The sequence below is a fragment of the Trichomycterus rosablanca genome, chromosome 24, assembly GCF_030014385.1.
Source record: "Trichomycterus rosablanca isolate fTriRos1 chromosome 24, fTriRos1.hap1, whole genome shotgun sequence".
Taxonomy (NCBI): domain Eukaryota; kingdom Metazoa; phylum Chordata; class Actinopteri; order Siluriformes; family Trichomycteridae; genus Trichomycterus; species Trichomycterus rosablanca.
This window is the reverse complement of record NC_086011.1, coordinates 16734720-16838582: the sequence shown is the minus strand read 5'-3', so window position 1 is coordinate 16838582 and position 103863 is coordinate 16734720. Positions and strand designations below refer to the sequence as shown.

General features: G+C 39.0%; 3 protein-coding genes across 4 annotated transcripts; 2 read left to right on the top strand and 1 right to left on the bottom strand.

Moving 5' to 3' along the window:
- Positions 1-710: 710 nt before the first annotated feature.
- cep15 (centrosomal protein 15) lies at positions 711-2723 on the bottom strand. 2 transcript variants are annotated; one of them, XM_062986945.1, is made up of 4 exons: positions 2490-2723; positions 1347-1488; positions 1138-1206; positions 711-1026 (listed from the first exon to the last, which is right to left on the bottom strand). In XM_062986945.1, the coding sequence occupies exons 1-4, from the start codon at positions 2540-2542 to the stop codon at positions 847-849; spliced, it is 444 nt and encodes a 147-aa protein (XP_062843015.1). In that variant the 5' UTR covers positions 2543-2723; the 3' UTR covers positions 711-846. The 2 variants fall into 2 exon arrangements, with proteins under 2 accessions (XP_062843015.1, XP_062843016.1); XM_062986946.1 differs by having other exon boundaries at positions 1347-1470.
- A 25841-nt stretch (positions 2724-28564) lies between these two features.
- On the top strand, positions 28565-62912 carry fgd5a (FYVE, RhoGEF and PH domain containing 5a). Its single transcript, XM_062986895.1, has 21 exons — positions 28565-28734; positions 31103-33899; positions 40871-40988; positions 42744-42802; positions 43151-43181; positions 46422-46573; positions 47316-47472; positions 51932-52022; positions 52907-52957; positions 53541-53599; positions 54037-54108; positions 54594-54662; positions 58915-58998; positions 59092-59171; positions 59264-59357; positions 59558-59695; positions 59838-59940; positions 60328-60464; positions 60843-60971; positions 61536-61690; positions 62350-62912. The coding sequence occupies exons 1-21, from the start codon at positions 28725-28727 to the stop codon at positions 62384-62386; spliced, it is 4623 nt and encodes a 1540-aa protein (XP_062842965.1). The 5' UTR covers positions 28565-28724; the 3' UTR covers positions 62387-62912.
- Positions 62913-73313: 10401 nt separating this feature from the next.
- prkcdb (protein kinase C, delta b) lies at positions 73314-100011 on the top strand. The gene is made up of 17 exons (XM_062987139.1): positions 73314-73399; positions 85544-85665; positions 86499-86765; positions 89658-89835; positions 90620-90651; positions 90813-90898; positions 93388-93517; positions 93953-94053; positions 94141-94228; positions 95108-95229; positions 95372-95545; positions 96192-96283; positions 96626-96688; positions 97245-97383; positions 97475-97663; positions 98541-98669; positions 98820-100011. Exons 2-17 carry the CDS (start codon positions 85557-85559, stop codon positions 98976-98978), a joined length of 2058 nt encoding a protein of 685 aa, XP_062843209.1. The 5' UTR covers positions 73314-73399; positions 85544-85556; the 3' UTR covers positions 98979-100011.
- The last annotated feature ends 3852 nt before the right edge of the window (positions 100012-103863 follow it).

Here is a 103863-nt window from a genome sequence, read left to right as displayed (position 1 = left end):
CACAGAAAGGACCCGGACCGCCCCACCTGGAGATCGAACCCAGGACCTTCTTGCTGTGAGGCGACAGCCCTACCCACTTAGCCACTGTGCCGCCCCAAACATTTTAAAGTAAATTTTAAAGTATACTTTGGGTTGGGTCATCCAGCTATGCAAAAAGATAATAAGATAATAAAAACCTTAAAAGAAGACTAATGACATTTAAAAAGCAGAATAAATCTGTATTTTTGTACCAGTGGGCTGTAATTAATAATATTTATAATTAAAAATAATATTTAATAAATAAATAATATTTAGCTTAAATGAGGAGGGACCATATAATGAGGAGGGCAGTTGTAGCCTAGCAGTTAAGGTACTGGACTAATAATCAGAAGGTCACTGGTTCAAGCCTCACCACTGCCAGGTTGCTGCTGTTGGGCCCTTGAGCAAGGCCCTTAACCCTCAATTGCTTGGACTGTATACAGTCACACTACTGAAAGTCGCTTTGGATAAAGGCGTCTGCTAAATGCCGAAAATGTAAATGTATAAGAGGCAGGTTGTGCTGCCACCTTGTGGAAATACTACTGTAGTGCAATTCAATAGTGCAAGTGCAAGTGCAAGTTCAATATTACTTTTCAAAATTTTGACCTTTACTTTGTGCACAAAGACAGTCAGGCTAGAATAGGAAAGGCTTTCCTTAAAGAGTTGAAGAAATCTCTAATTTATTTTCCATAATTGATTTCATATAGTTTATAAATGTATTTCATTAATGTTGTTGCACAAAAACAGGTTGAAGTTGATTGTTCTTCACACAGCTCGTCTGAAATGCTTGTTTGACCATCCAAAAGGCCCAAAAAGCTTTAAATGACATCAGACAGGAGATCTGGCTTTAGGCTGGGACGACCTGCTCCCGGTTCGTCCAGGCGAGGTTTGCTTCGTACTATTCTGTCCTTCATGTGGACTCGCGTCACTCACCGGCGCCGGACCCTTACCTAACAAGTAGCTCTCCCATTCTGGCAGCTTCTGCTCCACTGATGCCCAATATTGAGTCTAATGGAGACAATATTCATAAAGATGTCTTTATAAGTTGGACAAATCATCAATGTATTGAAGCTCAAGACGTTTTAAATGAATTATTCTGAGGATAATGAGACCTGATACCTGCAGGCTGAGAACATCAGGATGCAGGAGTGGTCGGGTCCGAAGGCGATCTTTCAATTTCTGACAATCCTTAAATAAAAGAGAGAACAAACCCAGTGCATGTAACAACAGTTAAAATAATTAAGAACCAGCATCAACTCACACTGAAAAGTAAAGACTATGTAACTTTAGCTTACTGACATTAAATATGTTGCAAAATTCACAAGTACCTCCAGTATTTTGGCATTTCTTTCACGTGCAGTTTGAGACATGTTGGCTTGCTGCTTTTTTTTGGCTTTCTGCTGTTTATAGCAATTCTCCATCTGTTGCAGTAAAACAGCTCTCTTTCCCAAACTGCAGGACAGGAACATGCTGATACAGTCAGGACATGACTCACGTCAACTCTGCTTTAGCCAACAACTATCAACAACTAGCAAGAAAGTGAACTGGAGCAAAACAACAAACAACCGTCCCTCTAATTTCCTCTAATACATTTTAAAAAGAATGTAAGTCATGCTGACACAGTTCACACGCATTTATATGTATTAAGTAATCAAATCTTATATTGTGCAATAAAAGTCTGATTTTCTTTTTCTTTTTTTTGCTCTAAACACCCAACAAGACCTGTCGTTTTGGAGATTTTCTTACCCAGTCATCTAGCCATCACAATGTGGCCCTTTTTAAAGTTTCCTGCTGTCAACACATTAACTTTAAGAATGAATGTTTCCTTCCTGCCAATATCTGAAAGGATGAGAGTTTGAATCCCAGCTCTGCCATGCAGCCACTTAACCCTGTCTGCTCCAAGGGTGCCGTACAATGGCCGACCCTGCGCTCTGACCCCAGCTTCCAACCAAGCTGGGATATGCGAAGAGAGAATTTCGTCTGTATGTGTATATATGACAAATAAAGGCATTCTATTTTATTCTATCCCATCCCATTGGCAGGTGCCATTGCTAGTTAACCAATGTTGCTCATTTTGTCATGTGCCATATGCAATTGCTCTTTTTTTATTGCTGAGCTGGACCATATACATTTAAAGTAAGGTTGAACAGTAAGGTTAGTTTATGCACTGTTTTTGAATTGCGTTTTAGTGTAAACACTAAACAAGAAAGGTGGCTGTATATATCTGTATATGTATTTAGGTACAGTTGTAAGTATTTAATCTGTTTTTAAACCATCAGTCAACCTCCACTTTTGGTTAGGGTAGGGAGTCGACTCCAAAAAGAGTCGACTCTCCGATGCCAGGCGTTGGGAATCGACTCCTAGTATCGAATCCGGGGGGAAAGACAAATCGAATTTGGAGTCGGGTGAAAGATTTGTAGAATTAAACAGCTCTGCTACGGTGTCCCTGTATTCATGTTAAAATAACTTACATTTCTTCATGTTTCTTGTTGAGTTGAACTTCATCATGAGCACTGGATGCCATTTCCCTTTAAAAATAAATCTAAACGCGTATTTGTTTACCTTCGTTGGCCTGCATCTTAGTCTAGATACTAAATCACTGAGAGAGAATATGAGTAATATGAATTAAAACAATTTAAACGACCTAAGTGTCAAAAGAATGGCCACATTTGTACACTTCATCGTGGCAGAACTGCCAAATCCAACGTGTGTATTTGAATGTGCTCGAAATCACCCTGTATTCCCTACATAATGCACTATTTGGAAAGTTGTGTTCATTCTAAATCATATCTAAAACACACTGTTAGATACACAGTGCCCTCTTTGCATCACAGAATGTACAGGAGGAAGTTACTGCGCACAGTAGAGAGCTCAATAGGACGCTGAGCACCTATAATGTGCAATGAAGTATCTAGGGAATAGGGATCAATGTGCAATTTAGGACACGGCCCTTAAAGACATGTTGGTGACCATGGAAACACAATTCCAGAGTTTTTATTGGCTAAAACTTGATCATGTGGCCAAAACACTGAGCAATGCCCGTTGTGATTCGTTAACGGGCGCCATCTGCTGGTTAAAAATCATATAAACCTTTATGTGAGATTGTGTTCTATTTATTTATTTATTTATTTATTTATTAGGATATTAACGTCATGTTTTACACACTTTGGTTACATTCATGATAGAAACGGTATTTACTCATTACACAAGGTTCATCAGTTTTACTCTCAAACACAGTAATAGACAATTTTGTATCTCCAGTTCACCTCACTTGCACTTCTTTGGACTGTGGGAGAAAACCGGAGCTGCCGGAGGAAACATCATAGGAACTAGGAATCATACTAGTAACACTGAACTGTGTTCATGGTGGCTTAGTGGGTAGCACTGTTGCCTCACAGCAAGAAGGTCCTGTTCCGGGTCCTTTCTGTGCGGAGTTTGCATGTTCTCCCCGTGTCCGCATGGGATTCCTCCGGGCGCTCCGGTTTCCTCCCACAGTCCAAAAACATGCCACCAGGCTAATTGGAAACACTGAATTGTCCTATAGATACCTAGCCGCTAGATGCACAAACCAGTGCATGGTAGTGCCGGTCCCAAGCCTGGATGAATAGGGAGGGTCGTGTCAGGAAGGGCATCTGGCGTAAAAACTGTGCCAAATCCCGCCGGCGACCCCTAACGGGAAGAAGCCGGAAATGCCGACCCCGTAATCGAAAAATGGGACAAAGGCTGAGGAACAAGAAGAAGAAGTTAGGGATAACAAAGATTTTTCATAGTCTACAGTTTATACTATAGTTGAATGATTTAGGGACCTGAATAATGTGTTGGTAAAAGACAAGGCCAAAAACATAGAGGTACCTCTCAATGCATGTGACCTTCGATTCCTCGGATGACCCTACAATCAAACCTGCATGCTTCTGTGATGGATATCACCACATGTGTTCGAGGATGTTGTCAACATACAGAGTTTGTCACTGAATACACAAGTAAAAACTAGACTGCACCAGGCACAGCAGAAAGCCATTTGTTAAGATTTCTCTAAGCTCAAGCTCACCCGATCTAAGTCAACCTTAGTCAATGTGTTCTTCAGGCTGACAATCACCCTAAACAGCGTAAATTGAAAAGGAAACAACTGTCATGGTGGGTGGGTGTATTAGTACTAATGGCATGGTTAACCTACACAACCATACATAAATGATCATGTTTAATTCAATATGATAACACCAAAGCCACATTCTACATGTTACAACAGCATGGCTGTCAGTAAAAAGTGTAAATAATTATCAGTAACATGATGATAAACGTGCTCCTGTCCCAACTGTTTTGCAACGTGTTGTGAAAAATCGAGCATGCTTTATAGTGAATATTTACATTTATTACAGCATTTCTTCACTGTTTATGCCATTTATCACCAGCAGATGGCAGAATACAATTTTCTTTCTTTCTTGGTGGGTCGAAATGGAGTCTTTTCATGTGTCTTTTCTAATTGTTTATAAATATAATATTTATAGAGCATAATAGGACAAGCAACAACAGGTGGTGTGATCCATCTTAAACCAAACTGACCAAACTGATATATTTTTTTCCATTAATTGGAACACCCAGAGTTCTTCATTTCACTTGAATCATGGCATTGTATCAACATTCACCATATATTCTTCTACTACTACTTCTACTACTACTACTACTACTACTACTACTACTACTACTACTACTACTAATAATAATAATAATAATAATAATAATAATAAAAAGAAGAGGAAGAAGAAGAAATGATTTCATTATAAAAACCACCTAAACTCCTAATGATAACCTTTCCAGAAGAGTGTAGGCTGCAATACCTTACAAACTTGTAAGTCTCTCAGTTTAAACCACCTGAAGGCAATTTCGAAAATCTCACAATGTATTAGGTTTATTAACTGCTCTGTTTAAAAACGGCAGGCATTCGTGTATTAAAGTAAACACATCCATCACATAGGAAATAATCTAATAAGTGACTAATGCCCAACAGGAGAGGAGTGTCATTTTAATACATGCATCAGTAGGTTTATCCTGATACAGTTGGCAGGCCGGGGGGTGTTATATTTTATCCTCAGTGTGATGTGAAAACTCATTACACCTTTAAATAATACACACCCATGGAGATAGTAAATATAGCATTATAATGTAGTGTATAAATCATAGAAGCTTTAATCAAAAGTGGAATAATCACTCTTCCCTGTCTTATCATAGCTAGTTTATAAACAGTTCTGTCCTTAAAATGCTGTATTATTACTGTGTTCACTAGATCACAAGTATATGGACACCCTTTCTAAATATTGATTTCATAAATGCTATCAACACTCATGAGTAGAGGAGTGGAGGATACACACAGAGCAAAGCGTGACTTTAAATTCAGCTTTCGGGAGAAATTCACCGCTGGCTGGTGTAAAAGAAGCAGCCTACGACTGCACATGTCAGACGGGGTGTGGGTGCTAGTTTATGATCCTCCTCAGCCAGTGAACAATAAAATGTACATTTTTATTATACTGACTAAAAACAAAATCTTTAGTACTTTCCAAACAAGTAAACACAAAGAAGGAAATGTAGTCTGAAAGTAATTTGTTGGGATGTTGGGATCAACCCACAGGAAACATAACTGTTACTTTCCCTTACATTCATATGAAGTTCACAGTATTATGTTGAGTCAAAACTACTTGTAACATATTTGGAATGTTGTAGGGTTGTGTATTTGCCAGGTTTTTCTGTTCTGAGCTCTGGTAAAGGCACCTTTATACTACAGTAAGTTCTGTAGATAAAGGTCACACTGCAGTGTGTGTGAATACAGATGCAAGTCTGAATGTGCATGTATGTGCCTGAAAGCTGTACTGAAAAAGCTCGTCTTTCAGCAGATCCCGGGGGCCGTTCTGCACAATGCACACTTTGAAGAAAGATAAAACACTTGAAAAGCACAAATATGACATTGGTGATGACATTTGGATTGACCCACCTGGGCTGAGGATTGATAACCCGTCCGACACTGGAGAGCCGAACAGAATAGCCGTCTGCTTAATAGATTCATGTACCAATACTGACTCAGAACATCTACTAGGATAGAGATTTCTGTTTCTATCTGTTAAAAAGTGTTCAGTGCCTTTATTTATCCTCAGTACCCACCTAACTCTGATCAGGGTAGCAGTGTGTCCTGAGCGTACCGTGGAATATACCCTTTAGCATAAAAGTAAATAGTTGTTAATACATTCAAAATTGTACTTTGACTCAGATCCTCAGGTCATCCTAATTATTGATGCAGTGGGTCCTGAGCCTATTCTGAAAACACACAAGGTGAAATTACACCCTGGTTAGGAACGGTCACATCTACAGGTCTCACACATTTATCCATCCCCTTACACTTATTTAGGTATTAGTTTTGGATGGTCAGGTCACTTACTTAAAGGTGTGCAGGCAGCAAAGCAGACATTACATTTTCGGCATGTAGGAGACGCTTTTATCCAAAGCGACTTACAGTACTGTGACAGCGTACAGCCTAAGCAATTGAGGGTTAAGAGCCTTGCTCAGGCGCCCAACAGTGACAACCTGACAGTGGTGGGGCTTGAACCAGCGACCTTTCGATTACCAGTCCATCGTGGTGGGCACTGAGCCTATACTGAAAACACTAGATTCATGACATTCATCTAGAAACAGTTTGGAATAGTCAGTCCACCTACTGAATGTGCAGGCAGCAAAAGAAAGCATACTTCTGTTATTTTCTATATGTATTCATTAATTTACTCATCTTCATCCTGATCATAGCTGTGGTGGGTCCTGAGCCTATCCAGGAAACACTGGGTCCATGTAATTTACCTAGAAGCAGTGTGATGAATGTTATATTCACTAAATCTGATTATCTAATAATGATTTACAGTAAAACAAACATTTTCATTTCATAAATACAGAATTTGTTTAGGCTTTATTTTCTGGAATGTACAGAGTGAGTTCTGTGTACTTCCTGGATGGAGGGGTGGGACACAATTGCTGGTTTGCACTTTGTACTTCCTGTCTCTGATGGGCCTGGCTCCTCGGCACTTCCTGCCTGGTAGGGTGGAGGGCGTGCGGTGACCTTGCCTCTCATGTTTTTCCTGCTGCTTTGTCCCAGCGAAGCATTTCTTAGATGGAGAACACATTGCACAGCCAGGTGGAGGAGAGGAAACACACACGATGACACGAAAGGAGCTGCCCAGATACAGACAGCTGCAAAAAATGACTCACTTATATATTATAAAACAGGTAGTGTGGGTGATGCGTAGGACCAGGATTCTAGAAGGTCTAGAGGGTTTTAACATCATCTTTTGTCACTCTAAGTAAGAAGTGGAAGCAGGCTGGGAATAATTTGGGTCAGATTTAATCAATGAAACACCAAAACTGGTCCTCTGTACATTAGCTTAGAGGCTATTATGCAAACAAGTGTTGTGTTTTCTACCCAACCTTTGCAAAAGATCAACGTTTTTTGTAGTTTGTAAGTGATGATGAGTGCAGTCAAACTAGCCTTATTTATATGGGTACAGAGAAGTCACCAACCTGTACCTTTCCAAACAATGTCCATTTAGTTCAAATTGCAACATGTGGACTCTGATTGACTCTGAGTAAAAAAATTAATGAGTGAGTAAAAAAATTAATATTCATTCAAATTCAAATACACAACACAGTACAGTGTGCAAAACGTATTGAGGCTGTCCACATACTTTTGTTTGTTTGTGTATGTATGTGTGTGTGTGAGTGTGTATAAATATATATATATAAATATAGATTTATTGGCTAATATACACTGATTGAGCGTTTTGTAAGGAACCCCTGGAAACATACTGGATTGCCCAGTTATTGGCCATTTTATGATACGCTTACTATATAGATACAATTACTGACTGTACTTTATCTGTTGCTCTGTACACATGGTCACTATCTCATCCATCAACTTACAGGGTTCCTAATAACGCTGCTGCACCTGATACACTCATACTAGAGCAACACACACTACCATTGCAGTGCTGCAGCACTGAAAACGGTCTACCTAAACTTCATCTTTCACTGAGGGTCCTATAAGGGTCTCTTTTGATTAATGGCTGGGGTGAAGAGGGTTGACAGTCCGTACTTGTATACGCACATCAATATGTGCATTAATATGGTAGGTATAGGTGTTCCTAATAAAATGCTAGGTACACACTCCTGAAATGCAGTGAATATCACTCCGGTTCTCTTTTTTCTCTCTCAGCATGTGGACTGTGGAATTTGGGGAAGTGGGATATATCCTTCCTCCCCGCTGAAGCTGTGTAAGGGTGGGACAGTTATTGTGATTGCTGCAGTGTAGCCTGTTTATTACACTACAAACGAACACTGTACTATACAGCATAGAGCTAAACCAGAGAGAATGGTTAGCATATTCTTCATTTTTTAATTATTTGTACTTTAGTATTGACAACTTATTACTTATTACATTAATGTATAAAAAAGATGAAGAATAAAGAAAGCTCCAGTAATTATTGTTAATTATTTGATGTAGATACTGAACCATTCAATTTTCTTCATTATAATACTGATTTTAAAATGTTTTACTTTCTAAAACATGCAGAAGGTGGATTGGCTATTCTGTATTGCCCCTAGGTCTGAGCACATAAATACTCTGCTATTCTATCCTAGATTTATTCCTTCCTGTGCTCAGTATCCAGGTTGCTTCTGACCCATCACAATGATTATTTTATTTAGGCCTCGTTCTGCATGCACATGCTCATATAATGTGGCTTTATAGACACTGAGGGCATTTGCTTGACTGGCCTGCCTGAAGTCCAGATCTGTCTTCTATTGAAAATGTATAGCACATCATGCAGAAATAACCAGACATCTGCAACCACAGACAGCTTCACAAGCAAGAATGGGTTTCCAAATGATTTGAGTGTGTTGCAGTGTCAATTTGTCAATAATTACTAAAAACAATGAAGTTGGTCAGTAAAACATTGTAAATATTTTCTTTGTGAACGAATCATAAGTTCTAGTTGTGAAACAGGGTTTGTAATATGTGTGTAGATATTTTATTGGTTGCCCTGTGATGGACTTGCGACCAGTCTGTCCTTTTGCCCCGTGAATTGTACCCACCGTGACCCTGAATCAGATAAAGCAGTGGTAAAACAGACAACGAATGAATTAAGGAATATTTTATTGGATGAGCAAGCAAAATACCTACTTATGTCATTTCTGGCTGAAACTAATATAACTAATATATAAGTGCAATAAAAGAACATGTTACTAAGTGTGATGCGCTTTGTTAATCCTCTTCACCAGTGCGATACACCACTCCTAATGAAGTGAACCGACTCGCTGAAGTGCATGTGGGCTTTTATGCTCAGCTTTAATGATGAGACTGGGGTTAATCATTCTGCACTTACTCCCAGTCTAATTGCCCCGACTCAGAAGTGTGTTTTTACGTTTCTTGTAACTAGATCATGGCTGATGAAAGGGCGCGTTTGGTTTCCCATTAAGTGCTAGAACACTTTATAATGCTCATTAGTTAGTTATAAGGTGATAAAAGCATTAGTAATCCAGAGACGTATTGTATGGTTTTACTAGTGTCATCATTTATTAGCGCCTTGTGTGTAATCACGCGTTCGTCCCAGTCAATTCAGTCAATAAGGGCTGTAGTTGGTTAATGATTACAACCCTGATGTTATAGATGTAGTGTCTTTAAAACAGCTCTCTAATTAAAAACTCTAAAAGTAGCTAATAATAAATGAGGGCAAGCTGGAAGATTTGAATATTGGGTAAATGTAAACCCCATTTTCAGAAAATTTGGGACATTTAGTAAAATGCAGTAAATCTGTGATTTCTTAATTCTCTTGAACCTTTATTTTACTGTACAATAAATGACTTTTAATGATTTGGCTGCTATTTTAATGCTTTTAATTCTTTGCTTTTTTATTATTTATTTATCGAGCTGCCTTTGTAATAGATATTACAATTCAAGGCAAGCCTTTTTTCAAATACCTTTCAAACCTTGGTTCAAGCTTCTATCCATGCACGTCTACTTATTGCTTATAATTATAATACTTATCTCATTTGAATTGTTATAACAAGGTCACACTCTAGTTTACTCTCAGCTTGCCATGCTTATGTATAAACACAGCAGAGTGCCATCTTTCATATAATTTCTATCAGTTTAAGCGTCCAGAATTCCCTTTGCTCTGCCATTAACACCGTAAAATGAAATACAGAGACTCACCTGTATCACCTGGGAGGCTGCAAACAAATCAAGTCGATGTGGAGGCTTCCCATGCGCCCATCATGTATTCATTGGCACCAAGGTATGATGAGGCCTTGATTAAAAGCAATTCTTCCAGCAACAGACATTTCATTTTACCCAATCTTTTTTTTTTTTTTTTAGGTTAAAAGGGTGGCTTTATACCAATCAATCAGGTGATGGATGGCTGCTATTGTTCTGGCGTAAATAAACCTCAGTGTTAACACATAAGCTCTGCAGCAGTAGGTTGGATTTCTGCCTTAATAATGCTGGCGCACGTCCCTGTCGCACCGCGTTGGCCTAAATGATTGCTTATTCTGACACACGCCTGCTTGTAGCACTAACAGCCCTAAACGCAGGAAATTAAACGCTCCGCTGAGGTAATAAGGCGTAGAAATCCAGATGCTGGTGGGAAACGAGTAAACTCTTTCTATATCACTTTAGCTAGGAGAAGAAGCAGCATCGTTGCCAGATATTGCATTATTTAAAAGCACAGCATCTGTATTGCTAATGACAAAGCTGTATATTTTATAAGGAAATGAGAAACAGGGATTTGTTCTTCTGTAGTACTGCAAGAAAATGAATCTGAAACTGCTTGATGTTTGTTAAGGGCTGTCTTTTTTGGAAGGGGGGTGATTTTGCCTCTGAGTTTTTCAAATTCAGGAATTCCCTATTTAAAAAAACAAGCATTCCTTTATATCATTTCACTTCTATTATGAGGTTCTGAAATACCTACCTATTAATATTGCTTATTTAAATTTAGTTACACACATTCGCACACTACTGCATTCCTACTGTAGTACAAATAACCAACAGTCTAACTCTAACCTTTATAAGGTAGTATGGTTTACTACCAAGTGCAGTCAAAACAGCATTCTATTTCCTTGATTTATTTTTTATTGCCAGTACAGAGGAGTTCCACTCCTGTCAATCAAAAAAACAAAACAAAGTCTAAGGTTACTTATAACAACTACTTCCAGCACGCTAGTGTGTTATGTCACAAAGCATAAGTCATCTCACATGATGAATGTTCAGCTGACAAATCTGCAGCAATTATGTCAACATGGATCATTTCTCACTCATGTTTACACATTGGGAAATCCATGTCACAAAAGGCCACACCTATTCTGAGAGCAAAAGGCGTTCTATTAGATATTAATATGTCATTCCTAATAAAGTGTCTGATGAGTTTGATAGGTGTTAAAACCTTGGCCATACTGTGTGGTAATTATGCAAAATAAAAAAAAGATTCATGCATGTACTTGTGGTAAAAGTCTTTGGATTAATGGACTGTCATTAGCCTTGTGCATCAAAATAAATCATAAATATAACCCGTAGCAAGTGTTGTTTTGCAAATCTTAAGTATGTCTTCACAAGCATCCAGCTAATGAGCCATTTAGGCACATGTTCGGGGCCGGGCGAGGTTAATTTCCCTTAGCAGCCTTATGGCATAGGACTTTGGTCTAAGCAAAACAAATGCATCATCCAAGTCCTCCTCAGAAATAGTCATTAATGACGAGCCTTCACACTCCATTTACAAGTAGATAGCAGAGATACAATGATATTATAGCAAATGACACTTCAAGCAGCAATTATTTCCTGCCTGTCTGTTCTACCTCAGCTTCCTGCTCAGATACCCATCACATCCACTAAGCTTGTACGTGCCGAGCCCAGATTTAGGTCTGAGCAGGAAGGACAGCTACAATGGTTTATTGCTGAGCTGTGAATTTCTCAGTGGGTGACATCAATATCACAGCGTCGGCATATGAAGTCATAAAAACAGCAATAACGGAGGCAGCAGTTTAAGTTTGTAGGCTCTGTGGAGAAAAAAAAAGCTGTGAAATATGGTAGCGCTTTGTAATATTTACAGACGTTACACCATTCTGGTTGTAGTCGTTCATCACTGTCTCACAACGATTAATGTCAATCTGAACCCGACTGCTAGACAAAGCCTGGCCTCAGAAATGCCTACATGCAGGGCTTAGTTTGAAGAAAGTGCACAAATCTTCGTTTTTCTGAGACCCCCCTTTCACATCCTTTTGTATTCATGTTGAAATGCAACATGACTTAAGGTGTATATTTTTCATTTATTCATTTTAAAAGCACAGATGAATTATATGTACACATATACAGAATTAAGCAGTTGCTTGTATCCACACCAGCTTACAGCTGGTGATAGAAAGTTCACTGCATCATTGTGGGCCAAATCTAAATCACAAAGCAGCAAAAAGCTGATTATTTATTGTAGTACGTGTATTCTATGAGGAAGGCAATATAAATAAAAGCTGATTATTTACACACATGCTATTAATCACAGCCCAGGGGAAATATTCAATGTTTCACACTTGCCTCAATGGGTTACAAAAACAATTTGAACTCTATTACTTTTAAACCTGACTTAAGATGTCTTATTTGATTTATGTGGCAGTTTTAATGCCGCTAACACTCGGGTTAACCTCAAACCTCCAAAAATTGATTTGCTTGTTTATGTGTGTGTGGGTGTATGTTCAAGTAAACATTTTAGTACCTACATATTAAATAACATCTTTGTACTTCACGGCAGCTAACGGACTGATGTACAGTTAGAGGGAAAAAAGTGTAAAATACCTGTTTTGTCTACCATGTTTGTCAAACTTTTATGGAAAGTGTTGTGGAATCAGTAAAACTATGTACATGTCCCAACTTTTTTGGAACGTGATGCAGATATTAAATTCTCATGAACTGTATATGTACCAGGGTGGCACGCTGGCTCGGTGGGTAGCACTGTCACCTCACAGCAAGAAGGTCCTGGGTTCGATCCCCAGGCGGGGCGGTCCGGGTCCTTTCTGTGCGGAGTTTGCATGTTCTCCCCGTGTCTGCGTGGGTTTCCTCCGGGATCTCTGGTTTCCTCCCGCAGTCCAAAAACATGCAGTCAGGTTAATTGGAAACCCTGAATTGCCCTATAGGTGAATGGGTGTGTATGTGTGTGTATGTGTGTCTGCCCCGCAATGGACTGGCGCCCTGTGCAGGGTGTTATTGTGTGCCTTGAGCCTATTGAAAAGCTGGGATTGGATAAGCAGTTAAGAAAGTGAGTGAGTGAGTGTTTTTATTAACTTTTTTTTCTGCCCCTTTTTTGATCATTTATAAAGCAGCTGGAGTGAATGCTTTGCACTGTAGAACAAGGTGCAGACTGTAGCTATACAGCTACACCAAAAGATAATAATAAAATGAAATGAAAGGATCATATCTGAACAAAATCCTCACATTATTGTGTGTGTACTGAAACCATTAAACCCGCCTGTAAGGCTGCACGTTACATTGAGCAAGAAACGTCGGTTTTCACAGTGGGGTAACACCAGCACACCAGTGTGATTTTATGACTCCCATTATGTGTTTGCGCGCACTCAGGGGGGCGCATAGGATATAAAAACATGCAAACCATCCTCAGGGTACCGACCACTGATTTCCTGTTATTCAGCCTGTATCTCTGAACATGAGCACCATACAGTAAAGTGTTTTGCTTCGGCTGCTTTATTTTTCCACATTCTTTCCTTTTTTGGTACGTGACTGAACATGGTAATATTAATGCACCAATGCATTTTTCATTACACCTCTGTCTAAGGGTCAGATTTGGAGGTTAAAACATGCACGGCAGGGATCGATGAGCAGAATCTGCATCATGTCATAGCAGTACTACAGTGAAGTAGGTTATTTTTCATTTATCAATAAATGACTTGCACAAGCCAGCGGGAAATGAGAACGGCTTTAATAGCACTGCAGAGCAGCTGTGAGATGTCTGACAGAGATACTACACCTTTAATGAAGTGCTGAGCTGGGAGACCACCAGAGCTGCAGTAGCCACATGTTGGAACACGATCTTCCTTTTGGCATTCATTTGATCATAAATGGATCCAAAGAGACAAAGGCTTATGCTGTAATAATGCACAACAATAGTGAGCCAGGCTCAAGACGTAGGCGTTTATATTAAAGTACTTACTAGCTTTTGTCCTTTATGAAAGTGCTTATCTTATATTTGTTCAAATATTAACAGTATTTGGTTGGAAATGAAAAGTAAACAGTGGACATACAGGAGGTGGTCAAAGTAGCAGAAAAGATAACAATATATTCAGTTCGAAGAGGTAATTAAAAATATCTATAATGAATGTTTTGTAGAAAAATATGCAAACATTTTTTCATTTTTTTCAAGTATGTACCAGGTGGAGATTGGAACTGAGTAATGAAGTTTGATATTGCTTAAATCAGGTGGCTGGGATGGCCAATGAATGAGCTAATTAATTTTAAATATTAAATCCCTTTTTCAATCACATTTCAGTATGTATAGAAGTAAAATCTCTAGGAAAGTTAGAAAACTTTGCAAAGCAATTATTGGACTGAAGAACTGCCATCACATTCGAGCACATTTTCTCTATATTATTTTATTACCATTGAATATTTGATGCCATTGCATTTTAATGTTGCTTTCTGCAGTCTGTAATCACTTGGAGAGCCGTTCTCTCCGATGCAATTTGAAATACATAATTTATTCATTTCTTTTAATGGCATGGTCGTGTTTGGTAGAGGATATGGGTGAAAGGGTAAACATTTTAGACATTGTCATAGTTATACTGTGGCTGCGTATGATCCGAGTGCTGATTTTACAATCATGTGAAATGGTGCTGAAACGCAAAGTGGGAACATTATGAGAATAATGCACATTTTCAGTCTTACACATGGAAATTTAGAAATACAATTTGGTGATGTAGTAGGTAATGCCGATTAACCATATGGCATGGGCTTTTAGATTCATCATTACTGATTATGATTGACTACTGCTGCTGACTTCATTTTGTTAATTTGAACAAGCAGTCTTATCCCTAATGAGGATTTAAGATGCCACACCATAGAGATAAATGACATTTTTCTTTCTACAACTCCAGATTAATATTACAATTTGCTGTATGTTAATTTTTGACTCAGCCCATTTGTCAGTATGTGTTTTACAATAAGAAATGGCAAAACAAATGCAAAATGTATTGTCGTCCTATGGACACCTAACCATAAGTTATTTGGCCATCACATTTGGCAGCTGTAACAGCCCTCCCTCCTCTGAAAGGGGTTTCCACACAAAAGTAGTGTGTTGGTAAAAATGTAGTTAAAAGAGCATTTGTGAGGTCAAGTTCTGATGCTGGACAAAAAGGCCTGGCTTGCAATTGACATTCCAGTTTATCCTGAAGGTGTTCTATTGGTGTAAGGTCAGGGCTCAATGCAGGCCACTGGAGTTGATATGTTGGAACAGGAAAGGACCTTCCCAAAGTGGTATCACATAGCTTTGAGCATACATATTATATTGTATACACTGTAAACTTAAGATAAGTGTCTACATCCTGTCAGCTTGTTAGTGTATATGTCTCTTACAATGAATGTTTTTGAGTTCAGCTGTACATTTTTATTTCTAACTGGATATTATTACTATAATTGTTATGTTTTTTTACATATTTTGACTTATGACCATATCATAAAAATAATACATGTAAAATGTTATTTTTAACCTTAAAATCAATTACCGGTCACACTTTTAGCATGATAATTTGGAGGTTACAGTTCCATAATGTCATTAAGTGTTGAGAGACAAACTTGAGCTTCACATTTGTCCATCATTTTTAGCTCCATCACAGCAGTGCTGCTTCTCCTCCTTCACTAATTCATTTACGTTTCATATAAGCTAATTCATTTAGATCCATCAGAGCTGTTTAAATTGATTTGGCAAATATTAAAAGATTGTGGTTGATGTGGTGAAAACTGTTTGGCAAATTCAATCAGGCACACAGGACTGGGGGGTGATGATGTAATTGAATAGTAGTTGAGCTGGAAAAGTGAAATGGGTTGTAATTAGGCTTGATTTGCTGTTCTGCCGTGGGCTTCAGTCAGAATGTTTGTGACGTGAGAGTTGTCCTGCTGGGCTTAAATGAAACAAATAGGAGGATAGTATAAAATGATAAAACAAAAAGCAATCTATATAAAATATCATAAATGCAAAAACATATTTTTGGTGTTTATGATTTTAAATATACGTTTATTCCAATTTTAATGCCTGCAACACAATCAACAAAAGTCAGAACAGTAATATATTTACAACTGTGTCATCTTTTCTATTTACAGCACTTAATTAATAATTGTAATAATTAGTAATAGTAATTATTTGGGCAAAAAGAGAGCAATTGATCCAGTTTTAAAAATTGGATTGCGGTGGCACGATGGCTAAGTGGGTAGCACTGTCGCCTCACAACAAGAAGGTCCTGGGTTCGATCCCCAGATGGGGCTGTCCAGGTCCTTTCTTTGTGGAGTTTGAATGTTCTCCCGTGTCCACGGGTTTCCTCCGGGTGCTCTGGCTTCCTCCCACAGTCCAAATACGTGCAAGTGAGGTGAATTGGAGACACTGAATTGTCCAAGACTGTGTTCGATATAACCTTGTGAACTGATGAGCCTTGTGTAATGAGTAACTACCATTCCTGTCATGAATGTAACCAAAGTGTAAAACACGACATTAAAATAATAAACAAACAAACAAAAATTGAATTGTATTTTCTTATTAATTATTGTTTTCTTATTTTGAGCCACACGTTCAACGAGATGCAGGTCTGGACTGCACACAGACCAGTATAGCACCCACAAATATTGAATTGTATTATGTATTTAATACAACTGATTTTAAGTGCATGTGACCAGTGTCCAGAGCAAAATGTGATGTCCACATAATATTTACCATATAGTGTATGCATAGTGTAACAGAAGAGGGAAAACTGCAGAAGTTTTGCAACAAACAACATTCCTTAATAGGTGGCCAAGGAGATGACGAGCCACATTTTAAACCTCGGCTTTATTGTATGCTGCTCCTAGTCTTGGGAACAATACAGCGCTAAGATAAATGATGTAATAAAGACAAGCTTCCTTTTAATGTCTTTTTATGTCCAGCTTTGTTCTTTAATAAGAGAGATGAGTGGGAGTGACTCAACAGGAGCTGTAGGGCTTTTGGTATGACTGGGTAGTTTAGCAAGAGTGAGAAGCCAGACTTGTATATGTGTTCACTATGCGGCCTGAACACTGGACTTAGAATGGGTCATACTGAAACTACATTTCCAAAAGTTTGTACAGTTCATCAAGTATGTGTTACAGTTGCAACAACAGCTCACTTGTAAGCTACAAAGTGAAGTACCAAGTGATGAAGAGCAGATGTGCATATGTTCCTATGGGCTTCCCTCTCAACTGAGGAAGGTGGCAAAGTGTACAGAGCAACAGATCTACTGTATGGTAGGTGTAGCTTATAAAATAATAAATGAATTTTCACATAAGACAGGTGTACCTTGGTGAATGTACCTAACCTTTACTGTGGCAGCAGAATTGTTGTGTTAACTGAAATGAAAAGAAATGGAAATAGAGGCCAGAAGATTTTTGCTGATGTGATCAGATCATGGACATAAAGGATGATGTGTCATTGTCCATTCATCCCTGACTCTCTCTTTCTCTCTCTCTTTTTCTTTTGTGTGTGTGTGTGGTGGAGGGCAGGGGGGCACGTATGGTTTTCAGGTGACTTCAGCAGTGCTTTACACTACAGACATGCACACAGGAGTAGATCATTGATGGCATGCTTCCTCAGAGAGAGACTCCAGCAGCATTTCAGAACCATGCATTAACCCTGAAGTCCCAGCTTGTAGCTCTGCAACAACACCCTCTATGGAAAAAAATATGCACCCTTAACTAAGCACTATATAGTTCCAAATAGGGCAGGTCATATACTGTATGTTAGCCAGTCGGTATATATTGTTATTCTTTTATATGCAATTCTGATTGCTGCACTCCAAATAAAAATTTGAAAAATGTCACACAAAGCTTCATTTTCACATCCAAATAAGTCACAGCCATGACACCTCAAACCAGCTTACTCACTGGTCCCAGTTGAGTCAGTTCTATCCCTGTCTCTTATAACTAATAAATACTAACCTGATGATTTTAAGGGTAATTTATCATTAAGGGTCATTTTGTGACATCCAGATGTGTGAGGATTAGGTTCATATAAGGCAACCAATACTCAAAATTAGGTAAATGTCAGCACCAGGTAGGAGTCGAAGCTAAAGCAGAGATGTTTAATACTTGAAGGACTTTAAATAAAGCTGTACTATCACAGTACACTTTTTAAAATGCCCTGTTAGAGCAACATAACAATTATAATCTATTTAAAAAATAAGAAATATTAATAATATATTTCAAAGCAAGGTTTAGTGACACTGCATGACTGTCAGTGTCATTGAATAAAGGTCATATAAATCTAAATAAAATGTCAAAACCGGCAGCTATCTGTGACTGTTACGTCCCACCGTTAAACAGGATTTACAAATCTGATTTCAGCAGTGAGAGAACAACACAGCTGATGCCTTAGACACTGAGCACCACCGAGACTCAGACAAGCTGTTCCGGTGTTAAACCGAGTCGTGGGAAAGGCAGACGATGTACTGCAGCATCTCAAGATCATGTGTACATATGATATTAAGCAGCATGCCTGTTTTTTATGTTTCGTCTCTGATAATAAATCATCTAGTTTTAGGCTTTAAAGACCTACAGGTACTTGACACTGTATGTGACCTATTCACGCTCACCTAAACCTTTCAAGAAAGCAGATAGCTACAGAAGCCATTAAGAGCTTGAAAAAAGATATATTTATAAACTTGGTATCTACATCCTCCCAGTTTCATTAGGCTGAAAGATGTGAAAACAGTCACAGGAAAAAGTCCGAGCACTTTTTTCACACAACCTATTGTTTCCCTCAGTAGCTACACGGCTTACAGCAACGATGCAGATTAGTGATTTACACCAAGTTAACTAATGTGATGGAAATTCCCTTTCTGTACTGAAATCAGATCCGTTTATACAGTGGGCTGGAAAAAGTATTTGCCCTCTTGTTTGTTGCCTTCGTTATTGCATATTTCATCTTCAAAACATGTAATATAACACATATTTTTATATGTTTAAACATTTTATTTTATTTGTTTAAGGAATAAAGGTATCCAGCATCCATATATCCATAAACATGAATTCTGACTATTAGTAGCCATTCAGATGTAACCTTGTTTTTGTATTCTGGATAATAGTCCTAAAGCATAAACCAATTAATCCTCAGCATCAGCTCACAGATAAATGACCTTGCATTTCCCTGAGGAATCTTCTGATACAGAGCAGAATTTTTATTTTCATTAATAACAGCATCCAATTTAGGTCCTGATGTAACTAAGCATCCTCACATCATCGCTTACTATGAAATGCTATGTTTGCTTCTTGCCAGACAAAATGAGACCCTTGTTGTGCAAAACTTTTACATTTTGAGGACCTTCCAGGTGCTGATGCCTCTCTAGATTATCAGTGGTTTCTTTCTTGCTACACTCCCCTGACTCCAAACCTGATCTAGGTATTTACAGTTCTTTAATTGTATTTCTGGGATCTTTTGTTGTTTCTGGATAAGTTACTGCTGCACACTTGGAGAAATTTTAGCAGGCCAGCTACTCCTGTTTAGAATCACTTTTAATGTAATAACTATGCAATAACACAGACAATTAGAGAAAGGTAATACTTTTTTACACCACTGCTAAACAGTGTTCAGGTATAAGAGCACGTGTTATTGAAAGTCTAATGGTAGTGTGAGTCTTAAAAACTTGTGCTTGTATTAGGATTATAAACAAAGCAGCAGTGGGATTTAAAATGAATTGGTGTAGAAAAGGGCAGCGAGTTAGCGAGCTGTACACCATTTCTCATAAGGGATGGCGCACCACAGAACACATAAATCTAGCAGAATTGTTTAAAGGCCACAGCGACTTTTTTTGTTCTGCTCCACATGAGCTTTAGTCTTACTCTAGCTATTATATTGCTATTGTTAGGGCAGGGTAATAAAGACTGGGTCATTTTGAATGAGAATATATTGTAATAATAACTATAAAGCTTATTAGCATTAGCTGTAGAACTGAATCCTGCAGCTACAGTTCCCTCTTGTATTAATTATCACTACTGAAATATTACATTTGCTTGCTTGTTAATATTGAAGTATAACATTGCTTCAGTACATTTAATTATTTTTTGTTGCCAACATTATTCATACAATGAAGCACCAGAAAAGCAAGCAGCACTGAGGCTTGTGTAGATCTAACACAGTCTACTGTATATAAATTCAAACAGAAAAAGCAAAACGTAACACAAAAACAATTTTATTTATTTATTCAAAATTTTATATTTAATTTCACACTTCTGAAAAAATACATTTCATATTTTTACTGTAGCAATAAACAGTCAAGCTTAATTCCAGCCCTGAAGAACAAAAACTGTTACTATTAAAGTCAAGCAACCACCTTAATGTTTCTACAGAAACACTATGCTATGAGCAAAGGAAATAGATTCAAAATAGCTGAATAGAAATGTTTAAATGTATCATCATAAAAAGAGTTACAAAATTCAAGGCTTTAGGACCACACTGCACCATTGCAAGAGCCATTATCTCCAAACAGAAACTTTAAATAGCATCAATTCATGATGCTACATCATGAAAGAGACAACGCAAAATTATGTTTATTGAAGGCTAGCAATGAGTTTAATCACAGCTAATTAGGAAGGGGCACATTATATTTTCCTACCAATATAAAGTCAAACATACATACTGAATATGAATATTTCAGACTATGTTTATGTGCAGGTAAAACGGAAATCCAAAGAGGAGTGGTAATACTGCACATTACCCATGGAAATATAAAAAACTGCATGTCTCAGCTGAATATTGCAGTTTGCTATAGACAAATATTACACATAAAAAGTGTGGACAGTCAGTCATTATGTACAGGCAACACAGTGCCTTGGGAAAAAAAGGATTCATACCCCAATTTTCTATTGTCAATGATTGTTGGGTTTGGGTTTTGTGTACATTTTAATTATTCCAGAAATTAAGAAAACCAAAAATGTTGGATCTATGAAAAAGTCCTATATTAGACCTCAGATCAATTTACAATTTTGTTAAATAATTTTTATCTAATTTCTCAACCTTTTTTGTCTAACAATTTAAAAATGGTCAACATTGAACCTTTAGTCACAGCCGTTGTCTTTTGAAACTCAGAGTCTGTGTTACTGAGGCCGTTCTTATAAATTATTATTAACATTAGCTGTAGTTTTATACTGAGCACTGGGGATGTGTTAAGTGCCTTTAAGATGGTCTTGTATCCCTCTCTCTCAGTGCTTTTAAAGATGACACACTATACCACACTGATTAAACTCATACAGAGATTTTTGTGAACAGAAAGAGAACACCATGGAAATTCCACTGACCAGATATTATTCGGGTTTTGGACCATACTCAATGGCAATGGTAGGGTAGTGTGTGTAGTAATGTTGTGAGTGTAAGGTAAAGAAAGAACAAACATTTAAATTTCTAATTAATTGTACACTTTGGGCTAAGGAAGCACTGAAGCAGAATCTACTCCAGCTGTAGACACTATCTTGTTGCAGTCCAGCACTAATGTATTGATTAGCTTCTGAAGCTCTGCTGGGAATAGAGTCTTTATTTGCTTTTTTGATGAAGTGCTGACTCTCTCTTTCACTCTGGGGAGCTGCACAAGGTGTGAATAGTGTTCCTGTGTTTGCGCCCTATTTGTGTGAGAGTGCTGACACTGGATTTCTTCCTATAAATACACTCATTCACTTTCTCAATTTTTCTCTCACTCGGTTTCTCCAGTGTATAGCACTTGAAATGAGGTGAGAATGTCAGATCAGGTCTGTAGATGCTGTAATATAGAAGGGGGAAAGTAAGAAATGGCAAGATAATTGCATACTGCCTTACTGGTAGTACAATTATAAGGCCAAAAATGTAATTAATTCATTTATTCATTTATCTTCAGTAGCTTTTTCATCCTAGTAAGGGTTGCAGCACTACCTAAACACTGGAGGACAAATAACTGGTATTAAAAGAGCATTTGTTATTGTGGCACGGATGGCAGGAGCTTCAGCCACAAATACTGCTATCTGTACATCAAAAGTACAGTACGTACCTGAATTCTTGATCTCTAATTAATTCTCTTTAATTATGCCATGGGGAATTTTGACTGGCATGCTTTGGGTCCACTTTACTGTTTACCTGATCAACATGATGGAACATGTCTAGAATGATGGAAGTTGCATCTTCTAGGAATACAATGTTTTAATATAAGAGGGCACAAGCTATAACTAAATGGTTTGATGAGTATGAAACCAAAAGTCATTGAGTCTTAACCCCAAATCTCCGAGGAAGGTTTTAGTCTAAAGAATTCTCAACCACCAACATCAAACAGCAGCTGAGGAAAATTGTTCCTATAGAACCAATGTCAAGGCACTTTAGAAGTCCTCTGGTGGCATTATTAGGTTTTCCCTTTCATTTGTCATCCTGAAATTGATGGTTGCAATAGTTTACGGCTTTTTTATGTCTTTTTAAATGTCTTTTAATAAGATAAATATCAGAGTAAATCATCAAATCTAAATGTGTCACCTGGTGAGGAACACATTAACACTGAATTGACCCTACCATCTGGTGACAATGGTGAGCAACAAATGAAAAATAATGTAATCTTACATCCCCTGCCTGTTGACTAAAAACAATTCTGCTGCTTTTAAAACCAGTCTTATCAAATATTAGGCAATGTGTCACTTCTGGGGTCTGGGAACAAGTTAGTTTCCTGTTTGGGTCAGTATAATGTGTGTCTGGTCTCTGACATGTTTTTCCTGATTCCTCACACATATGTTTGAGCCCAGGTGGAGAGAGCAAGTTACAGTCAAGGATATTTGTGTTTTTAGCCCAAAACATGTTTGTGTGATGTTTCTATTACATCTAGAGGCGTATTTCCCACAGCTCTATTCTTTCAGCTGGGCGCTTCAGGTCTTTTATTAGTTCTATAAACATGCACCTTGTTTTCTACGCCTGCTTCAGAAGAAAAAACATATTTGTGCAGTTTAAAGTATTCAGGGTCAAATTCAGTGCCTGAGTTTTCCATTTTCCACTAACAGCCACAAATGGCAGGGCTTAATGCCAGGCGTGGGTTATCTTTAGCCTGACTTGACAATTACACCAACAAAGAGGTGGTGCTGCAGCTGAAAATGGTCTAATGACACAATGCAAGCCCAACTGGTCTGTGTGGTAAACACTTTCTGAAGAGGTATTCGGTAAATTGATCTGTTTCTCTTCTATAATATATTTTTATTATATTTTATATTTGATATCCCTACTGGTAGCATATACAGTTGAAATCAGACGTATCCTGTACACACAATCATAATGAACATGTATTTAATGGCATTTTTAGAATTCAAGTAATTTCTGCAACTGTTCTTTTTCTATGGGTGAATAATTAGAATACAGGGAACACATCTGCTTCTGTTATGTGCATGGCCTTCTTTTCCCTTTTATTGATTATGATTGACTAGAGCTAATGATTTGATTGACTAGATCTAAGCCCATATAAATAGAACTAGTTTAACTGGTCTCTTTGCTGGAGTCATATAAGGGGCTTAAGGCCAGTAGTAAAAAAAAAAACCCATGTTTTTCATAGATAAAAAGCTGCTTGAACATGGTCGACACTCTTCACAGTCAAGCAAGCTTTTTTGTCACGTTTTGGCCATATATGATACACGATTTATACACATACTGTATAAGGTACACAATTTGTAAACCCAATAATACAGACAGTGCTTCATTTCTGACATCTGCTAAAGTTATTGCTAGTATTGCTTACATTGTTGAAGTTCAATATTCTGGATTTCCCCACTGAGAAATTCAATTACGGAACTGTCCATGGTACAGGTAGTTAATATATCCAGTTATATTTAGTTACTGCAACACTAAAATATATGAAAAATATTAAAGTCTGAACATTAGAATTCAAGCGTATCCACAGATATTACAACTTAAAGGGAAAAACAAGTTTCAGAACAAAACAACTTTAATATGTCTTGGCATACAATCTCTAGGATTATGCAAAAAGGGTGAATTGGCTTTTATCTGAAATATATTCTCTTGGTTGGTGTTTTGCACCAGAGCCCAGACACAGCTCATTTGGAAATGTACACCACTTAGCACATATTTATCCAACCTTAATAATGCTCTGTAATAGGACAGGATACTGCACCTCTACACAGGTAAGGCAGTCGATGAACTCACTATCTAACATTTAGTTTATGGATGATTTACTTTCATGTTCTTCACTGGCTTCACACTGTTCTTAAATCTGACCTTTCACTAGTTTTAAAGGACATAGAGTAAAACACACAGACAGATGGTGTTTCTAAGTAAAAAAAACTGGCAAAAGGTAAAGCTGTATGAAGTCTCAGAGCACAAAAGTTAAAAAAGTGTCCCATGACTTTTACCCCCCAATGTTAAAATGCTAAATCTGTAATATGTGCTGCCAGAGTGAAGACCTGTGTATCTGACAGCTCTTCTCTGGTGGCATTAAGGTCTGCAATCTGCCCTTCATCAGGCGTGAAGATGCACAGCTGGTGGTGCTTCACAATAGACAAGTGATTGTAAAATCACATTCATGCAGATGGCTTGCAAGGTAAAAATCTGTCAAAATACAAGTTATATAAAATACAAGTGACATGCGGCTGTGTAATGAGTATCATTAGGAACAAAAGTAGGTTACAGTGTGTACTAGACAGTAAAAAGTGATATCTTTGCATTAGTCACTAGTAATTAGACAGTTTCTTACTTAAAGTCTCACTATGTACAGTGAGGGTAAACAGTATTCATGATTACACCATACAAAAGAGTCAAAGCAAAATTCAATGATCTTCATTCAAGAACAGATCAATATCAGACAATCAAAAGGGGACTGTATATACTTCAAACAAATGTACAATTATATTACAGATTTAGCATTATTATTTGGACAAGAATGCACACTAGTCTGGGTAAGTAAATGGGTAAGTGTTTGATACTCTGCAATGAAATGGGTCGGTACCAACCCTAATGTGTCCCTGATTAGGATAAATCAGCTAATAATGATTAATGAATTAATGATAGTACACTATGTGAGAAAGCCTAGCTACTCAGTTCTGTATAATTAATAGCACACGTACTAATGGTTGACTATGGCTGCTAAAGTGCTCCCAGCCATAGATGTCTATCAAATAATTGCAGCTTAAACTATGCCTAAACTGTGAATGCTTACTTCCTTTAATGACTTATATTTCTAATTTAATCTTTGAAGTTGTTATCCCTTTGCCTTAAATATTTTTTCATCCTTGGTAAATGCTTTATCCTGGTTAGGGTGACATCCCAAAAACAATGATGCCAGTCAAGCACATAGCACCACACACTTCAATCTTAATAGTGGTTTGTCACCATGACAGCAGCAAAGGAAATATTGATTCAATGTTGATTTTGGCCTCATCAGCTAGTTATCAGTTAATGCCTCTTATCTTACAGATGTGAGAAGAGTCTATACCAGCTGTTAAAGTTCCATTTAGTTTATAAATTACATTAGTCTAGGGATTTTATCTCTATTTTTGGAGCGCAGATAGTGAAGTAGATTTCCACCTCCACCAAGATTTTATTTTTTAGGAATGCTCCAACATTCTTGATTTGTAGACAAATGATGAACAAAACTGTTAGTACTTTTTAAACCATATTCATATATCATTCATATATTAATAACCTTATATTTTAACTATAAACTAAACTACAAAAATGATCTAATTTCTATTTAAGCCTTAAATCATCTCCTAAACATAGTAAGAATTTAAGGGGTTAATATCAACACCTTTATCCAGGAGTTGCTAAGGAAGTGTTGCCTGTCGTGCAGGAAACAGGGAGAGCAGTTTCCTGTTATGAACAGAGGCTTTTAAAGAGCTGCTTTCCTCCAGTCAGACATTAGACAACCAGTTGGAAAACTTGTATTTAGAAGTTGTTGATGTCTGTAGTTCTTCAAACCAATACAATTAATTTAAAGTACATACACATACAGCAACTATTATAAGTTCGTAGTGTAGAAAGACTAATTTCAATTGTGTGGCATTATATAAACTTGAGCACTGCGCAGATACTTTTTACTATTCAGTAAAAACCAAACCCGGATCTCAACGGTGGAGGGCTAACATAATAGACCAATGCGCCATCCAAACGTCCACTCATCCAGGACATTTCATAAACAAATGTATTTTCCTCAGTCAAGAAATTAAATCTGGAAGTTTTAGCAAGACAGAAAGGCTAATAAATTAGGACCTGTTTTCAAAAGAGAAGAGTAAACATGCAGTTACATGGTTTTGCCAATCTTTTGTCTAAGATCTTATTTAAAATGTATGAATGTATTAATAAAGTTATGAGTAATGTTTACACTTTGCCAAAAGGGATGGGCCACACTGTTGCAAAAATATAAAGTGGTACCGTGTAACTCAACGTCCCCTAAACTCAAAATCTTTGAAACACCCTTCGTCGAGAAATTTGTACACTTAGTTTGTTTTTTTTAAATGTATTTATTTAATTTAAAATTAACAATGAACAGTTGCTTTTTTCAGAGCTCGGCTTGAGCGGTGCGGTAATACATCAAGTGTGCATATGAGACAAAGATTCACTAAAAGGTCCACATGTATCTGTGTTTATCTGGATTTTCCTCACTGTTTCACTTTTAAACTTGTGTTACAGCTCGGGGTTCTGAGAAATTGTAAGAATCAGCTTTTTATTTCAGTGTTTTTATATTATATTTGTTATTTTCGGTGTATACGTGTCAAAAACAACCCCTTTATTTTACATTAGCCTAAAATATATGCAAGTCCACGGGGCCATGGAAGGCATTAACAGGTTTCCCATACATTCTTATGGGAAAAATTTACTTGAAACTTAACGTCATTTAAACTCAACTCCAGTCCCAGAACCAATAGACGTTGAGTTTCAAGGTACCGCTGTATTATTTATTATTCCTTACATTCCAACGCTGTAACTAGGGTTGCCAACCGTCCTGTAATATATGGAATCGTTCCTTATTTGGAAACTAAACGTGGTGTTCCGTGTTGAACTGATACGGGACGAGCTTTGTTCCGTATTTTTATCAATGGGAGAGAAACACTGCAGATTAGACTGAGACAGGACGATGTGTATGAAACAGAAGGAAACTGCTGCCACCGTGGGAATTAGAAAGCGTTTGGTTATTATTTTAAGTAGTATTCATTTTTAGTCTTAGTAACGCCGTGTGTGCGCAGGCATATCAGCATAACAACCTGTTCATTACTTCGTTGTTTGAGTAGCGCAGTGGGCAGAACGCATCGTGCGTATTTTTCCGCCCTAGGTCGAATCCGGCTTAGGGAGAAATTAAGGTAACACAAGCAGGGCCGGCGCTATGGGGGCGCTGGGGTGGGCATTGCCCCCCTCCAGATTTTCTCACTGCCCCCCTAAGCAACGCAGTCCAGAACCGGGGCTGCATGTCAGTGTGAAGATGGATTATGTAAAAATGTTGTTTGCACTATTGAGAAAAAATGTTACATGATGTTCTTTATGCATGTTGTTTTGCCTAAAATATTTTATAGGATTAACCAGGGCAGCTGTAGCCTAGTGGTTAAAGCCTACTGGTACAATCAGAAGGTTGCCGGTTCAAGACCCACCACTGTCAGGTTGCCGCTGTTGGGCCCTTAAGCAAGGCCCTTAACCCTGAATTGCTCAGATTGTATAGTGTCACAGTACTGTAAGTCGCTTTGGATAAAAGCGTCTGCTAAATGCCAAAAATGTAAATGTAAATGTAACCACCTACAACCCCCCCCCCCCCCCACCCCGCCGCTACCTCTCAGGTAAACACCCGCCATCCCACCCCCACCTTATGCCTTCCACCAACCCGCCAACCCAGGGTGTTTCTTATTTCCAGTTCTGAAAGTTGGCATCCCTAGCTGTAACTGCCAACAATAGCAAAATGCTAATGTTATTAATTTGTGATTTAAGATTATAAAGCTAAAACTAACAATAAAAATTAGGGTCGATTTATGAAAAGGAAGTATATTTGATAACAAAACAAGTCTTTAAATGCTTGTTTGCGCTCTGACAGAGTGTTTATAACGTGTTTATAAAGGCTAATTTGTTAGCTGTTATTGATCAGATGTGTGTTTACATGGCTGACTGACTCTGCCTCCTCAGGAAGCGCGCGCGCGCAGTCTTCACCCGCCTCTCGGCGCAGAAAGTCAGGCACGCGCGCTGCTCGCGCTCCAGCCACTGAGGAGCCGTTAGACTCAGATTTAAAATCTCCTCAGAACTGAACAAAAGAGAGAAAATCGGAATAATTTCTTAATTAAAGTTTAATTTCTATTCCGTAAAGTTGGCGAAAATGTCGGTGGAATAACATTTGTGTTACAGTTGGAGATAATTACTGAAGAGACGTTATTAGTGTATCTGAGGGAAGCGATGTGGACCGTTAGACTTTCCTCTGGATGACAACCGAAAATGAGCACAGGTGAGGAACAAACCTTTTAAAAACTTTTAATTACCTAATAATTGTTATCAGATGTGTTTATTCTTGTGAGTTTTTAAACACACAATGGTTTATTATTCATTATTAACTATTATTAATTAAACTACACACTCAGACATTCAGCATTAACGTTAGGTCACAGTATTACGTACAGGTTTACTATCCTCACTTTTTGCAACTACACGTCGTGTAATAAATAACATTCAAAAGCTAGACTAAAGGTCTTAATCGCATAAGTGATGTCTTGCCTGCCATCTAATAACTGGTTTCCAAGGACTAGTTTGTTCGGTTTTGTAATTTAACCTGAATATCCATGATCTGAGATGTTGTACGGAATACTGTTAAATACTGTTAATACTGTTAATACTGTCACAGTGTTCCGTACACTACATAGAAATAGTGTCTGGTGTCAGTTCTGTTTGTAGAGCATCTCCTGCTCTTTTCTTTGAGCTTTGTGAAATGTAGTTTATATTATCCATGAGTGCATGTGATCTCTTATAAATGTATAAAATAAATGTACATATGCACTAAAGGGCCAGAAGTCCTGTTTAATAAGGGATACCTTATGTGCAATGGGTTATTGGCATTACAGACATGTAGTGTAGTGTCACCAGTGACATTTTTATGAGAATAGAGGAAAATAGAGGAAAAGTATTCAAACATTTATATTTACATTTTCGGCATTTAGCAGACGCTTTTATCCAAATATACCGTGACAGTATATTGTCTAAGCAATTGAGGGTTAAGGACTTTGCTCAGGGGCCCAACAGTGTCAGCCAGGCGCTTGAACCAGCAACCTTTGGCTTACTAGTCCAGTACCTTAACCACTAGGCCACAACTGTCCCTAACAAACTAATAATGGCAAATACAAATCTAATAACTGTTTAAATTAGTAAAACATGTCGTCTGTTAAAAAGACACTATTGACAAAGTTGCTACAGTTTTCAATGCAAAATAACCCGGTGCTGTGCACTACTCATAATAACCTGCTGTGCCATTGTGCCACCCAGTTCTTTATTTCAGAATAGAATGTTAGTACTAGAATTTGTTATTTAAATTCCTTTAGGGTTCTTGTTAAGTACTCATCACCTATTTAAACAATATGGAATATTTACTGTAAAAATGTTTTGTTTTGTTGATAAAAATCTTTTACTTGCTGTAACAAGTGATTTATTGAATAGTTCCAAGCATTAACTTTTAATTATGTTCAAATTCTTAAGTGCACCATTTCATTCATCTGCTCTAAAAGATGCCTCTTAAAAGAAAAGGTTTCAGACTAATCATATACACTCTGTAATTAAACATGTGGGGTCAAAACGTTTTTTTTTTCTGATCAGCCAGGCAGGTCCATCTTTCTTACTCTTACCTGTCTTGTTATTTTAGCCTGCAACCCTGTGGGATCCTTGTAATCCCTTTCTCATCCCTTATCACACAGCTGATGCACCCACTAAGGCATGGTGAGATGAATAATATTTCACAAACCACAGCTGAGATCATGTCCTGTTGCCTTGGCACAGTCAAAGGTCCAGCCTATTATCTTCCTCGTTCTCTCCTGTTTTAATCGAATTCTTCATTGCATAATTCATATCCTGTTTTGAACTTAGAGGGCTGTATTGTTTCTTTTTTTATTGTTTCTTTAAATACTAAAAGGACCTTTACAGAAAGAGCTATCGTACAGTAAAATATATTGCTCATCAATTTAAATCATTTAAGGTATGATTTAAAAAATGCAGAATTCATGGTCAGAAGCAGCGTGGCATGCTGGTAGTGTCTTTCACCTATGCACTTCCTGTTCAGTGACCTTCTAGGAGAGTCTGCAGGAATAGTTAATTTGCGCTGATGGAAAACAACATCTTAGCAGAGAGATCACCAAGTGCAAAGGGAGTTTAGTAGGACGTGCGTCAAGGCAGGTACTAAATAACAGGAAGAGACAAAGGGTGTATGAGTTTTGTTAAGAGAAAGGGTGTGTTGCAGCAGAAAGGTCTCAAATTCACATTAACCTTGTTTAAGGACGTCGTTCGGTTTTCATCACCAGTAGAGTTATTATTTTTGTTTCTGTTGTTTTTGGCTTGAAAATGTTTTAACAGTAAGTTTTACAATGTTTGCAGGTAATGACTAAGCAAATTTACATTTTTAACTGCTTCACCTACTCAATAGCATCAATAGAATTTATAAGCAAAATTTTTATATAGCAATAAACAACACTTAATACTTAAGTGGAAATCTAAGTTTTAATTACATTTTTATAGGTTTGCCACAGATTTGACTGTCAATGTTTTCACTAATATCTTTTTTTTTTTACCAGCCTGTGTCTTTATTCTAATTTTATCCTTTTTCTGATTTTTTTAAGAATATCAAGAGCCACTGCAAACTTCTCAACGCAAGATACCAAGTCGCCTAACCATCACAGTGCGCTCCACCCTAATGTCAGTACCTTGTCCGTCCTCTCGAGGTCCTAAACCTCCAGTCGCCCCTAAACCGAGACATGCCATACAGCAAGTGGATGAACACAGCCAGTGTATTATTAGCAATGGGGATGTAGTGTCCTCAGATAGTCTGGAGCTGGAGCAGGACAGCGAATCGGAACTCGCACAGGATGAATCCGACCCACCAGAGGAGTCCTGCAAGGAGGAGTCTATCAAAGTTAAAGAGGAAGAGCTGAAGGGGAATCCCAGCAACCAGGATTTTATTCGTGATAAAGGAATCAATGAGTTAGACGTAGTGGTAAAAAGAGGGGATGGGGAAAGAGAGACCAACATCAAAGATGATGACGATGATGCAGGCTCTGCTAATGATATCAAGGAAGTTATTGACATTTTTCCATCTGCTGTAGACCACAATAAAGACACTGGTTATGTGCCCCAATCTCAGAGCACAAATGATTCTGATAGTACAGTGGAATATTTTGCTCAGTGTCCTGAGAATGAGATTTCCACAGAAGACCGAAAAGAAGGTAAATCAGAGGACATAGCAAGCTTCTATGAAGAAATTGAGGATTCAACCTTAAATCAGGACACGTATGCGGAAATAGAGAATTCAGAGGAGCCTACATCAGAGAGTGCTGATGATATTGATGAACCTCATTTCAATGAGCAAAAATGCTCCCCAACAGAATGTGCCAATCACCTATGTGATAAGGGCACAAATCCAAGTGAGAAGGACCCAACAAATGCAGAGGCTAAATCTTCAAATCAAAATCTGCAGGGCAGTCAGGCTTCACTGTGTGAGGAGTACCCTTATGATATCATTGGATCTTTGGATGACACCAGTGCGTGGCAGCCAGAACGTGCCACTAAAGACCAATCTGGGCGTTTCAGATTCTCAGAGGAAGCGGAGGATGGCTTTGAGCCATATTCAGTCATAGAGGCTGTGCCTGCTGATCTAATGAGCACCTCAGATCCAGAGGTGGAGTATACTGATGAGCAATGTAGTCAAGAGAAAGCAACTGATACTGAGACTGTAATGGCAGATATATCCGCCCAGGAGCATTTTTATGATGTGGCGGAAATAGAGGAAGAACAAGCACAGGTGGTGGACAGTGTCAGTTTATTCTCAGAACCTCTGAATCAGGACGACGAGGAAACAGCAAACAGGGAGACAGTCGATGACTATGCAGACATAGATCATTCTTTGTGCGAGGATGGAGATGATCAGCAGCTGGAATGTGTATCATCAGAGGATTATGTTGAAATAGGGGATGAAGATGAACCTGAAGACATAACCCATAAAATTAGAAGGAAGAGCACCATGAACCGTTCAGCCAGGTGCAGCCAAGTGGACATGAACCAAAGAAATAGTTGCCAGCCACGCCTTAGACTTTGCAACATTACAGTCCCTCCTGACCTAGACCTGGGCAGGACTCCGGAAATAACGAACCGACTTGTTTTTGCTCACACGACTGAGGCATTTGAAGAGGACATACAAGACCTTGACTGCCACATTGTGCCTTTTTTGGAGAACTCAGACTCAGATAGTGATGAGCACATTTATGAAGAAGCAGGTTTTGACTCAGATGGAGAAAACTTTATCATTCTTGACAAAAAGGCCATTGTGACTCGGTCACGGTCACTTTCAGGGAAAGTACCTGGATATGTACCTGAGACTGTTCCAGAGGAGACAGGTAATGAGTCTCAGACTCATGAGTACTACACTGTGGATTTTGACCAGAATGGAGATCTGATAAATTCACCAGATAGCTCCGAGGTAAATCGCAAAATTCCTTCAATGAATTCTAGACGTTTTCTGCTCTATCCACGATCCTATTCTGTAGAGGGTCGGGACATGCATTTATCTGCTCATTTGGAAAGTGATTGCTCACCCAGGTTGGAGAACAGAGAGAAAAGGAAAGATGACACTCTCTCACTACCTTGCGTTATTACCTCTTCTGGAAGTTTTTCTCAAAGAAGCCACCAGTCTTCCAGTGGCGTGTCTACACCTACATCTCTTGTGGATATTCCACCCCCCTTTGAACTGGCTTACATCACCAAGAGACCTATCACCAAAAGCTCTCCATCTTTACTCATTCAACACGAACCGAATGACAAACACAAAAAGAAGAAGACATCATTCAAGCGTTTTTTGGCTTTAAAGTTCAAAAGAAAAACTGATACCAAGTCACTCGGAGATGGCAGTGTACGTTCCTCCAGATCATCGTCAGAATCCAGCCACCATGGGCCGGTGCGAGTGATAGAGCTCGACCGGAGGAGTACCGGCAGCTCCCCTCAGCTTCAGTCCCGCGTTGTGAAATCACAGCGCAACTCAGACTTTCCCACCGCCTTTGTGGTTTACAAAGACAGGCAAAAGAAGAAGGGCATCCCCAAGACTTACGGGACTAGAGGCATCTCTAGAGTGGAGTCTTTTGAGGAGCGCTCTCGCCCTCCGTTTATGCCACTGCCACTCACCAAGCCTAGATCCATCTCCTTTCCAAGTGCGGATACTTCTGATTATGAAAACATTCCAGCCATGACTTCAGACTATGAGAATATACAGATTCCTACTGGCAGACCCTCTCGGGCAGTTACAATTACTGAATTCTTTGACGATCAGATTCGAACAGGAGCTGTAAACGAAAATGACGGTTATGTTGACATGAACAGCTTAGCAGGCATAGAGAACAAGCCCAACACACAAGAGCAAGAGACAGAAAGGTATGAGGCATTTTTTAATGTTCATCTGTTTATGCAATTTTATGATTAAATACTGACCATCTAAATGTTGATAATCATCAAATGGAAATATAATTGGATATAAACCGCACACATTTCTTTAAAAGCTTACAGATGTTTCAAAGAATGGGGTAAGTAAGATCTGTTTCCCTTTCGCTGTCACATTGCCGGTATTGTAACACTGTATTGTTGGGTATTTTGTGAGGGACTTGGTTTTGGTTTTGTGTCACATTAGCACGCTGTAAATCACGAGAGAGTTCTCATGTCGGGAATGTTGAAAGCTCTTCCTCCAAACACAATGGCAGTACCATCACAGAGGTTTGAAGGAAGTAGTGGCCAAAACAATGTTAACAGGAAATGGGTTTAGTGTTTGGACAGTCTGATAGTGTTGGCTTCACCTTTCTGTCTGAGAGCAGTCCAAGTTAGATTTGCTCATGGAAAAAATGAAGATTGTGCAAAATAAATCCTGTTAAAAATGTGTTAATTTCAACACGTCGTCAAATTTAGCCAGAGGTGTCCAAATGTTGGCATAAGATTTTATGTGTAAGAAGCTTTATTCACTTATTACTGTGCAGATTTTAGCTGATGGTGCATCAAAGTTCAAATCAGTTGAATTGGTTTTTAATTTATTCCTAATCAGATCTATTTTTGCATAATCAAACTAAAGCCTGTACTCATAAGCAGATGTGCAAGATGTATGAATAATAAACTACATTACCCATAGATAATATGCTCTGAGGGTAAGTCAGCTTTGATTAATAACCCCTTCTGCACCCAAGCAAGAAGATTTGAATAAGCTGCTAACACCTGCTTACCCAGGATTCCCATCCGTATGGTGCATTAGAAGAGCAGCCTGCAGTGTAGAAGCTCATTGGGTTCAGAAAGATGAAGTGTGCTTGTGGGAGGGCTTATCTTATTTTCTCAGTTGCTGGTTCTTCTGAATGGTAACTTCTGTGTGTGTGTGTGTGTGTGTAAGCAAAAAGATGCCAGATAGAACCTGTGTTACAAATAGCCAGGTATGTGAAGAACTTGGATTAGTATCTTGGGTGATTTTTCATTCTTATTGCCGTCGTCTCCCTGAATCATGATGAGGAGAAATTGAACAAGTGTTTGCAAAAATATTGTGGTTGTTGTTTTCTTAGTAAAGATTTCACGTAGTTCGATGTAATAAGCATGTCTCAGTCTGTAAATGTGTAATTCCAAAGACTAAGTACTGTTTCTCCATGGACCTGTTATTTTCTCATAGCTTTGTTTAATGTTTGGTAACTTTTCTGTCCCCACTAGTTATGTCATGATCATTTTTTAATTTTTAGTACAGTGTGAAAGCTCTGATGATATTATTACTGATTATTACTAATAGCAAATAACCGATAACTAACAAAAAGCAGATAAGTCATTGATTAACTCTGTTGGTTAAAAGGTATTTTAAATTCATTATCATTAGCCACTTGTTGATATTTAAATTAGTAGTGGAGCTGGACACCTCACACACTTTAACATCACTAAGAGACAAATAAGAAATCTGCTTGATGAACTTTGACTTAACAAGAATTTGACACCTCTTAAGGGTGCATTCATAGCATCTGTTACCTTACAGTGGTGTCATGCTGTGTGCACGTTAGAATAATGCGGTGCTAAAAGAGGCAATGAATGAATGAATAAGTAATGTAGGTCAGTTTAAAAATTGCATCCTTAGATTTAATAGTGAAACCACACTGCAAACAAGCTATGGGAAACATAAATAGTGTAACAGGTGGTCGGCTTATGGACAGTTTATATCTTGTGTTTACACAGATGTGTAATGTCATTTTTACTGGCAGAATTGATTTCCCTTCAGTATGAATTAGTTGTTTGTTTAAACCTTACACTTACTAATTACTCAGCAATTACACAGAAAATGCATTTTCCTGTCTAATCTAATCTAAGCAGCCTAGCAATCAAAAGCAAACAAGCAACCAACAAAAAAAATATTGTCAAAACATGGACAAATGTTTTACGTTTGGTTGTTACCTAAAAGAAAATGGCAATATTTGCATCTCTAGTAAAAACATCCTGAATATTGAATGTAGTACTTAGATTAAGTAACTTGATCATTGTGTTTTTGTCTTCAGGGACATTTCATACTGTACATTTGCCCTGAGCGGTCAACAGTTAAAGCCATAATAGCAATAATAACATATCAATGTGGGCTTTGTAGCTGAAGCTCTTTGTGTTATTGAAGAAAAAAACTCCCCAGAGTATTCATTCATCATTAGGCTTTGGGCGGAAAGGGTCAATCTTTAACCCTGCTATGACCAAATTATCCTCGGCTCCTCAGAGTGAGAGCCCTGGAGTCATCATTACACCTCTGTGGTAAATGAGCTCCAATGGTGCAACAGACACTAACAATTTCAACTGGCCTCTGGGCGCCGTTTTAATCGATTTTCATCAGAGGAGCATCAAGAAAATTTGTAAAAGTCATTTATATTGCTGGTACCTTCATATGGTTTAGCACTAAATGTAGACAGATATTCAGCCCTTCTGTTTTGTTTTTTCCTCCACACATACCCACACACCCTCCCACCAGCACACTAATCTTCCTCTGAGAGATTCTACGAAATAAAGCTTCTATTTTTGGATCGTAATCTTGGACCCTTTCTATTTGTATGTTATTGTTTGCCTCTTTTGTGTAGAATACACATTAGTATTACAACAGTCCTTCACAGGTCTGTATAGAGTGTTTCAGCGAGCCTTGGGCATTTTTTCCCAGTGACATTATTGATTTCTCTCATGGTGTGTCCGCTATCTCTAGTGTTGCCTACTGTCAGCACTCTTAAAGAACAGCCAGGTTAGCTGCTACTTGTCTGGTGAAGAGCCTAAGTCACTGAAGCTCCTTGACCTGTTTTTGTTGGTAGTGTGTTTGTAACGTTCTCAGCTTGAGTTTGACTTTGCTGCTGCTGCTGGTGGAGGCTCAGTGACAGGGGAGTGATTGATTACATTCTCACCTTGGTCAACCAGAAGCGAGTTTGGTTCCTATTGTTGGATTTGTTATGAATTGTTTTAGTTCTATGATTAAATGTTATAAAGCCATTATGGTAGATTTGGAACATTTGTAAACTGTTGTTCTGCCAAATCTCTTTGCCATACAACACTGTTTTTGGGTATTTTAATTAATGTTAAACAAATGTTAGCATGGTTTGTTTATGACTGAATTATATGTTTTAATATTTTTTTTTCAGCCTGGTCACACAGATTGTTTAAGTAAAACTTTGGATGTAAAAATCCATTCATTTTAAAAAGATTTGTGACACTGATCTTCATGCCTGCAGTACAGAAGTGTACGCGTAGCTTTAAATTGTAGTGTATTTTGTTGTTTTTATGTTGTTTATGTTACAGGGGTGGTTAGCAAACTGACACTAAGACAGATGTGGCCAATTAGCCACAAACTTCCTATGTGTAAAACTAGGTGTACATGTATGATCTAATTTTGTCCCCCAGTAAAATTTGGGATGTCAAATTGCATGAATGAACCCTGTTAAACCAGAATGAGTTCCAGAATTAAATGTTAGATATAGCTGAAATGTTATCGGAAAAATCTCTCTGGTATCACCTCCTGCAAACGCACACAAACAGCAGTTTTCTGGTTTGCATTTAGAGTGGTGATTCTTCTTTTTGATAAATGTTTGTTGCCTAGTGTTACTTTTATCTGACATGTTTGTAGAAACTTTCATGGAAAATAGAGTTTGTGAGTTTGTAGTGTAGTTAGATAGTAAGACATCAGACAGATTATAAAAAAGCAATAGAGAGCAAACAGAGCTCCGGGATTTGTTTTGTTTTCGAACATTAAGGTGTTGTCCGTCTTTTAGTGTTGGCCCGGTCTGGTGCGGTCCAGATTAGTCCTGGGACCCAACCTTTAAGGTCATTATCAAGCTATCCCAAGGGGAAAAACTATATTTATATATATATAGGGCTGAGAAGACAGGGTCAGTATATTGGGTGGAGACAAGCGATATTAACTTCTCAGACTCCCCTGCGGCTCTGAACAACAGGGCAAGGTGTGGCGCAGCCAGGAAAACTGACCCACCGTAAAGATGTTGTTGTTGTCATAGTTCACATTCCTCTTAGTGTTTTACATTTTGAGTATGTTACTGCAGAATTACTGGATGGTAAATAAAGAAGTAGATCTTACAGGACTAAATTGCACTGAAACAAAAGAAAGGATTAAATGTGCACCAGTCGTTTATCTCAGGCCGTCTGTTTTAAAAAGGTTTGCTTCTACAGTTTTGCAATAGAGTTATAAAGCCGCTTTGGAAAGCTTAATAATAGCTTAATAATAATAATCAGTTTAGCAGCACGCTTCATGCAAACAGACACAACTGGGCAAGTGTTTAAATTTGGTTATCTCTGCATGAGGGCTTATTTTACTTTTCCTAACACAAAGCTCTGCAAAGCCTTACTCATAATCTTTCCTGCCATTATCAGCCAGTGCATTTAAATGTACTGCTAATTTAAGTCATTTTGGGAAGGTATTTCACACGCACTTATCTTTCGTAATTGTGCCATTTCAAGAATGGAAGAGAAAAGCAATGTCTGTTCCTAAATGCAGACTTTAAAGTTTAAATCAAGTGAATTACATATTACAGGTCTTCAGTAAAGCAGCAAACAAAAGAACAAATAGGGATGTAATACTGTAGGAAATCATTGTGTTTGTGGCAGTGATTTTGGACCCTAAATTTAGCTCCTGGGGATTATAGCACGGTGATACGGTGAGAAGGGAAGAAGCACTTTGCTTGATAATTGCCTTTTTTAATGATGGCTGTAAGAGAGGTGGAAATAAAGATTACGCAGGATGTGTGAGTTTAATGTGTATTGAAATTAAGTTGTGTTTAAATATGTATTAATGAAATAGTTTCTATTTTCACCTGCTGCTTTATCCTGGTCAGGGGCCACGATAGATTGAATTATATATAAAAACATGGCTTGCAGCATAGTTGGTTTTTGACCTCCACACACCTGATTGACAGGGTGAAAGCTTTTTGACCATGTCTTCTGGACTGAGAGTCTGAGAAAGCGTAACTGACGGTCAGAAATGTATGAATGTAGTAGCAGGTATTACAAAACATTTTTCAATGACACCTGTGTAATACAAGACCAAATGTATGTTTACGAACACATACTGTATATATAATGTACAGTTCTATAGGAATATCAGTATCAGTATGTAATGACCATGTGTGTAAAGTGTGCCTATGGATTTACAAGCATGTGTGTATGCACTCACTGCATATTTGTTCCTCGGGGCCATGTCTGTGCTTCAGTGCTCTAAGTGCCCGCTGTATGCCCACTGAGCCCACTGAGCTCATTCTCACCCCCCACCTGCCAATGCCTTCCCAATCTGGTCTTAACCATGCATGTTACTACTTAAAGCAATGGAAGAGATGGAGAGAGAAAATTATTCACACCAGGTCTAGTGGAAATGAGAAGTGGGAAAATGCTGCTCCTTAGCAAAGGGTAAATTCTGCTCCACTGGATATTGCAGTGCTGTTTAAAACCCAAAAAATCTCCTTGGAGACATTTTTGTAGGGTTTATTTTCACTGAAGAGCGACAAAGGGGATATTCATGCTTGTATTAGAAGGGTTTCATGGCTGTGTGGTGGCTCTTCGAGCAGTTGGAGTGTAGAGTGGTGTGGTCGATTAGCTAGCAGTTGGGGTCTTAACAGATTTGTCGCTCTCTGAAGTCTATTAACAGTGTCAGCCAGAGGCACAGGCGGGAATTTATATGCTATATGATAACAAAGTTTTGCAGAATGGGATTAAGCATTTAAAGGGAAAATATCTGGAGGATTAATTGTTTTGCCTTATTAAGAAATGCTTGGTAAGTGCTCTCATCAAGGCGTAAAAGCATGTTTTTGTTTTTGCTTTCCTGGGTAGTTAGTAGTCATGTGAAGTGGGGAATCAGCTAGTAAATGAGAGCTGGAAATAAATAATATTAAAAAAAAACTGTGTGAACTGAAAAAGGAAAGATAAACAGACACCAAAAGGTGAAGCACTTTTACTGATATAATTCTCAACTTTTTCAAACTCAAACTCTATTATGCACATAAAACCAATTATCTTTATATAAGCACGATAAATAAATAAATCATGGAATATTGCATTCTGAAACGAAATTCTTTCCTCATAAGTTGTCACCCAGCAACAGCAATTTTCAGCTGGATGATGTTTATGTTTTATGTCTAAATGATAAATTGTTCCTGAGTTGTTAAAAAAAAAAAATAAAGGAATGAGAATCTGCACAAAATTGCTACAAACTGCATTTTTCTGTAGTTTAATACAATCGTTGTGTGAAATTCAAAAATGCATTAACATATTCAAAAACCTGAGCCAGGTTTCGATACAGACTGACTGGGAATATTAGTTGGGAGATTCATTTAGCAGTGCCAGCAGGATAATTAAGAAAAATTCCACAACACTGTATATACCCAGCGACACGGTGATACACTTGTCCTCAAGTTTGACCAAAATTTGAAAACCTCAGATGGTAGCTGCCTTTTATATGGAATAGTCTTTATCCAGTAATGCTGTTTAGAATATTGTATACTAAGGTAGTTGCTTTGAATGAAGCACAGAGTATATGGCTATCTGGTGTGTGGACTTGATTTCATTTGCAATTAAGGTTCTTCGGCCTGTTTTATTCTATTAATTGTGCTTCCTTCCTGACAGTGTGATACTATATTTGCCTCTCTCACCAAATGACTAGTGGCCCATTGACTCACTATTTCAGTAAAGATATTACTGGCTCTGCCAAAACTTGCTGCAAACGTAACGTTTGTATTGGTAATAAACTCTCATCTTTAATTGTTTCTATTTTATACTTTTGTGCGGCACCTTGAACTGAAGTGTATGAAATGTGCTATTGAAATAAACTTGCCTGACTTGGTCTTCTCTCTGACTTCATGCTCTCCTTCCCTCAGTGCATACACCGAACCTTTCCCTGTGTGTTCTGCCCCTGAGGCTCCTTCTGCTGAGGAAGACAATGGACGGACGTCTGAGGAAGAGGAACTCTGTGTTGACCAGGGCTACGACAGACAGGTTAGAAACACAAAATATAAAAATCTGTTGAATTCTCAAATCTAAGTTTAGTTTAGTGGAACTGTGCCTGCTGCATCCCTGACCAGGATACAGCAATTAATGAAAATAAAATGAAAATAATCATAATAGAAGTAGTAATAGAAGTTGCATAACATGCTCAAAACCCAGCTGTCTTTTGTATAACGTCACTGTTTGTGTCAAGTGCTTCACTCTGACCTGAAAATCTGAACTCGTAATCAAAGTCTCTGATACTAGCATAGACAAAAACAAGGAGCCTCCCTGTGTAAGTGGAACTCCCTGTGTCTGCACTTTCTGTCAGGTTCAGATTCATATTTCCCCTGTCAGCCATTTTCCAGTCGTGGAGACAGTGGCACTCCACCCGTTCCCTCTGCCCGCTTAGTATGAGCCCGGCCCTGGCCTTGTGACGCACGCTTCCTTATTTTCTTCATTTCTAAAAAGAAAAGCAAACCAAGGGTTGCAAACGGCTATAAGCTCAGCTCAAGAGCTCATATCTACATGATAACACTTAAAACAGTTATTACTTCCGCTTTACTGTAGAACTGGGAAATTAGTCTAGCAGGTTTTACAAAACATCTTAAGTTTTTACATTTATAAATGAAAGAGAGAAATAGGTCCAGACCCACCAGTTTAATAGGTTTAAAAGGTTTCTCTACCAATCAGAATGTAACATTAAACTGTGAGGATTTGCTAGATAATTGTTTGTTTACCCATGGGCTGCTGCCAGTATTAACATCCACACATTTAAATAAGCAAGGTTGGATTGTTGGATTTTGTTTCTATTTTAAACTGTAAAATAGTGGCTCATGACACATGAGTGACAAATATTAAGCAAAATATTGTCATCATCATAAACAGACTGGTATTACCTTTTTCAAATTGAGATATTTAAATAAAAAGATCAAATATGGCCTGGTTTAGATTATTGACTTTGTTCCTAATGAATCATACATAGGCTACTTTGTTTGAAAAGCCAAAAGGTTCCTTCATTCCAAACCAATTTCATTTTGTAAATCTGCATTGTAGATTGTGTAGAATTGTTTTCTGATTACCAGATGTAATCGTTGCTTCAGAGCTGTGATTACATTTTTAGTGCTTGGTTTGTTCCAATCTGCTGTAGGCTGCAGTTTTAATGACTGGTTGTCCGGGTCCTGAGTTTGAGGATTTGAACCTCTTATCAGGATCCTCGGTGGCTAAGATTATCTCAGAAGTTTGGTCTGATATGCTAAAAAGGAAAAGCTGCTTCTGAGTTTCTATCACAGGGTTACCTGAAGCGTTTGGATTGAAAGTGCAGGGACTACATCACTCCCTGATGTCTCGTTTACTAAAACAAACTGCCATGACCTCCTAAATATAGCCATTCGGCAGCAACATGTGCATGCAGCAGGCTGTGATTAGCTTGCAAATCAATGGGTGCTTTGTGGCTGGCACGAGCACGGCCCCTCATCCATAATGCATCCGAGCTGAAAGTAGTGCGTTTGAGAAAGCTTTCATGTTATGTTGTGCTTTAATGAAACAATCTATCTTTTACTGACAGGTTCGGATAAAAAATCAGATCATTGTTTTTTCTTTTTTTCTGTCATGGTTTCTCAATCTTTCCGTCACACCGTTTATTTCAATCAGGTCATTTTTCAATCTTGCTGTCTCTGTTGCTGGAGGTGTTGAACACGTAGCATGATGAAACACTTTAAAACGTACTTATATCTCTCATGTCTCTCTGTCTGTCTTTGCCTGCAGATTGATGGTAAATCCAGAGCGTACTACATAGCCAAGGAGCTGCTGGATACAGAGAGAGAGTAAGTGTGTTTGTTGTGTGTTTGAGTGTGTGTGTGTACATCTCATGTTTTACAACTGGTATATCCTGGTCAGAATTGCTGGTACAACTGGGTGTAATGCTGGAGCACGCCCGGTACAGGGCCTCGGCCACGTCCCCTCAGACATAGCCAATCATGTCAGCATGTAGATGCTTAACCTGGCTGATAGCACTGCTGGGTATTTGAACCCTGGATCCCAGCTATAGTGGGCTAGTGTAATTTTACCACTGTGCCACCCCCGAGCACCCCCGAACTTTAATAGACTAAATGGGTAAAGTTTGTGTAATATTCACATATTTACCTTTGCTTTTTTCTCCTTGATTTACACAGGCATTTAAAGGCACTGAAATTACTCCAAGAGGTAAGAAAATTTTCTTCCGTTTTCTTTTGTTTCCTTATTTATATTGAAATATACTGACGAATTGGGGTGAAGGGTAAGATCCAACTCTTTTAAGGTAAATAATTAGATGTTAGGTACCACTATGAGATCTTTCATGGTACAATTGTAGTAGTGGGCTAGTGTAATTTACTGACACAACAAAAATTAAACAGCAAGATAAAGAAGTAATAACAGAATTATGTTCAACTGTGTTTAATTCAGTATTGGGTTTATTTAGAGTGGTCATGTCGATTTCAGCAATAACAAAAGTTTAACATCAAATTACATGGCACAGTATCAGGCTCTTGTGTGGCACCAGTAAAGCTGATGTGAATGTAAATACAGATACAAGCACAACACACACAGTTACTGCAGTTACTGAGGCTTCCTCGCCCTAAGAGCATCGTCAAAGTCATTTTGGTGTGATGTAGCTTCCATGCATTGTGTTCTTATTATTCTCTGTGTGGATGTTCATACATTGTAACATACGCAGTAACATCACTGATGCATTCTCGTCATGTTTGGAACAGTGTAGATTTCTCTACAGACTTGAGAAAAGAAGATATACCTGAATGTGTTTCTGAGCTGCTGTTGCTTTGGGAAACTCTAGATTTAATACAGGTTTTCATTTGTTTTCATTAGAAATGTTCCTCTGACAGGCTGAATGTCTTTCTGGTCCTCCTCTCCCGTGCAGTGTTTGTGTGGATGAGTGTATAAAAGTGTAGCTGTACACGAGCCCTCATAAAGGCATGGGTGTGTGAATGGGAGTGTGCTCAAGAGAGAAGTTATGTTTTGTTTATATAAAACAATGATGCTGTATAATCTATATCACACCTCACCCTACACTCAAGATATCTGTTTCTAGAGACTGCAGCCCTTAGTAAGCACATTCTTTGAACAGTTGCAACTACTCTTCCTAAGTGTAAGGGTCTAACACAGACCTTAATTGTACAGAATATTTTATCTGACATGCAACTATTATCAAACATGTACAATTATGTAATAGTTTAATCTGGGAAAGATATGTGTAATGCAGTTTAAATGCTGTTTACCTGGGTATCTTCCACCTGTTGAGGACACAATAACAGTGACATTGACTCAGTTTTTGTGTCTTGTTTGTATTATTAATTATAAGTGAATCCCTAATCATTTACAAAGGTGACAAAGTCAAAGAAAAAAAGCAGTGCAGCATAATTTATCAAAGGCCACAGAGCACTGCACAGCGTCACCTAATGTAAATGACCTCACTTTATATTCAGCAGCATAATTGCCTCATTTGAATAAAATAGGCGCCAGTCAACACAATCGCTTATCATTTCACTACTAAAGAATGCAAATGGTATACATGCCTTGGTATGCAGAATAATGTGCATTGTATTGGTCCAGTATGCCAATTATACAATCTTTTCACATGCATAAACGTGTATTTTAGAATTAGGTAGCGTCAGAGAAAATGCCCGTGCCAGGGTAGCCCATGTTAGGAATGCTTGGTTTAATATTGATACTCTGTTAATATTTATGTCAAATAACACAATTAGTGTTAATGTGATAAGCTAGAGGTGCCATTAATCACCACTGAATAGCAATAAAAGTTAGTGCGAGGAGGGATTGAGTCACCTTGATTACAAATCTTAAATGCCCATATTAAATCAGTGTTTTTTTCCTGTCACTAATGACTTTGAGAACGTTTTCATTAACCTAGCAAATGTTCAGCTTACATCTCTGAAACCCTCCTGTGCTATGCAATACATTTTAACTTCTATATCAAATGTATTTTACACATTTCTACTTGTTTTAATGAAAAAGTACCCAAGTACAGTAGTTCTCTTCTGATCATCAGTGATGAGAGCTTTCACCTTGTCAGCTGACCAAAATCAGTTTTTCAAAGTTTCCAGTTTTCTGGTGTATAACACAAAACAACTTCAGTTTTTTTTCCCCTACTACAGGGTTTTAAATATAGCACTCTTTCTGTTTCATTTGGTGATTATGTGTTGACCACATCTGAGTAATCATGGTCTACACTGTTCCTCTCTCCACCCATTTCTGTACAAGGTTAGGTATTAAATGGGTCAAATGACAATGGAAACAACCTCTAAATGTGGGATCGCAGTTTTATAGACATGAAAACAATGTCATAATGTGACAATAATAGACCTACTGCTGTTGAGCAATCAACGTGTAATGAACGTAACAAAGTGCCTGACCCAATGTTCCAATGTATTTTTTATCTTCTATTGATCCACAGTAGTGAAGGACAATGTTTTTCTAACCACGAGGAGAGCCATGCCACTAGCATAGAGTGAATTACTAGAGCAATGACAGATGCAGACTCAGGAGTGATCAATACTCATTGATTAATGCATGAAACTCCTGCAGAATTTTAGAGGATTATCGCCTTTGCAGTGTGTGTGTGTGTGTGTGTGTGTGTGTGTGTGTGCCTGAATGTCACTACTCTTCAAAGTAAAATTGATGAGCTGCAGAAAATGGTCTTGGTGGACACATCAAAGCTTTTATGTATTATTTATGATATTGTTACATGCTCCTCTTTGTAAAGACATTTGGGAGCAAATCTGAATCGGCCAGGCATTAAAAAAGCGTATAATGATTCAAATTAAGTACAAGCAGTTATGTAAATATGTAAATAAAAACTTCTTGAGTGGTGTTTCAGATTACAAATCCAGCATCAATGCCTGATAATGAGTTTCATTTACAATGTTTTAGTTTTTAAGTAATTTTATGGTAAAATAAAAGTTTGTTGCATGCAGCAGGGGTTGTGAGAATTTGGCTGGGGAAGAGAATTCACTCTCAGAAAAGACACTAGGTTGTACCTTTCAGAACACAATGTCTCCTTTGTAAATGTAGTCAAAGGACGTTGAGGATGTAACGTACTATTTAACCTTATTTAAGGCACATAATTGGACCCTAATTATTACTGTTCTACCCTTAAGTGTACGTTACCTTGTTTGGATTAGGGGGAGCGATTGTATTTTATTCAGTGTGCTTGCTTATAATGCTTAATTGTCTGTGCTGACAAAGGATTCTAATCCACCTTAATATTCACTTTTAATGTTTATATGGCAAAAGTTGTATGGAAAACAATCACACCTGCAGTACTTGGGTTCTGTGTACGTACAGTATTATATACTCACACTTAAAATGACAGTTTGTAATCGATTGTAACATTTAGATTAGATTTCTCTCTTTTTCATTCCTTCTGTATAGGATTTCAGGTCAGCGGTGGAGGGGGAAGAAGGAGAGCAGAGGGAGCCTGTTTTGGAAGAAGGAAGGCTGGGTGAAATTCTCAGTACCCTTCCTCAAGCCTACCAGCTCCACACTTACATCCTCGCTGAGCTGGACTCCCGTATCCAACAGTGGTGAGAACACACTCTTACTAATCGTGCACACTAGTGCTCTACACTTCTATAAATGTTCGTTCACACAATAAATGAGCTATGATTAGGCTACTACACACTGAGCAGTGCATACGTATATAACAGGACATACAAATGTACACAAGGAGGCAGGAAACCCCTCCACTGATGTACTAGATCACATTCTAAATGATTACTTTTGACTACTATGTGACTAGTGCTGCTGCAGTGACCTGTGCTGGCTGGTTGATGGCGCCTACCCAGAAACAGGGAATAATGGAGATCAGTGCTTAGCTCTGTATGAGAATGGTTTGGCAACTGCACTCATGTCAGAGGGGCGTGTGTTAGGGCTCTGCAGCAGTAAAGGAGATTCAGCTCTGTAATTGGATGCAACTAGATTGGGAGAAAAAGGGAAAAATCTAATAAAAAATACATGTATACACAAAAACATACAAACATTGTATTTACAATTATCAGCACTTTGATCAGCATGACCCAGATTTCTTTTTACATTTGGCAGGTAGGCAGGTTTTAATTTTGAGTCATGCATGAATCCACCAAAAATATTGCAACTATTATGAGTCTTTGTCAGTTTACTTTTCACAGATGTGTGCCACAGCACTTAATTAGATTAGCCATTTTAGGCGTTCAGCGAAACTGAAGATAAATACTGTGCCAAAACAATGCCATCATTAACACTTGACGTGTCCTTGGATACCCTCTAATGTCTCGCATTCATCTCAAGGGAGGAGAGCCCGAAGATGGTGGAGGTGTTCTTGGCATGCCGCAAGGAGTTTGGGATTTTTGTGACCTACATTGGCGAGTATGACCGCAGCATGGCTCTGCTGGAGGAGAGCTGCAGGCAGAACAAGTCCTTCAGTAATATAGTCAAACGCTTCGAGGTGAGAAATGGAACTCATGCATGTATGTAATGCCTGCATTTTTACTGGAGTGTATAGAAATAGAAATGGGAATGTTTCAAAGGGATTTCTATTCACAGACCCTCTGACAACCTAATGTACAATCTAATGTATTCTTCCATCTCTCCCTTAAGCCCAGGATAGTCTACCTGTGTCATGTAGGTTTTATCCATCTTCTGCCTTTTGGCAGCATCCCTGTTTCTATTAGATTTTGCTTTCCTCATGCATGCACGTGAATAAATAATAGGCACACATTGATTTAAAACATGATATGCATGATATTTCCTATAAAGTTGTGTTTGCAGATTTAGATGTTGGTTTTAATTGAAATGAAGCTGTTTAATGAGACATGTATAAGCCTTAGATTATGAATACAAATTCTTCAGAAACACATTTGATGTAAATTGACCTTTAGTAAGGCTGTTTGGTGACTGTCTGTCAGCATGATTTATCACATTGAAAAGGTAAATTGATTTTATTAAGCTTGCATTGCAAATGATTTCCATTTCTATTCAATTATATTTCCAGGCATTCGCTCCTCTTGTCACTCTAATAAACCAAACGTCTCAGAGCTTGACTTGCGTATGCAGTGAAAAGCCAATTTACCTTTGTATGAATGCTTATGTCCATGATGTCCATTGGACTGGGGTCAGTCCAGCACATTGACTTTTCAGTGCAGCAACTTAGAAATGGTGTAAACAAACAGAATGACTGACGACAGCCAGGCTTGCTTTCATATAGCCATGCAGAATAATAATCAACTTAAACCAGTAATAACTCATCTTACCATAACAGTGAAATAATAACCTTTCTTCAGGTACAATATTCACTCTTGAAAGCAAAACATTCTTTATTCAAATCATAATAATTCTATAGGATTATAAAATGTTATAAGGATCATAATGACAAGGTTTTTGTATGTATAAACCAAAATTCTGACAGTATATTGTTGGCTGGTTGGTGAATTTTCTGACCACATGGTGAAATTAAGATCAGAATCACCAGTGACAAGGGCCCGACTGTCTCTGCTCATTAATATTCATGAGCATCTGTATTCAGCAGTTCTTGAAAGTGTGAGGCTTCTGGAGATTTACTCAATCTATAGCAGTGACGGAGGGAGACAGAGATGAATGGTGAAATAATCCACTGTTCCGGGCAGAGTTTGTTTAAACTGATCTAATTTATCAGTACTTCAGAGCAACAATATGATACATTACAGCAGCATCAGCATTATGTGTGTGTGTGTGTGTGTGTATGATACAGTGTAATCCAACATTTAGCATCATGTTCATTATTTATACGGATAGGTTTATGAGAATGTATCAAAGGGCCTCATATATTAACATTCATTTCCTCTGAAATACTGAAAGTGTTAACTATAAATACCAATCACGCACAAGCTACATGTGATTCTACTTATTAAGTCAGCTAATAATGTTAAAGGATTCAAGACTATATGTCAAAACTTGATAGCTGACATTTAAATGTATTGTCATTACAGCTAGCATGAATGAATTATATACACATAACATTTTACATATACACATAACTGTTTACATTCAAGCTTTCTCTCTATGTATGTTCTCTCTATCTAGTGATGTAAATAATAAACATAAATAAAAATTCAGTGTGGATTTCCCTGCAGTAGACTGGTGCCCTGTATTTCTGCAGTGTTTTCTGTTGGCACCGGATCCACTCTGACCAGAACTGTGCAGCTGGTAAAAGGAATGAATAATAAATAAAAAATGTAGCCAATTTGCCCTTATACATTTAAAAACATGAATTTAGACATTCAAAAGTAAAGCTTTTTTTGTAATTTATCAGATAAAAGTTAAATTATTATCAGCATCTGATACGTATTTGGGTTTAATTATAAATACTAAGCTCAGCACTGAACACCTGAGTTGTTTGCCCTGGTCTGTTTGCTATCCAACACATAGAAACGCATCACAACAGTAGCACGCTATCACACAGCTACACAGCTTTTTCAGCACACAGACATCAATAGACCTGCTGTGGCAGCATCACAAGGTCAGTGTTGTTTAAATGAACAGCACTTAAATCCCCTCATACAGCTCTCTTCCTTCCTGTTCTCTGTGCTGTCAATTACCTTTAACTGCCCCTTCATTGATTTTCTCATTCCCCCAATCATTGTCGATTCCCTCCTGAGCTTGTCGCCTGGACATGTGGCTGATTTTTCCTTATCAATATGGGTGGGAATCTTTAGGTATCTCACAATTTAATGTTCTGTAAATATGATAATTATTAAACGATTCTCAGTACATCTTGATTATCAATTCTATACAAAAGGATCACTTGAGAATGCAGTTTGTTTAAATAGCCCTTTTAAGCCTATGCAAAACTTTAAATGTGATAAGTTCAACCAATCACATGGTTTGATAACAGGTTTCGGAGGGGGTTTATTTTTTACTTATGGTTCAGGCTGTGCACCAAAGTTCACTTTAAATAAAATCCAGAACAACAAAAGTGCCTTAGCCCCAAAAATTGCTCACACCCAAACTGAACTAATATTAAATTTACTAAGCCCAGATTTATCAGAACAAATGAGCACGTGTAAAACCACAGTATAATTAGTAATAAGTAGTAATTTGCAGCAAACCCAAAGCAGCATCATAGGATTAAGACTGGAGGATAATGAACTAAAGTTGAGTTAACTGTTATTGGTACTCATGTCGGTAAAGCCTGCTTAGTTTGCATTGTTTTTATTCTCTTGACCCCTCTGTTTGTGTGCATGCATTTAAGGCTTATAGTGTGTTTGTTTGTGTGTGTGTGTGTTGGGTCACTGGTAGGCTCTTAATGTGTGCAGCTGGACGGAGTGAGATAAAGACACAACGACTCTTACACACACAAATCTGGCATATAGGCAATGAGGCAGACAAAAGCTAATTAGTGAATCAGCCGTCTTTAACAGTCCTAAATTAAATCAGCACTGGTCACAGACACTGCCTCAGCCCGGACTGCGATGATTTGTTCGGCCTGTCTGCATGCTGGCATGGGCCACTGTCCCTCTCAATTTCTGGCTAACTTCCAGTTCAGCTCAAGGGTGCTAAATATCAGCCTTTAAACACAAACACACACACACACACACTGACACAAAAACACACAAGCTGGCCACAATGTACTCTTGTTCAGCACAAATGTCAATTGGATTGCAATTTTAGTGCCAACTCTCAGGACAAAGTGCTTCATCAGTTTAACACAAAGAAGAGGTCACATTAGTCAAATCTGGCCAGCTTAAAGGGTTGCGTATATTTAAGGTAAAAGGAAAGTAAAGATGATTTATTGAACGAGAGGATGAATTAATGAGCTAATGAACCTCTAAGGAATTGCATTAGAGAAGGGAGGACAAAGATAAAGAGTGTGACATTGTTGAAAAATGAAAGCAGGATATAAAAGACTGAAGATGAATGATAATGATTAAAGGAAAATGAATTAATAAAATTTATAAAAGTAAGGAAATATAATATGGTAAAGCTAATTATTAACATTAATAATATTTACATTACCCAACCAAACCACCAAAGAAAGGGCTTTTATTTTACCAGTGAAGCTTATTTATATTGACCCTTTTAATGGATGACTCAACAGGTTCTGCATGATCGACTTTGTATTTTATATACACACACGCCATACAGTTTATTTCATTAATTTGCCTTCTGGGACAGCTTTTGACTTGACCTGGGTCATGGTTGGCACTGTGCTAAATACACTCTGAAAAGAGGAAAAAGGGTATCATGTCGCTCTCTGAGCATGATTTAATTTTATTTGAAAACACCAATGAACAAGCCAACCCACTTTCTAATGTTTTCTGAAGGGGGAAGAAACTGGAATGTCCAGAGAACTCAAATTGACTGGAAATTGTAAATGCATGCATGCACATTACAGTTTGTTTATTTCACAGGACATGTCCCTCCCACTCACCTTATCATTAAAGCCATCCTGTTGTCTCCTTCTCGTGAACGCCTCTCTTTTCTTTAGTTATCTGACCTCCAGTATGTCCTCAAAGCCTGCAGGCTCCTCCGAGTCACCGTACACAAAGACGTGTCAAAGTCAATTAGGTCTTGATTGATTTTATCCTGTTTATTTGCCTTAGCAATTTACTCATTCCCTCATTTTTCGTCCCTCTGTGAATAATGAATAATTGAGGAACAAAAGATTTATTGAGGTTTTCTGTCAGCCTGAAGTCAGGATGTAAGGAAAGGTCAATGATTGTAATTTCAGTATTGTGGGCTGAAGGTCATGAAGTAGGCAGCACATTATACAGTATATATACAGAGTGAGAGTGTCTGAATAGTGAAGCTAAGATCGAGTCTGACCTACATCTACAGTGTGGGACTTGATGTATTGTATTTAAAGTACATTTCTAAGCAACATGATTGATGTGTGTGTGTGTGTGTGTGTGTGTGTGTGTGTGTTACAGCAGCAGAATACAGAGGGAGTGCAGGTTCCTTTAAAACACCAGCTGCTGCAGGTCATTGTACGGGTGCTGCAATACCGAATGCTCCTCACAGGTAACCCAGTATGCTACTGCAATACATGTACAATAACTGCAGCAAATGAAAACATGCATGTAAGGAGCCTTTTCAGTACAGCTAACTTTGTATTATCATGTATTAGCATACTGTATGTACTATATACTGTAAATGTTCATTAATAATGTGATTAGCACCTCATGGGGTTAACGGGATTGCGGAAATCAAATTTACCACCCAAAAGGTTTAAAATTTCAGTGCATTTCTATATTAAGGATACAGGCCACAGACAGGACAAGCATTAGCACAAACAACACAATGTATGAGAACTTTTAACATAAACTGTTTTAATGAGTGTAGCCTGCAGAAAAATGTGTGTTTGTTTCATTTTTTTCTACATAGGGAAAGGGTTTTTAAATCTTTGTCCTAAAGATTTGATTGATTTTTGATTGTGTTGATTTTGACAACAAATCTGCAGTGCATAACTTATTAACTCTTCAATCTTAAATAATTAGGACCAGATTTGGATTCAGAGCTACTGATATTGTCACTGTACAACAGCAATTATTTGATAAGCCCCAGAAAGGGAGTTAATCCATTGTATGAAAACACACACATTTGCCTCAGAAAAAAAAAACAGCAGAAGTCTTCACAGTGACAGTTGGTAAGGATCAAATTCAGGTCCTGGATGACAGATGACAAATCTGGTGAAGACAGAGCTGAATGTAACAGTTTATACATATAAGTGAACAATTTGTGAAAAATAATTCTTACAGTTTTGGTAAAGTAAATGTAGTGCAGCGTTTACCCCTCTGTTTGTGTGTAAGTTTGCGCCTGATGATTTTGTGGGATTTTTAGGGCTGGGTGTTTTCTGGTATTTAACACTCATTATTTGCTTTGTTTCTGCTTTTCATTCTTTCCAGATTACTTAAACAACCTCTCCCCCGACTCCAAAGAATATGAAGACACACAGGGTATTGTTCTTTTCTGTTGTTTTCACACATGCAAATAACAAATGACTGTTGAACCATAATAAGAACTTGTAACTGTAGAAGTCAGAACAGAGCTATTCTAACTGATTACTTGATCAAAACGATAAAACATTTCTATCCTAAGGGGTTTCCTCCAGGAGAACCCCCCCCCATCCCCCCACAAGGCAGAAATACTAAATGGTTTGACAAGAACAGAAATTACATAAATCTTCTTTTTTTATAATTTTTTATGACAAATTGACAATTTCTGAGGGAAGGAAGGGCGGATTTGGTTTCTCCTCATTGCCACATGTCTGGTCAAGGCACCACCACGAGTGGTGTGGGATTGACAAGGGTAAAGGTGTGACTTATGCGTATGCTGCACAGCTTTCTGGGAGAATTCACTGCTGGCTGGTGAAAAGAAAGCAGCTGATGAATGCACACATGTAGGAGGGGGCAAATGCTAGACCGTGGCTCTCCTCAGCCAGTGCCATGGTGCTACAATTAACAGACAACTTGTTATAGAGTATTGGAAATGACTAGTGTAATACTAAGTGTATTTAAACGGATCTCTTTTTACATGCAGCTGCCTTGGTGATTGTGTCGGAGGTCGCAGACCAGGTCAATGAAAACCTAAGAGACGGGGTAAGTTTATGTTTATGTGTTTTGGTAATCAGTTCTGTGTCAAAATATTTGCTACACTTAAGGGTGGGGCGGAATTATGTCAGCATAATCTTCCAGATGTTCTGAACCAAAGAATGTAGTGTGTGTGGGGCGGAGTGATGAGAACCGAACTGAAGTGAGGCTTTCCCAAACACATAGACAAACATTCACACACACACACACACACACACACACACACACACACAGATACAGACAGAGGATCCCTCTATCTGTTGCAGCGCCATTCATTTCCAAGCAGCTCTTCCTTTCTGCCTTCCTCCCTCACACTCACAGGACAAAAAAAAGCATTCAGATCTTTATTCATTCTGTTTTCTTTAGCGTCTATCTTTTCTATCTCTATTTCCTGCTGTCTTTTCCTCCTCCCTTTCTGACCCTCTCTGTCTGTCAATGTTTCCCAGGAGAACCTGCTGCGTCTGGTCCACATCGAGTACAGTGTGAAGGGGAAAAGGAATTTGCTTCAGCCAGGAAGAGTGAGTTTTTGATACAGGCACTATATGTGTGTCAGGAGTTACAAATCGACAAGATTCAAATAAATCTAATTCACACAGATTTTTCCCTAGTCAATCAGCCACAACACAGAATTCACAATTTCCTTTAGGGCACTTTACTTAATTGTACTGATTTATGAATGTGAATCAACATTTTCACTACTCAACAATCTGAAACAGAATGCTGGATTTTCTAGTCATGGACAAAATAACACATAAAAAGCAAATAGAAAGGCACTTAAATGTAAATCACAGCTACACAAAAGCTGCATATGTGATATATTTCAGGTTGTTTACATTTAACAGCATGTATTAGTTACAAGAGCTCCAATAGTCAGCAGTTTGTAATATAAGAGTTCAAAGCCACACGAGTTCCAAAGAATCCAGACATCAGGCTCAAGCAAATAAGGACACGTGTTTATGTTATTATGTGTGTGTGTGTGTGTGTGTGTGTGTGTGCGCTTCAGGTTTTTGTTAAAGAAGGCACCCTAATGAAGGTCTCCCGCAAGAGCAGACAGCCTCGACACTTGTTCTTGGTAATTTCTTTTTGTTTCTGTCTACTGTATTTGTAAAAAACTAAACATCACCATCTTAAACTAATACATACACCAAGTTTAGCATTTTTCTTTGCTTTTAATTAGCGATTCTATTTACAAAGAGCTAGGGCTCAGACATACTCTGTGAAATAAAGTAATCAATTCATTAGTCGGTTGTCCTCGAAACACAATCAAAAAGCTGTTGGGACAAAACTGGGACGCCCAGTCAGCCGATAGCACTGCTGACATTTTAACCTGGATCTCAGTGGTGGCAGGCTAGCGTAATAGACTACCGTGCCGTCAGAGAAATTCATAGACTCTCACCCCTCTGTCTTGTTTTCGAGGCTCGGCTTCCTCTCAGGATGTTTGCCGTGGGTCAGTGGATGATGGCTTCCTGTGCTGGAGCTGTTGTGCCTGACAAGACAGTCAGCAGAACACTGCAGTCAGTCACATTCACACTAACACTAAAGCATGGTGAAAGGGTTTATATTTAGCTTTTGCCTAGAACGCTCTGAAATAAATAAAATAATAATATGTAATATACTGTATAATAACAATAAAGTGCTGAGAATGTTCCACCACCCAAACATCATCTCATCAGTGGGGGTCCTGTGGGGTACTGTTTGATTGATACATTGGGGGTAGCAGATACAAATAGGCTATAGTCAGTAGCTGGCCACCCACAAAAGGTAATTTTTGTGATAGCTTTGGCTTATAAAATGATCAAATGAATGTATGTACCAGATAGGCGCACCTAATAATGAGTGTATAGTTACGCTTTACCTATAAAAAATGCTGCTTCTCTCGTCCATCCGTTTCTCTCCACTCTTGTTTTTATTCCTCTGTGATCCCTTTATTGGCTCTGTGGCCCTGATGGATGCCACAGAGTTCATATGACTAATGGTTGAGAATGTAATTCTGACTGGGAATCAGACATGATGTCAGAGGGTGCACGGGTAAAGATGACTTTCTTACTTCAGCTTTTATTTATAGATTAATAAGTAAAACCAAGTCTAAAACAGCACTGAAAGCCATCAATCACGCTACAGCTTAGGCTCACTGCTAACACATGGACAATTTATACTCATACAGTGTATCACAAAAGTGAGTACACCCCTCACATTTCTGCAAATATTTCATTATATCTTTTCATGGGACAACACTATAGACATGAAACTTGGATATAACTTAGAGTAGTCAGTGTACAACTTGTATAGCAGTGTAGATTTACTGTCTTCTGAAAATAACTCAACACACAGCCATTAATGTCTAAATGGCTGGCAACATAAGTGAGTACACCCCACAGTGAACATGTCCAAATTGTGCCCAAAGTGTCAATATTTTGTGTGACCACCATTATTATCCAGCACTGCCTTAACCCTCCTGGGCATGGAATTCACCAGAGCTGCACAGGTTGCTACTGGAATCCTCTTCCACTCCTCCATGATGACATCACGGAGCTGGTGGATGTTAGACACCTTGAACTCCTCCACCTTCCACTTGAGGATGCGCCACAGGTGCTCAATTGGGTTTAGTCCATCACCTTTACCTTCAGCTTCCTCAGCAAGGCAGTTGTCATCTTGGAGGTTGTGTTTGGTGTCGTTATCCTGTTGGAAAACTGCCATGAGGCCCAGTTTTCGAAGGGAGGGGATCATGCTCTGTTTCAGAATGTCACAGTACATGTTGGAATTCATGTTTCCCTCAATGAACTGCAGCTCCCCAGTGCCAGCAACACTCATGCAGCCCAAGACCATGATGCTACTACCACCATGCTTGACTGTAGGCAAGATACAGTTGTCTTGGTACTTCTCACCAGGGCGCCGCCACACATGCTGGACACCATCTGAGCCAAACAAGTTTATCTTGGTCTCGTCAGACCACAGGGCATTCCAGTAATCCATGATCTTGGACTGCTTGTCTTCAGCAAACTGTTTGCGGGCTTTCTTGTGCGTCAGCTTACTTCTGGGATGACGACCATGCAGACCGAGTTGATGCAGTGTGCGGCGTATGGTCTGAGCACTGACAGGCTGACCTCCCACGTCTTCAACCTCTGCAGCAATGCTGGCAGCACTCATGTGTCTATTTTTTAAAGCCAACCTCTGGATATGACGCCGAACACGTGGACTCAACTTCTTTGGTCGACCCTGGCGAAGCCTGTTCCGAGTGGAACCTGTCCTGGAAAACCGCTGTATGACCTTGGCCACCATGCTGTAGCTCAGTTTCAGGGTGTTAGCAATCTTCTTATAGCCCAGGCCATCTTTGTGGAGAGCAACAATTCTATTTTTCACATCCTCAGAGAGTTCTTTGCCATGAGGTGCCATGTTGAATATCCAGTGGCCAGAATGAGAGAATTGTACCCAAAACACCAAATTTAACAGCCCTGCTCCCCATTTACACCTGGGACCTTGACACATGACACCAGGGAGGGACAACGACACATTTGGGCACAATTTGGACATGTTCACTGTGGGGTGTACTCACTTATGTTGCCAGCTATTTAGACATTAATGGCTGTGTGTTGAGTTATTTTCAGAAGACAGTAAATCTACACTGCTATACAAGCTGTACACTGACTACTCTAAGTTATATCCAAGTTTCATGTCTATAGTGTTGTCCCATGAAAAGATATAATGAAATATTTGCAGAAATGTGAGGGGTGTACTCACTTTTGTGATACACTGTATATATATACAGTATATGCTACAAATGAGAAATACAACAGATTCAGGGACAAAGGCTTTATAATAGCAATGCTATTGCTATTGATGTGTTATAGAAATTTCCTTTGATACAGGATTTTAAAAGAGGCAAAATACCTTTTTTAAATATCGTTGTTTGCTGCGTATTGATTTGTTAAGATATAACTGGTATAGCAGTATAAATGATAGTGTATCCATACAGATGATAAATAAATATAACAAATATAATAAACGTAATTAATCTTGTTGCATAATATCTGCTATAATAAGCTACACAGTTTTAAAACAGGATGCCAACCAGGCATGAAATTGTATTGAATATTCTAGCAGTTTAACAAATCATAAAATTGAACACTGAGCCTTGTGCAGGCAGGCAGCCATGCTGTCATTTACCTATAAAGTCATAAGTCACCTATAAAGCAAAAACTGGGAATGGGTTACTATTATTTCATGGTATATGATCTTTTATGGTCCACCCCTCATTTAGGATCTTATATTGTCACTGGATGTTGTGTGGTAACAAAGGATGCTGGTAAAATATATGCAACTGTGGGATGCTTGGGTTGCGTAGTGGTGTAATGCACAAACCCACCATTGCTGAGATCTCAGACTCTCGAGTTCAGATCTCAGCTCTGCTATTGGTCAGCCGGGCATCTAAACAGCCATGATTGACTGTCCGAGGGTGGGCAGGTTGAAGGGATTCCTTATTGCGCCTGTACAGATACTATGAATAACAGAGATCAGCATGTGACCCTCCATATGTGATTCCGATCCCCGGGTGAACCCAGCTCGTGTAGGTGAAAAGAAGCAGTTGGTTTTGAAGCAGGGGCCGTGTGTTAGTGTTACCTCTCATTGGTCAGGGTAAGAGTCTACAGTGGTGAGGATTGATATAAATTGGTAATTGAATACAACTACATAGCCTTAACTCTCACCTTTAGCTTCAAACCTTGTGATTAAGCTCTGTGTTTATCTGTTGCAAAGTGTAAGGAAGTACTCTTAGACTTCCTCGATCATTTGCTAATCCTGAGAGTGAACAGGCGTTGGCCGACTGCTCCTTTTGGCTGTCGCATCTACTGTTTTTGTTGACATGTTTTGTTGTCGTCGGTCCACGAGCCTCCACCCAGTTTTCTTTTTGCAGCTCACGTATGCAGAATTCCTGGATGCTGCTTTTGAGCTACGGATGTTTGGGGCACTGCGTGCTATGTATCCAACATGATGTCATTGCTTTTGTTTGGTGCTAAATTTGTTAAAGTGGACTCGAAGAATTGTTGGAAGTTTGGGTGTGCATGTGTGTGGGGGCGAGTAGAAGTTCCCAGAATTGCAGTATCATTGTCAGGACAAGTAAATAAGATAAACTAGAACTATTGTGTGCAGCGTGTGAACTGCTCTGTTAAGAGATCAAAACACAAATGTGTCAATATGCTGCAGAATGTGTGTTGAAAAGTGGGCGAGTTAGGAAACTCTCCTGAAGGCATTTTAAAGCGTGTATCGCCCTCTGGTGGTAAATAGTAAAACTCTCAGAGACTGGAGCTTTGGCTTTTTGTGTATTGTAGATGAACGACATGATCCTGTATACGTACCCACAGCAGGATGGCAAGTACAGGCTGAAGAATACTCTGCCTCTGAGTGGAATGAAGGTAAAACTTGATGTCCAGTATTTTCACACAGTTTTAACACATGTACAGTGTGTATAACCGACACACTTTCTGTGTGTGTTTGTATTACTACAGGTCAGTAAACCAGTCATAGATAGTGTGCTCAACACACTCAGGATAGAAGTCAATGAAGTCACCATAACCCTCTCAGCCAGGTGTGAATCTGCTTAATATGTATTTTCTTTTATTCAATTCATTTTAAACAAATAAACAAATTCTTGTAATTCTTATGTTGTTCTGTCTGTAGCTCTGTAGGAGAAAGGGAGGACTGGTTCCACACTCTGAGCCGAGCTATAGCCGACCATGCTGCAGGCCTCAATACATTCAGCTCCTCCAGTGAGGTGATCACCACCACTACTTACTTTTGTGTACTGCAAGGTTAAAATGTAGGTTGTTATATAGTTGTATGTTGACCACCTCAGTCTAACTTTATTCAGCAACAAAAGGGAGGATATCGACATTAACCAGACTTAAGAAAGACAAATATAACCCATTAGTGAATAATACATTTTTATTTATGGAGTTGCTGTGGTGTTTTCAGGCGAGAGAGAAGCTCTGGATGTCTCTGGGAGAAGCAGCACCCGTACTCGTACCCATCACTCACGCCATGATGTGCATGAACTGTGCTACAGACTTTAGTCTCACCCTGCGCCGACACCACTGCAATGCCTGTGGCAAGGTACACACAGCACACACCACACAACAACCTACTGCCCCTCATCAGTACACTGCACATAATCATAAAAGTAACATATAATGTTATTTATAGAACTTAGAGGTTACATTTGAATTCTTACTTGGTGTCTGTTGCCCAAATGCAGGTTGTGTGTCGCTCCTGCTCCAGAAACAGATACCCTCTGAAGTATCTGAAGGACAGAATGGCCAAAGTGTGTGATTGCTGCTATGCTGAGCTGAAGAAACGAGGCAAGTGCTTTACAAACACAGTCTATATTTCCACAAACAATAATAGAGGTAGGTATTGAATTTAAAAAGCAAACATGTTCTACAAAGCCACAGAATAAGCATTGACCAAGGGTGGAACAAAAATACTTGTGCATCAATGCATTTGTATGCAAAGTAAAAGCTAAAACACATTTATTTCAGTTCTCCACATGCTAGTAAGAATACTTAAAGATCATCACCACTTGGTCAGATTTCTCATAGTGTTTTAGATGTATACTTTATCTGCCATTACACATTCACACCACAGCTTCCTCCCCTAACTAAATTAGAATTTACATAGAATCTATAAGTAAAAGGCAAATCTGAATTATTTTCCCATTTCCAATGAATCATGTTGGGTGTGTTCAGGTGGGAATGTTCCAGTTCCATGTGGCAGTGCAAGTCCTCACACTCAGAGAGCCAGTCGACCTCTGTCCGCTGTGTTTCAAAGCCTGCAGACCCCCAGTCTGTGGAAGAGCAGGAAGAGCACATCGCCTCTTGCCCAGGTAGTGTTACACTGTTTACCATCTATTTGTTCTAATCAAACTTTAAAAACACACCTACAAAAGCAAATGGAAACTCAAAAATTCTTAGTAATTGTTCTAAAAATACAGTGGTTTGAGTATCCATGTCAAAAGTTAAGGCAAAGAGTTTTTGGTGGAGTGTGTCTGGGAATTTATACCCATTTAGTTTGTAATTTAAGACACCTTAAATTAGGACAAATACTCTCTTACAGTAGGTTTGGCCATATATAGTATATACATCACTTAACTGCTGGTAATATGCCATACATTTCATTTGTTATAATAAACTTAGCATCTGTGTACAAAAAGGATTTTACATTACACTAATCCTTGTGTGTGTGTGTGTGTGTGTGTGTGTAGTTATCGGTGGGTGCTGAAGGCTCCACTATGAGTGGTAGTTTGCAAAGAAGAAAGAAGAGCAAGCGGAAGTGGAAGAGGCTGTGGTTCCTGCTCAAAGACAAGGTGCTCTACACCTTCACAGCTCGAGAGGTGAGGGGGCCAGAGTCTCCCGCACCAACACACACACACACACACACACGTCAAAACACACGGCATTTTTCCACTGTACAATCAAAAACAGGAAAGAGCCTAATCTGAGAGTTACGAAACTAAAGCTCCTGTTTTGTAAGATTTGGGAGACAAATGAAACAGTAACGGTGACCTTTTGTAACCTTGATTGCATCAAATCTAATATAACAAAAAAAAAGTCATGTAAAGAATTTATCACATATAGCAGATAAAAATAGCAGCCTTAGTTTTCTGCTACCAAAAGCAGTGGAAACAAACTTTAAATGTCAGCAAATCCACACATGCACACTCACATATTCATGACTAATCCAGATGACAATAAATATGTTAACGTTAAACTTAATGTAACACCCACAACCACCTGTGGCTTTACGTGCAGGTTAAATAATCTGATCATGAAAACATTCTGTGTCACTTTAGAACAGTCAATTTTAATGTTTGTTTCTGTTAATAGTTTTTGGATCCCTCTCTCTCTCTCTCCTTCGCTCACTCTCTCTTCATTTAATTTTGTCTCTCTGTCTGTAGGATAAGGTGGCGAGTGAGACTCTGCCTCTGCAGGGATTCACAGTAAAACTGTCCGATCAGTCTGAGGGAGAGAGCACAGACGGCGTCTTTCAGCTCTACCACAAAAAAACACTGTACTACACATTTAGAGCAGATGATCATTACACTGCACGCAGGTGTGTTTCTCTTTCTTTCTCTCTCTCACACACACACACACATTGTTCATTTGTTTACCTTCAATAACCACATTGTGCAGCATGTGCACAGCACCATTCCAACTTTGTAATCGGTTACTGTCTGGATGAGTCAGTGTGTGGTCTCTGTGATTGATTGGCACCTTGTTTAGGGTGTATCCCTGCCTTGCACCCAGTGTTACTGAATAAATGTGTATATTTAAATAAAGTACAATAAAATCAGTGTAAAGAAAAGTAACAGCCTATTTAAATTGTTGGAAATGTCAAATGTACCTGCATTAAGTTTATACCTAAGAGGGCCACTTGCCATATTTTTGGCAAGGTAATTGAGCTCAAATAAAATGGACAGTTTAAAATAAAGCATATTATGCACATACATTGCATACAGTGGATCCAGAAAGGATTTTGACCATATTTGAGCACTTTATTGTGTTGTGGATTCATATTTGAGAGGTGGGAGAGAAACAGACATGGTAGATCTGGACAGGAACAAAATCACATAAAGAAGTTGCACACGTAAAGAACAAACACTTCTGGTGAAACTATTCTATGCAGATATGTCTGTCTACAGACGCATTTATTCACAAAGGAATTTTTGTGTCTCATACATGCTCATAATCTCTGTCTGTCTCGTTTTACAGATGGGTCAATGCGATGGAGGAAGCCACAGTGTTATAGTATTGGTGTAACCACATTACAGAATGACTTTTATACCATCTCCTATCTCATCTACCCAGCTTCATTCTAGATGGTTCAACCTGTGAAAAGAAAAATGTGTATTATATCACATCTCAACCGGTTTGATTAGCATCTCCTGCCATTATACTCTGGATTCCTGAGTTTGATGACCTTATTTTACCCCAGACCACACAATGGACTTCCACCTGTCTGATATCACTGAGATCAAGTTCCTTTATCAAGGAAAAATCCAGTACGACCAGACAGTTCACTTTCTTTCTGCCAGAAAAGTGCCAAATGTAAATACTTGTAATCAAATGGTGTAAGTATCTACGTTCAGTCTTTATACAGAAACATTTTGCAGCTACTGATCATACAGACAGTCTGTCAGTCAAAATATCAGCCTTTTGAATTTTGAGACACCATGATATGTAAACGTACTGTATTCAATCTCTCTACACGATTTGCACATGTGCAGATTTACAAATGTATACTGTATTGAATATAGATGTATAATTCATCATATGATATAATAATTACATTGCTCTAGTTGTGGCATAATTTTCCAGCCAGCATCATGATTTACTTTTAATTGACACTTTAGTTCACACAGCCAATCAGAACTGCACTTCTGCTTAAAACTAAATCACTCACGCTTGGTGTCTGACAATTCCTCCTGTAGTTTTGCACTGGAAACACGAGGTTATGCAGCTAGTGAGTAACATATCACACCCAAAATCCTTTTTTATACATACACACACAAATCTCTGTATGTTTACTTCAAACAGCATGGCTTTGTTATGTAACCCTTCTGCTTTCACACTTTAGGATGCAGTCAATAATTGGCCACACATCACTTTGTGCTATTCAGCTACGTGCTGAAGATTTGTTTGTTTTTATAGATGACAGTACGGCTGCTTTTACAAGGACATTCTTGACACTAGTCAGAAATCACGTTCACACATATTGCTGGTTTGCTCCCAATCTAGTTGTATCCAATCGCCTCCACTGAAATCAGCGCCCCCCACGCTGGCCGAAGAGAGCTGTGACAATTACGTGCAGCCACATCTTTTTACCTGCTCTCAATGCAGACTCAGACTCATCGTGTTCAGAGAGACATGCCATACATGCCAAGCTTTGTAGATCACCCGTCTAGTGCAGGTACCTCAACCAGACTGCAATAACTGCTGTTGTACTTTATGTTAACTACATTAGCTTCATAGCTCCAGTTCAAACCTAAAGTAGATAACGGATTCCAAATGGACGGGCCACTTAGGGTGTTGGCTTAGTGTTTCAGGGTCTAGACTACTAACCGTCAAGCTGTATATTTGAATCCCGATTCTGCCAAGTTGTCACTGTTGGGCCCATTAAAACGGTATAACAGGTCAGTTATAAATGGCTTTGCTGCAGTAGACTACTTTTAAATAGAATTACACTGATTGCAGTATTGCTGCTAATATATTTTGCATTGTTAGCATATTCAGTTAAAGAAAGAAAGAAAGATATCCTTTATTTGTCATATATACATATACAGATGTACAGTACAATGAAATTCTTTCTTCGCATATCCCAGCTGGTGTTGGAAGCTGGGGTCAGAGCGCAGGGTCAGCCAACTTACAGCGCCCCTGGAGCAGACAGGGTTAAGGGCCTTGCTCAAGGACCCAACAGTGGCTACATAGCAGTTACCTATTATCAGGAAAAGCAGTGCAAAGCACATCAAGATGGCACCAAAATCAGTAGGGTGCCATACACCTCTTCATATCAACAACAGCAGCCTTTATTCTGAACAGAATAAAATAATGTAAACTGAGCATTAAACTCTGGAGAGCTGCGATTCTATACGGGCAGACTGATCAAATGTTTCATTTAAAAGAAGTATTGAACCTTCTGCACTGCACTGATTTATAATTATACTTGATTCTCAACCTCAATTCACACATCTGCATGAGAGAGCATAAAGTGCATAGTAGTGAATTAACTGTGTGTAATTCTGTATATAGTCTGATACACTGGGACAGAAAAAAGGAAAATGTTGCAAAACTGTAATTACTTTCATTTTCCTTCGCCAACTGAGCCTTTCAACTGCTGACTGGGTAATTTAGCATTACATGCCTGTTCTGTTCTGAATGTTTTTCATATCTACTTTAATCTACCTGCTCACGTGTTTTCTTTCTACAAGAAAGTGCCAATATTAAACTGGATGCGTCTTTTTGTGTGAGACCTACAGAAGCACGTTCTGTGATCTGAGAGCTGTTTTTTAGCAATGGGTGGGGGGGGGGGTCACTCTGTACCGCATTCCAATTATATGAAAACCTTTCGTCTACGCAAGTGGAATCTCGTGCAATGTAAATGTACATAATTAAAAACACACACTATGGTTTTTATTTGCACTGAAAAACAAAATGTATGTCGGTTTTATTATTGATCTTTTGAGTTTTTATGCTCGTTTTACAAATATCTGGTTCAACAGTGATACATTTTGTATGATTAAACCAGCTGTTTGGAGTAATATTGTACAAATAAATAAAGTGACAATTACTGTTGTGATTCTGCCTCATTTGACTATATAAAAACCATAAGGGAGACACAGCGGTAGTTGGTAAAGTGGGTTCTGCAATGCAAAATGTGCCCTGGCGTGTCTACAGACATGATTGGCTATGTCTGGAGGAGGGGATAAATGTGAGTGAGTGGGTGAGCGAGCAAAAGTGTGTGGTCCTTTGCTGTAAATTGGCATCAAGTCCAGAGTCTTGTGTCCAGTGTTTCCAGGTAGTGCCAGACCCACAGTTAACTCGATAAGGAACAGGCTGTGAAGCAAATGGATGAATAATACTGACTTAGATCCACAGGTCTTGCTACAGCCTTGCTACGTCAACTTTACAGTAGATTGTAGGTTGATTGGCTTTCTAGAAGTTTGCCAGCTAAACTGGAATCCATTGAGTAACCCTCTTGATGGCCTTGTAGCTCCAGCATAAAACAAAAGAACCAGATTTCAGCCTCCAGTGTGCTGGCTGTAGAATGAGGAGAATTTGGAATTCTTTATTTAGCACCAGCAGGTGGCAGCACACACGCTGCTAAACCAAGGAGCTGTTCATAAGCAGAGATTGTTTATTATTTTTCACTAACTGCTTTCTCCTGGCAAGTGTCAAGCTATTAAACCCTGTACAGAACTGCAATTCATTACAGGGACACACACACATACAGGCAAACACTTCTGAAACCCCCTTACAGACAGTAAAGTGGGAGTGAGGATCAAACTCAAGTCATCAGGACCCAAGAGTTGGCAGAACCTGATTTATTTATTCATTTTTTAATAACCATTTCTCTGGTCAGGGTTACTGGGCACAATGCAGTAATAGAACACAAACAGGGTATCACACACTTACTTACTCTTATTTTCTAACTAAGGGCAAATTAGAGCTGCCAGTCTACTGTCTGCATATTTCTGAGAGGGGGAATAAAAGCAGACAGCATGCAAACTCCCATAACCCATGTTATTGTTGGCACCCACACTACCAGCTGCCGCACCGTGCTGCCATCATGCTGAACATTTATGGTTATTAGACCTAATGAGTAGCCTAATACCCTTTGCCCTCTCATTCAGTAAGTGAATGTACACAGATCCTATCGCATATTCTTTCAAATCAGATTTTATTTCACCAAGCCCATCGTGGAAAAGAACAGTACTTTAATAATTAAATCTTCAAGGTCACTGAGCCTAAAAAAACAGACACACACTCTCGTTAATTACACACAGCACCTGTTTAATCTCGACCCTGATGTAAGAAAAGCTCTGTACTGCTGATATCATATTACACTGAAACTCTCCATGATCAGACCTCAGGTGTGTAAGCTGATATTACTACATAGACTGTCATCATTAGGTTTATCAAAGAGTGTCAGGCATCAGGCCGCTGGCAGAGGTGGGTAAAGTGGGATGAGTTGTTAATAATTCATGCGAATGAAAAGAAAGAAACAGCGCAAAAACATTTTGACCTATTCGCTGAAATATTAATGGTGCTGCTATTGTATTCTATGTGGCTTATTCAGAATCTTACCTTCCGTAATAGAACCAGAAAAAGAAAAAAAGGGCATTTGAATAGTGCACTGGCAAATTATGCTAGGGTTTAAATCTCCAGTGGTGCTAACGCCCGGTCGGGAGTCTACATACAGACACTGGCTATGTCTGTGACTGAATAATAATTGAAAAAAATGTATTGGTTTGTTGATAGTTTTCTAGAAATATGATAAAATCTGCTTTAATTGTCACCATATACTTGGAAAACAGGTATGAATGGTCAGATGTAACACAAGAATGACCAAAAACAGGTCTGTTATGAAAAGAACACTTGACCATTACAGGCACGTGTAAACTGTCAGCTGTCAGATGTCAGCTGTTGATTTGAAACAGAACAGAATCATATTTAGTCTAATCAGGTGACTGGTCTTTACTGAATGAGTAATACAGGTTTAAGGTAGAGGAAACCACGATTCAAAAAAGAGCTAGAGGGAAATGAATGACGTTCAGTAAATTAGCAGTAAAACCTAGAGAGACAGAAAGTAAATATGGTAACAGAGAGAAACTGGGCTGCTCTAGATGTGAAACTCCCTGGAGTCTCTCCTGACCCAATAATGAGATTGATAAAGTAACAGAGCCAGGTTAAGAGAGCAAATGAGAGCTTTATTGTCTCTCTGGTTTCTTGTCTGACACATAAAGACAGAAATGTCAGACCTGTAGGTGTTGTTTCATACTAACAGTTCAGTCTGTAGAGTTGTGAAAAGGTCATTAGGAGCATGTCAAGAACTAAGCTGTCCACAGATAAAGCTCCTGACAACAGAAAATAACTATTTCCTTAAGACGGAAATTCCCATTTGCCCAGTTTCGACAGTTTAAACACAAATTGTTAGCATTCATTTCTCAGTAGCTAAAAATTTCTATTCTGTGCCCTTATAGTAACATTTGGGTCATTTTATTTCATTTTTTAACACTGTTTTTTTACAGTTGGGAGTTTTAAACCCAGGATCCCAGTGATGGTGGGCTAGCATTATTTACCGTTGCATCACAAAGCGCCCAACATGGAAAGTCTATTCTATCCTTAATTCTTGTTTTTCTTGAGTGGTGGGTCAGATCACTCCAGGTTAATGGCAGGTGTAGATTTGTGGTCTGATGGTGGATGTTGAAAGACCTGTTTGTTACAGTAGTCCAGGTTCTTGATGATGAGAGATTCAACAAGCATCTAAACGGCTTCCATAAAGAGAATTAGTCTAACCCTCCTGATGTTGTAGAACAGAGAAGCCTTTTTTGTTAATCAGTGTTTACTTGTCACTGGAAGATTATCAGGACTGCCAAAGTAGAATCAGGATTAAAAACCCTAAAAGCTTGAGATTTTATAATAAATTAATGTTAATATTTAGGCTACGTTTTTACTCCTTGTAAAACACACTTTGTCATCCATTGAGTCCGTTTGTCAGGTAGCCAGTCTGAGCAACACTTTAACACAGCAGTGTTAGTATGAGGTTTGTGGTATTAAAGACACACAAACCTCAGACTAACAGGGGTGTCTGTTTTAGTGTTTAACCACGTGAGCACTTGGTGGTTCTTTAAAATCTGCTACGTGATTTTAATAATCAGCAGGTTGACAGACCAGACTGTCAGATTTAACCATTGATATGTGTTGTGAGCATGATGACTAGACAATAAAGTAGTCCTTAGAGCAAGATTTTCAGGTTTGCATGCTGGGAAACCCCTTCCTTATGAAACATCCTGGAGGTGAAAGAAAATGTTAACGTCATGCAAAAGTTCTGTTTTTGTTAGCTTAATCTGACTAATAATCTGACAGCTAACAATGGATGTGTGGAAAACCATGAAACAACTGGTCTTAATGAGGGAGGACATGTTTTTAGGAATTGAGAAATTTTAAGCATATCCAATATCTTAGAAAATCAGGACTTAATGTTAGAATTGTGAATGAAAAAGAAGACTGCGTCCCAAACCAAAAGGCTGGGAAATTGCTCACGTGTGCTTGCAACACTGATGTGCACCCAGATCTTTTAAAAAAGACTCTTTTAATTCCAAGAATGTCTTATAATATAAATTGGGGTCCTTTGAAGTGTTCAGATTGGAAATTAGTTTCCGATCCTTGTTAAGAAAACCAGGCTCAGACTTTGGGTGTTTTTATAAGACAGGAAACTGAAACACTTGACTTTAAGTGAGTCGTTAGCTTAGAGGTTCACACGTTTTTACATTCTTATTTACATTTTCGGCATTTAGCATACGCTCTTATTCAGAGTGACTTACAGTGCTTCCTCAGTAAACATTCCCTTACTTAAGTGCTTAGTAAAGAGGTTTTTCCAGCCTGGACAGTAAATGATAGTATATTATTAGTTTAGACATAATATGTTATAAAATCATTACAGTTTAGATGTTTATAGGACTATATGTTATGGAACTAATGTAGAAATTAAGGTCACTTCAAACAGTCATACGATGTGTGATTATCAGTGTTGAGTCGGGACTTTTCATGTATAGGTGAATCTTTGCTTTATTTTGTTTGTGTTTTGTTCAGTCAGGCAAATAAGCTTCTTTTGTCAGCAAACAAAGACGCGCCATCGTTCTGCCATTTCTCTGCAGGTCCATATAAGGCTGAAAACAGGTCTGAGTGTGTGTGTGTGTGTGTGTGTGTGTGTGTGTGTGTGTGTGTGTGTTGGGGCATGACTGCGCTGCTATCAGTCTATCCATGAAGTCACCACTCTTATCTTGGCTACAGTTTAGAGTACATTATGGACAGCTTTTCAGAGCTAAGAAACAATATAGATTTTCCAGGGCGGAGTCACGGTTCAGATTATGGTGACATTTGGAAATCCCCACATTTCTTTTTTTTAGAATTAGGGTTAATCTGTAAACCAGTTTCTGTCCTGTGTGCTAATATTTGAGAAGATGAGAAAAGAAGGAGATAACATGGTTTTAATTATAGTAATAAACTTCAGTGAACTAAAATGTGTTGGCTTTGGTATGACTGTGTGGACGGTAGACTTTACTGTAAGGTAACAAACGTCACTGTTTTTATTCATTTATTTTGGTAAGGGTTGTGGTGGACCCAGTTCTTCTGGGGAAAAATGGGTCCAAGGCCACAATCCATCCCTCCCCTGAATAACAAAAATAATAATAAAATAACACTAAGGCAGAAGCTTGTAAACCCTTGGAGGTTCTTTATTGTTCTGTATAACTGTGTTTGTAATATTGTGTCCTGATTCTCATTAAATGCATAACATTATATAACTTGTTATAACACTTTCCTCATGACTTTATTAACACAGCTGAATGGAGCTTAGAAAAAACAATATAGAGATTTGCAAAGACCTGGGTGTTCATGAATGTTGCTACCTCACCTAAGTACCTAAGGCATCCTGCTAAGATTACACCTAGTGCACTATTTAAGGAAGGTTAAAAAGAGAGTGCACTGGTAACAGTGGAACTACAGAAATCTTCATGCTGTTTTCTTGTTCTCTAGTTTTATTCTTCTCCCAGGTTTGAAAAAGACCACCTGAGTGACCACAGTGTTATTAGGTTCTGTGCATAAATAGACGATAGTGTTTTTGTGGTCGAAGTGTGATAAAAATGTGCTGCAGACCAACACTGACTCCTCATCCCAGTGTTTCAGAATGAACCAAGCCCAGAGTTTAGAACATAACACAATTAAGATGCTGTGGCATGACCTAAAAAGGGCTGCTCATACAGGGAGGTCTACGATGGTCTACAATTCATCCTCACTGTTATAGAATCTGGTTAGCAGCTACGTGATGTGTTATTTTAACAAAGAAGGTTCCACTAGTTCTAAACTCAAGGTTACACATCTTCCACAACCTCCAGCTCTCCAACTTCCAGTTTAACAACCACAAAAAAAGAATAATTGTGTGTTTTTAGTTTAGGAAGTGAAATGTATACCATAGTCAGAGTGGTTTACATTTTCTTTCTTGCAACTGACACTTCCATTTTGACAAACAGATAAATGGTAACTTTCTTAATTTTTCATTTTTTTTTTTTCCACCCGGTCAGCTTTCTGTTGTTTAGACTGGTAATGCCATGACTATGCAGTCTGCCCGCCTGTCTCCCAGCCATACAGTACGTCTGTTCCATTCCACATCCACACACACTGAAAAAACACCACTCTGATTTATGAAAACACGCACTCCGAGTGAACATAATGAAATTATTCTAATAAAAAGCCTTTAGTCAAAGCTGGACCAGCCGAGGCAATCTGTACAGTTTCTGTTAAGAATAGAGGAAACACTTACACTGGTCACTTACTCTACAGCCCACTGAAAAAGTACCCTAGGTCTAAAAAAAAAAGTACCAGGATTATCAGCTGACACAATTATTTACACATAAGGGCAATTTACACTAGCCAATCCACATGTTAAAACCAGAGCACTCTGGTTTTTAAATGTTTAATAAGGTAGACAAGGTAAAACCTTATCACAGACATTGACCACAGTGAGAAATTAAATCCACATCATTAAGAACCATGTTGCTGTGCAGCACCCACATTTTCACATGCAGAATCCTACTGTAACAAAATACAATGTTAGTGATGGTCTAATAGAAAAAGAGCTGCATGATTGTCAAAATGCTTAACAGGAAAGAGAAAATGGAAATCATTGTAGGAGTAAAAGAGTAGGAGGAGGTTAGTAAAGCAGAAGAGAAAGAAAACGAAATGAAGAAAATGCAGAAAAGCAGAAGAAGTGAACAGCTAAGAAAGAAGTGCTTCTACAGAAGTGAAACAGCGTAATAGTCCAGAAACGCTTCAAGAGCTCATGCACACTGGATTTCTTTGTTGCACCTCAGCAGAATTTTCCATAAATTTGGACAGATTCACTAGTACACCCTCCGAGTCTGATTAGCAGCGACTGTAGACGGTGTTAAAAATAGAAACCCTGTAAGTCAGACACCTTTATATACCCCTGCCTGGTCATGGACTTCAAGCAAAGGGTGTAACAGGGTGAGCAAGCGTCATGTGACTTTAAGTGTGGTTGTGTATGTGTGTGTACGTGTGAGTGTGTTTGTGTGGTTAGGGTGAGGAGGAGTTCCCTTAGCTCAGGTTGCTTCACAGGATCTCCTGAATTCATATCACTCCTGCCAGCTGGCTTACCTGAACACAGGTAAACAGAGACAGGTCTTTCGGAGGCGTCTGTATAAGACACACACTGACACACAGTATTTACACATAATAACTCTGAATACATGCACATACACTCTGCACATACGCTCAGTTGTTTCTTGGAAATTCTCATGAGTTCCGTATTTTCTATTTCCTTACTTCCTTGAAGATCAGTTTTGTTATCAAATACATGATGATCTCATTTTACATTTACATCCTTACATTCAGGCTGGACCACAGACTGATACCGCACTTCTAAATTCCTACTTATGCCCCTTTTCCATGGCACGGTACCCTACAGTACACTATGCTTTAAAATCCTAAACTTTCCATGCTGTACATAATGTACTTTTGTCTCTTTCCAATTGCACAAGGAGACTCGTGAGAATGGATTTAGTTTGCTAGAGGTGAGTATGTGCTAGCATTCTCAACTCGGCCTGCTTCAATACACTCTGTCCCTAAATAGGGTTGCCAGATTTAGCAAATCTACCAAATTTAAGTTGAAGCAAGCATTTTATTCCTAATTTCGTAAGGCATGTTTTGTCCTCGTCCATATGGCCCCAGTTTCTCCCCACCTCCAACATACACACAAAAATGAAATAGTTGAGTCAGTTTTTATCTGCTTTATCTTGGTCAAGGTCATGGTGGGTTCAGTGCCACCCGGAGACCATACCTTAGCAAGTAAGGGTGCCAATCCATCACAGGAAATCACACAAGTACACCTTTACTAAACTACATCACGAGCTATATCACTAGTGTGGAAGTTTTTTAGATACAGAAGGTCGGACAAAACGTGCAAAAATACTGTAACGACAAAATGTGACAACAAATAAACTTTATTTCAGCACCTAAAGCAAAAGCACCCGCGTGAGTACGAGGAATTTCAAGCTCTCTTTTCATTGGTTGCTGTATAATTGACAGAATTCATTTTGCAATGATAGCAAAGCATGATCAAATTTAATCGGGATTTTTTTTCGATGCTCATTTATTTAAAGTAAAACGGACAGTATAAATGTGAGATTCTGCTGGTTTGTTTAATATAAATGTTGCCAATATAAATACAAATACAGCCTGGAATAATACAAAAGATAAACACTGTAATTAGTCAGAATGTATCAGAACTACAGTGTTTTGTGTTTTTAAGAGAACTTATAAACAATATAAGGTAAAATACGGGCGGTGGCCTGCCATTGTACTTCAAGTTTACATTATATCGTATCGTATATCACCACTTCCCAAATGCATATCGAGATATGAGTTTTTTAGCCATATCGCCCAGCCCTACTGGAAGTGATGCTTAATTTAATGTACATTTAGTAACATTTGTACCTTAGATTTCCTGACTGTCTGCAAAACAAAAGTGTTTTTAAAATAAACTTTTTAAAAAAGTGTTCTTATATATCGCGAGTGAATATCGTGATCGCAAAAATATCCCAAAATATCGTGATATTATTTAAAGGCCATATCGCCCACCCCTACTACTAAGTGGCCTAGTGGTTAAGGTACTGGACCAGTGATCAGAGGGTTGCTGGTTCAAGCCCCACCACTGCCAGGTTGCTGCTGTTGGGCCCTTGAGCAAGGCCCTTAACCCTCAATTGCTTTGGATAAAGTCGTCTGCTAAATGCTGAAAATGTAAATGTGAGTTGCTAGTATTGAACTTTCGGTTATCGCTAATGACAGGGGGCGGATACACACACACACACACACACACACACACACACTTACTTCCTCAAACACGGTGTGTGTGTGTGTGTGTGTGTGTGTGTGTGAGTGTGAGCGCCAGTCTGCAGTAGACGCCGCAAAGATCGGAGAAAGGAGCGCACAAAGGACTTCAACACAGATTTATTATTATTTTCGGGTAAGTTTGGATGCTAGTTTTAACTTATTGTCACAATTGCTAGATGGTTGCCAGGTGCTCGCTTTAACTTTAACATGTAGCTGATGTAAAGTTGTTATATGACTAACCTTCAAGCTCTCGCATGGATTTGTACCAGGCTTACAGAAGAGTTCAGAACTGTATAAACGAAATAGAATCTCTATCTGAGAGGTGACTGTTTAAAGTTTTAATTAATAATAAGTTTTACCTTAGAAATGTACTACAGACTTTAGTATCAGAACCGCATTTTCGGTCTCATTCACCAAATCTGCCGACATGTAGCACAGTATGAACAGGAAGTCTTTACTGTATGTTAGTCATTGTATCAAAAGTAAGTAAGTGTCAGAAGTACAGTAATATGTGTATATTTTAAATCCAGTAAGAAGTGTAGAATATACAGGATGAAAACAGGACTTTTCTCTGTTCAATACTGTGTTCAATGAAAGGAGCGTAAAGTGCAGCTCGATTAACCGTCATTTAATCGCAATCTCGATTTAATACTGATTACCATATTCAGTGAATATTGTTCATGGTTTATTATGATTATTAGGAACGCATTCCGTTCATGTAGTCATTCAACTTCAGTGACAGCTTCGTCCTCATCAGTGTTCCGGTGGATCCGGAACCTGCTTGGAACAGCCTACAATGATTGCAGGGCATTAATACAGCATGGACAAGCAGAAACATGTACATGACATGACAGAGAGCTATGTCAGACACAGTCATGGACAATTTTGTATCTCCAGTTTACCTCACTTGCACGTCTTTGGACTGTGGGAGGAAACCGGAGCTCCCGGAGGAAACCCACACAGACACAGGGAGAACATGCAAACTCCACACAGAAAGGACCTGTATCGCTGTTGCCTTTTTGCTGTGGGGCAATAACAGTACTACCCACGGAGCCATTGTGACCCTGTAATCCATTTAATCTAAGGGAATCGAATTCTCATTCATGCATGCGGTCACTCACTGTGCAGCATCCACACTATCTGCTACCACCTATCTCTGTGTGTGTGTGTGTGTGTGTGTGTGTGTGTAGAGAGAGAGAGAGAGAGAGAGAGGACTTTTGTGTCAATCTGCTGCAATATTATTATTATTATTATTATTATTATTATTATTACCTATGAATCTTATTGTTCAGGTCATAAGGTTCTGAGCTGTGGAAAACTGTAGAGGGTTAAAAACTTGAGGATGGCTGTTCTGGAAACTGAAACATTGATAAAAAAGCATAAAAATTGTACCAAACAAATAGTGTGTGTGTGTGTGTGTGAGTGAGAGAGAGCGAGAGAGAGAGAGAGAGAGAGAGAGAATTATTCTATTTGCTGTGTTTTACTTATTAACCTACTTTCACTAAATGAGCATCACTGCTCCGTCTCCATCCTAATACAGCCTAGTACAGTTTCAGATATCATACCCAAATATCTCATAGTGACTTACTACAACCTGTAAAATAGACATCATATTTTTTATTCATTATATTCTACACCGCTTGATCACTTGTGCCATTACAGTTCAGCCCTGACCATGCACTGTCTTTATTGGTTGGTATATCTCTCTTCCTGCAGCCCCCATGCACATCTGTAATTCAGCATTTTGGGGCTTTATTTTTGGGTTTGCGTTCGCTTGTGACACTCCACATTAGTAAATGATGCTGTAGGGTGCAATCCCAGTCAAGTAGTGTGCAATAGGTTAGTCCACAGTCGAAATGAGCTTGAACTAGGTTGACAAAATTGACTGCTGATGCTTTGTGTTGCAGTCACAGGTTTTTTGTTAAACAAATGTTTTGTCGCTATGATTTGGCTGTAGAAAAGTGAAATATGACTTGTATGACAATGTACAGTATTTTTTAACACTTAATATATACCGTAGGTGGCTTTTGGAGGTGTACGATTGTGCTAAGCAGAATGTATTAGCCCTTGGAATGTTAATAATTAACCAGTTAACTGATAACCGACATTGCTCGATTGCTCGTTTAATGCTTTCAGGTTAAAATTCATTTCATTTTATTTCCAACAGCTGGTGCTTGATTTGAGCTACAAATCTGTACACAAACACAGTAAAGAGTGAAAGTTCAGTCTGCAGATTTGTAACTCACCCTCACCCACCCTCATTGGGCCGCAGTTCTAACACAAACGGAAAGCTCTTATGCATTTACTCACTCACTTTCTTAACCGCTTATCCAATTAGGGTCACGGGTTGGGGGGTGGGGGTGCTGGAGCCTATCCCAGCTTTTCAATGGCTGCAAGGCACACAGTAACACCCTGGACAGGGCGCCAGTCCATCACAGGGCAGACACACATAAATACACACGCACACACGCACACACACACACACACACACACACACACACATTAACCTGACTGCATGTTTTTGGACTGTGGGAGGAAACCGGAGCTCCCGGAGGAAACCCACGCAGACACGGGGAGAACATGCAAACTCCGCACAGAAAGGACCCGGACCGCCCCGTCTGGGGATTAAACCCAGGACCTTCTTGCTGTGAGGCGACAGTGCTACCCACCGAGCCACCGTGCCGCCCTTTTATGCATTTATAGAATTTAACAAAATTGTTAACAAAATTATACAAAAATAATATGGATTTTAGTTTAAATAGCTTAAATATCCTGACTGCATCTCTTTTAATGTGATGTGTTTTATTGTGTATGGGCAAAATCTACATTTCTACTTTGGAGAGCTTTTTTTAATTACATTGGATCCACAATACATGTGTTGCATTAAGATGCATTTGCTCCTTGTGTGGTTTATCCACACCCGATCAACAAATCATGTACGTACGTACAGCCTGTTTTCTACATTATCTTCACTCTTTCTTTGTTTCCAGCTTTCTGGATGCTCTGGAGTACCTTCTCAGCTAGTAATTTTGTGGTGACACATAAACACATTTGCAAGCTGTTGTGGTCTCTTCTAATGCAATCTGCAGCCTTTACTCCGACGCACCCAGCACGCTGGGTCCTCACTACTCTGTTTTCCCCACTCTAAAATCTGTTTGGATCTTCAGCACGGAGGTGTCGAACACACCCGTTTGATTTAAACAGCTGCTTGATCCATGCAAGAACTTCTGCCCTGCAATCTGCAGTGGTTCATCCTCTTTTGTCTGGCATGCATGAACATGCACACTGTTGTTTCGTTTCGATTTCACCACACTTTTCAGAGATTTATTTTTATTATTTATCAGCTCTGCTAAGTCATTTATATTGCCAGTGCATCAGTATCAAGCTCTAACACTGTGCTCATTCTGTCAGCGTGGAAAAGTGACTCACTGAACCAGAAGTGCCAGAAAAATCCTTTTTTTAAATGGATGGTAGTAGTAGTAAAGTTGAGTGAATAAGTGTGGGTGGAGCTTCATTTCTGCTGCCTGACTGACTAGATCAGTCTGTGCATGAGTGCGTATACTAAATAAATACTTAATAGTATAACTATATAGAAATATTTCTTAGTACAGAAGTATGCAGTTTGGAATGGAGTTTTCTCTTTACTTATAATCAGCATTGGTAGATGGGTAACCATTAACCAAGAAGCTTAGAGTGTCCCATTTGTATATAAACACACCACTGAGTTTTATCCTACCAAGTGTTCCTGCTTTGTTGATTAAAATAGTGTAACAGTGAATGATATGTTAAAGCACTAAGCTAAGCAAAAACATCATGAGAAGAACTTTAACTTTTAGAATGTAGATTAAAATAAATGTGGTAGCGAACACTTTATTACAGAGCTATGAACGTTCTAATTCAAGTACAGAGATGCAGTTGATGTTTTAAACTCTTGCTTAGAAAATGACTGTAGTTCTACCTACATACCAGGGCACGAAGCAAAACACCCACATCATTTAGGGGGAGAGAAAAATCCACACTGATCCACATGAGCAGAGTTTAGTCTTCAGTGCAGATCTGTAACTCTGGTATTTATTCAAATTAAGATTGATATATGAAATATCAACATTGTAAAGTTATTATAAAGAAAGCAGCTTAAAGTAGCTTTGCTCAGTGTGAAACACAGTGAAGCGCTCTCATCACACAGGATTTAAGCTCAGTAATGTTGAAGATCCTGATTAATCTGGCTGTTTGTACCTCGTGACTTTGGTACATTAGGTCGTGTCAGGCTTTTATTGACATGAAGCTTTTATAATGTCTCATGGAAGGTGCGTCCACAGTTTAGCAGGCCTCACATGTTATATAGGCCATGGATTTAGAACCGCATGCAAGAAAGAAACCCCTGCTCCAAAATCGGCGTGTTAAGGCACGACTCGAGTTGCTGATCAGATAGACAGCAGAGGCAGGAATGTCACCAATGTTCACACAGCTTCTGACTCACGGCAGATGGATTCTTTGGTGCCTCTCAGATTACTTTTGAGTGTTGAACTTCTAGACAAAGGCTGCATGTTTACCACAGTGTTCCATCACCTTTCCTATTATTTATCCTTTTTGGTGGTTTGGGAACTGAGGACACTCAATTGTTGCAGTTTTGCAAGCAGAATTTTTGACCATTTTTGCTTGTTACAAAACCTAAACAGTCTGTGGTTGTTTTTCCTAAACATGATCCACCATGTTCTTGGTTTTGCACCTTTTGATACCTAAATTATTTGCAGTCTTGCATTGAGAAATGCCATCTTCATTTGCAAAAATGGCTTTTGGTGGATCCTTTTATAGCCAATCATGATACTCTCTTTTCTGTTGCCAATTCACCTGCTCACTGTGACCTGTCAAAACAGTGTAACTTCAATATTCTGTAACGTTTTACTCTTACTCTTATAATCTTTTCTTTGTACTTTTGTTGGGTATAAATGTTAGATAAGAGAATTAACAAATCACAGATTTTCTTTACTGCGTTTCACAAAATGTCCCAACTTCTCTGTAAAATGGGGTTTATACATTTAACCAAAATAGGCACAGAAAACACCATCTATAGTAAATCTTAATCTACATCATGATGATCTAGAAGGTCATTACACAACCTTAAGTAACAGTATAGAACTTTCAACATGAACAAACAAATAATTGAAGCTGCTGTATGTATATTTTTGACCCAGCAGTTTTTACATATTTTCAGAAAACCCACAATAAACATAAACGAGAACTTACACACACACACACACACACACACACACACACACACACACACACACTTTTCCTTTATTTTGTCACATATTTGTATGTCGCGTGTATACACAGACACAAACAAAGTGGAAACTTATACAGTAATCAGCTTTTCCATACTGACCTTTAGCTGCCTGTCAGTCGTGTGTGTGTGTGTGTGTGTGTGTGTGTTTGTGGTGGAGTGTGTGGGGGGGGGATTGTAACAGGCTCCTATTTCTGAGCCTGAGGGGAGAGCGAGAAATCAATTGCTTTCTAAATTGAGTCAAATGGAACCCACTGCACCGTTCCACCGACCTTGAACATGCTGACGTGTGTGTGCTGTTCTTTCTTTCTGTTCTTTTTCTTCTTTTTCTCTTTCTGTTACAACTGAAAGAAGAAGTTCTTTTTTTCTTTCTTTGATTTCTGCTTTCTTTCTTTCTGTTTTACTCTTCTTAGTTTTGTACGTTTTAATTTCTTATTTTCGCTATGATAACCCAATAAATACCAAGACTGCTGTGGTTATTGTTGACAGTCCAAGTGAGTGGAAAAAGGGGCAGTATGTACAGTTTAGTCCTGGTTGCCTGATTGACATGCTCCGACCCTGTGTGGTATAATTTTCTATGGCTCTTCGGCTACCACTATAACTTAAACATTTAAGGAAACTGGATGCTGTAATAAAGATGGAGGATTACCTTAAAATGTTATGTTTGCATTTTTCACACAATTGGGTGTTTCAGCCAGACCAGGACCTAAAACAAACTAATTGTTTTTAATGGCTGAAACTAAGCTAAATCACCTTGTTTGTGACTAATTTGTAGATTGAATTGAAATGTCTGTTCCTGAAAACCAGTTTATAATGAATCTCTAAGTGTAGATAAACGTTTGATTTCAGCTCAAGTTACTTCCTCATGTCTGTGAGGTTTGTCTGGTTTCTCTGCATTCATCCGACCTCACAGCATGTTATTACTACTGTATATTAGCTCAGATTCAACATTTATTCAATATAAATATGTTCGTATCGTCTGCCTATTAAAATTATGAACCCCTAATGTTTCTTATCTGATTGTGTGAGGTCTGTTTGTTTCTTTTTGTTGGTTGGTTTGTTTATGGCATTGGTATAGTAATACCAGCCTTTGGCTTGCTTGCTACACAAACTACCCTAACCTGCAACATTGCTTCTATATGTTTAAATAAGAAAAAGGGAAAAGGGATGAAAAAGAAAGAACTTGTTCTGTTCTAACAATGCTGGAACTAATATGTAAAGTGTTACTCAGACCAGCCAAATCGAATGGAAATTTGCCTGAAGCGATAATTTGCCTGCTTTACGTTTTTGTACCTTGTTATAAATATCTACAGAGTTTCACACCAGATCTGAAAGGTTGACTACAGAAACTGCCAAAAAATGGGCAGATTAGGACCTTCACTTATACATAATAGTTTAAACAACACATTAAAACTGTCTACACGTATTTAAACATTTGTGGACTGTACATCCTGAATGCTGCACTATTAATTGTAACAGCGTCAATATTTGTATTGTTCTACATTAGTTTCACTACTGCTATGTTATGTTGACAAACAGTGCATTGAACTTGATAAAGTGGTAGTTGGTTAATAGCTGATTATCAACCAGTTACGGTTTATTTTTCCCAGTCTGTAACATTAATGTATTTCTGTAAAAAAAATGAAAAACTCACTGTTAGTCCCCTGTTAGGGTTACCTGGTTGTTTTGGAGAGAACTTTATCTTGCAGCGTGTTCTGAATTCGCTGTAGGGAACTTGGTGTAACACATCTTTATTCTGTTTAGTGAAATTCAAAAGTTTGGAGTTTCTGGCTTGAGTGACTAAAAGGAAATAAACACATCTGTAGGAGTTTGGGTGGTGTCACCACAGAGGTATGCTGCGACTGTTTAAATAATATACCGTACATACATTCACACCAACAGGATAAACTGGTTTGATAGCCTCATGCAGAGTCTTTTGTGTGTGATTAAAAATGTTGACATGTTTTCACCTGGTCTCTTCAAAACATGTACAATAGTGTCCTGAAGCTGTGTATGAGTTATTTTTACCATCCCTGCATGATATCGCTGACCACTAACCACCAGATAACAGTAACAGCACTTTAAGCGTTGGTTAGTTAAAGTGCAGTCCTGGTCCGGATCACGGCAGGTTCTGTATTACCAGTAAACATTAAGCACAAGGGAGGAATACCCTGGATCTCCCCAACCCATTGTGTAGACACCCTGCCGGCTGATAGCACCTTTGAGATCTGGGTCTGAATGGTGACCTAACGTAATAGACCAACACCTTTACGAATTATGCTATACAGTGTTTTTTTTAATAATATTTATACATTGTTTACAATCTTTTGATTGCACTGTGTAGAGTGTAGAAGCTGATACTTAAATACCCTATGTAGTGCACAAAGTAGGCAGTGATAAATTATTTGATAATTTGGCCCACATCACAGCACGCTGAAAGTTTTTTTGTGACCTAACATATGAATCAATATTAAAATATAAAAATTATTTTTGCAGATTTTTGAACCAGTTTTGTCTGTTCATTCTTGCCATTTATTGTATTGCATCTTAATAGGTCCTAAAAACATTGCAATTGGACTGGTAGTAAACTTAGACTTTTTGCCTTGAAATTCTCATATGCATAACTTTGCTGCTATCTTAAATATGGACAGGACTGTCAGTTGTTACTAATGATGTGACGTGTTTGGCCACCTGTTTCTGCTCCTGCATTGATTATGTTCAGCCTGCAGAAGTGAAACTAGGTGCAGCATGTATTTATCCGGCTCATTTGTAGCCTTTTCACACATTACAGAGCTTCCAAAATAGTTTTTACCACAATTTAAACTCAGATAAATCTGAAGCATCATGAACTTTTGTCTCTCTGGACCTCATACAGCTACAAGCTTCATTTACCAGAGTGGCTTATTAACGTTTATTGAGTTAGACAGCCAGAACTCCCATTGCGTCGTAGCCGAGCGAGAATAAAGACTGAGAAGTGAGCGAAGGAACGAGCGTGAGCTTATCTTCCTGTAGAGACTGCAGAGTGCTGAGTGCGGTGTGATCAAATCTCCATTCACGAACCTGCTTTTCTTTACAAGAGAAACACGAGATCAGCAAATCATGTCAAGGACAATGATGTCTCAGGCCTGGTCTCTCGGCACTGTTAGTCACTGACTGTACGCCTGCTGACTGGTGCTGTACCGTGTGTGTGTGTGTGTGTAACATGAGCCGAGGTTAAAGAGAGAGTAGGAGGTAGCTAAGAAACACACACAGGTCTCCAGTATCACCCCGGCCCTCGATAACTGCAATTACCACTGAACAAACACCGCTCAGCACAGTCACCAAACACGCAGGGCCAGGTCGTGTGGGAGCAAAGCGGACAGGCTGGGTGTGTGAGTGAGGACGTTTAGTGTCAGTGAGAAATTAAATACACTTCTCCAAGACCTTCTTGGGATTTCAATCATCAACAGTTCCCAAAAAGGTGTGTTTTCTGAAAATATGCTGCAAAATAAAGCACACATGGGAACTCGGATGATTCATTTGGTGGTGTAGAACTTTATATACTGTCATTTAGCTTGGTCACAGGGTCCTCTGGTCCCCTAAGTCTTTCTTAATAATCACTTAGTTACTTATATGAGTCACAACCGTTTCAGTGGAAAGTCAATAAAGCTCTGAATGAATCTCGGAAAGTAAATCACACATCATTTTGAGCTATTTCTAAACAACATAAGGTCCGTCTTATGCTAAATATTCGTGCCATGAACTGGGTGATGGCCGAGTGCCCGACTGGGTTGAGATAAGATCATCTTTTTGTAATAATAATAACAATAATGTGTTGCTCAGTGCACCTTTAAAAGCATCCACAGGTTCTTTCTTACAGCAAGTGGCAGGCCAAAAAGCAGACTTTATCCAAAGCAACTTACATTACAGTTACAGTATATAGTCTGAGCAATTGAGGTCTAAGGGCCTTGCTCAAGGGCCCAACAGCAGCAACCTGGCAGTAGTGGGGCTTGAACCAGTCCAGTACCTTAACCACTAGGCTATGGTATTGAGAAATCCTTAGTTAGAATAGGGATTTTTTTACACTACTGGCCGATTACTTGCCTGTTTTTTTTATTCTTGAAATAAACACACACGACAATGCAAACTGAACACAGTGTACAGTGTTTACAAAACATACACCATGTTATTTGCCGAGGGGGTTTTGAAAGTCAGGAATGCAGTTTCTCCAGAGTTTCACGCTGTTTGTCCACACTGTTTCTGTGGAGGATTAGCTGGTAATAATCTGTAATTAAGCAGCTCTTACGAACACAAACGTTCCGGCATGCATGCTTTCGGTTCACAGCTGACAGCTTGGACATTGGCCAGCTATTCATCATATAGTACTGTAAATACACAAGAGAAGGATTGGCTAACACCATGTCAAAGAGATCACACCCAGTAAACCTTGAACTCTGGAATCCCACGACATTGTTGTATTCTGACGTTGGTGATGGGAGATCGTAGAAGCTGTGCACATGCGATTGGGGAGTGGGGTGACAGCCTTGACCCTCTTTGATCAGGGTGGGAGGCGGTGGCAGCTTTGAGATAGAGCTAAGCTCCAATTAGCCATAACTGTATTGGGTAGAAATAGGGTGAATGAATAACACCATGACCTTCATCCAAAGATGATGAGATCTGACATTATAAGGCTGCTAAGGTTATGTTTGTTTTTAGCTTAAAAGCTCCACCATGGATGCATGGATGACCTTCAGCTGCTTATGCAGTCATAACTGTTCATGCTATGGAACCTTCAACATGTAAGTGGTTGCTAAACCATAAGCTGTGCAGTGCAAATTGTGTGGCGCAAACTATACGTGTGTGTGTGTGTGTGTAGTGCACATAAATGTGGGTAGGACTCAATCCACCTGCTCCACATACCATTCCTGCCCCTCGTCTCTGTTAAAAACAAAAGATTCTTTTCTTTGTTGATTCTAGCTCTTGGATTAGTCATCACGCTACTGCTGAGAATGGCCTGTTAATTGCCTGTTACAATCTAAACATCCTTTATCAACATGGGCATTGACTTTTTGGCACAGTTGCGTCGGAAAATATTTGCGTGCCCCTTTGTTGTGAACTGAAAAGCCTGTTTGGCTGAAGTTCTCCGATGTCATGTGTTCTGCATCTGCCTGGAAATGTAAACCTGTAATGCAGATACTTCCTCCAATCTTTTGTAGCTTATTTTGTGGTCACTAGTCCTATGCTATGCGGTGCATTTTCGACAGGGGTGTGACGATACATTTGTGACTCATGTATCACAATGCAAAAGTAAGAGCTGCGTGTATAATGAAGATTTACTGCATTAATTATAGAAGAAGAAACCATGGCTTCAGGCTTGGCTTCAGATGCATTTATATGTTTGTTAGTTCGATGGGTTTCGGTCTGTACTTGGCTGATGTGTGAACTAAATAGAATTTTGCCTGAGTGGCACAGTGGTGCACTGGGTAGCTCTGTCGTCTCACGGCAAGACGGGCCTGTTTCCTGTGGGTCCTCCGGTTGCCTCTCACAAGTCCAAAGTAATAAAAATGTGGTGTGTGTGTGTGTGTGTGTGTGTGCGCGCCCTGTGAGGGACTAGCGACCTGTCCGGGTGTCCTGGGTTCGATCCCCAGGTGGGGCGGTCCGGGTCCTTTTTGTGTGGAGTTTGCATGTTCTCCCCGTGTTTGCGTGGGTTTCCTCCGGGTGCTCCGGTTTCCTCCCACAGTCCAAAGACATGAAAGTGAGGTGAATTGGAGATACAAAATTCTCCATGACTGTGTTCGATATAAACTTGTGAACTGATGAACCTTGTAATGAGCCGTGTAATGAGTAACTGCCGTTTCTGTCATGAGTGTAACCAAAAGTGTAAAACATGACGTTAAAATCCTAATAAACAAACAAACATGATAGAAGTTAAAGTCACCTCTTTGATTATTACTACTTTGTTACTTATTCTTAACCTATATCAGTGTGTTTCTTGAGGTTGGATGGGTAGTTCTGAAATGCTGATATTTCCGTAATAAGACGCACTTCATCCAATACAAAGAAGCTTTCACTCTGACATATAAAAGTATTTCTTGTATATATGGCCCCGGTTGTTCTTGTCTGTCACTACCATCTTTTGTCACCAGAGTAACAGGTGTGGTCATCAAGTGTCATGAAGAAGTATTATTACTTCGTTATATTACACCACTGACTTTGTGGTAGGAAAAAAGTTCCTATCAGTTTGGGTGAAACTGTTCCCATCTACTCGGCTGCAATACAGATCCGTAGCTTTAATTGCTGTTCGACGCAGGGACCCGCTGTTGCGCCAGCAATGCCGAGTGGAATCCGCAGCTTGGTCCTGGTTTAATCCTCACCATAGCAACCCAGCACCCTCACACGCCTCGCCTCTTTGTTTTGGAGGACTCGAGTGACTGTATGCTGATCTGGGATCAAGTGTCCATGCCAGAAGTACTACAAGGGATTGGAAAACATTTCACAGTTCTTTTTCTTTTTCGCTGGCCTGATAGGGTTTGTGCTTCCTCATTCTTGGACACATCTGTCTCATTAGGTGGCTCTGTTACAAGATTCTGACTGTATGCAATCACGTGTGAGCTGGGTGCTCGTATCTGAACCGCAATCTCTGTGAAGTTACAGCATGAAGTAAGGGCCGGTTGTGTCACATGCTATTGTAAAAACATTTGAGTCTTGCGTGCCATCAGGAATGCCAATCAGTCCAACTCCAAACACTCTGTATGGGAAGTTATGTATTAAGTCAGATAATGAAATAGTTTTATACAGTTTTTAACATGATAAGATGATTTTTTGTTTATTCATTTTCTGAACTGTATTATTTTACAGATCTATTACTGATATGTAGCACGAAGGAACTGAAACGTCTTTTATTATTACTGTGTGGGGTTTGTAATGGCAACATTTCCTGTACTATGGACCAACGCTTCACACAGCTGTTTCAACATCTGTTTGTTTCTCTCCTTCTCTCGGTGTTTGTTTCAGGTAAGCGTTCACCATGGCTCCGTTCCTGCGGATCGCCTTCAATGAGTTCGATTTAGGAAGCCTTTCTCCAATGAAAGAGGAACCGTTCTGTGCCGTCAGGATAAAAGAGTCTCTCAGTACAGGTTAGTCTGACCAACCAAAGTCCTTTGCATACCTGGTTTGAATGCTCAGGTCTGTAACCAGAATGGATCGACATGTTTTATCCGGGCTTGGGACCGGCACCGAGAGCACACTGACTTCACAATGGCTAGGCTTTTCAAATATGTTGATAAATGATCCGCTGTGGTGACCCTAATAACAGAGGCACTGCACTACATCAGGGTTTTTTAATTTTTACCATGACCCAACACAAACAATGCATCAAAATAAAATATACTTTATTAATAAAAATAGGGGCAAGATAGTTTACAAGATAAAACGTAAAGCGTCCACAAGGGGGTGTTTGTGTACAAGTTCATTTTGTCTTTATGTGCCTTTTAAAATGTGTTTATTTAATTATATTATTGTTCTCTATGACCCATTTTTTTATGGCTTGCGACCCACCCAAGGGTCACGACCCTTCACTACATCACAGTGTTGTCAGCTGTCATTATTTTGTGCCTCAGTTAATAGCCTTTTATTATTATTTATTCACTTCTCATGCCATCTTGTTTGACCATAACCTAAACCTGCACGATTCAGTTCATGATTCAGGCAGGTGCAAATTGTATGTAAGGAACAAGGGCTCCTACGCACCTGAAACGATGCATTAAATGCACTCAAATCAGTGCTTCTTTTGATTGCTTACATCATTGTGTGAGCTCGAGTCTGAACTCATTTACCCAGCTTTGAATAATAATGGCCGCTGTGTACGGCTGATTTGTCACTTATATAGCACACGTTTAAGGGAATGAGTTGCTATTTCTATGATTTGGTTTATAAGAACATCACGAGAACTTTTTTCCGCTTGTTGCAGAACGTGGAAAGACTCTGGTCCAGAGAAAGCCCACTATGTACCCAGCGTGGAAGTCCAACTTTGACGCTCACATCGTTGAGGGTCGTGTGATCCAGGTGATCCTGATGAAGACCTCTGAGGAGCCCCTGTCCGAGGCCACCGTGGGCGTGTCGGTCATCGCCGAGCGCTGTAAAAAAGCCAACGGCCGTGTAGAATTCTGGGTCGATCTGCAGCCCTCTGGAAGGCTCATGATGTCAGTGCAGTTCTTCGTGGAGGATAGTGACGCGGGTGAGTGTGCTTCACTTATAGATCCACCATTGATCCATCGTAATGAGTTAGTTCACCTGTCGTTTCACGTTCTGATGCAGAATGTGTGTATATGTGTGTAGATATAGCGCTCTCTAGTGGTGAAGCTTATATCTTATATCTGGATTTTACATCAAAACTTAGTGTCGGAAAATATTAGCAAGGAAAAAAGACCAGCTAATGTGGCCACCAGATGAGGAGCAGGGGATTAAGTTTGTTTAATACTTATTGAGGAGGAAATAAGCAAAATAAAAAATAAGCAAGGAATCAAATAACTGCACAAATCAAACTACAACAAGCCGATTAATGGTGTTGCATGCACTGAACTACTGAAAAGCCTCTGAGCTCAGATGAGACAGCTTTTTTGTGTTTGGTAATTTGTAATGGAGTCATATTTGCTCATAAATCAACTATTTTATTGATCTAATAATTTTGTTTCATTACAGTAACACACACAATATAGTTGAACTCAAATATTTACTTATACAGTGGGGGCCAGAAGTCTGAGACCATTAGATCACATGCTTCTATTTCACATTTCAATACATTAGTTGTTATTGGTGGGTCAAAATATTCGCAATGCAACACAGATCATTTATTTGTAGGTGTAGAATGTTCTATAATGCCCCAGATTTCTGCCATGGCCTAATTTTCCCGTATTAGCGATTATGATTAAAGCTAGTGACTTCTCTGTGCCTGTATAAATGGGGCTAGTTTAACTAGACTGTAGAATACATAATTTTTTGGCAGTTCCGTTAATTGGGACACAGGGTTAATTTTTAAAGAATGAAATCATTTTAATTATGGGTTAGATATAAAAAAAATTAATATTATTGAGCTGTTTATATAGATACTTTTATACACCGATTAGGCATAACGTTATGACCACCTTCACAATATTGTGTTGGTCCCCCTTTGCTGCCAAAACAGCCCTGCAACTGTGATGCTCTGTATATTCTGACACCTTTCTATCAGAACCAGCATGAACTTCTTCAGCAGTTTGAGCTACAGTAGCTCGTCTGTTGGATCGGACCACACGGGACAGCCTTCGCTCCCTACGTGCCTCAGTGAGCCTTGGTCGCCCATGACCCTGTCGCCGGTTTACCACTGTTCCTTCCTTGGACCACTTTTGATAGATACTGACCACTGCAGACCGGGAACACCCCACAAGAGCTGCAGTTTTGGAGATGCTCTGACCCAGTCGACTAGCCATAACAATTTGGCCAACATTGTCAAACTCACTCAAATCCTCACGCTCGCCCATTTTCCTGATAACTTTGAGATCCCTTGCTGCCTAATATATCCCCCCCACTAACAGGTGCTGTGAATCAGTGTTATTCACTTCACTGTCAGTGGTCATAATGTTATGCCTGGTTGGTGTATGTCCATATTTTGTACCCACCATCATCAAGTATGCCAGCTGTTTTAAAGCTGACAGTATTTTCTCAAGCCTTGAAGGGAGCACAAAATATAAATCATCCACAACAACTATTATTTTTAGCACATGAGTGATACAGTTCCACATCTGAACCCTTAACTGGTAAAACTGGGATGCTCCTTATAAAGGTTTACTGGTTTTCCAAACAGCCCCAGCATTGTGTTGGTACATCAGAGTTGTCAGGCACTATAGTGTACGCGTAGTGGTTAAGACGGCAGACACCCTGTCTGTCCCACCCGGCTTTAACAGGCTTCCTGAAAAAAGACACACTCATGCCTATTTATAGAGGTCATGTCTGAACAGGCCAGCCGACCAGAGCTTCCAGTCTAACACACATCAAACCCTGCCTCATGTAAATAAGCCATGAAGAAAATGTAATGTTTGTGTAATGCTTATTTAGTTCACCTGTTTCTCTTTCTCCATCTCTCCCTTCCTTTTCACCATCTCACTCATTTATTGTACCTGTTGTTGTTTTCTTTTACACACTCTCAGTAATCATGCCGGGGTTTTATGTGTCACGGCCCGCTCTGACTTTTCACACTTTATCCAAACAAGTGTGACTCAAACACGAGACTCGCTTGAATTTGGACGTTGTCTCCTGTGTTCCAGGAGCCTTAAATTTAAGGCAGACCTGCTTCTTTTTACATTTGACTATGTGGACAAGTACCCTCTTGGCATCTTGGTATTGTTCCATGTACATTCTACCTACAAACAAACAAAAAAAGTGACAAGAAATACATTTGTGAGTCTGTTGATAAAGTAGACCATCCTGATTCCATAACTCTGATTCCTTGATTCTGATATGCTCATGATGCTCTACCAAGCTGCCAGTGTTGGTCTACACAATAACTGAATTGTATCCATAAGCATTTATTCAGAGGTAGCTGGTGCATTTAGGTCAAAGTGTTTTGGCTTGGCCTTGTCAACAAGGGGCAGCGCTGACTCAGTGGAAAAAAATGATGAAGATGGCTTAGTGACATTGGCATCATTCAACATTTCACAGACGGCAGCTCCTAAGGGTTTTTCCCAAGAGCAGTTATGTAGAAATACTTTAACGATCGGCTTCAGAGCACCAAAACCAAATTAGGTGGACAGGACTGAGACTGGAAGTTACATTTAGTTTTATTGGCTTACCAAGAAAAAAGTTTGAGGGCGCCGCACTGGGCTGTCAGTGTGACTTTAAAATGTTATTGGAATGTTACACAGCCAGATGTTCCAGCAAGGTTAATAGCACAGCTGAGATTCAGGTATGTTCTATTTATGAGCCAATGTGCTACATAGTATGTAACTATACCACCTTCATGGCACATAGATTGAGTATGACATTGGCTTTGGTTTGCCAGTGTAAATGCATTGATTGAAATGATGCTATAAGGTTTTAAATGAGTAGTTTATTAAATGTAGAGCTAAATGCATGCATGCGGACTGTATTTCAGAGAGCAAGGCGTCCATCAGGATGCAGGACGAGGAGGAGGAGGAGAACGGGGTTTTAACGCTGAACAGAAGGAGAGGAGCCATCAAACAGGCCAAGGTTCACTGCATTAAAGACCACGAGTTCCTCGCTACGTTCTTCAAACAGCCTACATTTTGCTCTGTCTGCCGAGAATTCGTCTGGTAAGTGGACACAGATAAATGTGGTTGAGTATATTAGTGGATGGAACGATAATGAGCAGTAATTTCTTTCCTTCACACAAAATTTGTTGACACCCCTAATTCAGCCTTATGCAATTATTAACAGAGCTCACTGTACAGTTTTATAAAGAAGGAGTAATGATCTCGGACTGGTATTAATTATTTATGGATGAGTCTTAGAATAGAATTGTGCGCTTCTAACTTTGTGGCAACAGTTTGGGGAATTTCCTTTCCCAAGAGACGCTAATCATGAAACAACTATGGGATGAATTAGAATGCTAACTAAAACCTAAGACTTAAAACCCAATATCAGAACAGGAAGGTAGTGTGTTAGACTATTGTGTCATGGACGATGAGTGTACTAGAAGGTATTGTTTAGGCCCAACTGCAGTTAATGATTTGTGTTGTAGCTGATTTGTTCAGAATAGTAAGGCCGCTTTGTTGACAGTATCTTAACTGGCCATCTTAACAGCCTTGTAATGTCGCTAGCAGTCCTGGCTTGGGTTATCTTTAAGCAGGAAGCAGACGTGGGTGTTTGTGTATAAGTGTGTGTGAGAACTCTGGGGGTGTTCATTATTTTTTAGGAATCCCTCTGATAGTTTTGCAGTCTCAGCAAAAGTGTGTAGACCAGCCCTTCCTGTACAGTCTGATTGTTCAAGTTTGTTTCAGTTCGAAAGGCGGCCGTCTGTGATATCATATATAATGCTCTGTATAAATAAAACTGTGAAATATCCCAAACACTAACACTTTCTTTCTCGATATGCAGGGGTCTTAACAAACAGGGCTACAAATGCAGACGTAAGTATTTTCAAAACACATACACTTCTTTTGCATAGGAGAAATGCAACACACAAAGTCAGACTTTAGTCCTTCAGCTGTGCCAAGCGTAAATAGTTCAGGCTCTGTAAGGTTAGCAACCTCATGTAACCTTTGCCCCCTACCCTGTGTCTCCTTCCCAGAGTGCAATGCAGCCATTCACAAAAAGTGCATTGATAAAATTATTGGAAGATGCACAGGGACTGCAGCCAACAGCCGAGACACTGTAGTAAGTATGAGCTACCAATGTTTACGTAACACAAAAACAAAACACACACACCCATACACATACACACAGACAAAGGATACTTAGGAGGGCACTTAGGAGGAGCTGCGTTCACTTACACTAACCCACCACTGTTAACATACAGGTTAGCATCTCAGTAGTCTTATCGACCCATGTTTGGCTGTCTTTGGGGGCTGGTTAAAGCCCAGCGATGGATTACACCCTGTTAAGTTCCTTGCACTTACTGTTTGTCAGTAAACCCGGACCCAGCCTGACCCTGATCAGAACAAAAGGCCTTCACACTATTCGGTCTGTGGAATTTATGCTGTGCAAATGTTTAGTTGCATAACACTTGCACCCCGAATCCCTATTAGATATCCTTGCTAAATGACTACATTTTTGGGTACTCTCGTTTTTCCCTGCACTGTTTGTTTAAAGCAGGGAGCATTTTCCCAGGTCCTGGTGTGAAAGGGTCGAGTGCCTTTGTGTCCCTTTACCACATGAGCAAGGATCAGAGTCTTCTACTGATCAATAGAGACCCATTAGTTCTTAAACCCATTTAGCTCAGTCTTTTACACCAGAGCGGTCGTGTCACTAAGGCAGTTACTAGGTCATTCTGTTAGATTTGATAAGTAGAAAAACTGATTAAAGGACTTAAATGGACAAAATGTGTTTTAAATACAACCTGTCCAAAACTGTCCAGTTTGTATACAGTGTATCACAAAAGTGAGTACACCCCTCACATTTTTGCAAATATTTGATTATATCTTTTCATGGGACAACACTATAGAAATAAAACTTGGATATAACTTAGAGTAGTCAGTGTACAACTTGTATAGCAGTGTAGATTTACTGTCTTCTGAAAATAACTCAACACACAGCCATTAATGTCTAAATAGCTGGCAACATAAGTGAGTACACCCCACAGTGAACATGTCCAAATTGTGCCCAAAGTGTCAATATTTTGTGTGACCACCATTATTATCCAGCACTGCCTTAACCCTCCTGGGCATGGAATTCACCAGAGCTGCACAGGTTGCTACTGGAATCCTCTTCCACTCCTCCATGATGACATCACGGAGCTGGTGGATGTTAGACACCTTGAACTCCTCCACCTTCCACTTGAGGATGCGCCACAGGTGCTCAATTGGGTTTAGTCCATCACCTTTACCTTCAGCTTCCTCAGCAAGGCAGTTGTCATCTTGGAGGTTGTGTTTGGGGTTGTTATCCTGTTGGAAAACTGCCATGAGGCCCAGTTTTCGAAGGGAGGGGATCATGCTCTGTTTCAGAATGTCACAGTACATGTTGGAATTCATGTTTCCCTCAATGAACTGCAGCTCCCCAGTGCCAGCAACACTCATGCAGCCCAAGACCATGATGCTACCACCACCATGCTTGACTGTAGGCAAGATACAGTTGTCTTGGTACTTCTCACCAGGGCGCCGCCACACATGCTGGACACCATCTGAGCCAAACAAGTTTATCTTGGTCTCGTCAGACCACAGGGCATTCCAGTAATCCATGTTCTTGGACTGCTTGTCTTCAGCAAACTGTTTGCGGGCTTTCTTGTGCGTCAGCTTCCTTCTGGGATGACGACCATGCAGACCGAGTTGATGCAGTGTGCGGCGTATGGTCTGAGCACTGACAGGCTGACCTCCCACGTCTTCAACCTCTGCAGCAATGCTGGCAGCACTCATGTGTCTATTTTTTAAAGCCAACCTCTGGATATGACGCCGAACACGTGGACTCAACTTCTTTGGTCGACCCTGGCGAAGCCTGTTCCGAGTGGAACCTGTCCTGGAAAAACGCTGTATGACCTTGGCCACCATGCTGTAGCTCAGTTTCAGGGTGTTAGCAATCTTCTTATAGCCCAGGCCATCTTTGTGGAGAGCAACAATTCTATTTCTCACATCCTCAGAGAGTTCTTTGCCATGAGGTGCCATGTTGAATATCCAGTGGCCAGTATGGGAGAATTGTACCCAAAACACCAAATTTAACAGCCCTGCTCCCCATTTACACCTGGGACTTTGACACATGACACCAGGGAGGGAAAACGACACATTTGGGCACAATTTGGACATGTTCACTGTGGGGTGTACTCACTTATGTTGCCAGCTATTTAGACATTAATGGCTGTGTGTTGAGTTATTTTCAGAAGACAGTAAATCTACACTGCTATACAAGCTGTACACTGACTACTCTAAGTTATATCCAAGTTTCATGTCTATAGTGTTGTCCCATGAAAAGATATAATGAAATATTTGCAGAAATGTGAGGGGTGTACTCACTTTTGTGATACACTGTATATGTACACTCGTATGCAAGGTGTCCAGTTGTAGTTTCTGGTAGATGAGGACAGGACAGGACGTTGGTAGTTTGTAGCTTTCTAAAAGGAAAACAGCACCATGCGACGTGGTCGAGGGTGCATTCGTGATACCAGACCTCAGGGTCCTCAGTGTAGGGTAAACTATGGCTCATTTGTGTGCCTGCAGTTCCAGAAGGAGCGCTTCAAAATCGACATGCCACATCGCTTCAAGACACACAACTACATGAGCCCGACCTTTTGCGACCACTGCGGGAGTCTGCTATGGGGAATGGTCAAACAGGGTCTCAAATGTGCAGGTGAGACCGTTTTTTCTGCTATCTGCCCAATGGGTACTGGATCTATTTTTAGCTTTAGCCACACTATACACTTTATTATTTGGTTTACTCTCTTGATTTTCTTACATTGTTTATTTTTCTGGCCATGATGCTGAGGTTTACTCCTTGCCCAGGCGGCAAACTTTACATAATATAACCTTTATTGTTCCAAGAAACATTCTACAGTCCATTTTTGTTTTGGAGATCATTAATGTAATTGGTTTTAATCTATAGAATAATGAAAAAAAAAAACTTTACAACCTTTTAACTGCATTTTGACTTTCATGTCCTAAAGCTTTCTTTTCTGTCATCACCTCCCTTTGTCTGTCCTCTCTTATTTATATTTGGCTTTGCTTTTTTATTCCTTGGTATTTTCCGAGTCTCCTCATTTTAAGCATCTGTGTTCTTTTAATTTAGATTGTACAATGAACGTCCACCATAAATGCCAGAAGAAAGTAGCAAACCTCTGCGGTATTAACCAGAAGCTTCTATCCGAGGCCCTGACTCAAGTTAGTGTGGTAAGTAAATTAAAATCAGCTTCTTAATATCATCTATCTGTGGAGCCAGTTGTGCTTTTAACATATCACATATCACACTTTATTTAGAAATCCTCCACAAAGCGTCCTGATCCCTCTCTGTCAGACATCGGCATCTATCAGGATGTACCCAGACCTACTCCAGCAGACCCCAGTGGTAAGTCATTGCATTTTTCAGATTAAGGCTAAGATGCAGTTTAGATATTTTGATCAGTTATGTCATAATACACCTTATGAGATGTTGTGGATATTTTCAATACCAAATAAACTGTTCTCCTCATCTCTTCTTTCTAGATAATTAATTTAACATTTCTCAAAATAATAATTATTGAAATAATACATCATATTACATTATGGGTGCTTGGGAGGCACAGCGGTACTGTACACTAGCCCACTACTGCTGATATCTGGGGATTCAGGGTTCGAATTGCAGCAGTGCTATTGGCCGTTGGGCGTCTGTATGTACATAATTTCTTAATATATTGAATGGGGGGCGGCTAGGGGAAATCTCTGAACCATTAGACCATTATTTATTATCATATTATTATACTTATAAGTGCCATCAAAGTAAAGCGAAATGAAAAGCAACCTTTGAGACATTGGTGATTTTTTACACTATTTGACCAGACAGCCTGTATGTTATGAACTTACAGGCAAAGGTTGCAACTGAAACACTTAAACTCAATAATTATGAGGTGTGTCCACTTACTTTTTGCCATATAGTGTATAAATGAGCTATTTTCTAAATTGCATCACAGTTGATAGAGTAGTTTTGATGTCAATTATATGTCTATGTATGTCATAATGTCTATGTATGTTATATTATATGTATGTCTCATAATGCTATGTTTATATTTGTTTTATATTTCATGTTTTATATTACTGTTTTTCTGTAGCACTTTGAGATTTGTTTTCAAATGTAAAGTGCGTTATAAATAAAATGTATTATTATTATTATTATTATTATTATATTACTGCACATGATTAATAACACTAATGCTCTGCTGTGGTGTTTGTTTTTCTGTGTATGCATTAGCAGACAGTGCTGGGAGTGGGGATGGTGCTAAGACTCCCACAACTCCCACCAACACAAACAGAAGAATTTCCATTGACAAGTTTGTGTTTCACAAGGTGCTGGGCAAAGGCAGCTTCGGCAAGGTGAGACAACAACACTAAACACACACACACACACACACACACACACACACACACACACACAATTAGGCACAATAGCTCTCAAAATTGAGCTGTGAGTGTTATGAAATATGTTCGAGTAATTACTCACTTGTTTTGATGTTAGGTGATGCTGGCTGAGCTGAAGGGACACAGTGAGTACTTTGCAGTGAAGGCACTAAAAAAGGACGTGGTGCTGATGGACGATGATGTGGAGTGCACCATGGTGGAGAAAAGAGTGTTAGCATTAGCCTGGGACAACCCTTTTCTTACACACCTTTACTGCACCATCCAAACCAAGGTACGACCCTTGTTTTGTCTAAAATTTAAGTTCTGACCGTTTAATGATCTAATTTATTTTCATAAGTATCTATTACATGAGCAATTAATTATTCAATGTGGGAACCTTGGCAAGAGACCACTGTTTTATGTTCTCTGTAATAAGTGCAGTTAAAATAGCTCTGTTTCTGTAAGCACAAACAAGCCAGCAGCTCTGGTGAATAATCAAAACTAACAAGTAATTAGGAATGCATAGAATGTAGCTCAGTGTCATAACAGAACTTTAACCACCAAATTAGTAATTAAAATGGCTGTTCGGGTATTTTTGACCCAGCAACGTTAACATCTTGAAACCCTAACATGCTGTGTCTCATGAGTGTATGTGAACTTTTTACCTGTAACTCGTCTCAGCTACATTTCTTGCATTCTATTTTACAAGCTTAACATTTTTAGCCCTTTGTAATTGTTTAGTTGTCACACTGATAGGGGTTATTCAGTTTATTTATATCTAAGCAATGTTTTGAGTCACTCATCATGCTGTACCTACCAGTCATGCTGAAAATCCAGTCTGCCATGCTTAACCAGCCGATTTAAAGAAACGGCCGGCTGCTTTGTGTGTGGCAGGAAAGGCTTTCTTTGTATCTCATGCTATGCCTTTTCCTCCACAGGAGCACTTGTTCTTTGTGATGGAATATCTGAATGGAGGAGATCTGATGTTTCACATTCAGGATAAAGGTCGATTTGATCTGTACAGAACCACGTGAGTGACTTTTCAGCACCCATAAAGAACTGCACAACCAGCAGAACAGGTCTCAGATACACCTCAAACTGAAAGTGAAACTGTCTGAGAGAACTGATAAAAACGAATAAGAAAACAAATGAGGCTGCATTTAATAACCAAAGGTCCTCAATTAAGTTTAATTTTGTGTGTTATAGAATATGAGTTAAATTTTTTAAATGAAATAAATACTTGCTTTAACCCTTCTGGTAGCATGCAGTAAGACTGATAAGGCCCTAGGAGAACCTGAGACTCTATTCTGTTAAACATTGGTCCCAATTAACCAACCTGAAGTCAGAGCTTAAACCTTTTATGTCTTTGCAGGTTTTATGGAGCTGAAATTATTTGCGGCTTGCAGTTCCTTCATTCTAAAGGTGTTATTTATAGGTGAGTTTTGTTCCACACACATGCTAGACGATATCTGTCTTCACTCACACTGTTCACACTGCTTTAATTAAATATTCTGCTCTTGTGGTTTTTAATGTTGTGTATTCTAATTTTAATGTCATGTACACAGTATTTGCATGATTGAATGAATGAATGATGCTGTTTGCCAACAAACATTTAATTAGTTTGATGTAAACAGCAGATTGTTTATATAGAAAATAATCAAATCGCTTTTGTTAGAGAGGAATAGCCATAGAAAAGACTATTTATTGGCAAAGCCTGGCAGATTGCAGCGGGTCTGGTTTCTAGACATGGTGCCAATCTACTGCAGGGCTTCGGTCATCCCCACCATGTACTAGAAGAGTTTAGGAGAGTTTAAATGAAAATCTACCTGCCTTTACCAGAAAACTAAAACTAGGTCATGGGGACAAAACATGTCTAAATCCAAAATTAATGTTACAAGCTACAAATTTATGAAATTGAACCAAGTTATTCATAAAATACATGTTTGCCGTTGCATTTACATTCAACTAGAAATGTTTCTGTGCCTGTCCAGAGACCTGAAGCTGGATAACGTGATGCTGGACCAAGATGGCCACATTAAGATTGCAGATTTCGGCATGTGCAAGGAGAACATGTTTGGAGAGAACCGAGCCACCACTTTCTGTGGAACGCCCGATTACATCGCTCCAGAGGTGCGCTGGATTTTAATCGATAGATATTTATAAATCATTTCTGTTGGAATGAGTCAACATCTCTGATTTCTGTTTGTGTACGTGTGATCAGATCTTACTGGGACAGAAGTACACATTCTCAGTGGACTGGTGGTCATTCGGAGTGCTGCTTTACGAAATGCTGATAGCTCAGTCACCATTCCAGGGTGACGATGAGGATGAGCTGTTCGAGTCGATCCGGATGGACACGCCTCATTACCCGCGCTGGATCACAAAAGAGTCCAGGGACCTGATGGAGAAGGTGTGTGCTTCCACTAAGAGTTTCAAAAGCCTGGAACATGTCATGCAAACTATTAAATGGAAATGTGGGGAGACATTTGTCAGTTTTGTTGCCAGCCTAATCTTAATTTTTTATTTTTGACCAATCTAGTCATATCCAATTGGAACCTATCTTTTTCTCAACGCTGCTGCCACCCCCACCCCCAGGTCAAGGAGGGCTGTGGTTATCACGCGCCCCTCACTCTTTTCACCCGGGTCACCGGTGCGGGTCTCATAAAGCGCAGTATTGCGTGCGTAGGGCCATGCACTGCTATTTGTGATCAGCTGCCCCCGTGCAGGAGCCTTGACAGGTCGTAATTGCAGAAGCAACAGGAAACCTTGCTTCCATCATTGTCCCTCCCATGTGTCTATGTGGGCACAGCTGGGATTCGAACTTCAGAGCTTGAAATCCCAGCAGTGTTAGACCGCTGCACCACCTAAGCCCCGTTTTTACCTAAATCTCAAAACGTATTTGTGGTTACACTTCACATAACATTGTTTGGTGTACATGACATCATAACCATACTGGTAAAGACAAACTAGACAAAAGGCTGCTGAATGACATAGATGCTACATAATTATTATTAATAGTACAAGTCAAACTGGGGGTTCCATACTGGTTTGTTTTGTTGGCTTGGATTACCAGATGTGATCTTGAAGTGTATCTGTAATTGCAATATTTGTCCTGTTTAGGGATGGGTTGTTGTTTGATCAATCCTGTCAGTTATAAAGGTCATTTAAATGTACTTTCGTGTCTCTGGTTGTTCTGACATCATATTAGACTGGTGGTCACAATGGTAAGGTTCACCATCATAAGAAACCAGTTAGTGATTGGTTGATGTGCTGTCTCTCTTTTTTAGTTATTCGAGCGGGAACCTACCCGGCGGCTGGGTGTGGTGGGGGATATCCGTGCCCACCCCTTCTTCAAGACAATAAAGTGGTCTGCACTAGAGAAGCGAGAGCTCACCCCTCCCTTCAAACCCAAAGTGGTATGGTCTTCAGAATGGTCTTACTGTTCTGTTGAAAACCAACTCACCAAATTTGTGACCAATTAAGTTTAACAATCAAGTGAACAGTAAATACAAACATCAGTGAATGTCTATTTTTGCTATTTTTGATTTGTACTTTTCAACTTACAGAAATCCCCCAACGACTGCAGCAACTTTGATCGGGAGTTCCTGGGCGAGAAGCCCCGTCTCTCAGTTGGTGACAAGAACCTCGTCGACTCCATGGACCAGTCAGCATTCGCCGGCTTCTCCTTCATCAACCCCAACATGGAAACCATTCTGGACAAATGAAATGTTTCTACAAGCTGCGATTGAGCCTCGACTCTCACGCTCCACCTGAACATGTGATCAGTGTTTGTTAACCACCTTATCCCACCCTCTGCAGGGTCTGAACTGCAATTACTTAAGTCATTACCAACACTGCTTAGTGTTTTCTGTGACCCAATACATCTGATACTCTGAAGTACAGAAGCCAGGATGTGCTCACTCGTGCTCAATGAGTGTTGGCTACAGACACTGAGCCCTGTAGGAACCAAGTCGAAACTTACTATGTATATTTATATTTTTCTTTCTCCTGATCAAAATGGATTCAGATCAACTGTATATCATGTACTGTATTTAGTGTTATGTACAATCTGAAGGAATGCACCAGAGTTTTTTACATAATATCCATTCCCTTCATCTGCAGCATATGTAGAGTTACCACGGACAATCATTGTGACACGTTTCCAATACTGAGAAAACAGAACAGGACAAACCTGAAACTTACTTGTTATACTCTAGTAAAAGAAATATTAATATTTCCCCCAAAATGCCTACTTACTCATAAATGGATTCATCACACACCCGGACTAAATGTCTTTATGTATACCACAGCTGCTTAGTCAAAGCTTTATCAAAACTTGCTACGATCTTAACGACAATTACCTCTGAAGGTGGTCGGGGGGCTCGGATGTTTTTGGTACTGACTTCCCAGGTTACCCTCTCTTTACACCCAAGAATCCCATTAATGTCTGTTCAACGTTGCATTCCAAAGCTTATTCAAATGAAAGCCATTTCAGAATCCAAATGTTAAAACAGTTTTTTTTCCTATTCAGTGCTTGGGTGGCGCAGGGGTAAATTATGTCAGCCCACTACCACTAGGATTCAGGGTTTGAATCCCCAGAGGTGCTATCAGTCAGACAGGATTCTACATACAGACATGATTGGCATGGTCTGGTTCAGATATCACTGTTTTCTTAATATCTATATGCTGTAGGCGATGAGACATCCACCAAGCATGATGCTTTCTTCACCATACTTTAAAGGATAGGGTTTTTGTACTTGTGCTTTTTTTTTTACTTGCATTATGCTTTGTTGTGAAGCATGAACCAGGCTTCTATTATGACAGTTTTTCTGTTCTTTTCGCAATACTGGGAAACTTTTTGAAATGATTGTCTGTGTTCTCTCGATGCATGCTCAATAATCCAGGTACACAAATCCACGTTGTCTGTGTTAGACAGCTTAGATTTGAAAATAGTGAAATTAGTCCCTTATAAAAAACACATCTGCTCACTATATTTTGGTAAAATAAACAGTTGCCTTTTAAATAGTGATAAAGAAAATCAGGTTGGGACGACAGATTTCAGGAATTTCACTGTGCAACTTTAAATCTTTTTAATTTTGCTCAGTGTTGCTCATATTTTTCCAGTATTGTTCTTTATAATGCTTTATTCTGCTTTTAGAGGACACTTTCCCTAAAATTGTTATAGATTAGACAGATCATTAGTGTCCTTTAAAGCCATGGTAATGATGTAGTAACTGGAGTTTTAGTGTACTAAGCTCTGCATAAAAAGAAAATAGAAACTACATAAAGAAAAGAAATTCTTTTGTATATTGTTGCTATATTTTATGGTACTAGGTTTTTTTACAGAATAAATAGTGGGTGGAAGTTAATAGAATAAATAAATGAGATAAATGATGTGCTATGTTATTAGATATGTAGCTGTTTTTAAGATAATTATGATCTTTTTATTTTATTTTATTTTATTAGTCTTTTTATTAAAGATTTTTACAATATACAGAATACAGACAATCCCAAACCGCTTTAACCCCTCCCACCCCACCCCCCAGACCTGCATACACCAGATTTCAAAAAGATAGAAAAAATTTAAGATTTCTACATAATAAAATAACAAGGCACATAGTAATACAAAAATGAACACATCCTTCATATCGTAAACCTAGTATCTCTTAATGGGTCATATTTCCAGCTTTCATATTTTCCACAAATGTCAAGAAGGACTGCCAGGTTGTATAAAACCTCTGCAATGACCTTGAAGAGAGTATCTTATTTTCTCTAATTTGGGTTATTGCATAACTTCTCTAATCCAGTGGGTGTAAGTCGGGGGAAGAGAGTCTTTCCACCTAAACAATAGAGAATTATGATCTTGTATATAAAATGTATGTATATTGTTCGGAGCTGTTATTATTAATGGGGTGTTTTCCTGTTATAACCTGTCATAAATCCAATACATACAATAAAAGGAATCTTTATAGAAATATAAGGATGAAGGGGAAATGTTTCAACCTTTCATATTTATGTGTAAAGTTTTTGAAATGAACTAGATTACTGCATTAACTATCAAAAACGTGGTCTGATTTTCATCTAACGTACAGCATTTTATTGACTGAATGATTAGAACACACTTTTTTGTCTAAGAGACAGTTTTTTTTAAATCTGCAGTGTTAGCACTATAGCTGGTCACTTATTATATATACTTATTATATGGACAGCCATGAATTAGAACCTGCTGGAAAATAGGTGTCACTGTCTACAATCATGCAGGCAACATCCACCTGAGTTTAGAGGATGCTGTACACGCAACTCAAAGCTAAACTGAGGTTTCTAGTTGATTACATGGACAAAGAGAAAGCCTTTTGAAGGAGAGTTTTGTGGTTAGGTAAAACAAAGATAGTCAGAAGTATGTTTAGAGGAGGAAAGGTGAAGCGCATAAACCCAACAACAGTGTACCTAATGCTGGTGGTGTAGCATGCCGGGAATAGAATTATGCTGGTCGTAAGTATTAAGTATTTGCTGCTAGTAAAACTGGTACATTGCAGAAAGTGAAAATCTTTATAGTATTCTTGGCTTCAGTAGTTACATGACATTTTATATTATATATTTAATTTTTTCCTAACATGTTCACTTCAAATAAATAACGTGAACATACAGTATATTGTCACTAGCCCCTACTGTTCTAACTACTACTAACTATTCTGCTAATAGAGACTTTTGATGCTGCTGCCATCTTGTGGTAGTTTTTTTACTACGTCCACACAGGAAACCCATAAAAGCCATAATGAGCATGCCAAATATCAAACAGTAAGAAGACCTGTGTGCATGGACCTGTGTGGCATTAACACTGTGTGCTGTGCCATTCTACTATAAGGTATTGTGCATTCATGTGATTGCCCTGAGACAGATCAGTGCCCTGTGGTCCCACTTATATCCATGGTTCCTAGGTGGTGGCAGGCCCATCACAACCATGAATAGCCAAAAGCATTTAGTAAAAGTGAATCAGCATGAAGGATCCAGTTTGAATATTTGTCAGACTTAAGAGAATAATTTAATTTGTCCTCTTCTTGTTTTCTAAAGCTTCATTGGAAATTAAGAGGGCTCTTAACCACCACATGGATATACCCCCCGTGTAGCTCTAGATGGGTTGCTTGGCTGTTTAAGAGCAAACTAAAAAGAAAATCTTTATGTTGTTTTCTGTGGAATTTTGGACCATTTATATTTGTACTGTAAACAGTGTGTGGCTAGTTTACACAGAATTGTTTTACACTGGTTAAAAGGGTGGCTAAATATCACTTTTTTGGTTTATTTTGAATTCAAGCTATATAATTGTTGTTTAGCTTTTTCATTAGCTAGGCTAGCAATACTGGCTTTAGTATGTAGAGGGATTGTTCCATTGTTGAGTGGGATGTTTTAACGTCAATTCCAGCTGTAAACAGTGACATCAGCACTTGCCTGGTCTAAGCTGGTTTCTGCTGCCAAATATGGATCTTCTGCTGGTTTAAACTGGCCCTTGCTGGGTTTGAGTTGGGAACATAACTGCTTTTCATCACAAAGACCAAGATCCTTTTTGGAGCAACATAGACTAAATAGTTTAGTTAAGGATTAGCTACAGTTAAGACACCGGTGCCCACTTACAAACTAATCTTGCATAAAAACAGCTATGGCCATTTTAAATACTGTAGATCAGAATGTAAAAGCAGAAACACATTTAAGCAAGCAACTAGCTAATGTTGGTCTGTATTGTTATGAGAGAACAAAAATCTCTTAACCTGCATATAAAAAGAAAATATGGAACAGATCTCCATTTGGCTTCTAGGTCAGTCTTGATTATTGTATATTTAAATTTAAAAGTTTACATCCCATCAAGTGTCAATGACAACCCCAGCAACCCTTAAACCTCTCTGTATAGTTTTTGAAGGTTACTGTTGCTGTTTTTAATCAATGCTAGCAATATTTTTTATTTTCCATGAGGTTTTTGTAGGTCATTTTGTGACTTTGGACCTAGTAAAGTGCCTCTGGTTTCCCTGGCCACCCTGTGGCTACTTCACATATCTCTAAAATGGTAGTTCTAGGCTAATTTTGTTTTTGTTTTTTGATATTTGTAGTGATTTAATGTCATTATTTTTACATGAAAAAGAAAAGAAGAGGGGACGACACGGTGACTCGGTGGGTAGCACTGTCGCCTCACAGCAAGAAGGTCCTGGGTTTGATTACCAGGTAAAGAGGTCTGGGCCCTTTCTGTGTGGGGTTTGCATGTTCTCCCTGTGTCTGTGTGGGTCTTCTACCACAGTCCAAAGACATGAAGTGAGGTTAATCGGAGATACAAAATTGTCCATGACCCTGTTTGACATTAAACTTGTGTAGCTACCGAGTAGCTACCTGTCCTGTCTGTCATGAATGTAACCACAGTGTGTAAAACATGACATTAAGATTCCTAATAAATAAATAAATAAACCAATAAACAAAAAAGATGGAGGAAATTTACATTTGGTTTCTTGGGGCATTTTAGTTCTTTTTGAGTGAAGTGCTACTGTTCAGTCCTGCCACCCTTTGACCACCACATATGGTTCTACAGTGCTTGTTGTTTACTTGATTAGTTTAGTAAAGCTAGCAGTA

Bases quoted from the DNA above. Each gene is read 5' to 3' on its own strand.
- cep15 (XM_062986945.1), bottom strand. From the start codon at position 2,542: ATGGCATCCAGTGCTCATGATGAAGTTCAACTCAACAAGAAACATGAA. The intron at 1,489-2,489 runs GTAAGTTATTTT...TGACTGTATCAG, and splicing joins AACAAGAAACATGAAGAAAT to CATGTTCCTGTCCTGCAGTT. The intron at 1,207-1,346 runs GTACTTGTGAAT...CTTTTATTTAAG, and splicing joins GAAATGCCAAAATACTGGAG to GATTGTCAGAAATTGAAAGA.
- fgd5a (XM_062986895.1), top strand. The intron at 52,958-53,540 runs GTATTGTTCTTT...TTTTACATGCAG, and splicing joins AGAATATGAAGACACACAGG to CTGCCTTGGTGATTGTGTCG. The intron at 59,696-59,837 runs GTACACACAGCA...GCCCAAATGCAG, and splicing joins ACTGCAATGCCTGTGGCAAG to GTTGTGTGTCGCTCCTGCTC.
- prkcdb (XM_062987139.1), top strand. From the start codon at position 85,557: ATGGCTCCGTTCCTGCGGATCGCCTTCAATGAGTTCGATTTAGGAAGC. The intron at 90,899-93,387 runs GTAAGTATGAGC...GTGTGCCTGCAG, and splicing joins CCAACAGCCGAGACACTGTA to TTCCAGAAGGAGCGCTTCAA. The intron at 95,230-95,371 runs GTGAGACAACAA...TTTTGATGTTAG, and splicing joins GCAAAGGCAGCTTCGGCAAG to GTGATGCTGGCTGAGCTGAA.